The sequence below is a fragment of the Leopardus geoffroyi genome, chromosome B4, assembly GCF_018350155.1.
Source record: "Leopardus geoffroyi isolate Oge1 chromosome B4, O.geoffroyi_Oge1_pat1.0, whole genome shotgun sequence".
Lineage (NCBI taxonomy): Eukaryota > Metazoa > Chordata > Mammalia > Carnivora > Felidae > Leopardus > Leopardus geoffroyi.
In genome coordinates, this window is record NC_059341.1 from 46,516,127 (window position 1) to 46,659,672 (window position 143,546).

At 42.3% G+C, this 143,546-nt stretch overlaps 3 protein-coding genes and 3 long non-coding RNA genes across 17 annotated transcripts; 4 read left to right on the top strand and 2 right to left on the bottom strand.

Moving 5' to 3' along the window:
- Positions 1 to 10,180: 10,180 nt before the first annotated feature.
- Positions 10,181 to 15,706, bottom strand: LOC123590890. The gene is made up of 2 exons (XR_006709017.1): positions 15,593 to 15,706; positions 10,181 to 10,758 (listed from the first exon to the last, which is right to left on the bottom strand). It is a non-coding gene; the product is annotated as an uncharacterized LOC123590890 (long non-coding RNA).
- LOC123590891 lies at positions 13,906 to 15,960 on the top strand. The gene is made up of 2 exons (XR_006709018.1): positions 13,906 to 15,337; positions 15,603 to 15,960. It is a non-coding gene; the product is annotated as an uncharacterized LOC123590891 (long non-coding RNA).
- A 2,215-nt stretch (positions 15,961 to 18,175) lies between these two features.
- CDKN1B (cyclin dependent kinase inhibitor 1B) lies at positions 18,176 to 23,330 on the top strand. The gene is made up of 3 exons (XM_045465510.1): positions 18,176 to 19,175; positions 19,740 to 19,869; positions 21,957 to 23,330. The coding sequence occupies exons 1-2, from the start codon at positions 18,701 to 18,703 to the stop codon at positions 19,859 to 19,861; spliced, it is 597 nt and encodes a 198-aa protein (XP_045321466.1). The 5' UTR covers positions 18,176 to 18,700; the 3' UTR covers positions 19,862 to 19,869; positions 21,957 to 23,330.
- A 948-nt stretch (positions 23,331 to 24,278) lies between these two features.
- On the top strand, positions 24,279 to 82,166 carry APOLD1 (apolipoprotein L domain containing 1). Of its 12 annotated transcripts, none has more exons than XM_045465522.1 (5): positions 26,867 to 27,185; positions 50,826 to 50,991; positions 75,632 to 77,134; positions 78,381 to 79,046; positions 79,669 to 82,166. In XM_045465522.1, the coding sequence occupies exons 3-5, from the start codon at positions 77,132 to 77,134 to the stop codon at positions 79,684 to 79,686; spliced, it is 687 nt and encodes a 228-aa protein (XP_045321478.1). In that variant the 5' UTR covers positions 26,867 to 27,185; positions 50,826 to 50,991; positions 75,632 to 77,131; the 3' UTR covers positions 79,687 to 82,166. The 12 variants fall into 12 exon arrangements, with proteins under 12 accessions (XP_045321472.1, XP_045321478.1, XP_045321471.1 ...); XM_045465515.1 differs by adding an exon at positions 44,469 to 44,572 and having other exon boundaries at positions 26,891 to 27,185; positions 78,381 to 82,166; XM_045465513.1 differs by adding an exon at positions 69,851 to 69,955 and having other exon boundaries at positions 26,891 to 27,185; positions 78,381 to 82,166.
- A 19,410-nt stretch (positions 82,167 to 101,576) lies between these two features.
- Positions 101,577 to 116,796, top strand: DDX47 (DEAD-box helicase 47). The gene is made up of 12 exons (XM_045465524.1): positions 101,577 to 101,705; positions 102,576 to 102,669; positions 108,463 to 108,651; positions 108,900 to 108,971; positions 109,203 to 109,321; positions 109,900 to 109,971; positions 110,068 to 110,184; positions 110,717 to 110,863; positions 111,410 to 111,547; positions 113,510 to 113,580; positions 114,590 to 114,719; positions 116,248 to 116,796. The coding sequence occupies exons 1-12, from the start codon at positions 101,619 to 101,621 to the stop codon at positions 116,377 to 116,379; spliced, it is 1,368 nt and encodes a 455-aa protein (XP_045321480.1). The 5' UTR covers positions 101,577 to 101,618; the 3' UTR covers positions 116,380 to 116,796.
- Positions 116,797 to 118,344: 1,548 nt separating this feature from the next.
- On the bottom strand, positions 118,345 to 140,807 carry LOC123591353. The gene is made up of 3 exons (XR_006709255.1): positions 140,797 to 140,807; positions 134,225 to 134,235; positions 118,345 to 118,447 (listed from the first exon to the last, which is right to left on the bottom strand). It is a non-coding gene; the product is annotated as an uncharacterized LOC123591353 (long non-coding RNA).
- Between the last annotated feature and the right edge of the window lie 2,739 nt (positions 140,808 to 143,546).

Sequence of the window (143,546 nt, forward strand, 5' to 3'; positions counted from 1 at the left end):
CCATGGTCTCCAGTAAAGAAAAAAAAAAAAAATCTTGGCCCCCTCAGATTTATTCCTTTAAGTCGCTCCCCGAGTTATCTTTCCAAACACATAAAAGTCATCCTTATTTTAAAACCTTGATCCGCTCTCTCACGCCCACTCCTTTATTACTGGATTCGCTGAAACCCTCCTCTCACACAGAATTCACAGCCAATATACAAGGGAAAGAAGGGACGACTACGCAGTCATACAGAGTTATGACTGCAAAATCTTGAAGAACGTAGCGGTGTGTGCTTGACTCCCTCGGACCTTTCTGGAGGGCCAAATTTGGTTTACTACTAACCCCACAGATAGTTTCAAAGTTTCAAACCTTGTTCCCGCGAAAAAGGATTTAGTCAGGCGCATGCGCAATCGTGCCCTTGGAAGTGCCGCTTTACTCTCGGGCAGATCTCGCGTTGTTTGGGGAAGCGCCCAAGAGTAGCAAATTTTGTGCGGCGTTGTGAGGCCTTTTTTTTTTTTTTTTTTTTTTTTTTAAACCCTCCTAAGCCGGGTGGGTTAGTGTTGTGTACAGAAGATCGAGACTCTGCGGCGAGAACAAATGAGGCCGGTATAACTAGCTGACACGCTAGCGGCAGTTCTCCGGGGTCGAGGTATTCTACGGACTTCTCTGCAAGGCCCTAAGGCTGCGACACTCAGGAACCAAAGCCAGAAATAAATAAACGTAGAAAAAGCCAACCAGTTTATCACCTCAAGAAGCAGCGTTTTGTTTTGCTTCTCCACTTTTCACTATACGAAAAATCCCCCATTGGCTACCAGGCCCCCGCTTCACCCTCCTGCTGTCAGTGCGCCTGCGCGGCGTTTGTTTACCAACTCGGGCGACCGCTCTGTCCCGCTTCCTGGGCGCCGGCGTTTAGTCTTGATATGTAATTCATACCGAAAGTCATGTTTTCAGTCAGGAAGGCGGACTGGAAGTTAAGAACAGGCCATTTTAAGTGTAATTCCGAAACTAGCGAAAATACGAACGGTAATGAAAACCCTGAAAGTTAGAAATCTTTGCCTTGTCAGACCTGTCGTGGAAGAGCTTTAGAATGAACGTGACGAAGGTGACAGCAGCACCCTCTCCATTACTGAGAAGTGACAGGCAGCAACAGTAAATCCAAAAGCTCAGGTAGAATTTAGGTACATATTTAAAATATGGGCTCTGTTATGGAAAAGATGCAAATAAACCTAGCCCCAAGGCCGTCTTGCTCGAGCAATGCCTCAGGATTAAGACTGACTTTTGAAGCAAAGTCAAAAGACAGCCATGCAAATTTAGAAACCAAAAAGAGAGGTAACTCTAGAAGCAATAGCCATCAAAAGCACAAACCAATAAGCAAATGTTAAAAGGTGGTTTTAAGTTCCCTTCGGAATCCGTTTCAGGTGGTTTAGAAGTCTGTGATACTAAGAAAAAACGAGAAGACCTGGTGGAACTTAATGTTATCATGACTGGATCTGTTTGGGGAGGGAAAAAAAAAAAAGGCAGGCAAGCTGATTTTTTTTTTTTTAAGTATCTTTATGGAAGAATTTCTAACGATGCATTTTAATGTGCTCAGATGCAAACTTACATAACTGGTAGATTGAGCTAAACCCGAATCTTAGAACTGTTATAAAAACAAAGATGTTAGTAATTTGGTAGCTTTATTGCGCTCTATTTGTTAAGTTTTAAATGATGAATTTGAAGACTTGGATTTGGGACAGAAGAAAATTTCTAGAAAGGAAAGTGTGATTTTTAGGTAGCATGAAACTAAGTAGAGAAAAGCATATGGATGTGTGCAGGTGCGGCCAAATTTTGAAGGCTTTGGACAGTTTCCAGCAAGGTTCACATAGAACCTCCATTTTAAAAAGCTAGCCCCTGGATTTTTCTATGTTCAAAATGATAGTAAAATTTAGTAAATCTTGTTAGTTTGGATACTCTACCTTTTAAAGCAAATTTGTGCCAAAGTCAGAAGTGACTTCAAAATCCTGCTCTGTTATCTAAAAGTACACTTATTTGGTTGAGGAAGGTGATAACCAGTTTTCGAAGCCAGGATTGAATTGACATTTTCTTCATGAAGGAAAAGAAATGTAGATAAGGTGAATTGATTCTTTGTTCACCTTAATGATTAAGACTGAGTCATAAAGACGGCTGGCTTACTTTGTCAAGGCAATCAACAACTGTAAAACAAACTGAATACTTTTATTGCACTAGATGAGATGGCTCTAATGAAAATTAAGTATGGGAATTGGATGAAGAGTTGATAAAGAACTGTGAATCCTTTGAGGCCCCTCGTTCATTTACATGTGATAAAAATGTTAGTGTAACACTGGTAAGTGGTCAAATAAAGTTTCATCTTTGTTCCCGGAAAAAAATCCTTTGATGAGTAAAAGAAAGTCATTAGTGGGTTGGTTATCCATTCAGTCTGTCACATGACTCAGGAAATACACTTACCAAAATTTCCACAATCAGCAGCTGAAAAAGCTACCCATACGATTTAAAACAAAAAAAATTTTTTAGCAGTATTCTGGGCAGTGTGTCCTGTAACTACCCTGACGCTATAAAGCAGTGAAAAACTGTTGTCATTTTTATCCACGTATTTTTGTGAATCTGGGTTCTTGAATTATTGTGACCTCAAGACACATAAGAAATTGATGAACAATGAATCTGATATGCATTACCAATTACTCAAAATTGGTTGAATCAAAAGAATATGATCTTATTAACTGAGTGATGGAAATTTTTTTCAGGATAGAAAGCCGTAAGAATTTTTTTTAAGTGTTAAATACATATATAACAGCCAAATTGCAGTGTTTGTGCATGAAACCTTAATGATAAAATAAGGGACTTCAAGGAAATTTTGCTTCTGCTTCTAACTCTCCACTCTTCAGTGTTGGGAGTGATTTTAGCACTCTTGTCATACCTACAAGAATGTTCTCATCAGAAAGAACTGATTAGCAAGGGAGGGGGGTGGAAATGGAAGAAAAAAGGGTGAACTTTAGTTGTGAATATTAAGCAATGCCCATTGGGGATATCTTCTCTGCTGAAGCACCCTTCTGCTAGGTGACTCTGCTCTGACCTCCCTCCCACCCCCATATTTGCATGGCTAGCTGCTTCATTGCATTTTAATCTCTGATAAGGAAAGATGCCTTTCTGTTCTGCCATCCTCAACATATTAAAGATTCGTCTCTCATAGTCACAAGATGGCTGCCATAGCGTCAAACATCATGTTCTTCTATCAAATGTTCCAAACAAAAAGAAAGGGATATGGCGGGATGCGGTGGGGGTCGGGGTGGGGGGGTGGTAGGTAAGCTTTCTCCTTGTGGCCTCTCTCTTATCAGGGTGAAACATTTTCCCATATGACTTAACAGACTTCCCTTTACATTGCTCAGAACTGTATCATATGACTACCCATAGCTGAGAGGAAGGCTAAGAAACCATATACAGGGAAAACAAGGTTCTTTAAAGTGGTGTACTAAAAAATAACAGGACTTAGAGAAAATATAGGTTTAGGAGCAGACCCTCAAAACTTACGCAACTTTGTTACTTGAGGACAATAAAAGTTACTATGCTAATAAAAAATAATACCAATTAAATCTCCACTGGCCTTTGTATTCAACCTCACAGTCATCCTTTAAAGCTATACTGCCCAATACGGTATCCATTAGCCATGTGTGGCTCTTGGGCATTTAAATGTGTGAATCCAAAAAAAAAAAAAATTAAAATTAAAATAAATGTGCTAATCCAAGGGCGCCTGGGTGGCGCAGTCGGTTAAGCGTCCGACTTCAGCCAGGTCACGATCTCGCGGTCCATGAGTTCGAGCCCCGCGTCGGGCTCTGGGCTGATGGCTCAGAGCCTGGAGCCTGTTTCTGATTCTGTGTCTCCCTCTCTCTCTGCCCCTCCCCCGTTCATGCTCTGTCTCTCTCTGTCCAAAAAATAAATAAACGTTGAAAAAAAAAAAAAATGTGCTAATCCAAATTGTGATGTGCTTGCTGTAAATGTAAAATATACAGCAGATTTCAAAGACTTAGTATCAAAAAAAGAATGTAAAATATCTCATTAATAGTTTTTATGTTGATTATATGTTGAAATATTTCACCTGTTTCTTTCTACTCTGCTTTTTAAAAATGTGGCTACTAGAAAACTTAAAATTATATGTGTGTCTCATATTTCTATTATATAGCATTTCTTTAGAACCTTTAACCCTGGGACATGGGCTTCCCTCTTGTAACATGTAGGTCCTAGAGGACGCTGCTTCCAACTAAAAGCAGTTTCATCAAAATTAAAAATACGATTCAAGGGGTGCCTGGGTGACTCAGTCGGTTAAACGTTTGACTCTTGATTTCAGCTCAGGTCATGATCTCATGATTCATGGGATCGAACCCCACTTTGGGTTCCTTGCTGAGTGTGGAGCCTGCTTGGGATTCTCTCTCCCTCTCTGTCTGCCCCTCCCCCTCTCTAAGAATAAATAAACATTAAAAAATATATGTGATCCAAGATTTAGCCTTCTCAATCAGCACCCCCCCCCCCACACACACACAGGAGAAAATGCTTTTATACTTTCATTTACACTGTGCAGTTTCACCATATAAGTTACTATTGTGAAAAACTTAAAGACTCTTGAAGCTACCAAACCTCTATTTATCCTAAGGAAAGGCATTCCTGAGAAATTGTCTGCTTTTTTCTTTTCTTTTTTTAATAATTCTTTTTTCTAAGTTTATTTATTTATTTTGAAAGACAGAGGGAGAGAGAATTTCAAGCAGCAGCATGGAGCTCAATTTGGGGCTTCAACTCATGAACCGTGAGATCATGACCTGAGCAGAATCCAAGAGTCAGATGCTTAACTGAATGAATCACCCAGGTGCCCCATGAACCAACATGATTTCTGAGTTATATTGACATTATTTCCCTATTTACCAATTGCAATGTGCTAATAATGACTATATCTAGCATATAAAGCTTTTATGGTAGGAGATAAGATTGTCAATAGGCAAAACGAAGAGAGAATTTCCTATATTTTGAAAGGATTGGTAAATTTGTGAGCTATCTTGGACAGTGACAATAAACAATAATGGGGGAATAAAATGACTCTTCAAGTTACCAAGTTAACATTTAATAAGCTGTACCATTTGATTAATTCAGTTACTCCTCCCCACTAGTTAAAACTCATTGAGTTTTCAAGACCCATTTCAAAAGCAACCTCTGAAGCCTTCCCTGATCTCCTCTAAAAACTTCGTTAACACTTTGCTTGTACTTTTTTTTTTTTATTAAAAAAAATTTTTTTTTTAACGTTTATTTATTTTTGAGACAGAGAGAGACGGAGCATGAACAGGGGAGGGTCAGAGAGAGAGGGAGACACAGAATCCGAAACAGGCTCCAGGCTCTGAGCTGTCAGCACAGAGCCCGACGCGAGGCTCGAACTCACAGGCCGTGAGATCATGACCTGAGCCGAAGTCGGATGCTTAACCGACTGCGCCACCCAGGCGCCCCTGTACTATCTTTTTAAAGCACACATATTTGGCTTTGCATTAATGTTATTGTCTCTTTGTTTGTATATATAGAATAAAACTCCCCCCATTGAAGGTAGTGATTGTATTTTGTTCACTTTTCAAAATTCCTCTAGTGATTGCCCTTATGGTTCACAAAATTACGCACACTTAAATATTTGTTGAATTTTTTTAAAGTTTATTTAGAGAGAGAGAGAGAGAGAGTGTGTGTGTGTGTGTGTGTGTGTGCGCGAGAAGTCTAGGGGCAAGAGAGAGGGAGAGAAAGAACTCCAAGCAGGCCACACACTGTCAGCACAGAGCCCAACACAGAGCTCGAACCCACAAACTGTGAGGTCATGGCCTGAGCAGATGGTGAACACTTAACCGACTGAGCCACCCAGGTGCCCCAAGGGTTGTCTAACTCTTAAATCTAAAACATCAAACCACATTTAAACTCCTGAGAAGCCAGCACTCATGTTAAATAATGGTCATGATGAAAGTAGTAATTATTAACCGTGTCCATCTAATTACACCATTCTACATCCCAATGAGGAAAGCACTCAAGAATGATGATTTAATTCTGTTCTCATCTATTCACTTGGGTGTACAATATGCTGACACAAATCTGTGTTAACTGATAAACTGGACTTGGATAGAAGAGCCCTATCAGGATGACGAACAAGCAAAAGGGAATCTACCACTTAGGCAATCGGTATACAATTTTTCCAAATTTTGTATAATTTGTTTCTTGTATAATCTTCCTATGTCTTTCCTGCTGAGTTTGGAGCCCCTCAAGTAGAGACCTTGCCTTATTTGTCTCTGTTGTTTATTTCTCTCTGTAACTCCAGCACTCATATAATGCCTGACATGTCATAAGTAATCAATAGATACTGAGTGAATGAAGTACAGCTTTGATCATATAAGCTTTTGTTCCGTGTGACCCTGGTTGGGATTAAATGTGGGTTTATATTGATTGTGAAGAATATCTGTGGGTGATGGTATATAGTCTTTTGGTTGTAAGGAACAGTCCCGTTTGTTACCTTGAATGTGTGGGATATGTGTGCATGTGTGTTCACATGTTCTTAGCCATACTGCCAAGTCCTTAGAAAATACAAAGCCAAAACTGTGGGGCCTTGAAAGGGTCCCAGGTAAACAGGAATCAAAAGTTCATTTGGGATGTTGGGAATTCTAGACACCTATGCCTAGGAAGTCCGTGGCCTGTCATTCTAGCACATAGTGACTACAGGATCCCTACATGTGTTCTCTCTGCATCTGTCTCTTCTCTTTTCACCATACTTCCTTGTTCTAAATCTTGAGTGAAAGTATAAGATTGACTTAGCTAATTACCATCTTGTTTCTTTCAGGCAGAGCTCTCTGTATCAGGCCCCATTATAAACTATAGCTCTTGGTCAGGAGCCCATGCCATAACCTTTGGTGGGGCTGTAGACTTGATGGGTTCCATAACTACCGTATCTAGGACCCCTACTAGAATGCAATGGGAGGTATCTCTTTGCGCTGTACTGGAATCATGCGTGTTGGTCACTAATACCTATTGGGTGCTATCTACTTTGCATTTATTTTGTTTAGAGCATAAGAATTGGCCTCCTGGAGACACAAAAAAGGCTGTCAATTTATATCTGAATTCAAGGTGAATATGTCATGGAGGCAGTATATGTGTTTTTATATGTTGAAGAGGCTGACTTTCTGAAAGAGCTAAGTTTAGAAGAAAAGAATCAGATTTAAGTTGTTACATTGACCTTATGCCTAATTGTGTGTGACCATAGATAAGTCACCTTTTATCTTTATTGTACTTCCTTGCTTGTTAAGGGTTATAATACTTACCTTGATTGCATAGCTATTGAAACACTCTGCTTTGATAAAAGTTAAATTCAGATCACTATGTGAGTAATGTATCTATTATTAATACATAAAATAATCTGAAAACATTTAATAAGATCTATGTAAATTTATAGTTCAATTAAATTTGGTGGGGATTGAAACTCTTGTGTATGCATTTTAAGAAGTAAATTACAGTGGCACCTGGGAGGCTCAGTCAGTTAAGCCTCTGACTTGATTTCGACTCAGGTCATGATCTCATGGTTCATGAGATGGATCCCGGAGTTGGGTTTTTCTGCACGGACAGCACAGAGCCTGCTTGGGATACTCTCTTTCCCTCTCTCTATGCCCTTCCCTGCTCATGCGCTTGGTCTCTCTCTCTCTCTCTCTCTCCCCCAGAATAAAGAAATAAACATTAAAAAAAAAGTAGATTACAAATATGGTTGTGGTTTGGCATAGTTGCAGGATTAGGGCTGACAGTTCTGGCCTTGTGCTGCCCTCCTGTGCTGTTTAAATAGCGCAGCAGGTCAATTACATTCCTGCCTGATGAATGCTGGGGGGTGGGGGAGGGGGGAGGGGGAATTCTATCTTATTACTTACCCTCTTCTGTCCTCATGTGGCCACAGAAGGCCTAACTATTCTGGATGTTTCTGTTTCTTCAATAAAGGAAGAGATGGAAAACTACTCTGAAACATTCTAGGTCAGAAAATCTAATCCTGAGTTAAGAAAAAAGGTAACAAATTGCATTTGACACTGGAGATCTAATTACTCCACTGACACAGGAATATCCTAAGCAGATTATTGAGGTTTGTAGAAGAATACCATTATGACAGAGTAAGGAAAGGCTTTTTGTCAAAAATAAATAAAAATGCAACTCATTGCCCTTTTGATACGCCAAGAATTTATACTAGAGCCTTACATTGTTTATTTGGTAAATAAGACAGTCTATTATGATGGGAACAGAAGATGCTGTTGTACAATGAATTTCTATGCAGAACACTAGCTAGTTGAAATATGAGACTCCCAAGCAAAGCTAATTCCATACTAATTCTCTTAGCACAGGCTCCCAAAGCTATTCCTTTCAAAGAGGTTTAAGGAAGTTTGTTGACGTGATAATTTTTAGGAAAGTTAAGAAAACATATTGAAGGAAGCCTTGTGAAACCATACAAGGAAATAAGTAGGGCAGGTAAGCAATGGGAGGCACCCTTATAATGTGTTTACTTCCCATCTGCCAATGCTCAGACCCCACCCCTGGCCTGCTTCCAGACTGATGCCTGATATTAGAACCTAGCTACCCTCTGCTTAGACTAGGTACATGTCTAGTACATGTGTGCATATTTTATTCATGTGGATAGATAGCAGTCAGGCTTTCATATCTTCCAGTCTAGCAAAACTACTCTTGTCCAGATTACCAGTGACCTCCATGGCTAAATCCAGTGGTAGGTCTTCAGTCCTATTTCTTGTCAGCAGCAATTGAACCATTTGAACCAGTAATTCTCTCCTCCTTGAGACACATTCTTTAACTTGCTCTCTGGGTCACTTCTCCCTAGGCTCTCTTCTACTCCATCAGTGTCTCCTTTCCAGTCTCTTTTGCCTAGATCCTCCCCGTCTTCTTGATTTCTTACTGTTCAGGCCTCTTCTCTTCTCTGTCTAAACTCCCTTGGTGATCTTATCTGGTCCTGTGGCTTCTAGTCCCATCATCTAAATGCTGAAAGTTTCCAAATTTGTATCTCCAGCACAAACCTCTCTCCCCTGAATTCCAGACTCATGTATACATCTACTTACTCAGCCTCTCCATTTGGATGTCTATGGATATCTCAGACTTAACACAAAGCAAAATTCGTCCATCCTTCAGCCAACCCCATTTCAGTAAATAGCCAAACTTTTCTTTAGTTGCTTAGGCCAAAAAGCCTTGGCATCATTATGGACTCCTCTCGCTCATGCACACGCTCTATTTCCAATCCTTCAGCAAATCCCATTGGCTGTGTCTTTAAAAACACATCTATCAAGTCTATCCTTTTTCTCCTTACACTGCCACCATTCTGGTCTCAAATGACATGACCTCCTTTTTGGATTACTGCAATGGTCTGCTCACTGGTCTTTCTGCTTCTCTCTTGCTTCTTTGTAGTGCTTCCCACTCAGCAAAGTGATTAAAGTTAGCCAAAGTCCAATCAAAACTCTCAGCTCAAAGATGGCTTATCTTGATTGGAATAAAATCTAAAATCTTTAATCTGGGCTCCTACTTACTGTCTGATTTCATTTCCTACCTCCCAGGCCCTACTTTATTTCTGGCTTACCCTTCCCTTATTGTTCTTCAGCCATTCCAGGCACATTTCTACCTCAGGGCCCTTGGATTTGCTATTTCCTCTGCCTGGAACATAGAAAATTACATAGTCCATGCCCTCATTTCATTCAGGTCTCTATTCAAATGTCGCTTTATCAAAGAATCCTTTCCTCTTAATATTGCATCTGCCGGCATTACTCTCTGTACCCTAAAGTAGTTTGTTTCCTTTTAGCACTTGTAACAACATGACAAACTATGCTTATTTGTTTGTGTATTGTCTGCCTTTCACACTTGAGTGTAAGCTCAATTCCATGAAAGCAGGACTTTGGCTATCTTTGTTTTCCACTGTGTCCCCAGAAAGGCTGGCATCTGGTAAGGGCTCATTAAAAATTTAATGAATGAAGGAATGAACAAATATTCATGTGAATAATTATTCAGAGAGTGATCAGGAGTAGAAAAAGAGCACTCCCCTCCCTTTTTAGGTGTAATTTTGCATAAATTAAATACAGATCATAATCGAAGGAGGTTTTCCCCATCATGTTTTCTCAATTTAAAGAATAGAATGTAATTGAAAACAGTGAATTGGTGGTGAACCTATTTATTGTCCCAAATTCCATATTCTATTCACAGAAGTTGGCCACTTATGTTCCAGTCTTGGAAGCTGAATAAATCAGGTAAATAAATCATGTAAATCAGGTATGTGGTTATGACTCCAGGTTTTTCTATTTATTTCCCATTCTTTTGAAACCAGCAATACTAGTAAATCTGCCCTTGCTTACCATATTTTACTTGAAAATGAAGATTTTTCTCTAAGTAGAAATGCTTGATGCACTTTTTTCTTTAAAGAATGACCCCACCATATCAGTTTGATACCCTTCTTGCAACCCAATTTCTTTCAAAGATGTTATTTTTCTTTCCAGGAATTTAACTTTCATTTCCCCCAGAGATGGGGGGGGGGGAGGGGGGAGTGTAGTGCATTGTAGGTAAATTAAGGCAATGATGCCTCAGTCATAAAATTTATGGAGTCCTTGCATCTTCTTCAAGTATCGTCACCATGGACTCTGGACTCTGCTTCATGAGAACAGGCATGCTTCTTCTAGTACCTTCCTCACTCTCTTCCTTGGCTTTGGAACACTCAGCCTTCCGTCTTAGGACTTCATCTGAAAGACAACATGATAGCATTGGCCTCATAATGGTTGTCTTATAAGGGCCAAATGTGGTAACACCAGAGAAGCTGCTTTCAAATATGTAAACCATTGAGTTCATCAGGAACATCTCAGGTTCAACAAACAGAAACCCATAACAAACTAGCTTGGAAAAGAAGGGGGAAATTGTTTTATAAACATAGGGATGTCCCACAAAACTTAAGTCCAGGGAGAGGAACCTCATGAGTTGCAGGATCCAGAACCTGGGGAGTCTTTGGTTGCTAAGGGTTATCTGTCTTTCTAAATCCCATGGTCTCTTCACTGCCTCTCTTTGCATGTCCGTTTCTTTCTTCTGGAACTCTACAGAAGATCATTATCTGCATCTCCATCACATGTGGGCTGAAGATATCTATCTTTCTTTTTTTTTTTTTTTTATAACAATGCTTTTTTAAAAAAATTTTTAGGGGCGCCTGGGTGGCGCAGTCGGTTAAGCGTCCGACTTCAGCCAGGTCACGATCTCGCGGTCCGTGAGTTCAAGCCCCGCGTCGGGCTCTGGGCTGATGGCTCAGAGCCTGGAGCCTGCTTCCAATTCTGTGTCTCCCTCTCTCTCTGCCCCTCCCCCGTTCATGCTCTGTCTCTCTCTGTCTCAAAAATGAATAAAACATTAAAAAAAAATTAAAAAAAAAATTTTATTGGGCACCTGGATGGCTCAGTTGGTTGAGCGACCGACTTCAGCTCAGGTCATGATCTCACGGTTTGTGAGTTCAAGCCCCACGTCGGGCTCTGTGCTGACAGCTCAGAGCCTGGAGCCTGCTTTGCATTCTGTGTCTCCCTCTCTCTGCCCCTCCCCCACTCATGCTCTGTCTCTCTCTGTCTCAGAAATAAATAAACATAAAAATTTTTTAAATAAAAAAATAATAAATTTTTTATTTATTTACGGGGGGGGGGGCACACAGTGGGGGGAGGGGCAGAGAGAGAATCCCAAGCAGGCTCTGTGGGGTCAGTGCAGAACCTGAGGAGGGGCTGGATCTCATGAACTGTGAGACCATGTCATGAGCTGAAATCAAGAGTCAGATGCTTAACCGACTGAGCCACCCAGGTGCCTCCTGAAGATACCTTTTTAAAAAAAATTTTTTTAAACACTTATTCATTTTTGGGAGACATAGAGAGACAGAGTGTGAGTGGGGGAGGGGCAGAGAGAAAAGGAGACACAGAATCTGAAGCAGGCTCTAGGCTCTGAACTGTCAGTACACAGCCCAATGCAGGGCTCGAACTTACAGATTGTGAGATCGTGACCTGAGCTGAAGTCAGACACTTAACCGACTGAGCCACCCAGGCACCCCTAAAGATGCCTTTCTTAAAACAACTCTTTCAACTCTGAATCTGCATCACTTTATTAATCTCTGACTGACAATTTACTAACCGGTTTCTGAGACCTGATTCCAAATTTTCATTAGAGGAATTTGGTCAAGTTTAGGTCAGATAGGACACCTGCTTTCCCCTCATCTGGTCAACTTCAGGATCAGAATGGGAACAGTGTCATATAATCTGCTGTCCCTCAGCAGAAGAGGTTAAGTAAGAGGACAGACTCTCTGAGAAGAGAGCCTGGGGCAGTGAAGAAACAATGTTGCACACCTCAAGTGCCACATAGACATCAAGGGATTGAGAAGCTACATGCATCCTTATTCCCATACCTTTGTAACAAAGTATCTGATGTGGCCATATGGTTAATGGCATATTTGTAAATATGGATCCCCACCAACCATGACACCCCTTCACATTATGGTTCAGATTTGTGTTTCTAATACCATCTCTGTTGCCCTCTTTTCTTTTTAAAGTTTATTATTTACTTCTGAGAGAGAGAGAGAAGGGAGGGGCAGAGAGAGAGAGAAAGAGGGAGACACAGAATCCAAAGGAGGCTCCAGGCTCCGAGCCATCAGCACAGATCCCGACGCGGGGCTCGAACCCATGAACCATGAGATCATGACCTGAGCCAAAGTCAGATGCTCAACCGACTGAGCCACCCAGGCGCCCCTCTGTTGCCCTCTTAAGGAACATAGCCTCTCTTTCTTTTCTCGGGGGATCCAGTTTCAATGCACACACTGACTGTATCAAATTCTGAATCTTCCCTATTCCTTATTCCCTGATTTCCCCCCTACGTTAATTAGAATTGACTACAAAATGCTATAGCAAATAGACCCAAAATTTCAACGAAATAGAAATTTATTTATTTATTTATTTATTTATTTATTTATTTATTTATTTCTCAAGTCAGGCCAGGGACCCAGGCTGATGTAGTTCTATGTTCTTCAACATGTGGCTGCCAGGGGTGCTCAGTTGGTAGAGCATGTGACTCGATCTTGGGGTCATGAGTTCAAGCCTCACATTGGGTGCAGAGCTTTACTTAAAAAAAAATTTGGCTTCCAAAATTGCGGTAGTATTCGCCTTCATAGCCCATAGGAAAGGAAAGAGAGAGAGGCAGAAGTAGGAGTTTGATGTGACAGGTTTTATGTGCTAGGCCGGGAAGACACATATCCCTTTTTCTTATATTCTGTTGGGAAATACCTAATCCACAAGGCCACATCTATTTGCACAGGGGCTGGGAAATTTACTGTGGCTGGGCAGCTGTCAGCCCAGTTATAATTCTGATACTAAGGGAGAAAGAATGGGTTTTGGTGGACAGCTAGCAGTCTGTGTCACATTGACCCCCTGTGTTACTATTCTTCGTTAATGACAGTATTTCTGAAATACCCAACCTTGAGTCCTTAAAGTTGTCCTCCATTTCTCCATCTTTCTCTAATCTCCTTATCCTTTCTAACTACCGAGGCAATCCTACATTCGTTCTGTACATTTCATTCCCTCCTCCACAGCCCTGCTTAATGCTGTTGTGTCTCTTGCTTGAACAACTGCAGTCAGGCTCCAAAATTACCTCACTGAGTCAGCCTCTCCAGGTTCATCGGACCCACGTTTTACTCTTGTCAGATGCCACTTCCTAATACAGAGATCTGATTGTCCAAGACAGTTTGGGCCCCTTAACACTTACGTCTCCACTTACTCTGGGGGCTGTAATCACCACATACAAAGCATCTAGAGCTATGCCTCTGTAGCTCAGGTGATCATGCCAGATTGCCTCCCACCTTCTGTTCCAAATACTCTCATCCTGGTCTCATGGTCCATGCTTCTACCCTCTTGCCTCACATTACACTTTGCCCAACAACCAGCTTCCTTTGGATTAACACCATAATGGGGCTGTCTACCCAGCTTTCCATTTAGCTCTGTCCCTGGACACTGTCTCTCAGGGCCCAGGCTTGCTCTTGTTCAAGAGACAAGCCTGGACAGTGATCACATTATTTACTGCACCAAAAGCTCCATCAGTTCCCGTTGCTTGTTGAATAAACAGATTTTTTTTCAGCATGCCATCCATGGCCTGCCAACTGTCTGATCCCATCCCCCAACTACCAGCCCCACCAATACATCCTTATAATCTTGACATTTTTTTCTCATTTTTTCAAGAACTGACTTGAACACTTCCTTGAAGACTTCCTCTTTCTGTTCTTCCATGTATTGCCTTCTACCTCTGTAGCTTTTTGTGCACCTGGTGGCCTCCCACACCTATGAAGTATACTCCCTAAAGGCAGGCTTTGTGACTTAAGTCATCCTTTTACCCCCACTGCTGCTGAGAATAATGCCGTGGGGAATACCTTAAACACGGTAAGATCACATCATTCACCCTGCTCAGAACTTCCTAGCGTCCCAGTGGCTTCCCATGATAAAAACTCCACACAGGCCTACATGGTCTTGTACGACCTGAGTTTCTGCTACCACTCTCCTCTTGCTCCTTGCTGTTCCTGGAAGACATCGGACAAAGATCTCACATTAGGGGTTTTGCATTTGCTGTTCCTTTTACTGGGATACCCTTTCCCCAGCTACCCGCATGGCTTGCTTTCTCAAGCCTTCTGAGCTTCTCCAAGGCCAATTTCTCAATGAGGCATTTCTCTGCCACTCTGTTCGCACAGGGACTTCAAAAAAACCCTTTGTTTTCCTTTCCTCTGCTTAGGGTTTCTCCATAGCATGTATCACTTCCTTACATAGTATGTATTTTAGTCATGTATTTTGGGGTTTATTTTCTGTCTCCCCTCCCCCTACTTAGAAGTAAGCTTCATCCTAGTCTAAATCTGTTTGTTTACTTCTCTATCCCCAGAGCCTAGGATAAGGCCTGGCATATCCAAGGCAGTCTGTAACTATTTGTTGAAAGAAAAAAAGAATAAGCAAATTAATGGAAGGGGCCTAATAAATATTTGTTAAGTTGAATGAAAATGTCAGAAACAGATGACCGTGAAGTCTTCAAACTGTAAAAGTGTGTGGGTTTAGGAGGATAGTGAAATTGAGTGAAAGCTGCCTTATTATCAACATCGTCCAGGAAGGATTAAAAGCTCGTACTTGTGGTGGGAGGGGCAACTGGGCCAGGAAACTCGGACTTTCGCAGAAACATTCGGGGCTGCCCAAGTACCCACCCCCCATCCTCGCCCCTAGGACTGCATCTGGGAGGCGAGCTGGCCCTACCACCCCGTTTGGACCCTTGTCTACTACGCAGGTGTTTAAAGTTATTTTGGTGTCTGCTTCTGTGTCAGTTTGTGAAGGACACAGAAATCTTGGCTGGCTTAGGCGACACTTCTCAGCTCTAAGTAGGAAACCGTCAGGGGTGAAAACGACAGAAACACGGCTCAGGACTAGATTCTGGGTCTTGGGGAAGCAGAGCCCATTTTAGAGCAGTGCGAGGGGAACTTTCTGTCTTCTACCCAAGCTCCGCCTTCGCAGTGTTTTTCTGAAATTTTTCACCCTGGCTTACTCTTTTGCAGCCGCCCACTTTCCGCAAGGAGGATGGCGCTCGCTCGGATCTCCGCGTTCCCTCTTCCCTTGGGGACTCCATAGTATTTTTTTCACGCTTCGTCGCTACTACTCATTATTTGCCTTACCGATCTCCGGTGCCTTGCCTGTAACCAAAACGCGTTCAGATCGCAGCAAGGTCGATTTAAGCACAGCCTTTCTTAAGGTGGCGTGACTGTGACTCATTTACTTTTCCAGAGTAACAAAGCCACAAAATGGTGCTCCCACATATTAATTGAAGAAAGATTCAGGGTGTGTAGGGGAGAGATATTAATTTTCTACTTTTATGTAAGATATTAATTCCATGAATAAAATCAAACTCTTGTGGTATGTTGTAATACTCTAGAATATCTCCTTTTACATCTATGTGGTAGTTTGGGTATTTATACATGTGGATTTATGCTTATGTATAATACAGAATTCCTGGGTAGTCTAGCAATTATGTTAAAATGTCAACAGTGATCTAATTCCGGGAATAGTGTATAAAATATGGCTTTGAGGCCTACCCTAATTTTCCTGTCCCTCTCCCCCCTTCTCTAATCCAGGAAATTATGTATAGCTCCTTAGGTGTACAAAAATAAAGGTGAGACCTCTCACGTGGATCGCAGGTGAAATATTTTCTGTCAATAAGGTGGAAAGCCCTGACTTTGAAACTAGTTTTGGGCACTGCCTCTCTCACTGCTCTCTTGGGTATCATCACCCTTGGCCTTCTGGAATCTGCGTTTTAGTTGAACTAGTGCATAGTGATACCAAAGGCCAGTGACAGCTGCATATAAATATCAGCGACCACAGGCCACATCTAGGAAACATCTGCAGGCAGCCCAGGGAATGAGCAGAAGCCATTTTGAATCCCTTGTAAGAGAGGAGGATCTGCAGACTACAGCACAGGCGAATCCAGGCAAAACCTGAACCATTAGGAAGGAAAGAAAGAGAAAATGAACCAGCCTGAGGGTTAGGAGACCTGGCTCTGCCATCTACTGGATGTGTGTCCCTGGACAGGAAACCTCTCCTGCTCTCAATTTCCTCAGTGGTGGAAAGAGAGGGTTTGAGCCACAGGGTTCTGAAGGTCCCTGCCAGCTCTTACATTCTGGAGTGCCGAGGTGAGGCAGGCACACAAAGTGGAACACACTTTGGAACAATACGTGGTTAAGAAAAGTTAAAATCAAACTCATCTGTAGCATAGATGCGTAAGAAAACATTGCTGCTGTGTACTATTAGAAGTGAAGGAGATTAGTTTCCAGTAAAATGTATCCACTTTGACCCAAACCAAGATTATATGTATGGGCGGGTGGTGGAGTCCGGTGTCTCAGAAACGACAGCCCTCCCCATACATCTTTAACTCTCACCATCCTGCTCAGGATCATGTTGATAGATAATTGCAACTTGTAACGGGGAGCAGAGAAACGCCCAAGTAATAGTATCAGAAGTGAGGACAGGGTTGCTGTGGTTTTATGAATCATTTCATAATCTGGACTTTCAGATTACTTTCACCCTTCAATGATTTGTAGCTATGTAAAGGCATTCACTTGCATCTAAATTTTGCTCTGGGTGGGTTGTAGCAGTGAATCTAGTGGGAGGGAAAGGTGGAGGAAGGAAGGAGCTGTTGTATTTGGCGGCGGGACTCAGGTAGAGGAAACTGCTACAACCCGGGAAAGAAGTGAAAAATACAAAGAGGAGACGAGTTCCCACACGCAGCCCATGTCAGTGGCCTTAAATGTGCTCGGGAAGCAACAACCTGGGTCAGGGGTGTGACCTCGCTTTTGAAACCTGTGTCTGAGACAGCTACAGGTTTTATTAGGGACCTGGGAGACGAGTCGAGTTTTTGATCTTGAAATCCTTATTTTTATTGAGGGAGAGAGCTTGGGTTCAGACTAGATTACAAATGCTGCGCCCACGTTCGCTTTGGCCTCTTCCCCAACCTCCCGCCACCCCCCAGAAGAGCAGAGACTTCTAGGTTAAGGGTGAGCTAACCACTGCTCACCCACAGCCGAGGCACCCAGGCAGGGGGGCTCCCAGGCCCTCGGCGAAGGCTCCCCCGCCCCCAGCCCCGCAGCGCCAGAGGTTGGGGCCACCGGCGAGAGCCCAGCTGGGGGCAGAACTCCCACTGTCCGCCTCCGCCCCCAGTGGCCCGCACCCGCGGCCCGGCGAGTGTCGGGAAAACACGATCGCCACCGAGGCGTAAAACGAGCCGCCAGCCACCTTGGAGATCATCTGATCCAGCCCCTCGGTTTCCCGGGCGCGGAGTGGGCGCGCCAGCCAGCGCAGCGCGGTGACCTGAACCCGAGGTCCCGCCGCCCCCGCCCCTCCCCGGCTCCCCGGCCGTTTGGCTAGTTTGTTTGTCTCGTTTTTAATTTCTCCGAGGCCAGCCGGAGCAGGTTTGCTGGCAGCGGCGCACCTCCGGCAGTCACGCGACCAGCCAATCTCCGGGCGGCGCTGTCGGAGTCGGCGCGCGCGCGCGCGCGCGGGCGGGGACGCGCCGGGCCACCTTAAGGCCGGGCTTGCCAGCCGCGGCGGGGCGGCTCCCGGCGCCGCAACCAATGGATCTCCTCCTCTGTTTAAATAGACTTGCGGTGTCAATCATTTTCTTCTTCGTCAGCCTCCCTTCCACCGCCATATTGGGCAACTAAAAAAAGGGGGCTCGTCTTTTCGGGGTGTTTTTCTCCCCCTCCCCTGTCCCCAGAGCCTCGCCGCTCCGCGACTCCGACGCCGCCAAGGTTTGGAGAGCCGCTCGGTTGGCGGGACCCGCGGGCTCGCAGCAGCCCGGGACCTGGACTGGCTTTGCCACCCCCCTCCTCTCTCCTCTCCCCTCCCCTCCCCGCCCTCCCGCTCGCCGGTACACTTGATCGGCGGCGGCTCTCGGCTGCCTGGCCGGGGCTTCCCCTCACCCCTCCCCCAGAGCCAGCGCGCCCCTGACGCTCGGGCAGTTACTTGTCCGTGTTTGTTTCTCTTGGCTCGGAGCGCAGTCGCAGGGCTTTATAAGAGGGGTTCGGGCTGGGTCGGGGCGTTTTGTTTTGTTCAGTTTTGTTTTCGGAGAGCGCGCGCGAGGCGGTCGTAGAGACCCGGGAGGAAGATGTCAAACGTGCGAGTGTCTAACGGGAGCCCGAGCCTGGAGCGGATGGACGCCAGACAGGCGGAGTACCCCAAGCCCTCCGCCTGCAGGAACCTCTTCGGCCCGGTCAACCACGAAGAGTTGACCCGGGACTTGGAGAAGCACTGCAGAGACATGGAAGAGGCAAGCCAGCGCAAGTGGAATTTTGATTTCCAGAATCACAAGCCCCTGGAGGGCAAATACGAGTGGCAAGAGGTGGAAAAGGGCAGCTTGCCCGAGTTCTACTACAGACCCCCGCGGCCACCCAAAGGCGCCTGCAAGGTGCCGGCGCAGGAGAGCCAGGATGTCAGCGGGAACCGCCAGGCGGTGCCTTTAATTGGGTCTCAGGCAAACACAGAGGACACACATTTGGTAGACCAAAAGACTGATACATCGGACAACCAGACGGGGTTAGCGGAGCAGTGCCCTGGGATAAGGAAGCGACCTGCTACAGATGGTAATGACCCTTCCCCAAGCAGAAAATGTCTGTCTGTCTGTCTGTCCGGGGCACCGCTTTGCCTGCTTGAGGGTCTTAACCTCAGCTTTTTATTTATTTGTTTGTTTGCTTATTATTTATTTACTTACTTTTGTAGCGTATTCAGGTTTAGCTTGTGGGGAGCGAAGTGGCCTAATCTTGGGTTTTAAATGCTATCCGGCTGACTGCTTGCCTGTTTATTATTTTTAAGTCAGGAGCCTGAGATGGTATTATCTGATAATTTCTCTAACCGAAAACATGGCAGTTCCTCCCCGCTAGCCAGCGGTGGGTCTGTGACAACGTTGGGATGTGTATCCACGGCCTCTGTCTTCGCAATGGACAGAGAGCTTTGGGGCGTAGAATACACTTTCTGTTATGTGAAAACAACCTCATTCTGTGCCCTTAAAGGCCACTGGGAATGACGGGTCCAGGATTGTGGGTGGAGGTGTGGGTTTTTCATCCCCTACCTATTGTGCCAACTTCTGTCAGCCATTGTTTTTCTAATAAAGATTGTGTGTTCTTTTTAAAATTCCCTCCTGCCCTTAGATTCCTCTCCTCAAAACAAAAGAGCCAACAGAACAGAAGAAAATGTCTCAGACGGTTCCCCGAACGCGGGTTCAGTGGAGCAGACGCCCAAGAAGCCTGGCCTGAGAAGACGTCAAACGTAAACTCATCGGTGGGTTGATGGCTAGGCGCAAGTAACTTACATCCCGAATTGGGCTTTCAAACCCCAAGATAACCTGATCTTAGTGGTTGCTGGCAGATTATAGAGTTTGTGGGTTTTTGTTTTTGTTTATATTTTGTGAGGTCAAAAAATAGGAATGGGAAAGGCTGGGGCATCACTGGATTCCGGGGTACTGTGGTGCTTCACGCTTTCCACGTCCTGACATCATTTTTCCTTGAAACATGGAATGACTAGACCAAGTGTCCTCGGCAAGTACTTGTGACCAAGGCCCAATGGATAGAAGGCCAATTCCCTGTGAATCCCACCAAAACATGTTGGGGAACAGTAGGTTCTTAACTTCTTCGGAACAAGAACTGGGGTATGCTCCAGTCTCACTTCATGAGAATTCATTTCCCAGGGATTCAAGTTGAGTCTGTAACAGATTTCGAGCCATACGTGGGAAAATGGCAAGTAAATGATTAAAATTTGAGGGAAAAGTTAGGTACAAATGGTTCCTATTTGGTTAACCCAATGGTTACATGCTTTTATCTTTATTGTTTTCATAAACTGCCGCTTTCCCTGTTTTCTTACAAGTTTTGGGAACAGGAAAGGAACCCTGTGTATTTAAAAAAACCAAACTGGAAACCTCAAAAATACTAAGGTTCCTACAGAATTTCTGATGATAACTTCCGAAGTCACAAAGCAGAAGTTAAATTAACTCTGCTGGAGTAAGCAATCCAGGAACACGTCAGCATGTGTATGCTAATTGTGCTATAACAGGATGATTTGGATATTTTAGGGGAAACCGTGAATAGTCATAAGGGCCGGCAAGGGCAGGTCTACCCCACAGAAGAGAAGTGGAGATTTTTTCCATATACTAAAATCTGGTCAATATGGACAGCTAATTTGAACAATTCAGCCCTCAACTTACCGTGGATTGGCTATCCATAATGATCAAAGTGCATATGTTAATAGTTTGTAAACTTCTTACTGATAAGAACCGTGACCTCCCCCCCCCCCCCATGCACTCATAGCTTAGCACATAAAGAGATTTTAGTACATGTTGATCCTGGCTTTTAAAAATCCTCATTTATAAAAAAAAATGAACCTAGAGATTAAGGTGAGATTCAAGTTTGTTGTGTTTTTAAATCATAGTGTCATATATATGACTTCTTCACACACATCTGGCATTTCTCAAAGGTTATACAGAACATCACTATAGGACTTCTATATTACAGCTGTATGCGAAGTGGGAAAAGTGGATGAAAAAAATTTTCTGAAGCCACCTGCAGCTTGGGACTTGTGGTTTGTGACCTGAAGCTTAGCTCATCAGATGAGCCACAGTGAATCACACCTATTGGATTTTGATCTGGTCCCATTCTGACATAGAGAGAGGCATTTGTTAGTAAACATTGCCAGTTCAGAGAATACTAGAAATAGTGGTAAGGACCTCCTCAAAAGCATTCTTGTGTATATTTTGCATATGACTGAGAAACAGGAATACTTTGAAAAAAAAAAAAGTTAATAGAATTTTCTTTGGAGAGCATTTATAAGTTACAGTTCCACTTATTTTTCAAATTTAGAAAACTTTGATACTCTTAAGTGTTACAGTTTCTTAATTCTCCTTTCTTTCTCACTGTCTTTGACCCCGATTCTCTAGACCAGGGTTTCTCAACCTCTGCACTATTGACATTTTGGGCTGAATAATTCTTTGTTGTGGGAGGCTGTCCTGTACATTAGTAGAATGTTTGGCAGCAGCCCTGGCCTTTCCCAACAGATGCCAGTAGCAACCTCCCACCCCCAGTGTGACAACCTAAAATGTCTCCAAACATTGCCACACGTCCCCTGGGGGACAAATCTCCCCACTGTTGAGATCCCACTCCTCTAAACAAAAATAAACAACACGGAGAAAAGTAAAAAATCCAGTGAAGGAAACGTTGGATGGAGAGGACTATGGTCATCAGCTTTTAGTACACACTTTCTTTTCCATTGCTCAGGTATTTCACAACTAAGACAGTGATGAAATAATTCCTGTACTTTATTGGTAATGCTATTCTAGTGCTTTTTCTCCTAATTCTTTCTTCTTGTTTCTTTTGCAGAATTAAGAGCACGTTTCCTTGTTTATCAGATACATCACTGCTTGGTGAAGCAAGGAAGATATAAATTAAAAATTTTAAATACATATTGCTGACTCCATGGAGTGGACATCCTGTATAAGCACTGAAAAGCAACAACACAATAACACTAAAATTTTAGGCACTCTTAAATGATCTGCCTCTAAAAGCATTGGATGTAGCATTGTGCAATTAGGTTTTTCCTTATTTGCTTCATTGTACTACCTGTGTATATAGTTTTTACCTTTTATGTAGCACATAAACTTTGGGGGGAGGGACGGCAGGGTGGGGCTGAGGAATTGGCGTGGGGGGGGGGTTCTGAAGAGCTTGCTTCCATTTAGAGCAAGGAGAAAAATATTTGACTTGCATGAAGAGAAGCAGTTTTGGGGAAGGGTTTGAATTGTTTTCTTTAAAGATGTAATGTCTCTTTCAGTGAAAACTGAGAATTCATTTTTAAAAAATCATCCAAATTTGAACACTGGTTGCAAATAATTGCTAATTTTTTTGTACATGAAGCTTTTTCTCATTTGGGAGCTCTGATGATTCCGTTATGTAGTGGCAAATGGCTTTTTTTTTTTTTTTTTTTTAAACTATCCTCTTATTCCCCCCCCCCCCCCCCCCCCCTTCAGTTTCTCTTAAAATTGGAATTTACCATTTAATTATTCAGCAGTTAGGTAATCCTTTCAGGTAATTCTGGGCAAATATCTGGGGTGTATGGGGGGAGTTCTAAATGCTCAGATTTAACCATCTAATTTTTATCAGGTTTGCTGAGAAGATTTCTTAGTTTTCTTTGGACTTTGAGCTGTGTAGACACAGTCAAAATAATTCTAATACCTTGGATATTTTTTAAACATCTTTCAGTAACTTCACATAAAAATAATGAAATAATTTTAATTTAAAGGTTCTCATTTTATTTGTTAATTTGCCCCAAGGAAATGGTGTTTTTAAAGGAAAGTGCATATAGAGAAAAGCATACGTGGAATTACTGAAATGGATACTACATCTTTAAACAGTATTTTTACATTGCCTGTGTATGTGTATGAAACAAAACCATTTGAAGTGTGCCTGTGTACATAACTCTGTAAAGACACTGAAAAATTATACTAACTTATTTATGTTAAAAAGAGATTTTTTTTTTTTTTTTAATCTAGACCATATACAAGCCAAAGTGGCATGTTTTGTGCATTTGTAAATGCTGTATTGGGTAGAATAGATTTTTTCCCTTCTTCTGTTAAATAATATGGCTATGCTTAAAAGGTTGCATACTGAGCCAAGTATAATTTTTTGTAATGTGTGAAAAAGATGCCAATTATTGTTACACATCAAGCAATCAATAAAGAAAACTTCCATAGCTATCGAGTTGAACTGTAATGTGCTTTACTAAGCTTTGAGGTATTTGACCTGGCATTATGGGTGTATTTACACAAATATAACATGAAGTGGCAAATATCTTGATAATTTAGGCCCACATCTCAGATGATGGTTATGTGGTTCTGAATGTGATAGTATTTTCCACTTAGTTCTGTATGCATGAACAAAGCTTTAGACGTGGAAAGTGGAAAAGCCACATTTTCATATAAATAAGATTGTCAAATCTCCATTAGTTCCAATATTTATATCTTCTAGGATATGTGTCTGACTCAAACATTTTTACATAAGTGTAGACTGTTCATACATTTGCAGGACTGAAAATGAAAGTAACGTGGTGACTTCTCTAAATTCTGTATTTACACATGCAAGTGTTGTGAGAAATTAGAGCGATTGTTCAGACCACCTAATCTACACCTCTTGTCAAAAATATTTAGATATATATAGGTCCTTTAGAAATTGGAATTCCACACTAATTTAGACGGAACAGGTATTCTTCAAACTGGTCATAACAAATCCTTCAATTTTGAAATTTCCTGGTTATAATCTACACAACCCAAGACTGGTTAATCTAAATACCAAATCCGAGGGTTTGGGGCCCATGTTGACGTGGCAGAGGTAGATATTTTTTACTTTAATAAGAAAAACTTAAACAAGGTATTTTAAAGTCAAATTTACTAAAAATGATTCCTGTTATTACACATTCTCTTAAAAATGTGGCTAAGGTGTAAATTTTTTTTTCTAGGATTCTGCAAATGGTTAAATCGCAAACATTTGAACTTGGGTTAAATTGTTTACCTGAAATACTAGCATTTACATTATTGCACCCCAAAGGGGGCTCTACACAAGACAGTTAAAACTTATTTTGACCTGAAGCTGTTAAAGAAAAAAAAAAAGAAGAAAGCAAAGCAAAAAAAAAAAAAAAAAAAAAAAAAAAAAGAGCAGAGTTGACTCTCTTCGGCTGCCGGGAAGGAGAAAAGAAGGTCCTTTGGTGGCGGAGCTACATCTTCCAAGTAGGTATTATTTTAATTAAAGGCTAAAGGTGTTTTTGTGATTCTATTCAAAACACGCATACAGGGTGTTTTTCAGGAAGACACTGAGAAAGCAAGAAAAACAATTCAAAATGGGGAGGAAGGAATGGAGAGTCAGGAAATAATGAAATAAAATTAGTTTCTCCGAACCAAAAAGAGTACTTAAAAAGTGTCTCTAACAGAGGGAAAAAATCCTCTTAATTGCTGCCTGCACCCTATTTTCCTTCCCTCAAGCGGCATCCTTAATGTGAATTTTTAGAGATTGCGTTTTAGGAGTGTAGGGCCAGGAAGAAGTGGATGCTCGCCGCGCCAGGCACGTTCACAGGAACGCAGCCCCCAAGTCACCGGGTGGATCCTTTACACGTCTGTGTCAACTCTCCAAGTGCGTCCCCGAGATTCGGAGCGTCCCTTCTCTGGCCCCGGACCGCTGGGCCCGCCGCGGGCGTCCCTCTGAGGGGTCGCGGCAGCCGGCGCCAGCCAAACCCTGCTCCGCTACCCCGGCCACTGCGCCGTCGTCTCCCCAAACTGCCCCGAAGCCCCGCTCCCGCCTGCCGCGGCAGTTGCGGCGTCGGGCTGGCTGGCGCCCCGCGACGAAAAGGCCATCAAGTCTCGCTGCATTTCTGCCACTTGCAGCGCCCGCGCCGCCGGGGTGGCTGCGCGCAGTTCCCGCGCTCGGGGCGCCCCGCAGGCCGTGGAGGGCGGCTGCTCCCCGGCCCGCGCAGCGGCGCGGGGCGGTTTCTCGGAAACTTTCCTCCCTCATCATCTCTCCTCTGGGTTGAGAAAGAAGCGGAAGCCCCTACTTCTCTCCACAGTCAGACCCTCTACACCAAGCACCCTGCCATATTCCAGATCGGTGGGGGGATCTGAGCGAAGGGGAGAACCTTTCCGAATCTGCGGACCCTCCGGGGCAGCAGCCCGCTCCCACCCCCACCCTGGGCTCCAATGATCCGCAGCCCCGCGCATTTCGAAAGGCTTCCCGGCTCGCCGGCGGCCAAGGAGGACCGCAGCGACGCGCAGGAGGGGCCGAGCGCCACAGCCGCTTGCGGGGTCGCTTCCTCCTTTACAGCCGTTTTGCAAAATCCAGCTCCCCCCCACCCCCACCCCCCATCGCATCCCCAGCTGTCCAACGCGTCGGACTGGGGCAGGGAAGAAATAGGAAAACGTGGGGCCAGGGGCATGACTAGGGGACAGAAGGGACCGTGGAAATCCACAGGATGGGAGCGGGGCGCGCGGCCTTTCAGGCCCTGGTGCGCCCACCGCCCCGGCCGCGCCAGGCGACCTTTCCCGGCGGCCGGGAAACGCAGTCTTCGCCATTTCATCTTCATCATTGTGAGCGTAACACTTGCTCTTCATAAGCTTTTTAGGACTGAAAAAGGTGTTTTAAAAGCCTATCTGGATCTCCAATCTGTTTTTCAGAGTGCGAATTTCTTTTTTAAATTTGCCAGCTCTTTTACCTGAGCCACACCCTACGCCCGCTCCCCTCCCTCCCGGCCAACAGTAAGGTAAAAATCCTGTAAGCTAAACTGGGGAGGGGGGCGGCGGCAGAGAAGAAGCGCCCACAGTCAGGCTAGATCCCCCCACCCCCGCCTCATCCACGGCGGGGTAAGGGGGAGGAAACCTCCCGGATCTTGGCTCGCGTGGGGGTGGGGTGGAGTGGGGTGGGGTCAGCCTCAGTCAGACCCTGCAGAAGCGAAAGTATTTACACGGACACTCAAGTCCCAGGCCTGTCTCGCGTGGGGACACACAGTAGGCAGGAATCAGAAAGCACAAAATACAACAAGAAATCGATGCGTGTTGGGCGCGAAGCGTCGACGCGCCTCAAAGGAACGCTAAGAAAAGGCAGGGAGAAGGGCGCGCAGCCGGGACGCGGGGCCGGGGGATTGCATCATTGCAGCTCCCCCTCCAGAAAATGGGCTCCGAACCGCGGCGACCATCATGGCGCTCGGGTCGGGCCGCGCTTCCCGCGCGCCTTCCCCGAGCGCTCGGGCCGCGGGCACCGAGCCCCAAACGAGCGTTTTGCAAACATTTACCCCCACCCTCCTCCCTCGGGCGCCTGTTCCACCCCCCCCACCCCCGCTTCCTTTTGTGTGCCCGCGTATGTGAGTGCGTGCGTCCGTCCGAGTGTGTATAGGACTAGGGAACTTGAAGATTATTTTTTTCCTCTCTTTTTTCCCTCCCGGGCTGGTGGTTGTAAACTTGATTGGCATTGGCTGCGCCCACTGACCCCTGCGCCGAGTCCACTGAAAATTTAAGGTGGATCCGAAAGGCTCCAGCTTCTCGCGCTTTAGCTGGTTTGGGAGGAAAGGGAAGAAAAAAAAAAAAAAAGCCCCAAACCTTGCGCCCGGCGCGTTTTCACGAATCCCCTGCGGTACCAGCCCCCGCGCCCGCCCCGCCCGCCCGCCGCGCTCTTCCTCCGCCCACCTCCCGCTCCTTCCCCATTGGCCCGATGGTGCAGTTTGAATTTTTTTTTTTTGGATGCTTGTTTGCTTGTAAAAAATACGGTACCCCACATCGTGTGACGAAACCTATTTCGGCGCCCCGAACTGGGGAGCTTCAGCTGGTTCTGGGGAGGAGGGTGGGCGGAGCATCTGTCTGTTCCAAAATTTTGCCCCAAAGTGCCGTTGACAGTGTGCAGGCGGGTGGGGGAGCGTGGGGCCGCGGTAAACAAACCCGAGCAGCTTTGGCGGGGGCAGAGATGTAGTATAAAACGTTAATGGATGTCCGGGGCACGCCGTTTCGCCGGCTGCTGGCCAGAGGTGCTAGGGAGGCGCTGACGGAAGCCCGGGAGAAGATGCACTTCCCCTGCCTTGGAAAGGTAGACTTGGGGAGGGAGGGGGCTGGGGATGAAGGTGGCCCGGAAAAGAGCACCTTACAACCTAGAGGAAAAAAAAAAAAAAAGAAAGAAAGAAAGAAAGAAAGAAAGAAAGAAAGAAAGAAAGGAAAGAAAAGAAACCGGGGAGATGTAAAGACAGATCAGGTCTATTATTTCAAGTGCTACCCAGCCAGATTCCATCATAATTCAGCCAAGTCGCTGTCATTTTTATTGAAAAAATTTAAAGGAAGTTTTCTCTCTTTGATTTCCAGAGTGCTTTTGAGTAAGGAAAACGTTAAAATAAAATTGAGAAAAAAATTAAGAAAGGAAATACGACTTTTCAAGTGCCTTTTGATTTCTGGGTCTGGAAATTAATTCTTTTGATAAAGTACTTTAAGATTTAGGAGAATGTTGGTTGTATTACGGGTCTAATAGAAACGATATCCTGCATTAATTGTAACTCAATTATGTTTTACTTTGCTGTGAAAATTTCAAAAGTTTATAGTAATTCAAATTACTCTCTAAATCACTCTATTTTCACATTAGTGAAACTAGCATATATGCATACATTTTGGGAGTCTCTTACTCTTGTGGCAGTGTAACTAATGATTTTAACCTGACGTCCAGCCCCAGCCTTCAGTCTTAACAGTTCTTAACTCCACTTCCCCAGCCATTTTTTAGTTCTTACCTCCTCCAGTCCTTCCTAACCCAATCAATCCTTTACTTACGCAACCTAACTTGGACCACCATAAACTAACCTGCCTGTGCCCTTAGTAAGGAATTTGTTTGAGTTAAGAAAGTCCCCAGATGGACTGGCTAGCCTCAGGAAGTAGTGAGCTCATCATCCCTGGAAGTGTGAGTCAGGCACTAGTCTGGATGACCCCTTGATAAGGACATTGTAGACAGGAGACAAATATCAAGTGAGTGCGAGGACTAGTTACTTCCAAAGTCTGTTCTAGACCCTTGAGATATGGTATTTCCAATCTTGGACTTTATGGATATTCAATAAATTAAGCAATTTTCCTTGAGTTGCACTCAAGGAAGATTTCTTCTAGAGTTGTACCTTCCAATATGGTAGCCAGAAGCCATATGTAGCTATTGAGCATTTGAATGTGGGTTGTCCAAATTGAGATGTAACTGTGAAATATACACCAGGTTTCCAAGAATTAGTATGAAAAAGAATGTTAAATATCTCAATAATTTTTGTATTGATTACATGTTGAAGTGATCATATTTTTGATATATTGGATCAAATGAAAATATGAAATTTAATTTTATCTGTTTCTTTTCCCCTTTTTTTTAGTGTGGTTACTAGACCATTTTAATTTGCATATATGACTCCCATTATATTTCTATTAGACATTGCTGTTCTAGACCAACACCTATGATCACTTGAAGCACTGTCTTTGAGAGTAGCTGGTAACTTCCAATTGCCGTCCTAACTTCCCAACTGAAAGCAAGGCCCAAACTCAGCCTCTGGAAACTTTAAAAAGAATTCTGCCAACACTGAACACCTACTGTTTCATCTTTAACACTTAGTATTGGGTTTGGGCCCAGACTATGGACCTATGGTACAGATATGTCTGATTAAATCTGACTTGATAACAGCTTTCCACATTATGTGAATAGAGACAGACACTGGGGAATCCAATATGTTAGGAATGATGCTGGGAAGCAATTTAGACCCCAAACAAAGCCTCCACAGGTAACTTTTCACTACTTGTCACTCTTTAGTGGAGAGGAAGGCAGGGGGCAGATGGAGTAAGGTTCTCATTCTGTGGATGTATCTCTAACGGAAGACTTGAACAAATGAAAGGGTGTCCCATATTCTTGGATAGAAATACTCAAGATGATAAAGGGGATAATTAAATTTATGCTTTTATATTAAATTCTGTTAAGCTCTGATTATCCTATTCCATTCCATTGTTCTATTTGTTTATGCACTCAGGACTATATTATTTTAATTACTGTAATTTTATTTCTGGTAACACTAATATTCTACATCCAACCAGTCCCTTTAATCTGCTTTTTTCCCAGAATTTTCCCAGAATTTGGCTGCTTTTGCTTGACTTTTTTCCTATTTGGTTTTAAAATGAATTTGTCTAGCTGGAAATGTAATTCCTACTAGCATTTAAAAAAAATGGAGTGGGATCCTTATCCCATACTTTATACTAGGATCGATTCCTGAAGGATTAAAGAAGTGTAAAAACTTACACTTTTTTCCTGAAGTGTAAAAAAATGAAATTAGAGACACACTAGAAGAAACTTCAGGGGACTTTTCAAAAATATAATCTCAGAGCGGGGAAGGTCTTTCTAGGTATGAAACAAAGCAGAGTCTATTAAATATAGTATTGTTAAATTGAATGACATGAGAGTAAAAATGTTCTGTATGGCAAAGGCTTTCAGAGCAAAGTCAGAGACAATGGCTTGGGGTAATAGTTGCACAACAACGTGAATATACTTAATTCCACTGAGCTATGCATTTAAAAAATGGTTAGGGGCGCCTGGGTGGCACAGTTGGTTTAGCGACTGACTCTCGATCTCTGCTCAGGTCATGATCTCACGGGTCGGTTCGTGAGATCGAACCCCACATTGGTCTCTGTGCTGACAGCACAGAGCCTGCCTGGGATTCTTAATCTCCCTCTCTTTCTACCCCTCTCCTGCTTGCACTCTCTCTGTCTCAAAATAAATAAATAAACTTAAAAATAAATCAAAAATGGTTAAAGTGGCAAATTATATGCGTATTTAAATACATACGTACATACATGCATGTATACTTACATACACTTCTACAAGCACACACACATACATACGCACACAACTACTGGAAACATTTTAAAGTCTGTCCATGTTCTGTCTAAAAGAATCTCCTACACAGTGTTCTGTGAATCCTTTGTGAGACATGGGTATGGTGGTTGCACTTCAGGCTCTGAAATCAGACTGCTTGGGTTTGAGTCCCAGTTACCTAACTCATTGCCTATAAGACCTTTTGCAAGTTACTTCACCTTTTAAAGTTTCTATTTCTTTGGCTATATCATGAGGATGCATTTACCTCTCTCAGGATTATTAATCTATTCAGTGGGATAATGTATGGGCAGTACTTACCACAGTACCAGTTATATAATAAATACTAATCATTCCATATATTTATAAACCATATAATTAACAGAGACATCCAGTTCTTATCTTGGATTCTCAAGTAACCATCCACAATCTGCTATATTAACCTTGTAAATATATTTCTCAGTTAAAAAAAATGTTTATTTTCAACAGAGACAGAGAGAGTGCGTGTGTGAATGGGGGGAGGGGCAGAGAGAGAGGGAGAGAGTGAGGATCCAAAGCAGGCTCAGCACTGTCAGTGTGAGCCCCATGCTGCGCTTGAACTCATGAGCCATGAGATCATGACCTGAGTCAAAACCAAGAGTCAGGTGCTTAACGGACTAAGCCCCCCGGGCGATCCTATTTCTCAGTTTTAATTCTCACTTTTTTTTTTTTTTAAGGTTTTAAATTTATTTGGAGAGAGAGAGTGCACGCACGCACAAGCTGGGGAGGGACAGAGAGAGGGAGAGAGAGAATTCTAAGCAGGCTGGGCACTACCAATGCCAACCGTGAGCCTGTCATGGGGCTCAATCCTACAAACCATGATGTCATGACCTGAACCAAAATCAAGTCAGATGCTCACCTGACTGAGCCACTCAGGCACCCTGCTGCTGTTACCACTCTTAAGAACAATTTTTTAATGGAGTATTTAATAAACAGAATTAATATATTGCAAAAAATAGTTAAAATGGTCAAATTTTTGTTATGTATACTTAACACAGTTTTTAGAAAAGCTTAAAAAGTAAGGCATTTGTTCAGTTTAGGGCCATCTCTAATTATCTCAAAAAGGACCTGGTATAGATTTGTTTGTGGTACTAAATCAATAACATACACACTCACACACTCACACAAATACAATGGCAAACTGGGAAAATGTTCACAACCCATATACTGAAGGGCTAATTTCCCTGATAAATATAAAGTTCCTACAAATCAATGAGAAAAAGCAAACCAACAGAAAAATAAGAAAGGATATAAACACAGTTTTCAGAAAGAGAACAAAAGGCTCTTAAAATATGAGAACATACTCAACTGTAGCTTAAAACTATTGGGATATAAATTACATATAGAATACATAAGTTTAGGCAAATATATTCACAATTAGCATCACTCAGATACAAAGATGGCCATCATCCTTTCTTGATAGTTTAACCTTTGCTTCCCTCCTTTCTATCCAAGGCTGAGTGATTTTTTTTTTTTTTTCTGGCTTCATTGGTGACCAGAGAAGCAAAGAGTTTGCATGTGTGGAAGCCATGACCACCTTTCAAATTCAGTGTAAGATTCCTCTCAATCCAAACCTGCTAGTCTTTGGCTTAGTGCCATCACCTTTTTTTGCCCATAGACATTCCCCTGAATCAGCCTCCTTTTTTTTTTTTTTTTTTTTTTTTTTTTTTTTTTAACACTACGGCCAAGTGGATTTATTTTATGTTTGCAAGTTTGGTTCAACATTTGAAAATCAATATAACCTACCACATTAACAGTCTAAAGAAAAATCATAAATCATATCAGTTGATGCAGCAAAAGTACTTGGAAAAATCCAACATCCTTCATGATAAAAACTCAGCAAAAAAAGGAATAGAAAACTTCCTAAATTGGATAATGAACATCTCCAAAAATTACTTAGGGCTAACATGATACCTACTGATGACAAACTGGATGCTTTACTACTAAAGCTGAGAGACAGCAAAAATATTATCTCTTAACACTCCTATTCAACATCATACTAGAAGTTCTAGCTGAGTCAGCCTCTTAAAATGAATACAACCACCTTTTTGACACATTTCATCCATTTCTGCTTTAAAAATTTTTTTAAATGTTAATTTATTTTTGAAAGAGAGAGAGACAGTATGAGCAAGGGAGGGGCAGAGAAAAAGGGAGACACAGAATCCGAAGCAGGCTCCAGGCTCTGAGCTGTCAGCACAGAGCCTGACTCGGGGATTGAACTCACGAGTTGTGAGATGAACTGAGCTGAAGTCAGACACCCAACCGACTGAGCCACCCAGGTGCCCCCATCCCATTCCTGCTTTTAATTTCTATATATCAGCTGGTAATCTGAGCTGATAAGTCATCACCTTAACTGGCTTTTGCTTCAACTTCTCTATTCTCTGAAAAGCTTCAAGCAGAATTTATTATATGTTAAAACGCAAAATGTCAAATCAGTAGAGAGAGACTATATTATGGAATAAATGGTGTTAGGTTATAGGGTTATAGCCAACCACATGGGAAAAATGTTAAATCTCTCCCCTGCCCCTCCCCACGCGCACACACACACACACACACACACACACACACACACACATTTTACATTATATACTGTGGGTTTACTTTTTGATTTAACAATTCATCTTCTTCAAGTTTACTTTTGGGAAATAATGACTAAAGATATATTTACCAGAATGACTATTGTGAAGTTATATATTTGATTATAAAAAGAAACAAAAAAGTAAACAACTGAACAACTCCTTAGATATAGGAATGTGGGATTGATTATTTGAATATGGTATATCCAAGAATGACACAGATCGCAGTCATTAAAACACCCCAGGTAGCTTTATCTACGTTAATACGGAGAGTTGTCAATAATATTAAAGCAGGCACAGAGCAATATTTATGGTATGACCTCATTTTTGTAAACAGTTTTTAACAAGAAACAACTATAAACATGTTTCAAATTTGAAAAATAATTATCCTTACAGTTCTTTAATGCAGAATAAGTTTCTCTTTGTGTCTTAGTCTCTTTTCTCAGACATTGGCGGAGAACAAGCATTTCTATAATGCCTATCCCCTCCTTTTCTGTCTATTTCTGTCTAGTTTCAGATATCAGTAAATCCATATATGAATTATGAGGAGCGTGTGTCTTTGGGTATATGGTTTTCTTTCCAGGGCACACAAACGAGGTATAAATATCATTCCCATTAACTCGGGAATATCTTAACAAACCATGGAAAATTGAGCCAATTCCATCTTTTCTGGCACAAGGGATCCTGTGGGTAACATTATCCCAAACCTCACATTCCTAGATCTTTGGGATTTGGCACACCCAGGGATTCTGCCCGGAATTCAACAGATTAACTAACTCCCTGTCTTAGTTTTGTTATGTAGGATGTAGTGCTCAGGAGATTGTTTTAAATTTCTAGTTTGCTAACCAGACCAATCTTGAGCTGTCACTCTCCATGGGACTGGTTTGAGGCAAATCTTAGGATCTCAGAATACCAGGTATGGAAGATCACTGCTTCCAGTGTTCATTTTACAGACGAAAATATTCTAATCCTTGATTTCCTGTAAAGTGGGGAAGTTAAACAAGTTGATTTATAGGTTCCTTCTGGCGCACAATTCTGTGATTTCTGTTTCCTAGTCAGGATCACGTAGTCTATCCCTGCGGATCAGGTTATTTTCCAGGGAAGCTAGAATCCTGATTTTTGGCTGAAAACCACATATTCGCAGGAGTCAAAGGAAGATGCTAGTACAACAGTACAGGCTGAACGGTGGACATTTATTATCTTGCTTAAAAAAAAAGCATGTGATAACTTCATGGTTGCTTAGTGATGCCAAACACTGCTTCATTGTTGCGTGCTAAGGGCCAGGCTCTGTTTTCAGCGTAACAAATGGGAGCATTGCCCTCTTCAGGCTGTTGGAGGAGATGGACAGGGCATCACAGCCATGATTATTACATGCAGTTTAGGTGAGTGTTTTGAAAGATAAGTGTTGTGAAGGAATCTCAAAGATTCTGTCTTGTGCTCCCATGGTTTGGGCCCCATACAAAGGTGTCTAGCTGAGAGAGCAAAGGGGGGCTGAAATCCAAACTCTTTCCCCTAGCCAGCCTGTGTTCACCAAAAAGAAACAAGTCTTGAAAAACCTGTCTCTCCACGAGGGGCCTTCTGTCGTTAGTTGCCATGTAGGATGCTGTAAGCATTAGAAACAGGGGGCCTAACCTAGTGGTGGCGGCTAGGAAGTCTCTCCTAAGGAAATGACCTTCAGCTGAGATCTGGAGGCTGAGTGGGAGTTAACCAGTCTAAGGAAGGAGGGGAAGAAGAGAGACCCAGGCTGAGCCAGTCCAAAGCTCCAAGGCAGGGAAGGACTTTGAGGAAGTGAAGAAAGGTGCTTGTGGCTGGGAGTGAGTGCTGTGGGGGAGCTGTGGGCAAGTCCAGATGGGCTTTTGAAGGAAGCCACATTAGGAATTCTGGACTTGACTTTAAGAGCAATGGGAAGCCATTGGATACTTGAAGAGACTTGTGCAGCTTCAGTTAAAACTTGCTTATTTCCTCATTTTATCTAATTCTGGTCAAAGCCCTTAGTCTTGATCAGGATTATTTCCATAAGAGGTGGGGGGCACCTGGGTGGCTCAGTCGGTTAAGTGGCCGACTTTGGTTCAGGTCATGACCTCCCAGTCCATGGGTTCAAGCCCCACGTCAGGCTCTGTGCTGACAGCTCAGAGCCTGGAGCCTGCTTCAAATTCTGTGTCTCCCTCTCTGTGCCCCTCCCCTGCTCACACTCTGTCTCTCTCTCTCTCAAAAATAAATAAACATTAAAAAATTTTAAAAAATTTCCATAAGAGGTGGGAAAGAATGTTTAGGCTTGCACCTTTTTATTTTTTATTTTATTTTTTGGGGGGAGAGAGCCAAGTGGGGAAGGGACAGAGAGAGGGAGACAGGATCCGAAGGAGGCTTCGTGCTGACAGGCTGACAGCAGCAAGCCCAATGTGGGGCTGGAACCCACGAACTGTGAGATCATGACCTGTAGGCTTGCACCTTTATGTTTCTCTGTGATGCTGTTTAAACATACACCATATAAAACACATTTTAAAACTGGCTTCAGGGGCACCTGGGGACTCCCCTGCTCGCGCTCTCTCTCTCTTTCTCAAAAACAATAAACATTAAAAACAAAAAAACAAAAAAAACCCTGGCTTTGGGGCGCCTGGGTGGCTCAGTCAGTTAGGTGTCAGACTTCGGTTCAAGTCATGTTCTCACGGTTTGTGCGTTGGAGTCCCATGTCAGGCTCTGTGCTGACAGCTCGGACCCTGGAGCCTGCTTTGGATTCTGTGTCTCCCTCTCTCTCTGCCCATCCCCCACTTGCTCTCTCTTTCTCTCTCCCTCAAAAATAAATAAATATTAAAAGAAAAATCCTGGCTTCAGTAAATGAAGGGGACACGAAGTCCTGGGACCATCAGGGGGGATACTGACCACAACTAATATATTGCAGCTTCAATGCAGGACTCCTCTCCTCCTCCTGGAAAATACTATGGCCTGCTGTGGGTCTTTAAATGATGGAGCTGAAGAAGTGAATCTCGCCACTTTGCCTCCACCCACTAGCTGCTGGTTCACCTTGCCTCCTCTTCTCATGGAAGCTGGTTGCCTGACTTGTTTTGGGTGCCGGCCCATGTTTTGCCCTTTGCCGGTACAGGTGGTGTGAATCTTCTAAGCAGGTGAACAGCTTAGGAGTGGATACTGAATCGCTTTCTTCAAATAGCTCAACAGTTTTTGTCTTGCATTTTTACTGGGCGACTGGATTGAATGTTTACAAATAATTTGGCCGAAGGATTCACTATTTATTTGGTTTTGGAAAGAGACTTCAGAGGAGGGATGATAAAAATGGACAGCCCATGCAGTTGGGTTGTTGTTGTTCTGTTTTTTTTTTTTTAACTGAAGCTTAGGAAAAGAGAGACCTCTGCTGGCTAAGCCGATAGAACCACCTGCATTCATTCGGTCTGCGACCCAGCAAGAAGCTGTCCCTTAAGCTTGTGCAAGGGGGGTTCGCAAATTCACTGCTCCCTGTTCATTTCCTCAGCTGTCAACTCAGGTGTTTTTGGAGTGAATCTAAGTGACCTGTAATTCCCAGCCCCAGTCATGGTTGTTTCGGTTTCAGTCTCTAGGAAGAGGGTCGGTCTTCCATACTGCTCGAAAACAAAAGCTCTAAATAGCAGCACCAGGGAGCACCCGGGTCTGAAATCACTCCTACACCTTCTCTTTGTTTCCTTTCTCTTCTCTGCCCTTCACCTCCCCGCCTCCCCTCTGCCAGGAAAACAAATCTTCACTGAAAAGGGAGCAGCCGTGATGGAGAGAGAGGAGGAAGTAACCGCTTATCTGTAGCATATCCTCCACTGAAGATTGTGGCTGGGGGCCCAGAGGTGGGGTTATATATATACCTGAGCAGTGCTGGGAACCCCGTGGATAGTGGAGTGGAGCTCCATCATCAGTAGGATACCCGTTACTCCGCTGCAGAAGGTAGAGGGTGGTTATATGGGAGAAGGAAGTGGGGGGAATCGTCTCCTTGAGCCCCTGGTTTGTCAGCAACAACAACGATGATGAGTGCCTATCACGTGCCAGGCCCTGGGCCAAGCATGTTACATACCTTAATTCTGCTTCTTGCTTTGCCTCTCTCTTTACGATTTAAAAAAAAATTTTTTTTTAACATTTATTTATTTTTGAGACAGAGAGACGGACCATGAACGGGGGAGGGGCAGAGAGAGAGGGAGACACAGAATCTGAAGCAGGCTCCAGGCCCTGAGCCATCAGCCCAGAGCCCGACGCTGGGCTCAAACTCACAGACCGTGAGATCGTGACCTGAGCTGAAGTCAGACACTCAACCGACTGAGCCACCCAGGCGCCCCTCTCTCTTTACGATTTTAAAGCCCTCTTTCTCTAGAAAGAAAATTAAAAATAGGTAAAGAATTTAGGACAAAGCCTGCATAAAAATAATAGCTATGTGTGTGTTTGCCATTTTATTAGTATTTTTTCGACTCTGGAGTATCCACCTCCCCCTCCGCCTCCCCAGCCCCCGCATAGGAGAAGAGGCCTTCCCTGTGCTGACTGGGCTAAGTCCTAAGCTCATCATCCAAGATGACACCTCGGGCCTGTGGTACAGAGCCGCAAAAGGGCCTCTTTGGTCTGGCGCTTTGTTTCCAAGGTTGGTTCCACGTCCTGTCTTCCCCTGTCTAACCTGCTCTTGCGCCTTAAACACTCATTCTCGTAGATTTCAACAGACTTTTCCGGATGGGCTGAAGTAGGAGCTCTTACTATCAAGTAACGTTCACTTTAACGCTGTTGGGGGGACCTTGAATCATCTGGTTCAGCCCCTCTTTGGGGAAAATTGAGGCCCAGAGAGGTTGTCGGCTGCCCAAAGTTACCCATCTGGGGGGGGGGGCTGAGGCAGGACTGGAACCCAGAGCTGGGGTCTTGATGCGGCACCCCTTTTATGACACCCACGCCATCCTTGCTGTCCATCGTGCAAGAGATGCTTTTTGACTTTACTTTCTGCTTCTCCTCTCTGGTTGCCTGTCAGCCACCCCCTTTTCTAAGGGGTCCACTCCTTCATACCGCACAGGGCCAACCCGGGGCCAATTAGTACAGCCACCTGTCGGCTGGCTGGGCCACTCCAAGCAGCCCCAGGGCAGTTTCCCTCCCTCCCCTGAACTAACCTCTTCTGTTTGCACCTTGTTAGTGCAGTAACAAATCACTTGACTCACATTTACCAAGTGACATTCATGGACCTTTTACCCTGCTCTGAAATGCCTATTGATTTTGGCATTCCTGTGCTGCTAGGTAGTCTCGAGTTATATTTCATGCGTGCTTTAAGTTTGTGTGTGTCAGAAGTTGCCTTTACTTATTCTAACGCTCTCTGATTCCTCAGCATAACACAGTGCCTTTGACTGGAAACATAGTCTCTTAACCCAACAGAATAAATCTCTAACTCTGGGAATTTTAGTACTGTGGAAAGCCAATTATATAGCTATTTTAAAGCGGGGTGTCCTCTCTTAAGAGTTTCAATCTGTGCCTTATAGTTTCTAATATGGTGCCCTGGGTCTACTTGTTAACATTTGCCAAAGTTTTCTAAGTGATAAATCGCCCTACTTGAGTACTGCCGTAGAATTTGTTCATTCATGGGGCTGGCAGTTATTTAAAGAGTGTTCCTGAAGTATGCTGGACTGCGTTAGGCCCCTGAAGGCATTTGAAAAAAAGTTTTCGACATCTGCAGCATTTGAGAAAAAGTTTGACATCTGCCCGTCCATCCCCTTCTGGCTGCCTGGAGGGTGGATAAGATGGATGCAACTTGAGGAGGCATCCTTTGTTTCTGAGGATAGAAGGTGCATTGTGGAGCACAAAGATACAGGAACTGTAGGCGATGCCACACCAGCTCTGTACCGCTTATCTCCCGAATTCCTCTAAGTAAAAGAAAAATACACTTTTATCTTGTTTAAGCCACTATTATTTCTGGTCTCTGTTACTAGCTGCCAAATGCAAATCTTAACTGATATAGAAGTCCTTGAGGATTTTTGAGCAAGGGATTGATTCTGATTGGTAGCTATGCAAGAGCTAGATTTGGGGGGGTTGTTCCGGGCCATACAGAGAGATAAAGTTGGCTTGGCAGGTGGGGACGGATAGTTGGGGAGGCTTTGAATGAGGAGAATACAGATCTTGCACAGGGTCATTGATTTCGTTTTTTTTTCCCCCAGGACACCTCTGCTGAACTCCTGTTCTATAGCGGTTATTTAAATATGTAGTTACTGAGTGATTTGCATTGTGCTATCGTCAGGTGGCCTGAAAGCTAGGGAGATTGAGAAGATGGGTATTCTTTGTGTTCTAAAAAGGAGCAGGCAAAAGCTGGCACAGGAAAAGAGTATCAGTGTTACAGTAAAGTGAAGTTACTATGTTTTCTGAACTCCTGCAGACTTTTTCAAGGAAAGGAACTTTTGTTACACGGGACTGTCTAATCAAGATACATTTGAAATGTATCCTTTCCTGGGGAGCAACTGTAAGTAATATTTAAAAAATATATCTTGGAGTAACTTGCAGGGTAGAGATACATTTCATATGCTAAAAATTTCTAAAAGGGGAAAATCTATTAACTTACTCTAAGCTTCACATCACATCTTCCTAGTGAACTTTTCATCTTCAGGTTGGGCAGATAATTTCACATCTTTTAGAAGCCATTTCATTCTTGTTTAAAAGGCTTATAAAAATATAATAGTATAGCTATAATAGAGCATAGCGTTCCTGTGAACTAGATGTGCTAACTTAGTATCTAGGTCTCTGTTTCCTTGAAAATGGGCTGGCTGTTCCAAAGTTCCTTCCAAACCCGGCTCAAACAGGTAATTGGAAGCTTACTACAAATTTCAAGGTCCCTTAAGGCACTGGCCTTCAGTCTTTCTCTCCCTGCACATAGAAAGGCAGATGTGCCCAATGTTACCTGAAAATCCTTGTTCATTAATTATGTCTCCCTGCTCTTTCCTTCATTTGGAAAAAATACATTAGAATGTAAGTAACTGAATAGTAGGTTGTACCTGAATCATCTGTTGCAAACTTCATGCCAGCTCATTTTTAATAGTGTCTATGATTGTCCCTCGTTCATAGTGGGAAAAAAATAGGGAAAAAATGATTGCAAATATTAGGTTTTGATTTATACCTCCCTGAAGTGCCTAGGTTGAATTTTGCACATAGGCAAAACAATCCCCAATAGTCTGATAAGCAGATGTTCTCTCCCTACAGATAGATAATAACAGGAACCAACTTTTATGGAGCACTCAATGTGTGCTAAGCCACTTATCTACATTTTTTCCTTTTAACCCTGACAAAAATTCTGAGAAATAGCTATATCAATGAGGAAACTGAGTTTTTGGAACTAACTCTTGCTCACCGTCACATTAAGCAGCTGAACGAGGGCTCAGATCTAGGTCTCGCTGACTCTTCTGACTCTCGCCTGGGTTTAGAGGCTGTCCTGTTATTCTTGTAAATAATCTCAATGAGAACAAGGCCAGCTGGCTCAGTGTGACACTCGATCCCAAATCATTCTCTTTCACTTTCTGCCAGATTGGAAGACTGTATAGTGATTAAATATTTCTGGCCAGCAATGTCTTGCCATTTATGGAAAAATGATACCCCCTAATCTTTAATAATTGTTTCATTAAGAACAAAAACAAAGCTCCTGCTAAACTTTGGAATGACTATAGGAAAATCTTAGTACTTCTTGCACCTTAGTCTCCCTCTCTCCTCGGCAAGGAAAGAATAGTATCATTTTCCAAAGTTGCTCTAGGAAGAAGACAGAGGATGCTACTTAGTTTTGATCAGTAGACTTTTTTTTTTTTTTTTTTTTTTTTGTGGCAGGCTACAACTACCACGGGACATTTTAAGGTTAGGAAACCCCTTCTTAGGGGATAAGGCCATTTTATGGTAAAAGAGGCTCGGAAGGCCTAAGGAGGGAGGTTATTATTAAAGCATGAGCTTGCCTCTGAAGATCCATATAGATTCTGGTGTTTCTCCAAGGCCACCTTGCGAGTTAGGTAGGAAGACATGATCCAAGGCTTTATATTTGCTAAACTTGTTTGTGTTAGGTTCCTACCTCCTATCTCATTTGCCTGGGAGGGGGGGGGGCCCGCCCAACTTGTTTTGGGGGAAGTGTAGCAAGATAAGAGCCAAGTGAAGTTAGCTAATTTGTTAATTTGGTGAGAGGACTCCGTAAAAAGATCATTTCATGGGGTGCCTGGGTGACTCAGTCCGTTAAGCGACCAACTTCATTCAGCTCAGGTCATGGTCTCACGGTTTGTGAGTTTGAGCCCTGCATGGGGCTCTGTGCTGACAGCTCAGAGCCTGGAGCAGCTCAGAGCCTGGAGCCTGCTTCCAATTCTGTGTCTCCCTCTCTCTCTGCCCCTCCCCCGCTTGAGCCCTGTCTCTCTCAAAAATAAAATAAAATAAAATAAAATACCCATAAAATTTTTTTAAAAAGGTCATTTCATTTGTGTGGATAAGAAGCTCTTAGGGTGGTTTTCTTGTCCTTTGGGTTTTGAAAATAATTTTGTAAAGAATATTGGGGCGCCTGGGTGGCGCAGTCGGTTAAGCGTCCGACTTCAGCCAGGTCACGATCTCGCGGTCCGTGAGTTCGAGCCCCGCGTCGGGCTCTGGGCTGGTGGCTCAGAGCCTGGAGCCTGTTTCCGATTCTGTGTCTCCCTCTCTCTCTGCCCCTCCCCGTTCATGCTCTGTCTCTCTCTGTCCCAAAAATAAATAAACGTTGAAAAAAAAAATTAAAAAAAAAAAAAAAAAAAAGAATAATTAAGCCTTAGGTTTTCTTTTGAGCCTACGAGGTAGGTCCTGGGAAAGCCAGTTGCTTCGTGGATGGGAATATACCCACAGCTGAGGGTGGGAGTGGGTTGGGTGGGCAGAGGCAGATCTGATTAGCCGAAGTCTACGGTCTTCCTCAATGAGCCACCACAGACTTGTAGGTGGGGTCGTCATCTTCGCGTCACGATGTCTAGGCTAAGCTTACGAGGGAAAGGAATAACCTCCCCACAAGGTGGTCGACATGAGCCACTGAAATAATGTATCTGAGAGTGCTTTATAAAAACATTGTTATAATGTGTGGAAATGGTGGCTAAAGGAAGTGCTTCAAAACGTCAGCTATTATTAATGAGAGTGTAATTCAATATTAGGTCTAACTGGACACGGCTGATGTATACACACATGGGGCAACTTTTCAAAATATATCCTTTCCTTACCTGTTCACAGATATTCCTCACCATTCATTCTCATTCCTCCCTGCTTTCTCCCCTTTGCATAGTATATTCATATAAATACATTTGTCCATTCCGTTTTAGCAGTGGAGTGTGAGTTTGGTTTCCTTAGTTGCTCTGCTGTGTGTGAAGTGAACACTGACTACACATTATTCTTTACTTCGGGAAGGCTGGGAACAATTCAAAGCCAAGGGCATGTTGTAACACTACTTAATAATCTGATGTCACATGGCCCACTCTCGGAATAATAGGTATGTTTTCTTTAGGGCTGGTGTCTTAGACCTGCTTCCTAGGGCAGAGCCTCATTACTAAGCACAATATTTCTTAATTAATCAAATGAGAACCAGGCCATGTTGGTATGATGTCACTGCATTAGTGCTTGGCATAATTTCTTCTCTGGTCATCTGGCTGAATCATTAAGATAGCTAACATAACTGTAGGAACAATGGCTCTCACACCTGGTATGAGGAAGAATTACCTAATGTAGCTTTGAGGATGCTAATTTGCACAAAGTTCTGGAAAATGTCGATATGGAAAGAAGTTCTGTGTCAGTTTTCTTTTTTTCTGCGTCTGTTTTCTTTTACCTTCCTTCCTTCTTCCAATAAAAATGTATTAAGCACCTACTGTATGCTAAGCATTAGGTATAAAAAAAAACCATCCCTGCTCTCAAGCCCTTAAGGAGCTCAAAGGTGTGTGTGTGACCACAGTACAATAAGTTATGAACAATGAGATAGGTTAGCATAACCTTCTGTGAGCATACACGTGGGAGAGGGCCGCTCTGGGAAGGCTTTGCAGAGGAGATGTTGTGTTAACTATTGAAGGATAAATAGAAATTTGCGGAGCCCAAACCCAACAAACAAGAGTAGCAGAAGGGGTATCCATGTGGCTGAACAAAATCTACAAAGGCACCAAGGCGGGGAGGAAGGTGATTGGGATGTATGATGTATAGTCTGGTACTACTCAGCTTGTCATAGTCTGGTGTTACCAGTGCACGGATGCACAGTTTACAGCAGCAGACATTTTTGTGGACCTGCTCCTGAGGTTTCTTCACAGCTGTGGTAATCATCCGCTACGATCTGGTTTTGGCAGGCCACAACTGTTTTCCCTCTACTTCATGGTGTGGAATTCTGGAGGATCAGTAGAGCACTTCTCGGTCAATTCTCTGTGTGGAGATGGACATGAGGGAAGCTCTGAACCCTGAATCAGCTACCAGTTGCCTACCGCCATGAGATGGGAGATGTGCAGAGAGTAGACTCCAGGATAAAATTACTTTATCTCATTTGAATGACCTGTTCTGGTAAATCATGCTAGATTTCAAGAGTTACACCAACTCCTTTTACCTAGACTAAGGTCCAGTTTAAGTGGCTTCCTCTGTCTCTTTTCTCCTGTGCTTCGATCTATTTCCTACCGACTGCCTACAACTGAGCCTTCCCCAGAAGTACAAGCAGGCCCTGGACCATCTTACTCTGGGTGTGGAAGGATGCACAAAAGGGAGGTATGAGAAGTGACAGGTTTAAGATAGGAAAAGCCATGATGGATTGAGTGGTGTGGAAAGAACAGCCAGAGGAGTCTCATGGCTCCCAGGTATGGTCTTACTTCAGTATGGCCGTTGCGTTCAATCATTGGCTAGAGGCAGCCTTGGGAAGCATGGCCTCAGCACAAAGTCAAGTGTGGGTTTCAGGTGACTGGCTTGAGGACTCCCCAGTGGCCTTGCTGAACTTTCTTTACAACCTCACTGCGATCCAAGACACTTTCACTCAGCCTTCCTTCCTTCCCACTCTCCTTCACTCAAGGTCAGATATGCATCATGGTTGGACAGCTTCCCCAACTTCTCTTGGCTCCTCTTCACTTCCTCTACAGATGTTTCCCCTGGTAAATGTCTTGCATGTCTAACTATATTTTGGTGGCTCCTTTTTGGAGGACCTGGAACAATACTGCATGGAAGGAGCAAAGGAATGCTGATTTTAGTTCTATGCTCTTTACTACTGAGATTCACCAGTAGGAAAATGTATTGCTTTGATAAAAATTTTAAAAGAAAAGGGAGAACAGAAAGTGTGCCAATAAGGCAAGAGAAAGCTGTTGAAAAGGATTAAAGTTCAATAAAATAGGGACAATAAGGAATGAGATACAAGAAGATGCAATGGTTTAAATATATTTGAATGAGCATGACGTGGAGGAAGGTATAATAAAAATGCAATGTCGCGTGGGGTCACCCCCCCCCCCCCAACCAAGGTCTGTTTAGTGGGAGTCACTAGCCTTCACTTGTTCCTGTTTGAGTCTCAGTCTTGGGCTTCTGGAGCTTACTAGCTCACTCTTGTATAATAAAAACCCTCTTTCACAGTGTCAGTTCAGTAACTAAAATTGTCCAGTTTGATGCTTAATCAAAATTCAATCCTCAGGGCTCCTGGGTGGCTCAGTCGGTTAAGCGTCTGACTTCGGCTCAGGTCCTGATCTTGTGGTCCGTGAGTTCGAGCCCCGCGTTGGGCTCTGTGCTGACAGCTCAGAGCCTGAAGCCTGTTTCAGATTCTGTGTCTCCCTGTCTCTCTGACCCTCCCCCGTTCATGCTCTGTCTCTCTCTCTCTGTCTCAAGAGAATAAATAAATGTTAAAAAAAAATAGAACAAAAATAAAACAAAAAAATTCAATCTTCATTCAAGTGAAAAAGTTTTCTTCTCCTTACCTACTGACCAGGACAAGAAAGATCCTACGGCCTCTTCAATTCTAGACAAAATTGGTGCTCTGTCTCTTCTGCTTCATTCTGTTTGCCAAAGCAAGTCACATGGCCAGCCCCAAAGGTAAAATCCAAGGAAATATACTTATTCCTGAGTCAGAAAAACTGAAATTACATGGTAAAGTATGTGGGTAGAGGGAAAAGCAAAAGTTAGGGCTAGGAATTCAATCTCCCATAGTACTAAGGGGAGAAAGTCTCCAATTAGCGATGCGTGGCACCTGTGTTCATCCCTTGACCATTCCCTGTGGCCAGGGTGGGACATGGTAGTATGATTGGCAGCTACAATACGACTACGTGCTTGATGTGAGTAAGAAGACCTGTTTCCCCAAAAGAAGGAGATGCTAATCCAGGAAGAAAGGAGGAGGCTAGAAACAGAACAATTGTACTCCCATGCTTCCCATGCCTTGGCTTCTTAGCCCTTATAATCACTCTTTCACATAGGTACTCCTAAGATCCTCTTTTTTTTTTTTTAATGTTTATTTTTGAGAAAGAGAGAGAGAGAGCAGGGGAGAGGCAGAGAGAGAGAGGGAGACAGAGGCTCCCAAGCAGGCTCTGCGCCGACAGCTGAGAGTGCGATGTGGGGCTTGAATTCACAAACCGTGAGATCATGACTTGAGCTGAAATCAAGAGTTGGTTGCCTAACCCACTGAGCCACCCTAATATCCTTTTTATAGCTGAGAAAATTGATGTTAAGAGAGGTTATGTAACTTGCTCAAGATGACCCATCTTGAATGATAGAAATTTTGGATTAAAAAAATAGCTTTAGGAACTCCTGGGTGGCTTAGGCCGTTAAGCAACCGACTCTTGATTTTGGTTCAGGTCATGATCTCATGGTCAGGAGACTGAGTCCTGTGTCTGGCTCAGCACAGAGCCTCGTTGGGATTCTTTCTCCTCTCTCTGCTTCTAGCCTGCTTGTGCTCTCCCTCACCCCCATCCTCCACCCCCAACCAAAATAAATAAGTTAATTAAAAAAAATAGATATACCTAAGGGCGGCTGGCTGGCTCAGTCAGTAGAGCATGTGACTCTTGATTTTGGGCTCATGAGTTCCGGTTAGGTGTAGAGATTACTAAAAATAGATTTATCTAATCACCAAAGCCACAGTAATCAAGAGAGTGGTGTTTATTGAAAGGACAGACACAAAGATCAATGGAACAGAATGCAGAGTCTAGAAATAGACACACCCATGCATTGTCAACCAATTTTTTAAAGATGTTATTTCTAAGTAATCTCTACACCAATGTGGGGCTTGAACCCATAACCCCAAGATCAAGAGTTGCATGCTCTCCTGACTGAGCCAGCCAGGCACCCCAACCAATTTTTTTTTTTTTAATTTTTTTTTTTTTCAACGTTTATTTATTTTTGGGACAGAGAGAGACAGAGCATGAACGGGGGAGGGGCAGAGAGAGAGGGAGACACAGAATCGGAAACAGGCTCCAGGCTCTGAGCCATCAGCCCAGAGCCTGACGCGGGGCTCGAACTCACGGACCGCGAGATCGTGACCTGGCTGAAGTCGGACGCTTAACCGACTGCGCCACCCAGGCGCCCCCCTTTTTTTTTTTTTTTTAATTTTTTTTTTCAACGTTTATTTATTTTTGGGACAGAGAGAGACAGAGCACGAACGGGGGAGGGGCAGAGAGAGAGGGAGACACAGAATCGGAAACAGCCAACCAATTTTTAATGAAAGTGCAAAAAGTCAATGTAGGAAGATAGTCTTTTCAGTAAATGATGTTGAAACAAATAACAACCATATGCAAAAAAAAAAAAAAAAAACAAACCCCCAAAAAAAACCCAAAAAAAACAAAAAAGCCAAAGTAAAGAAAAAAAAAATCTCAACTTACACCTTTCATCTTATGCAAAAATGGATATGCCCAAACCTCACAATGAATCATAGACCTAAATGTAAAATGTAAAACTATAAAGCTTCTAGAAAAAAACATAGAAGAAAATGTTTGTGAACTTGGATGAGGGAAAGGTTTCTTAATATGAAGCTGAAAAAGCACGATCCATCAAAAAAAAAAAATCTAAATTGGGCTTCATCAAAATGAACAACTTTTGCTGTGTGAAAGTGACTGTAAAAGAGAATGAAAACACAAACCATAGACTAGGAGAAATAGTTTCAAATCACATATCTGACAAAGGACTTGTGTGCAGAATATATAAGAACTTTCAAAACTTATCAATGAGAAAATAACCCAATTAAAAATGAGCAAAAGATTCTTTTATTTTTATTTTATTTTTTATTCTATATGTGGAATATATATATATTTCCTTTAAATAATACTTTATTGTTATAATCTGAATTTTCTCCATGACATAAGCATTAGGGGGATAACTTAAAAATTTCAAATAGTTGAGCAATTTTAGAGGCTGCTTTTGTTATTTATCACACTACAAGGTGAAAATATATATAGTGATTTTCTGCCTTTTAAAAAATTTTTTTAATGTTCATTTGTTTTTGAGAGAGAGAGAGAGATAGAGTGTGAGCAGGGGTGGGGTAGAGACAGAGGGAGACACAGAATCCAAAGCAGGCTCCAGGTTCTGAGCTGTCAGCACAGAGCTCTACGTGGGGCTTGAACCCACAAAACACAAGACCATGACCAGAGCTGAAGTCAGATGCCTAACAGACTGAGCCACCCAGGTGCCCACCCCCCCCCCCTTTTTTTAAGTACGCTTCACACCCTGCATGGAGCTCATTGTGAGGTCTTGAACTCACGACCCTGAGATCAAGACCTAAGGTGAGATCAAGAGTTGGATGTTTAACTGACTGAGCCACCCAGACACCTTGATTTTTTGTCTTTCTGATACTTATCCTATTTTTCTTATCTAAGTGATCCAAACAAATAATTGACATGGACTTAGTGAAAAAAAAAAAAAAGTTTTTCTTCTGTCTTGCCATTAAATTTTTACTATTACAGGGGTGCTTGGGTGGCTCAGTCAGTTGAACATCCAACTCAGGTCATGATCTCACAGCTCGTGAATTCCAGCCCCGCGTCAGTCTCTGTGCTGCCAGGTCAGAGCCTGGAGCTGTATGTATATTATACATACATATATGTGTATGTGTGTATACATACATATATGTATATATTTAAGCTCTTCTTTGTTCATCTATTGGTGGATACTTGGGCTGCTTCCATAATTTGGCTATTATAAATAATGTTGCAATAAGCATAAGGGTGTTTATCAAACTTTTCAAATTAGTGTTTTTCATATTCTTTGTAGAGTTAATTTCTACATTAATTGCACTCATTAATGCAATTAGCGGATTGTACGGTAATTCTTTTTCTCCTTCTCTTTTTAAAATGTTTTTTTTTTTTTTATTTTGAGAGAGAGAGGGAGAGAGAGAATCCCAAGCAGACTATACACTGTCAGTGTGGAGCCTGAAGTGGGGCTCAATCCCACAAACCATGAGATCATGACCTGAGGTGAAATCAAGACTGAGCTACCTAGGCGCCCCTCATATGGTGATTCTATTTTTAATTTTTTGAAGAAACTTCATACTGTTTTCAATAGTGGCTATACCAGTTTGCATTCCCAACAACAGTGCACAGCAGTTCTTTTTTTTCCCCACATCTTCAACCTTGTTGTTTCCTGTGTTTTTGATTTTAGCCATTCTGACGGGTGTGACATGATATCTCATTGTAGTTTTGATTTGCATTTCTCTGATGATGAGTGACATCGAGCAGCTTTTTGTGTGTCTGTTGGCCATCTATATGTCTTCTTTGGAGAAATGTCTGTTCATGTCTTCTGCCCACTTTTGAATTGGATTATTTGGCTTTTTGGTGTTGAGTGTTAGAAATTCTTTATATATTTTGGATACTAACCCTTTAACAGATATAGCATTTGCAAATATCTTCTTCCATTTAGTAGGTACCTTTTAATTTTGTTGGTTATTTCCTTCACTGAACAGAAGCTTTTTATTTTGATGTGGTCCCAATAGTTTATTTTTGTTTTTGTTCCTCTTGCCTCAGGAGACATATCTAGAAAAATGTTGCTATGGCTGATGTCAGAGAAATTACTGCCTGTGCTCTCTGCTGCGATTTTTATGGTTTCAGGTCTCACATTTAGGTCCTTAGTCCATTTTGGGTCTATTTTTGGGCATGGTATAAGAAAGTGGTCTAGTTTCATTGTTTTGCATGTAGCTGCCCAGTGTTTTCAATGCCATTTGTTGAAGAGACTGTCTTTTTCCTATTGCATGATCTTTCCTCCTTTGTTGAAGGTTAACGTAATAAAATAATCGTGGTTTTACTGCTGGGTTCTCTGTTCTGTTCTTTTGATCTATATGTCTATTTTTGTGCCAGTATCATACTGTTTTGGTTCCTATAGCTTTGTAGAATATCTCAAAATCTGGGATGGTGATACCTCCAGTTTTGTTCTTCTTTTCAAGATTGCTTTGGCTCTTTGGGGTCTTTTGTGGTTCTATGCAAATCTTAGGATTATTTGTTCTAGTTCTGTAAAAAATGCTTTTGGTACTTTGATAGGAATTGCATTAAATCTGTGGATTGTTTTGAGTAGTATGAACATTTTAACAATATTTGTTCTTCAAAAAATGGGCAAAGGGCTTTGAACAGATACTTCATGAAAGGAGATACACACAGATGGCAGATAAACACATGAATGTGTGTTCAACATCATCAGTAATTATGGAGTTGCAAATTCAAACACAATAAGATAATACCACATGCCTCTTAGAATGGCTAAAAACCCAAGCCAAGCCAACCCAACCCAACTAAACCCAAACTAAAACAAAACAAAACAAAACCTGAAATGCTCAATGCTGATGAGGCTATGGAGCCACTGGAACTCCCATACATTGCTGGTAGGATGCAAAATGGCGCAGCCACTTTGGAAAACAGTGTGGAGTTTTCTTACAAGGATAAACACACACCATATGACCCAGTAATTCTAGGTATTTACCCAAGAGAAATGAAAACTGAAGTTCACGTGAAAAAAAAATGGTACATGAGTATTTGTTGCAGCTTTATTCACAATCATCAAATACCGGAAACCAAAATGTCCATCAACAATTGAATGGATATGGGGCGCCTGGGTAGCTCAGTTGGTTGAGCGTCCGAGTTCGGCTCAGGTCACGATCTTGTGGTCTGTGATTTCGAGCCCCGCATCGGGTTCTGTGCTGACAGCTCAGAGCCTGGAGCCTGCTTCGGATTCTGTGTCTCCCTCTCTCTCTGACCCTCCCCTGCTCATGCTCTATCTCTGTCTGTCAAAAATAAATAAAACATTAAAAAAAAAAAAACCCAACTGAATGGATAAACACACTGTGGTGTAACCATACCATGGAATACTACTTAGCAGTAAAAAAGAATGAACTATACACACAGCCACACGGGTGAATCTCAAATGCATTTTGCTAAGTGAAAGAAGCCAGATCTGAGTGACTGCCGATTGTGTGATGCCATTTGTATGGCATCCTCAAGAAGGCAAAAGTAAAGAGATGGAGACCAGATCCTTGGTTGTCAGGGACTTGGGCTGAGATGCGTGGGTTATAAAGAGGCAGCACCGGGGGATTGTTGGGGCTGATGTAACTCTTCTGTATCTTAATGGTGGTAGTGGCATCATGCTGCTGCTTTACTTCCAAGCAGAGAGAAGAGGACACATGCTTTTACAATCTAGGGAGTTAAGAGGGAAGAATCTTTTGCTTTCTGACAAAATTGAGGTCATTGTATCTACTAGTTGAATTCTCAAGGGCTTCTGTCAGAGCTCCAGCTGGAAATTTCAGGGTCAATGAGAAGCCTAGACACCTAGAAAATTCTATCACAGATAAGATGTGTAAGGCAGAATAATGACTCCCCATGACGTCTACATCCTGTTCCCCGGAACTTATGAGTGTTGCCTTAAGTGGCAAAAGGGTCTTTCCATATGCGATTAATGTTGAGGACCTGGAGACAGGGAGAATAGCTTGGATTATCTAGCTGGGCCCAATCTAATCAAATGAATCCTTCAAAGCAAAAGCAGCTGTGGTCAGAGACACGCCTATGGAAGACTGGTCATTCCTTCTCCCTCATCCCTGCTTTGTTTTTCTCCATAGCACTCAGTACCATATTGTAGGCTGAATGATGGATCCCCAAAGATGCACACACTCTAATTCCCAGAATCTGTGAATATATGTTACATGGCTAAATTGGAGGGAACGTTGCAGATGGAATTAAGTTTGCTCATTTGCTGACCCACGAATAGGGAGATTATTTGGGATTATCTGGGTGGATCCAATGTCACAAGGGTCCTGAAAGGTGGAAGAGGAGGGCAGAAGACATCAGAGTGACGGATGAGAGAACTCAACGTGCCTTTGCTGGCTTTGAAGGTGGAGGAAGGAACCGTGGAGCCAAGGAACACAGAGCCTCTAGAAGCTGAAAGAGGCAAGGAAAAGGAGCCTCCCCTAGAGGCTCCAGAAGGGAATGCAGCACCGTCAACACCTTCATTGCCACCCGTGAGACCCAGGTTAGACTTCTAGCCCACAGTCTTGCAAGGTATTAAGTTTGTGTTGTTTCAAGCCACTAGGTTTGTGGTGATTTGTTATAGCAGCAATGGAAACCAATACATAAGGAGAATGTATTGTTAAGTGTGAGGGGAGATGTTAATATTCACCAGGCTCCCTGGTTCTTCATCCCTCGAGTCCAGGCAGGTGATCCATTTGTCTACTTTCAGGATCAGTCTCATTGCCACTGGGATCAGTTCTGATCCTGGCAGTAAACATATGGGGTGTTTGTTGATATAAGATCGCGTATTAAACTGCACTCCTGTTGCCTGTGCCAGTGTTTCCTGAAAACACGTTCCCAGCTCCTGCCCTCCTTCAGCACAGGTGACTCGACCTCATTCTGAACCCAGTTTCGGGTCATATCTGCCCCTGCCTCGAGATCCCTGTTCCCGATCTCCTTTTCCTCCACCAGATTGCACTACATACTTGAGCGTGCCGAGGCCCCACACTTGCTTCACCCCTGACACAACTTTTTCTTCCCTCTGCTTGGGATTTTGTTTTATGCCCGTGCGACAGAGGGAAAGATGTATTATAATGATGTACTGGCAATACCTCCCTTCTTGTCCACGGGACGAATGCATGCTTTGTATACTCAGCTCACTCTAGAGGGCTTGCTGAATTAAGCAGGGTGGCTGGCAGTGAAGAGAATTAAAATGTGAGGGAAGACCAAAGTTCTCCACCTACCACAGGCTGAGGGGGATCATTGGAAGAAAATTTGATGAGAAGGTTGAATAAGCAGTAGAGATGGGTGAGCTGTAAGCCTAGAGATTTTGAGGAAATAGAAACTGAACACATATTTAAAAGGAAGGTTTCCTAAGGGCGCTTGGCTGGCTCAGTTGGTAGAGCATGCAATTCTTGATCTTGGGGGCATGAGTTCGAGCCCCATGTTGGATGTAGAGATTACTTAATAAAAAATAAAGTAAAATGAAGAAAAAAGAGGAAGGTTTCCTATATGGTATGTAATGTGATATTGTCTTTGCCTCCCTGAGAAACACTCAGTAAATGTTGGCTTTGTGGGAGCTTGGAGGCGGTAAGTGCTGAGGGTCGCCCTAAGGCAAGGGCAGGATGACCCCAAACAGCCCAAATGGTTTCAGATGGAGAGAATGAGGAAAGGGACGGAAGTGGTCTTCCCAGTGGAAGGCCTTTCAGCAGGGATCCTTCAGAAAGGCTGCAGGAAGTAGCTGTCTCTCAGAGCAGTCCGAGAGGGACACAAGAGGGCATTTACTTGCCTGCACGCTCCTGTCTCCATTTCCGTTGGCCAGGGTTCACCTCCTAAACTCCTAGATAGTGTCGTCTGGCCACTCTGTGACCACTCAGAAACTGATTTCACACACTGCCATTTCATTTAAGTCTGGAAATGGGCAGTGACTCACATGGGTGGGGCACTGACAGAATGAAAGAACAGAAGAGGCAGTGGAGGGAATCTGAGAAGGCTGAAAACATTTGTTTCCGTGATGAGAAAAGCTTTTATTAAAATCTGGCTCCAGGGGCACCTGGGTGGCTCAGTCGGTTAAGCATCTGACTTTGGCTCAGGTCATGGTCTCACGGGTTAGTGAGTTCAAGCCCCGCATCAGGCTCCCCACTGACAGTGCAGAGCATGTTTGGGATTCTTGCTCTCTCCTCTCTTTCTGCCCTCCACCACTCACACTTTCTCTCTCTCTCGAAACAAATAAATAAAAACTTAAAAAGAAAAAAAAGAAGCCATACCTTCTATTTCTAAAAAAAAAAAAAATCTCGCTCCAAATTGTAAATCATGTTTTTAAGTGCACAGCTAATAAATGTATGAACTTACTTTTTTTTTTTTTAATGGTTATTTATTTTTGAGAGAGAGAGAGGGAGTGAGCAGGGGAGGAGCAGAGAAAGAGGGGGACAGAGGATCCAAAGCAGGCTCTGTGCTGACAGCAGAGAGCCCAATGCTGTCTCGTGGGGGCTCCAACTCCAGAACTGTGAGATCATGACCTCAGCCAAAGTTGGACACTTAACTGACTGAGCCACCCAGGCACTCCAAATTTACGTTTTTATTCATAAAGACATATGAAAAACTACTGAGGAAACATTCCCTAATGCTAATTAACAATGCCCCAGAAATCTCATCTTTAGAATTTCAGATTATAGCCACAGTGCTGCAGTCTGACAGGTGGGAAGCTTCTAGCATTTTGATTTTTAAAAGGTCATGCTGTCTCAAAAATAAATAAACATTAAAAAAAATTAAAAAAAAAGGGGGGGGGGCACCTGGGTGGCTCAGTCACTTGGGCGTCTGACTTCGGCTTAGTTCATGATCTCACCATCGGTGGGTTCCGGCCCCGTGTCAGGCTCTGTGCTGACAGCTCAGAGCCTGGAGCCTGCTTCCGATTCTGTCTCTCTCTCTCTCTCTCTCTCTCTCTCTCTCTGCCCCTCCCCTACTTCCACTGTCTCTGTCTCAAAAATAAATAAACATTAAAATTTTTTTTGAAAGATCATGCTGTTTAATTACTCAAGTATTACATATAATATTTTTACTAGTAAAAAAAATTTTGTTTTCAAGCCAAAACTACCCTTCCGAGTGAAGGCAGTTGCATTTTCTCTGCCCTTTCTTAACTCAGCCCTGAACGGAAAAGGGGCATGATTTGAGGGGCAGATTTGGGGAAAATAAAGTGGGCATGCTCAGTTCATTCCCACCCACTTTTCCTCCTTGGAATCCAGCCAGCATGAGGTCTGCTGTCAGGGCGGGCTGACGCTTCCACTCACGGCAAGGCAAATCCCCCTTGGACCTGGACTGCTGGATTTTATTCTGCAGCTGGGTGCTGGGAAGCTTTTCTGACTCTCAACCCAGCTTTATCAGGAACTAGGTACAACTTTGGCCTTCTCCTTCCACTCCTTTATCTCAGTTTGTTTTGAACTCAGAAAAGGAGGAAGGGGTGCTATTTATCGGGCTCTGCTTCAGTGTTCCGACATTTGATACATTGGCCAGAAAATTGGTGTGGGAGAAATAAGGTACACAACTAGGGAGAAGCGAATGAATGCCCATGGAGTGACTGAGGCTTCTGGAGTGGCATGGGATTGGCCTTGGCCCTGTGGTCTTGCTCTTTAGTGTGTGTGTGCAAGACATTTCGATCTTGGCAGTCTTACATTGAGCCAGGTAGGTTTTTATGGTGGTGCAGTGGGCTCTTAACAGCTGTGGCCTGGGAAAAAAGACCTTAGAAAAGCCACTCTGAGGCTGTAAGAGGACTTTGGCAAGGGCACAGGGGCCACGAGAGGGACTTATCAGGGGCCAGCAGGCTGAAGAGGTCTTAATAAGCAGTTACAGCTGAGGCAAGGGTTCAATTATAGGGAGAAAGAAACAGTCTTTTCATATACTGCCCTTTTAGATATTGAAGGAGTCGAAAAATATTTGCTGTTTTTAAACCGTAGGGGCAGCTGGGTTCTCTTTGGACCACAGAGCACTAATGAGAGATTAGCTTTCAATGTGCTAGTACTAAGTTTAGGTGGGTAATGTAAACAAACAGTCCTAATTTTGACTCCTCTTTTATGTTGTTTTGAACTATCTTCAAGGGCAAAAGTGGATGGACTAAGTTTGCATTTATGTGGCTCAAGAATCACTCCCTCTACTTGTCCTCGAGGTTGCTAGAAACTGGTTACGGAAATGGGATGGAGAAATCCTCCCCAGGTGATGGTTTTCTTCCGCCTGAGGAATGCCACAGAAAGAGGCGGTGGAAAAAGCCACGGCAGCACAGGAATAAAAATGCTTACTGGTTACTTTGGGAGCTCTGTCACTGGACGGAATTCACCTTCAGTGCAACACTGCAGTGCAGACAACTAAAATTCAAAAGGGACTCGGAAATTAAGAGGTTTCTAATATCTGGGTGGGAAAGGACAGCTCCACAGATAAGATCTGATCAACGAAGATGTTGCCAGTGCTGCGCAATTCTAACTTGGCAAGGAGGCAGCAGCCCCTCAAATGCCTTGTCAGAGGTGGAACTTCCTGGATGTGAAAAATGCAAGGTGCCATTGTGCGGAAATTAACCTGTAGCTAGTCGATTTCTCGTATCTAGGTTTTAAATTTATTTTTAAAAAGTCTTTATTTTTTTTGTTTTAGAGAGAGAGAGAAAGAGACGGAGTGCGAGCAGGGGAGGCACAGAGAGGGAGGCACAGAATCCAAAGCAGGCTCCAGGCTCCAAGCTGTCAGCACAGAGACTGACCCGGGGCTCAAACCCATGAACCGCAAGATCATGACCTGAGCTGAAGTCCGGCTCTCAACGGACTGAACGGCCCAGGCGCCCCCCTCCTAACTGGGTTTTAACTCACAGTCCAATTCTGGATTCTTGGTCTCACTCAACTGGCTTCTGGTGAGGCTGTTATTTCTGCAACAGTTTTTGGCGACCCAAAATACTGTTGGCGACCCGCACTACTGATTCTGGGAATGTATTTTGCTTGATAATTTGCTTGAAAAATCGGCTTGTTTTCTGCCTCTGGTGTGTGTAGAGCGGGTGCTGTGATCATTTTACATGTTCTGTAAATCTATAGGCTCTTGGAAAAAAGCAGAGTACAGACTTGCTGGGGGTAACTATTGTTTTCTAATTTGGAGGCCCTCTAGGAGCTGCCCCCATTCCAGTGAGATCAAGCTAAAATGTAGTTGCTAAAGATCCCTGCCTCTACCCAAACATCGAAATCCCCTCCATCTGAGACAGAGCAGCTCGAATAAAAAGTTGGGGGAAATGAATTTTGGACTTTAATTTCTTTGAATTTTAATTCACAAAAACAGGATAATTTTGTTTTGAACCTTGCTTTCTTTGAACCTTAATGTCTCATGATTTTTCTTTCATGCCTTGGACCTTAATTTCTCTCTAGACATTTGATAAAGGGAAGATGTTTATGTTAAAATTTTTTTTCCCCTCAACATTATTAGCATTTTGTTATTGAGGTTTTGTTGTGCATATTATAATGGGAATAGTGCATTTGTCATTTTTATTTTAATTTTATTATTATTATTCTTTTAAATGATTTTAATGTTTTTAAGTTTATTTATTCACTCTGAGACAGAGAGAGAGAGACAGAGAGAGAGAGTGCACACAAGTGAGGGAGGGGCAGAGAGAGGGAGAGAGAATCCCAAGCAGGCTCTGCACTGTCAGCACCAAGCCCAATGTGGGGCTTGAACCCACGAACCGTGAGATCATGACCTGAGCCAAAGTCAGACGCTTAACCGACTGAGCCACCCAGGAGCCCAGTTTTATCAGTTTTTAAAAACGTTTATATATTTATTGAGAGAGAGAGAGCAAGCATGTGTGGGGGAAAGGCAGAGAGCAGAAGAGAGAGAGAATCCCAAGCAGGCTCTGTGCTGGCAGCGTAGAGCCTGACGGGGGCTCAATTCCATGAACCCCTGAGACCATGACCTGAGCCAAAACCAAGAGTCGAAGCTCAACTGAGTCACCCAGGCGCCCCTTTGTCATTTAATTTCAATCCCGGGGCATCTGGGTGGCTCAGTCTGTCAAGCGTCCGATTTCAGTTCAGGTCATGATCTCATGGTTTGTGGGTCCAAGCCCTGTTTTGAGCTTTGCGCTGACAGCTCAGAGCCTGGAGCCTTCTTCAGATTCTGTGTCTCCCTCTCTCTCTGTCCCTCACCTGCTCAGGCACGCTCTCTCTGTCTCTCTCAAAAATAAACAAACATTGGAAAAAAATGTTTTTTAAATCTCAATCCTGATCCTCTGGTATGCTATGTGGAAAACACGGATAGGCATGATAAAAACGGATAATAGAAAAATGAACATTTCAGATTTGGGTACAAAATGGCATTGAACTATTTAATTAATGCATATAGGGAACTATTTTGGAACCTTTTGTGAGTGAAATCTGTCTTGCCCACCAGTGTTCCTGGGAGGGGACAAAGTTGGGTAATATAAGAGGGAGGAGTAGTCTCATGAAGATGGGGCAGGACTGTTCTGATAGGCTCCTGAGGTCCTCTCGTGAGGATGTCACACACACCTCTGCTGACATAGGCTTAATGGCTAAAACCAGTGGTTTAAGAAAACAAAAATCAAGGGAATATTAGTGGGGGGATAATTCTTAACTGACTTTTGATATTACCTTCTGCCATAGATTGAGTTATTCTCCAAGCATATCCATGTCCTAATTCCCGGAACCTGCGAACATATTCTTTTATGTGGTACCAACGACTTTGCAGATGTGATTAAGTTAAGATCCTGACGTGGGGAGGTTATCCTGGACTATCTGGCTGGCCTGATGTGACCACAAGGGTCCTTAAAGGGGGACACAGAAGAGTCAGAGAGGAAGGTGATGTGATGACAAAGCCAGAGATGGGAATGACGAGCTTTGGCGACGGAGGAAGGAGACACAGCCAACAAGCACAGGCAGCCACTAAATGTTGAAAATGACAAAAAAAAAAAAGGGGGGGGGAGTGGGATTCTTCCTCTTCCTCAGAGCCTCCAGAAGGAACCAGCCCTTCCAACACCTGGACTTTACCTCTGAAAAGTGAAATGGATTTTGGACCTCTGGCCTCCAGAACTACTAGAGAATAAAGATGCATTGTTTTAAGTAACAATGTGGTAATTTGTTACAGTCCCAACAGGGAATGAATACAACTTCCATCTGTGAAGGAACCTGACTTAGTAGATCTCCTTGTGTTCTTGGAGAGGGTGATGTAATCTGATTGGTAAATTCCAGAATAATAAATTGAGCATGAATGGCTTGGTTTCATTCTTCTTCCTCTTTGGGAGCCAGGCAGCCCAAGAAAGCATCTACTCTGCTACTTACAGGGCAGGGCCACCCATGGGATCTGCCCCTTTTGGGGCTGCTGGGTTTGGCTGGTTCAGTCGGTATAATACTGTGTGGTTCAGTATTAGTAAGCTCATTTGCCTTCCATGCTAAGCTACATTCTCTAGTGGCTCTCTTTTTAATGTTTATTTATTTTTGAAAGAGAGAGAGAGAGAGAGAGAGAGAGAACAGGTGAGCAGGGGAGGAGCAGAGGGAGAGGGGGACACAGGATCCAAAGCAGGTTCCAGGCTCTGAGCTGTCAGCACAGAGCCCGATACGGGGCTTGAACTCATGAACCGCGAGATCATGACCTGAGCCGAAGTCAGACACTTAATCGACTCAGCCACCCAGGTGCCCCTTCAGTGACTTTTATCAGAAAAGGTGATATTTTGGTTCCCATGGATCACTTCTTTGTCTTATTTCTCTCTTTATTTATAACTCAAGCATGATAAAAGGGTGAACTTGAAGATAATAGATTGAACAAAAGTGGCACAACCTTTTCTTCCAGCTCCAAATTTCTATAAGGTCTATAAGAAATGGAAAAGGTAGATGAAGAAAATCACAACTGTATGGGAAACAAGAGGGGGAAATTTCCAGGGACCAGAAATTGTGACAAATGCCTGTATGATACAGGCGCAGGTGAAAAAGATCCATGATAGCCAAAACTTGAATATTGTTTTTTTGTTTTTGTTTTTGTTTTGCTGCAAAATATAGGAAGGACACCCTGAATGCTCACTGCCCCAAACTGGTAGATGCTAGCAGCAGGAAAAAGTTCAAAGTTCAAATAAGTTGACTGATTCGGGGACTGCAGCAGGAATGTCTAGATGGTTTGATCCCTCCTTAGCACCACCTTCTCCTACCCCTTCCGCCGGATAATAGTAATGGTAGTGTCTATCTCCAGTGAAGAAAAATGGGGAGGAAGGTGACAGTAAGAAAGATAAGGCAGGGCCCTGCCTTCAGTGTCTGGCAACGTCTGGGAAGAATGAGGAGCATCTGTACCAGAACACTAGCCACCGAGGTATAACCTCAGGTTATAGGTAATCCTATCCTATAGGTAATCCTATAGGTAATCCTATCCTTCCTCAAAACAGGCCAAGAAAAACAATGCGACGTAGATCTAACAGATGCCCTCTACAGAGATGAGTGAAAAATCAAGAATGTCCAACTTTGAAGAATGCCACCACGACAGAGAGAGATGGTCAAACTTCCACCTGAGAAAATGGAGTCCGTAGAGCAAGAAGATTAGGGCTTTGCAACAAGTTATGACTCGTGTTCACATTCTTGTGAACGCTGAATAAGTATGAATAAACCAGAGATTATGGAATCTGATTGTTGAAATAATAAAAGGGCTCCATCAGATTTGCTGGAAAACAAATTAACGAACTGGAAAACAGAGCTAGAAAGTTCTCTACATAATCAAGATACGTGAAAGATCTAGAATTTTCAGTTTTATCTAATCAGAGTTCCAGAGAGAAAGACTATAGAATATGGAAGAGAGGCGGAGCATTTAAATAAGTCATTCAGAGAAGACTTGCTTCCTCAGAATGAAAGGACCTACAAATAGTATGAAATGTATGAATAGAAGAGATAAGGAAAAAAGCCTTAAAATCTTCCAGACAAAATAAACAGAATGCCTACAAAGGAGGGAGGGAGGGAGAATCAAACAGACGGCAGATTTCTCATCAAAAACACTGTATTAAAAAATATCGGTGCAATGGTATCTTCATAATTTTAAGAGACGCTGACTTTTTAGAGCATTTTGACCACTTTTAATTGTACACAGTGGCATACAAGTATTTTCACATTGTTGCGTGACCATCCAATTTATCCAGCTCCAGACCTCTTCATCATCCCCACTGAAACTCGATGCTCAGTAAACACTAATTCCCCATTCCCTTCTCCCCACAGCTCCTGGCAGCCACCATTCTTTCAGAAGGGACAATAACTTTTAATTTAGGATTTTCCAAGGCCCAATGAAACAGAAGAAAAGGTTGGGGGTCTTTTCCTACCAGACATGCACAGAGACAGAGCACAAGTGGGGAAGGGCAGAGAGAGAGGGAGACACAGAATCTGAAGCAGGCTCCAGGCTCTGAGCTGTCAGCACAGAGCCTGATGCCGGGCCCGAACCCATGAACCAGGAGATCATGACCTGAGCCGAAGTCAGACGCATAGCTGACTGAGCCACCCAGGCGTCCCCAGACATTAAAATCTTAAGCATATGCAAATATATGTATCCCATATATATTTGAGATATATATATATATATATCCAACAGGCAGAGAAATAGCATTTTCTTCAAATACACATAAAACATGGACAAAAATTGAGCATGTAATAGGCCAGTTTCCCAACCTGTATACCATGTGGGACCTGTGTCCCATGGGCCAGAGGTTTGGGGATTATAGCCTGACTCCCACCAGCATCCTAGTCTGCGGCTCCAAATTCCTTTTACCCTAATGAGATGCACAAATATCATTTTTTACATGTACCACAACACCAAAAAAGTTTGGGAAGCAGATACTTGACCATAAAGAAAAGCTTAACAAATTTCAAGTCACATGCAGTGATTACAATGTAATAAAATTAGAAATTGAGGATAAAAAGAACCATTCCCAAATCTATACACTTAAAAATTAAGAATAAAAAGAGACACGTAAATAGCTCTTGGATTAAAGAGAAAGTCAAAATAGAAAATACAAATTATTGGGGCACCTGGGTGGCTCAGTCAGTTAGGTGTCCGACTTCGGCTCAGGTCATGATCTTAAGGTTTGTGGGTTCGAACCCTGCCTCAGGCTCTGTGCTGACAGCTCAGAGCCTGGAGCCTGCTTCAGATTCTGTGTCTTCCTCTCTCTCTGCCCCTCCCCTGCTTGTGCTCTGAATCTTTATCTCTCAAAAATAAATAAACATTAAAAAAAAGATACAAATTATTTAGAATGGAACAAAAAAGAACATTACATATTAAGATCCACAGAACGGGACCAAACAAGGAAATCCATAGTATGTATGTATGTATTTAAAGTAATCTGTATGCCCAACACAATGTGGGGCTTGAACTCACAAGCCCGAGATCGAGTTGCACACTTTTCCAACTGAGTCAGCTAGGAGCCCCAGAAATCTGTAGTTTTAAATGCACTTTTTTGGAAAACAAGAAAGACAGAAAATAAGTGCCTGAGTTGAAGTCAAGAGTCAGAGGCTTAACTGACTGAGCCACCCAGGTACCCCTAAGATTTTATTTTTAAGTAATTTCTACACCCAGTGTGGGACTCAAACGTACAACCCTGAGATCAAGAGTCTCAAGCTCCATGGACTGAGCAGGCGCCCCATCTTACATTTTTATTTGATAAATCAGGCAACTCTAAAATTAATGAAAATAGAAAATAAAGATAGATTTTTTTTTGGGGGGGAAAACAATTAGATAAACTTTTATAAAGTTTAATTAAAAAAGATAAACTTAACATTGGGATAGAAAGAGACATACTACAGATATATAGAGGAGATGTTAAGAGTTATTACAGAATACCATGTGTAATTTATGCCAATATATTTGATGAAATGGACAATTATTGAAGATAACCTAAATGTCAAATATTGGATCCACAATAAAGAAAAACCCCGAATATACCAATAACCACAAAAGAAATTGAAATCGTTGTCAAAAAAATACCTACCGAAAAGGTACATGGTCCAAACGTGGTCTGTGTTCTACAGTGAATTCTTCCAAGCAGTTAAAGGACATAATTCCCATCCTATCCCAGCCTTTCTAGAGCACAGAATCAGATGGGAAGCTATGTGATTCATTTTATAATCCTGACATAACTCTGATACCAGTGAGGACAAAGGACAACACGAGAGAAGAAACAGGCCCAATCCCTTAGAGTCAATATGCAAATCTAATTTAGGTGTATTTTGAAAGAATAATGCATCATGAGTAATTAAAGTTTATCTTAGAATGTAAGAATAATCTAAATTAAAATTGTTGACTAATCTACTACATTAATAGATTCATTTGACAAATGGTTACTGAGCTCCTATCACGTACCACGCACTGTACTGGGAACTGGGAAAACAGCAGTAAACCAAAGCTTAAAAAAAAGACGTTTAAGTCAACTTTACCCAAAAACCTATCATAATTCTGTAAATCTTTCATTTGAGTAAAAGTACAACCACTTGGGGCACCTGGGTGGCTCAGTCGGTTAGGCATCCAACTTCAGCTCAGGTCATGATCTTATGGTTAATGGGTTCCAACCCCGCGTCGGGCTCTGTGCTGACAGCTCAGCCTGGAACCTGCTCCGGATTCTGTGTCTCCCTCTCTCTCTGTTCCGACCCCACTCGCGCTCTGTCTCTCTCTCTCTCTCTCTCTCAAAAATAAATAAACATTAAAAAAATAAAAAAATATATAACTGCTTCGGTAATAGCAATTTCCTAAACTACAAATGAGCAACAATTCGCAATTAATTTTGAAAAGAGATTTCTTTAAAAAAGTCTCTAGTTCAGTAGTAGGTTTGACTGAAAGTGGAAGCAACTCTGAAGAGAACTCACCACGTCAGGATAGAGGGATGGCGGACTGAAATGGTACACGAGAGAACAAAAGGAGGCAAACATTTTGGTGAATAGGTATTTTTCATTGCTTCTGAAGGATGTGGCAGTAGAGAGAAAATCCTCCGGTGGAAAGGATTTTGGGGTGCTCTATACGTGCTTTCTGGAGAAGCAGGAGGAAGCAGTGATGCCTCTGAACACACTGGCAACCCAGGATTGTGAATTAGAGAACGAGGCATGGGATAGTTAAATTTTTTTTTACGTTTATTTGTTTATTTTGAGACAGAGGGCGTGCGAGCAGGGGAGAGGCAAAGAGAGAGAGAGAGGGAGAGAGAGAATCTTACGTAGGCTCCATGCTGTCAGCACAGAGCCTGCCACGGGGCTTGATCCCGCAAACCGAGAGATCATGACCTGAGCCGAAATCGAGAGTGGGATGCTTAACTGAGCCACCCAAGCGCCCCTGTGGTAATTTTATTGGTCAATTTGGCTAGGCTTTGGTGCCCAGTTGTTTAGTCAAACACCAGTCTAGATATTGCTATGAAGGTCATTTTTAAAGATGTGATTTGCATTTAAATCAATAGACTCTGAGTTAAGCAGATTACTTTCCATAATGTGGGTGAGCCTCGTCCAATCAGTTGAAGGCCTTCAAAGCAAAGACAGGTTTTCCCAAGAGGCAAATCTGCCTCCAGATTGCACTGTCTACTCCCACTTGACTTTCCAGCCTGCAGATTTCACATTCAAAGTTGCAACATCAACTTTCCCCTGAATTTTTAGCCTGCCAGTATGCTCCACAAAATTAAGGCTTGTCTGCTCCACAATAGTGTGAGCCAATTCTTTAAAATAAATCTTTCTCCCTCTGTATATATCCTACTGGCTCTGTTTCCCTGGAGAATCCTACTACAAGGCAGAAGAGCAAAGGAGAGTCTGAATGGAAAGGCATGAAAAGATCTGCTCTCAGAGGAAGCTGACCCGGTGGCGGAGAAATGTATTGGAGAATATTTAGTGCCAGATGGAAAAGCCTGAGTGATTGCAGGGAGTTTGATTTATGTTCTGGTGTTTTTATCCTCCTTGCAATGCCAGCAATCAGTTTTCCAGATTTCTCTTTTTTGGTTCTTTTTCCATCAAACCTGCTTCAGGTTTGTGAATTAGAGAATGCAGAACTGGACCCGTGTGGCTTTCCATCAGTAGCCTCCAGATTTGCTGCTCCCCATGACTCTTTACAAAGGCTGGCATCTTGTAAGGATAGCTCCGTACTGTCTTAATTTCTTAATATGGCTAATCTCTTCAAGAATTTTACATTTCCCTCCAATTAGTTTGTTAAGTAGTATAGCAAGCTTCCCCTCCTTCCTCTACAGCTGCTTTCTATTCCTTTTTTTTTTTTTTTGTATTTTTTAAAAATTGTAGGGGCCCCTGGGTGGCCCAGTTGGATAAGCATCCGACTCTCAGTTTCAGCTCAGGTCCTGATCTCACGGTTTCGTGGGTTTGAGCCCCGTGGCTGTGCTGACAATGCCAAGCCCGCTTGGGATTCTCTTTCTCTTCCTCTCTCTCTGCCCCTCCCCTGCTCATCCTGTCTCTGTGTCTCTCAAAATTAATAAATAAACTAAAAAAAAAAAAAAAAAAAGGAGAAGAAGAAGAAGAAGAAACAGAACCTTGTCAGCCACCCCAGAAACTCCTTTGTGTGTCCTGTCCCCATCTCAACCTCCTCCCTTGCCCCAAAAGTAACCACTTTTGATTTTTTGAATTACTTTATTGAGATATAATTCACATACCATATAAGTCGCCTATTTAAAGGGTATGATTAAATGGTTTTTAGTATATTCACAGAGTCATGCAACCATCTCCTGACTTTTACAGCACTTCCTTATACCTAGTACATATAGGAAAGGCAGGGTAAATGTTTGTTCTGTCCCTTAATTTATCAGTTTTCAAGATATTGAATTAATTTTCTTCCATCTTTCAAATACGACCAGTTGGTTGGGGGTTTTTTGTTTTGGGGTTTAAAAAAATGCTTATTTATTTATTGAGAGAGAGAGAGAGAGAGAGAGAGAGAAAGAGAAAACACACAAGCAGGGGAGGGACAGAGAGAGAGAAAGGGAGAGAGAGAATCCCAAGCAGGTTCTACATTCTCAGTGCAGAGCGGTTCTCGGGGCTCGATCTCACAAACAGTGAAATCACGACCTGAGCTGAAATCGAGAGTGGGATGCTTAACCCTGAGCCTCCCAGGCACCCCATGTTGTTGGGTTTTTTAAGCCATTATATACTCATGGTTTTAAATATATTTGATGAGTTTCAATCCATTGCAAATTATTAGTGAAGCCCAAATTGTCTCATTTTGACCAACATTGCCTCCTAGTTCCCTTTGACACAACTCTAGTTGTGTTTGATAGCTTTCTTGCTATCTGGAATGATCAACTGCTACAAAGCATGTCAGGCTTTGGTAATTTTATTTTTTATTTTTTATTGAGAGAGAGAGAGAGAGAGGGAGAGAGAGAGAGGGAGCAAGAGAGCCAGGGAAGGGCAGAGAGAGAGGGAGAGAGAATCCCAAGCAGGCTCTGCACTGTCATCACAGAACCCAATGTGGGGCTTGAACCCATGAACCGTGAGACCACGATCTGAACTGAAATCAAGGGTCTGTCACTCAACTGACTGAGCCACCCAGGCGCCCCAAGACTTTGGTAATTTAAACCATGTGGGAATAAGCAAATGAGTTAATAAAAATATGGAGACTTAGTCATAAGGTTATATAGTGGACATCTTTTTTCTTTTTTGCTGCCAGCGTTTACTGCATTTTATACTAGGAAAAGTTTCCCAGAGTTTATTTTAGATATCACTCCTCATTCATTCAGCTTTACTGAAGTGTGTTGAGAGGGATTGACCACATCTTGTGGTCCATGACCACATGGACCAGGGTCCATGAAAGACAAGAAGACATTCACGGGGTCTTTTGGAGACGTGTTGGGATAGTCTGCCTTCCTTTTGGAAGGAGATATTGAATTTCTACTTCTTACCATTTATACATATTAACTGAAGTGGTATTAAAAACTCAGAAGAGTCTATTATTAGAAGACACAGAAAGGTAAAAAGTCATATCGATAGATTGATAATTTGGTTACATGATGTTAGGACTACAAACCACCATGAACAGAATTCAAAGACAGGCAACAGAATGAAAGTAAACATTTCCTACATACAAAACAAGAATTAGTACCCAGATCATTGTAAACCTTCTGCATGGGGATTAGAAAAAAGGTAAACCAGTAGAAATATGGGCAAATGATATGAGCATATAATCCACATAGGAGGACACAGAAAGGGGAAAAAACCCAGATGTGAAAAGTGCACCATTTCACTCATAATCAAGAAGGTACATTTAAAAAATTTTTTTAACGTTTTTATTTATTTTTGAGATAGAGAGAGAGACAGAGCATGAATGGGGGAGGGTCAGAGAGAGGGAGACACAGAATCCAAAACAGGCACCAGGCTCTGAGCTGTCAGCACAGAGCCCGACACGGGGCTCGAACTCACGGACCGCGAGATCATGACCTGAGCCGAAGTCGGCCGCCCAACCGACTAAGCCACCCAGGTGCCCCAAGAAGGTACATTTTAAAACTGCAGCATAGGGTTCCATAGCATGGATGTACCACAGTGTAATTAACCATTTCCCTACATGGTGGAAATTTAGATTATTTTTAATTTACTACAGTGTTCAATAAACATCTGTCTTGCCTCCTTGAATCTATTTCTGCTTTTGAGAAATTAAACCCGGTAAACTTAAACTTCAGAACATGATAGCAGACATCTTGGTGTCTGGGCCCCAAACAGAAGTTGCGTATAATGCGAATGTCCTCTGAAACTTACCATTAGAATGTTCTTTGGATTATATTCTTAATCATGTGCTTAATCTAATACACTTAGGGACCACTGGAACTTTTTCTGGTCAGATTAGTTCGAACAGTCAGAAATTGTTCTCTTTCCTTGAAATAAAGCTGATTGAAGGATTACATTGTCTGAATAGCTGCAGTATTCAGAAACTCCTTTATAAAGACTTACTTTCTTTTTAGGTTTAAAAATATCCATGATTTCTTTTGGATGAATGGTCTAAACATGCATGTTTTACCAGGGCCTTACCTTTTTATTTACCATAGCTATAGTTATTTGTTGCTCATTGTATGTAAATCTGTTACAGGAGAGAAAATTGTGGACTCTCTGCCCAGGAGGGAGAAAAAATATTTATCAAATTCAAAATATGTATGCGTTTGTTTCAGAAATTCCACTTTTAGGAATCTCTCCTACTGAAATACTCACCAAGAATAGACACAAATATACTCTTGACCACATATGAGAATATTCACTGTACCACTGTTTGTAATAAACAATTCAATTGAGAATATGATAAATGTCCATCAATAAACGAATGGATAAATAAACCATGACCTGCCCAGAAGCTGAGCGACAGCTACACTTATCATCTTGGTAAAATATCTGTATATAAGAAGGTCTTGGCAGGAAAAAGAACTCACCCCAGATGGTCAAATGAAGGGATTTTAAGGAAGGATTTACTTATGGAGGTTGGGCAGTGTTAGGCCAGCAAAGAAGAGGTGGAGAAATGCCTACAGATTAGCAAGAGGGGGAAGCTGATCCATGGGGTTGAAGGTACAAAGGAGAAGACATAACAGGAACCCGGTGAAATTTGGAACCATAGAGGCAGGGCCACAAGTGGAACTCAGCCAAAGAGGGGATACATCTACTGCAAAAAGACAGAGCTGAAGTGGGTAAATGCAGGGAAGGAACACTCTGATATTTTTCTCTTATGCTCGGATATCTTGCTGGTGCCTCCCATTGGCTGAACCCTAGCATCTGGCCAGGGAGCCTGGTGAAACGATCCACAGGGGTCAGCCGGCTGGGACACAGAGCAGAGCAGACAGAAAGGCCAAAAAATGATCTATGGGGGTAGGGAAATGACTAACACAATGTTTATGTTATATTTTTTAAGTGGAAAAAAAAAGTTGCATAGCAATATATACAGCAACATGCTATTTTTTGTAAAAGAAAGACACAATGCATATTTGTATAATCGTAAGCATTATGTAAGAATACATAGCAAACTATAAACCTCACTGTTACTTCTGGAGGGTGAAAGCAAATAAATGGAGAAGGAAACCTTTCTAACTTTCTACATTTTTATATTATATAAACATGTTACAAAAAGTATTTCTTTTGTGTTGAGGGAAATAATGACAAACTATATTTTCCATGAAAAGAAAGCATTGTTATCCCTGAAGTGAAGACAAAGTAGGAGAAACCCCTGCATGATTATTAAATAATTGATTCACTCATGGGCACTGCAGAGAAACACCTCCCAAAATCCACGTTAATTATTTTAATGTGAAATTCAAAGAATAGGTCTTGTATGCTTTGGTGTTGGTTAGGGTTCTCTGTTTGCAAAGATGAGAAATCAAATCAAGATCACTCAAGGAATAAAAAGGGAGTTAAAAAAAAAAAAACAACTAAGGGGGCACCTGGGTGGCTCAGTCAGTTGAGCGTCCAGCTTCGGCTCAGGTCATGATCTCGCGGTCTGTGAGTTCGAGCCCTGCGTCGGGCTCTGTGCTGACAGCTCAGAGCCTGGAGCCTGCTTTGGATTCTGTGTCTCCCTCTCTCTCTGCCTCTCCCCCGCTTGTGCCCTGGCCCTCTCTCTCTCTGTCAAAAGTAAATAAACATAAAAGAAAATTAAAAAAAAAAAAAAACTAAGGATATACAGATGGCTCATGGAACATAGGGATGGAGAGAAAGAAAAAGTGATTCTTTCTGTTTACCTCCAGGTCCCTGTCTCTATATTGTTCCCCACAAACACACCTTTTCTGCTCTTTGGTGTACATAATAGGCAAAATGTAGCTGCCTCACAGATCTGGACTTCCATATTTCAGTTGCAGCCACTGAGAGAAGACTAACTCAACTCTCTTTGGGTCCATATTCCAACCTCCCAGGAGAAAGAATCTGATTGGCTAAGTTGGGTTCAGATGGCCACCTCTGGTCTAGTTGGCTATGGTCAGTGGTGCAGGATCATACAATGTAGTGCGAACACAGATCCTGGAATCCTCCGCAAGGAGATAAAGAGACATTGTTAGATCAAGGATAGGGGATATGTTCCTAGGCTACCTACTACGGTTGCAAATAAGGCAGAGAACATTATAAATTGATGAGTTAAAAAGCACTTTTCGATTAGGCCATAGCTGAAAAGCAAAAAAGATATTCTGAGGGAGCCATAGAAAGGCAACGGTAAAACACTGATATAAAATGAAATCAATTGGTATATCAAATGCTATACTATGAGAATAATAAAGTATACATTTTTTTAACTATTTAAAAGGTTACAGATAATCAGAAATCACAGTCACTGTTTTGAAAATAGGTACTAATAATATATTTATAACACATTTTGTAGGTCTCAAAAGGATTCCACATGTATTTTATAATTCATTTAAGAAAACCCTCTAAAGGCAATTGAGGATCAAAGAGGTTAAGTTATTTGCTCAAAGTCATATGGGAACCAAAGGCTCAGGACTCAAGGCCAGTGTTGTTACTCTACATGCAGGGCCCCACCTTACAGAATCTGCTTTGCCTGTTTTTCAAAGGTAATTTAGCCTTTTTTTTTTTTTTTTTTTTTTTAGCATAGAAAGTAGCAGCAGAAATAATTTTTAAAGTGCTAAATTTTAGGAAAGGTGGATTAAAAAGTTATTTTCTCACCTAACTCAAAAGCAAATAGAGTTGAAACCCTACCATTGAAGGGTTTATTATTATTGTTATTATTAAAGCAAATAACTAGGGGCACCTTGGTGGCTCAGTTCGTTGAGCATCTGACTCTTGATTTCAGCTCGCTTCATGATCCCAGTGTCGTGGGATCGAGGCCCCCATTGGTCTCTGCACTGAGCATGGAGCCCGCTTGAAATTCCGTCCTTCTCTCTCTCTCTTCCTCTGCCCCTCTCCCCTGCTCACATGCATTCTCTCTCTCCCTAAAATAAAATAATAATAAAATAAAATAAAATAAAATAACAAAGCAAATAACTAGAACGATAACAATCAACTTCCAGCGTATTGGAAGATACATCCCTGCTTCACTATAATGTTTACTGCGAAATGACTAAATTCTTCATTAAAAAACAGGCTTTCTGTTTCAGATTCTGTGTCTCCCTCTCTCTGACCCTCCCCCGTTCATGCTCTGTCTCTCTCTGTCTCAAAAATAAATAAACGTTAAAAAAAAATTAAAAAAAAAAAAAACAGGCTTTGAGCAAAGTCAAAACAGAAAACTAATATCCAACATTCTCTTGCCTGTAAGAGACATGCTAAAAATGAAACTATTCAAGGCGTCTAAAAGTTGAGAGAGAGCTTAAGATTTATTATGCCTCTGTACATACAAAGCCAGCAGGTGCTCTAATCTAGGTTGCAATGATTATTGTATATGTCTGAGAACTTGAGAGATAATGACTAAGCTTGGGAAAAAGAGAGACAAAGGTAATAGTTTCCTGGTGTCCTGTCCTGGGAGATAAGAGAATCTTTATGGCTACTGGCAGGGTGTGGACTCAGCTGCAGTCTTTCTGGCACCAGAGGAAAAGGCATGTGGTAAAGAAAATATGCTGTAATAGAGCCCATGGGGTAAATGCTTCTATGTTAATGAGGTAATGTATGTTTCACTCACATGATCCCAGGTGTGTTGTGCACACCTGTGGAGGGGGAAGTGGAACAAAATTAGAGTGTCTTCAATTGATCACCTTAGGGAGATTGGGGCAGTTGAAGAGCTCCCAGATTTTGCCAGAAAAATAAGTAAGATTATACCTTTTTTCCAGAAAACAACAATGATGAGAGATTCTCACTTTAAAAATAAAAATCCTGGGGCACCTGGGTGACTCAGCCAGTTAAGTGTGCGACTCTTGATTTCAGCTCAGGTCATGATCACGTGGTTTGTGGGATCAAGCCCCGCATTGGGCTCTGTGCTAATGGGTAAGAGCCTACTTGGGATTCTCTCTCTCCTCTCTCAGCCTCTCACTCATGACACATGCACGCTCTCACTCTCAGGTAAAGAAATAAACATTAAAAATAAAAAAATAAAAATCCTATTATGAAGCAGTGATTTTCAAAATTATATTATATTGAATCAAAAACAGAGAAGTTGATCAGTGGAATAGAATAGAGTTTCTAGAAACAGATGTAGACAATAGTAACAAATCAACACAAGACAAATCAGAAATAACATATTTATAGAAAAGCATAAATGCTTTCTCACTTTATGCTTAGCTTAACTCCCATCATACACTAAAATGAACTCCAGGTGGGTCAAGATAGATGAAAATGTTTATGGTGGATGCTTTCTTTTTCTTTTTTCTTTTTTTCCTTAGGCATCGGTTTCCCTCTCTGCAACACCCCACCATAATTTCCTACTGTGAGATTTCTTCTCCCTGACTAGATGTAGTGTTAGTGGGAGGGTAAAGTTCTGTTACCATGTTGCATTTGGAAGCTGAAATTATTCACTCCCCTTCTCTCTACCCAGTACAGCCAGGGGATGGGCACTTAACCTAAGCTCAGCTACTCTGGGTTGACTCCTAGAATTTTGATATTAAACTGATGCTACTACAAGAAAGAACAGGGGTTGGTCCAGGGCATCCAAACAGCCTATTCCAACTATAAAACAGCTAATATCCTTCCAGGTGTGGTTCGCCAGACCTCCTTGGTTCACTCTCAAGCATATTCCTGCAGATGCATACCAATAGTTTGATTATATTAGCCAGAGTGAGATTTTTTTCTATATCCACATAGAGGCTATAATTCCAAAGAAATAACTAAAGAGGAAGAGAATATATGAGACATGAGATGGTTGGTAGTATTGCAGTTCATCCTGGAATACATATCTCCTCCATAAGAAAAGCACTCTGGGAGATGACCTGATGGTTTGCATTTCTTCTTCTTGCCTTCCCCTATGGCAGGAGTATACTTCTCTAGCCCATTGATGTTGGCTTGGCCACCTGACTTGATTGACCAATAGAATGGAAGTGGATATGATGGTCTGAGAGGCTTTAAGTATGACTTGTCAATTTTGTTTCCAAAATATATATTTTCTTTTATCTGCTCCATTCCATTTTACCAACACTGTATAAATCCATGATAATCTCATTCATGTATTTAAAAACATTTAAAGTGTTTTTATTTTATTTTTGAGAGACAGAGAGAGGCAGAGCACAAGTGGGGGAGGGGCAGACAGAGTGGGAGAATCCGAAGCAGGCTCCAGACCCTGAGTTGTCAGCACAGAGCCCCATGTGGTGCTAGACCTGTGAACCATGGGATCGTGACCTGAGCTGAAGTCAGATGATGCTTAACCAACTGAGCCACCCAGGCGCCTCACATTCATTTACTTCTAACTCATCTCTGGCCTTTTAGCTGTGTACCTCTGAAAACCATCCTTCATACAACTGTAAAGCCACAGATTAAAGCCTTCAATGCCTCCCTCTCCCCGACATGGCATTTGAAAGCCATCACGAGGGGCGCCTGGGTGGCTCAGTCGGTTAAGCGTCCGACTTCGGCTCAGGTCACGATATCATGGTTCGTGGGTTCGAGCCCCGCATCGGGCTCTGTGCTGACAGCTCAGAGCCTGGAGCCTGCTTCAGATTCTGTCTCTGTCTCTGCCTTTCTCTTACTCATGCTCTGTCTCTCTCAAAAATAAATAAATGTAAAAAAAAAAAAAAATTAAAAAAAAAGAAAGCCATCACGATTTACTCCTATACATCCTCTCAGCCTCATCCCTGGACGTTCCCAGCTTCCCACTTTATGCTTAGCAATATGAAACTGCCTGAAGCATCCCGGACACTACTCCACGCCTTCGTCCATTCTGTTTCCTTATTCTGTCCTCCTCTTCCTTCTAATCTTATCCATATAATATCTGTTCAACTCTGTAGTTTCTACCAGTGCTTCCAGAAATTCTTCCCTGGTACTTCCTAGACATGCACTTTCCCTGTGCTTCCTTCGTGCACACACCTTTGGCACTTTCCATGTTTAATGAAATGATCTGTTCTGATATTTCTCTCTAATAGATGGCCATTTCCTGGAGGGCAGGAAAGGTATCTTATTTAGCTTTTTATCCTCAAAATCAAGCATGATGTCTGGCACACTGTAGGTATTTAATACACATCCATGGAGCTGAAATAAACCAAGCAAATTAATATAAGAAAGCTAAGTTGTCTTTTTAAAAATGTTTATTTATTTATTTGAGAGAGAGAGAGAGAGAGAGTGCACACAGAGGAGGGGCAGAGAGAAAGGAAGAGAGAGAATCCCAAGCAGGCTCCAGGCTGCCAGCGATCTCATGAACTGGGAGATCATGACGTGAGCCAAAATCAAGAGTCAGAGGCTTAACTGACTGAGCCACCCAGGCGCCCCAGAAAATCAAATTGTCTTAAATCCTGCAGCTGGGATTCCTAAAAGCTAATGGCATTATGAAGTGGTTCTTCTGGAAAGAAGTATAGCAACATGTAACAAAAACTATGAAAATGTTCTTCCTCCTCCACTTGGTATTTTCCCATTTGTGAATAGCCTCAAAGAAATAATCCAAATGGGTGAAATGTACACAGATGTTCCCGGCAACTCTAGTTATAATAGTGAAAAAAAGAAAAAAACCCTGGAAGCCATCCAACTGTCTAATAGGGAAATGACTAAGCAAACAGTGGGATTATTACATAGCTATTAAAAATGACAAGGTGAGGACTATGTCAACACGAAGTGTGTATCTGCAGGAACGTTAAGTGGAAAAAAGAACACAGACAGTGTTTAAACAATAGTGGTTAACGAGGAGTGTGTACATTAACAAAGATCAGAGGCCAGTTTGGAGAAATGAAAATGGCTAGAGTTCACTCGGCCCTTTTTTTCTTGTGCATTTCCATGAGTTGATGAAATAATATTGAGATATCGTTGCAACATAGATATCCTGAAAGTCCTCTGCAGTGTCAGTGCTCTGAGTAACCTACCAGGTTGTATTTTCCAAGAGATAATTTCATGCTTAACTCTCATAAAATCATTATGAAAATAATGATATTTCTTTGAGAGAGCAAAATATTTTTCTTTAGTTTAATTCAACAAGCAATTCTGAGAACTATGTGCTAGAGTGCTTATGTTCTCATGACATTTACAAATCACATGGGCAAAAATGCTCAGATGGATCTGTGTTATTATTTTAACCTACTTTTATTTATTTGAGTGACTGTACATATTAGGACCATTAACACAGGAAAATTTGAAAGACCTTTGGCCTAAACCTCTCATTCACAAATTGTTTCAATTTTATACTTTTGATGTTGACTCCAAAAGAGGTTCTATGTATAGTCACTAAGATATGCTGGTAAAGATTAAAAGGAAAAAATTATCATCATACAATTCTAAACTTGTGTTGCTTTACCAGTGTAGTGCACTGTGAATTAATATTTTATAAATCCTGTGATTATCTTGTGAATAGCAAAATACTGACATTGCAATATACATTACATTGCAATGAAAAGAAACCACATTTTTTTTTTTTGTATCTTGTTTGAGAAATTTTTTACCTTTTTAATTCACTGAGATCCTCAAAAACATGGAGGTGGTCCAGGTGTCCCTGGATCTCTGGGAGACCCCTGGTTATAACCATCACTTTATCTTAAAATGTGATAGTTTTAACAAGGGTTCCCAAATTAATGGCTATTAATAACTGTATAAACACCTAACTCACAGGGGCACCTGGCTGGCTTAGTTGGTTAAGCATCGGACTCTTGATTTCGGCTCAGATCGTGATCTCCTGGTTTGTGAGATTAAGCCCCGTGTCTGGCTCTGTGCTGACAGTGTGGAGCCAGCTTGGGATTCTCTCTCTCCTACTCTGTCCCTCCCTCATTCATGCACGCACGCACACACACTCTCTCTCTCTCTCTCAAAATAAATAAATAAGTCAACATTAAAAACAAAAACAAAAAAAATCACCTAACTCACAAACTGCTGTCACTTAGCCCTACTGTTTCTGCTGCCATGTAACCAGCAGTCAGAACATTCACAGCTTTTAGAGCAGAGGTTCACAACCTTGGCTACAGATCAGAATCACCTACGTTTTCCCAGACCCCACTCTGGGCCTCTTGATTTAGACTCTTCGGGACTGGAATCTGGAAATGACTATGCTTAAAAGGCTCTCTTCCTCTCTTCTTTCCTCCCCTGTATTTCCTTATGGTTCCAGAACTCAGAATTCAAGTTAGTACTGTTCATAGTATGGTTTATCTGCATCATAGGTTTAACAGATCTGAAGGCTAATCTGAGGGTCAGCCACCATTTTCAATGTAGTCTCTCTGGGACAATGTGTTACAAGTGCCCCAGACATAATTTAGAATAGAAGTTTGAGGATGCAGGCCACAGATTTTTGGGGGAACAACTCACACAAAGTTTTTTTTTTTTTGACCTTCAGGAGCATGTTTATTGTGTCTGAGATGATACATCAGGTGCTCTCTGAGCTACAAAGGGTAAAAGGAAATCCTCTCATTACAAACTGACAAAGGTAAAAGGTAAAACATTTTTCACAACAGCATGAACCACATACTCAGAAATAGATCTGGGTTTAATACAAATGACGTCATTCCTAGTCATCTACAGCTACTTTTATAACTTCATACAGATAATGAATTAGGCTAAAATGCACTATAATATTTGGTAGACTTCAGGACCAGTATCCTTAATACATCACAAAATACATTTTGATATCCCAAAGAAGCAAGATTTGCAAGTAGGCATTTTAAACATAACTAATCTACAGATACAAAGTTCTACTCTTGACAGCATTTACCTTTTTGGGGTGTCTCCCGGTCTCCAAAGGATAAAAGCAGAGAGTAGAATCAGTATAACATATGGGGCGCCTGGGTGGCTCAGTCGGTTGAGCGTCCGACTTTGGCTCAGGTCATGATCTCGCGGTCCGTGAGTTCGAGCCCCGCGTCGGGCTCTGTGCTGACAGCTCGGAGCCTGGAGCCTGTTTCGGATTCTGTGTCTCCCTCTCTCTCTGACCCTCCCCCGTTCATGCTCTGTCTCTCTCTGTCTCAAAAATAAATAAATATTAAAAAAAAAAGAATTAGTATAACATATACACAGAAGTCCGTATCGTAAAATCTATAAAGATTTGCAGCACAATGAGAAGAGGACAAAACTTTTGATCAAAAGTTTTCAATCATTCCTCAGATTTCTTATTGTGCTTAAATATATGAAAGTAAATGCTGAGATGAAAGTGTTATATTCAAGTGTCCATTCTTATAAGTAATTCAAAGCCTTATGTTGACCCTTCTCCTCTACCTTCTGTTTCTTCACTATAGGTCTGTACTATGATTACTGATGCTCTGAAGATGACGACCCTCCTGTATCCCAATAAGATTCCTCGCCCAAGAAATACAAGCTTAACTGTGGTCTTCTAAACCCAAACACCCAAGGAAATATCCAGGGAAGTTGGGAGCTGAAGAACCAGGGTACATTCCCACCTTGCCCCCTGCCCCAGTGCACTCTGGCTCACATTCCGTTTGGAGTGATTATGTCTATGGGGACAGAGGAAGATATGTTCCTACCTTTTACCAGAAAAGCACAGGGAGACACTGAAGGCATCTCGACTAAGTTCATATTTCTCCTTTGAGGAGCTGTAGCCGGAATATTTGGACATGGACCAAATTCTGAAAAATCAAGTTCAAAAGGACTGCGGTTGTGAGTCATAGCAAATGGTGTCGTGTTGATAAATACAAAGCATAGTTATAAAGATGGAGAAATTCATTATGCTCCAGAAAGATATGGCTGTTAAGACTTTCCAGATGAACCAGAGAGTTGAGACCATAATTATTTAAGTGAAAAACCAATTTGGCTTCTTATTCGAAGGTGGGAATATTAGAAGGATGATGTATTTGGGGCTTCCAGGCTGAGCTCCAACCACATATCTGAATGCCCCAGAAAGTATCCACAGATGCTGCTGTATGTGTTTTTCCCTTCTGAATTATCCAGATGATTGCCCTTCAGCCCATGCTTCGCTAACTTAGGGATAGGATCCATTCATTTAACTATTGTATGGGCTATAATTGCCACTTCAAGTGAAAACCCAGGAAGCCAAATCCCGGCTGTTGAAAGTGTATAATTAGCTCCTTGTACAGCCTGACCCCACTGATTTTTCTGACGCATTTGGCCTGCAGTGTGCCCTTTCTGAGACCTCCAGTATCTTCTCCACAGCTGGAGATGCCCAAAACTGCACGCAGCACTTCCTGTGGGTGTGGTCTTACATTCTTAAGGCTGTGGGCTGAATGGATCGCCTTTCAACCACTCAGATCCACGGTGATTTTTAAAATACGGGAGTGGATTATGAGTAGCTACCTCAGACATAAGGGGGTTCTCCCTCTTCTTTTTCTTTGTAAAAAATGATTTTGTGATGGTGCCCTCTCAAGAAACACTATAATTGGTCAGCCTGGGGTACGTTAGTTGTCCTCCCAGATAACGTCATTAGCTATTCTCAGGAGAGGAAAGGCAGGGTATGCCCCTTGGGAGAATGACAACACTTGTTTCAAGTTGGGGAAGAGCCTGTGGTTCTTTTCCTGCGTTTGGGGGAAAGCGAACACACAATGTTCATTTCCTAGATACGGGATGTGCTGTGTGGCTGGCGGGTCATTTTCCACCATGTCACATCCTTCTGGTTGAAGGCAGCAGGGGCCAGGACAGGAAATGGCAAATTCTGAGAATGAGACCAGGCTTTCCCAGAGCAATCATTGGTTCTCTGGAACTATAAAGCATGCTCATCCAGAAACAGCCTCAGATTTTTCTTTCCTGGAGATAGCCAGAAGTGAATGGTAAGTGGGGGAGCCTAGAAGGATTCTGTCTGAAAGACTGCCATTGGGATTGTAATACTGGGGTTATATCCTTGGTCCACTATATATTTTGTGTGACTTTACCTCATTTTGCTAAGAGGTCTCTTTACTTTGGAAATTTATCACTGGTGAGTGGAATAATGGGGGCATGTGAATACAGTTAAGACCTAGGAGTCAGGAGACCAAGATTCTAGATGGTTCTGTGAAGAGTCAGCTGTATCTAGAATGTGTCTGTGTTTCAATTTTCTCATCTTTCAGATGAGAATAATGATTCTATGCTGATATGTCACAGTATTGAAATTCTCTATTGCTATGGCTTATATGCCACTTTTAAGAAGGTCCTAATAATGATGAGTACAGTGGTTATGAAGGTGGGGATCTTTGGCAACTAGGAAGGATATACTTTTACCCCAGATGTACAGTTGTCTCTCTTAGTCATCTCCAATTGGCTTCAACTCAACTTGGTACTAGGTAGCCCTCAGTGAGTTGTAAAAAATGTTGGACACTTTATTTTATTCAGTGGCTACTCATTTTTTAAGGAAGCGTTTGGAATAAAGAAACATAGCAGTATTCATTTACTGGAACTTAGTTTTAATGAAGCACCCATCAAAGAGTGAGACTTAGAAAAGATAGCCCAAATAACATTTTAGGCATGATTGTAAGGCAAGAGCCTGGAAAAACAACAAGCACAAGAGTTGCTTCAGGGAAGCATCGAACGTAGCAAAATTAGTTCCTTACATTTGATAGACAATATGATTTTTGAGTTTTTGGGGGACTTGTCTTTTTCACTCATCCCAGACGCAAAACAATGAATTGCAAAGTGTTGGGATCCGAGTCTTCAGGTAAGGACAGGGCTTTGTGAACTGGTACAACCCACCACCTGTAAAGTGATGCTTTAAACAGAGCAGAGGCCTCAGTATTGCGGCAGAGTAATGCCGGCACCCCCTCCTCACTGAGCTTACCTCTTATTTAACAGTTAATAAAGCCCACCCTTAGCGTTCCCCGGGGGAGAGAAGCGGACGAGGGCATTGCCTACGCGTTTTTAAGGTCCCGGGAACTGGGGTGCCTTGTCCCAGAGTACAGAACTGGTCCCTGCGCACCTGACCCACAGGACTCGCTGGAAAATGCCCCGCCCGTTCCCCCTCGCGTGGCAGTCGCTGCGGAGCCTCACTGGGGCGTGGGGGGAGCACCGAGACTCCGCGCTAACCGCGCGTCTGTATCCCCGCAGGGCATGGAGAGGCCGGCGGCGCGGGAGCTGCAGGGCGCCGACGCGCTGCGCCGCTTCCAGGGGCTGCTGCTGGACCGCCGCGGCCGGCTGCACGGCCAGGTGCTGCGCCTGCGCGAGGTGGCCCGGCGCCTCGAGCGCCTCCGCCGGCGCTCCCTGGCGGCCAACGTGGCGGGCAGCTCGCTGAGCGCCGCGGGCGCCGTGGCCGCCATCGTGGGGCTCTCGCTCAGCCCGCTCACCCTGGGGGTCTCGCTGGTGGCGTCGGCCGTGGGGCTGGGGGTGGCCACCGCCGGAGGGGCCGTCACCATCACGTCCGACCTCTCCCTGATCTTCTGCAATTCCCGGGAGTTGCGCCGGGTGCAGGAGATCGCCGCCGCCTGCCAGGACCAGATGCGCGAGATCCTGAGCTGCCTGGAGTTCTTCTGCCGCTGCCAGGGCCGCGGGGACCGCCAGCTGCTGCAGTGCGGGCAGAACGCCTCCATCGCCCTCTACAACTCTGTCTACTTCATCGTCTTCTTCGGCTCACGTGGCTTCCTCATCCCCAGGCGGGCCGAGGGGGCCACCAAGGTTAGCCAGGCCGTGCTGAAGGCCAAGATTCAGAAACTGGCCGAGAGCCTGGAGTCCTGCACCGGGGCCCTGGACGAACTCAGCCAGCAGCTGGAGTCCAGAGTCCAGCTCTGCACGAAGGGCGGCCGTGGCCGCGACCTCAAGATCTCTGCGGACCAGCCCGCGGGGCTGTTTTTCTGAGAACATCCTTTCCCCCTTGTGACCGAGGCCAGAAACCATCCCCATGGGATGCTCCAGATTTGTAGCTCCCTCAGGAAAACACCAAGTTGGATTAGGAGCTGAACTGAATGCAAAGGATGAGAAAAACTGTTCTTGAAATTGGGGGAAGGAGGGAGTCACAGACCTTCTTTCCCTAACACTAGGACATCCTGCCTGGGGCTGAATGCTAGGGACTTTTTACTTGCCATATCCTGTGGGACATGTGACCCGAAAATTATTTTTCCTTTATCAAAACGATTCAGTCTCCACAACGGTGGGCGCTACTCTATTGAAGTTGTTTCAGGGTCCCTGCCACAGCGCAGGTGGTTTGAGCAGGTTGGGGAGGGTGCCACGCAGCCACCCTCTGGGTCCTCTCCAAGCCCCAGTAGGGTTTGAGGTCCTCAGAATGCCTGTGAGAGGAGACACTAGCTTTGAAACCTCTCTTTCAGAGTTTCTGAGTGTAAAAGAACTCCAGAATCCAGAGCAAATCAGACCCCCTCTGAACGGGCAGGGCTCATGACCCAAGAGGGTCCTCTCCCACTGATGTGCCCTTCCCTCCCCTCTACTTGTACATGTTCTCAAATCCAGCCTGGGGCAGAGTGCATCTTCCTGGGGGGGGGGGGGGGAGGGAATCATATCCAGACCTCCAGATACCCTGGGAGAAAAACCAACTAAACGGTCCTCTAATTCCTGCCCCCTCGCAACAAGAAGCAGAGGCCAAGGAAGATGAAGTGACTAACAGCTTCATTTACTGACATTCTGGTGTACAGAAGAGAGCAGTGGCTTGGAGTGAGACAGCGCTGGGTTTGTTACTGGCTCTGCTGCTGCTGTGTGACCTTGGCCAGTTCATTTCTCTGAGACTTGGCTTCCTGGTCTGTAGAACAGATGCTAAAACCTCACCCTGTTGCGAGGTATTAAGTGAGATTAAGGTGCCAAGGGCAGTGACTGGCTCACAAAGTGCGGCCCCTGGACTGGCAACGTTAGAATCACCTGGGAACTTGTTAGAAAGGCAAATTCTTGGACCCAACTGTCAACGTAAGGGATCCGAAACCAGAGGTGGGGCCCATCAACCTGTGTGTAAGCAAGCCCACGGGGTGGGAGGTGGGGGGGGGGGGTGATTCTGATACCTATTAAGGTTTGAAAATCACCGCAGCAGATACTGGTATCTGACCCCCTTGTGGGCATTCATGAAGTTTTATGGCCTCTCTAGGGGCTCCGTGGTCTTCAGAGTCATTCACAGAAGGTCGAGGACAGACAGTGTCCCAAAAGCAAAAGAAAGAATGTGTTTGTGCGTGAGATACGTCAGTGCATCCTGGGGCAATTTCCCACCATGTGAAGTAAGGGATATAACATAATAACCCCTTTAGAGGGCAGTGTTGCCCAATCATTGTAGAAACTGGTACCTGAAGGACTGTGAACTTAATGCAGATTGACCTTTGTTACCTTCTATGAAAACCGCCAGACCATGTATTGTGTTTTTAATTTATTTTAAGTTTGTTATTTAATTACCGTTTATTATTTGCATTTAATTTTATTTAATCACCACACCACATTTAGGAAGTAATAGGAATAGCAGACTTCTGAATGGGAGACTATGGACGCTCTTTTAAGGAGATGAGGTTGAGTTTGCCTTCGTCAGGTGGCTCATGAGCTGGAAAAAGCATCGCTCTCCTTGAATAAGTCTCTCTCCGTCAGAGGGGACTTTCATTCCCCAGCAAAGGCGGGAAGTTCTGAACAGAGAGATGGGGCCGAATTTAAGTTTATCAGTGGAGGTTTGACTTGCGGGCTCTAGAAATGATGCAAGCATATTTATCCTGAAGGCAGTTGGCCAGTAAATAACACTTGATCTGAAAAGTGAACCTGTTTTATTCAGGGGAGAACCCCAATTTAGAGGCACGTGAAGGAAACACTCAGACCATGGGAAGTCTGTTGTCCTGGGAAGTTATGTCTTAGGGATGACAGACAAAATAGCTTGTGTCATGGTGGCGATGTGTCATATTTTCACTTTGAGATCTGTAAGGAATCTGTAAGCCGTCTCTAAGAAAATACGTATAACTTTTTCAATTTCCATTCCTACAACTGTAATGTTAAAAAATATGTCGAAAAGTCTTTGGGACCACACACGCAATACTTGGCTGTGTTATTTAATTATTTAACATGCTTTAAATTTATCCAGTCTACCCCCATCTTTCCCAAATGATAGCCGAGTGTCTGAGGAACTGTACTTTCGGTGCTGGGGGAAGGGGTTAGTGGTTGTAAATTTTTATTTTGACCACAAATTGCAATTGCTCTGTATCCTGGTTTCTTTTGAAGTTGGTACTGGTTTCTTTTTAAACTGGTGTCGTTTCTTAGCCTACTTTGCACAGATAGCTAGCATTGTAGATCACCAGAATGTACTTTGCATTGTCGTTTGTGTTATATCACACAGGTACAACCACTCCCTAACTCCAGCTTTTATTAAAGCTGAAGTTTGAGTTATAGTCTTCCAGTGGGTAGGTTGTTCCTTCCCTAAAAATAAACTGGGCATTTCAGGAAGCAGCAATAGCAAACTTTTCCTATCATTAGGGTACTTCCTATCACTAGGGGATATCAAAGTCATAAACTCCCAGTTATCATTTCAGTGGCCCTCTTTACACCTAAGGAAGAGTGTCTACTTTGGAACAATACTTCACACATAATAGGAGCACAATAAATGCATTTGAATAATTTAATGAACTCTTTAGCTACATTAGTAGGAATTTGTTGATAATGAAAGCTTATCCACCCTCTTATGTGTCTGTTATAAAGATTGGAGCCTCTACCAGGATTTAGTCAATTTCAGTTAAATGGATCCTAGAGATAAATTTTTATTTATTTCTTTTGTGGGGATGCGAATAAGGCTTTTCCTTAAGGCCTTCATTCTATAAACAAACAGATTGAAATGGTATGTTGTAAAAGGAAGAAGGGAGAGGAGTATTTGGATTATAAGTGTATTTCAGGAAAATGTCCGAGTTTGAAAAATAAAAATTTTGTACTCGGGTCTAAGTGCGATTGTTAGTTTCTTGGGTTTCTAATTGTTTGGATTGTTTTTTTTCCCCCACAAAAAAAGGAGGTTTATTTAGCTCTGCATTTCAAGGATTCAGCAAAACTATGTTTTACTCTCTGAAAAAAATGGTCCTTAGCAAATATTCTGATCTTAATCACTTTGATGCATTTGCCCTCAGTCACCTGTCATTTCCAAGATGGCAAATGTCAAAGTTGAAAGTATTTACTGAGAGAAAAAAGAGAAGAGTGCTGTAGAAGCCACCCTACATCAGATAAGTTAAAGTCAGTCAACTTGATATATTTCTCATTCAATACCTTAGTGCGAAAAGAAAGTAGAGGGAAGTGAGACATTGAGATAAAAACATTGCGCAGAGATAAATGGGGATACAGTTCAATGCAGCGATTTCTGAATTCCACATTTTTTTCCCACTGTAGCAAAATAAGTTCTTTCCTTTCATTGAAATAAATTACCATTCCTCAGACTTCTTGACCTTTCTGTAACTAATTACCTAATCTCATGTCTGCCTGTGTATGAATTAATAACTTTGAAAAGGGGCAGATGTGTAATTATTTTCACTTAGAATATTCCATATCAAGCTGTATAATTTTTAAAAAGTAATCAACTCATATTACAGGAATTTTCTTATTATCTAGAAGTCTCAGCAAGTTTCAAAGCCTTTGGACACAATTACAACCTGGGAAGTAATTGAAAAGAAACCTAGAATCAGCCAAATCAGCCTTCACAAAAGCCAAGCACTAGAAAAAGGCAGAAAGGAAGCAGGATCTCTATGAGGAAGGCAAAACTGTCCCAGAAATTTCCAGGAGATTTTACCTTGCAAGTAGCTGATCTTGACCATGGGAGGCCTGTTAGGAAATGCAGTAGTTTTAGCTACAAATTTGCTGCTCCAAATATACCTAGGATTCTGTTTGTAAAGAAGAAAGGAGGCTGGACATCGAGTGAGAGGTCCAGCAATCTAAGCAAAGAGTCTGTAATGGTTGCTGCAATCTTTTGAGAACTTCTGTCCTGGAGGTGATCTCTGAGTGCCAGCCTCTGAGTCTCCACCTTGGAAACACCCCTGGGGCTGAATGTTGCATTATTAATGGCTGTGCAACCAAAAAAAAAAAAAAAAAAAAAGAAAAAGTCTGTGTTGGTAGGATTGTTTGCAAAGGCCAGCCACAAGCTGGGATCCTATCTTTGCTGAAGCATATGGTGTTCCTGTCGTGACAAGTGTCTTTTTAGTTAATTGCAATAAATCTCTCCTTGTTGAGTTGACAGGAGGTTGGGATGTTGCTTTTGGCTCCTGGCAAACTCAAATGAGAGAAGGTAAATCCTGCTGTGGTCTGGAATAGGACCAAGAGTGAGCCCTAAGATCTGAATGTTCCTTTAGCAAACAGAGAGTTTTAAGGAGAGGGCAAATCATGCTGATGGAGCAAGACCCCTGTAGGGGCTATGAAGGAACATTAGGGACCCTCAGCACCCCTGATCTTGACTGGCATTAGCATTAGGTTGTGGGGAGAAGGTCTTCCAACCTGCCCCTGCCTGCACTGGTAAAGCTTGTCTATACGAAGCTATATCTGCAAAGGACGGAGTTTAATCCCATTTTGTATTTCCAGCGCAACCCCAGGGCTGGGAGTGCAGGCAGGCCCGTGACCTGATTTGCCCCAGAACCTTAGCAGTGACTCACAGCCGAGGCCTCTGCCTCCCAAGTACACGGGAGCAGTCAGAGTATGGCTCATTCCAGCATTTGTGTGGATACAGTTGCCAAATTTACCAAAATTTTTGTAGATGGAGTCAGGCAAGGGTTGGTGATGTCTCAAATCTTTCTTTTAGGTTCAAATTTCTTTTTCCAGCCTCCCTGGTTGGCATGCAGACATTTATTCTGCCCTCACCTTGTTATTAAAACTGCACTCGTAGAGGCGCCGGGGTGGCTCAGTTGGTTGAGTGTCCGACTTCAGCTCAGGTTGACGAGTTCAAGCCCTATGTCGGGCTCTGTGCTGACAGCTCAGAGCCTGGAGCCTGCTTTGGATTCTGCGTCTCCCTCTCTCTCTGCCCCTCCCCTGCTCACGCTCTGTCTCTCTCTGTCTCAAAAGTAAATAAACATTAAAAAAAATTTTTTTTTAATGCACTTGTGAAATGTCGTTGAAGAACCATACTTTCCTTAGTGCTGAACAAAATGACATTTAGATGATAAATAAAAGATGTGGATATTCAATGATAACAGTAATAGCTAACATTTCTTGAAAACTTACTTGTTGTGAGTACAATTTGACAGGCATTATCACACTTACCTTACAAAAATTTTACACATGTACACCATGATTACCCCCATATTATTAGATAAAGAAAGTAAGGAAGTGGGAAGTTGTACAGTTAGCAAGAGGTGGCCCAGGCTTTGAGTCCTGGCAGCCTGACTACAGAATTAGGCTCTTTAGCACTTCCGGGAGTGACTGTATTCATGACATAAAATGATAGCTCACAATAATGACAACACTATTAACAACAGGGTGACAGATTCATTCATTCATCCAGAAAACACTGAGTACTAACCTACCAACCTCCTGCCTCCTGTCATTTGTCAGCAACGGAGACTGTGTTCTAGAATCTTACAGTGCTAACAGTCCAGTAAGCCAGGTAGGGTAATCTTATGCCATTAGGTTGATCAATAAGAAACTAAAATGTAGCTTTGCAAATGGCTAGTATTTGCAAAAAACGAAAACAAAAACAAAAACAAAAACCAATGTGAGTATGATTTGAAAATGATCAAACTTCAGCTTAGATGATAAAAACTTGTGCACAGATATTTTGTAATGCTGTCCCAGATGTCCCAATCAGGCAAGATACTTGGGAACAAAACATCTAGAACGGAAGGACATGATTAATAAGAACTTTTTGCTAACTGCTGATGTGCTGGGAAGGCATCTTCAGAGACCACACAGACAGGAATGAAGAAATGACTGGTTCAACAGGCTTTTCCAGCTCTTGTAGAAAAACCTCTGCAAATGAAACTTCTGGGGGTCATGCCACTGAAACCACCATAAAACCTGCTTGTTGGTTTTCTTCCCGTTAGGGGTATGTACTCAATTCCACTGCAGTTGTATGGCCTAAAACTACTGGAGGCTTGTGGGTGAGTAGATAGGTGTGAGCATGAATGAGATCTTAGGTATCATGAAACTATCCAAAATGATAATACTTTGTGGATGATTTGTGGTTGTTGTTTTAAGATTTTTTACCTTTTTTTTATCCATTATTATTTTTTATTAAAAAAATTTTTTTTTAACGTTTATTTATTTTTGAGACAGAGAGAGACAGAGCATGAACAGGGGAGGGGCAGAGAGAGAGGGAGACACAGAATCGGAAGCAGGCTCCAGGCTCTGAGCCATCAGCCCAGAGCCCGACGTGGGGCTCGAACTCACGGACCGCGAGATCGTGACCTGAGTTGAAGTCGGACGCTTAACTGACTAAGCCACCCAGGAGCCCCTCCATTATTATTTTTTAACGTTTATTTAAGCATGACCTGAGCCGAAATCAAGAGTCAGACGTTTAACCTACGGAACCACTGAGGCGCCTCTAAGATTTTATTTTTTAAGGAATCTCCACATCCAATGTGGGGCTCGAACTCACAGCCCCAAGACTAGGAGGGGGTGTGCTCTACTGACTGAGCCAGCCAGACACCCCCAGGATGACTTGCTTTTTTAACATTGTTCCCTGAGATTTTGCATAGTAAACACTATTAATTGCTTTTTTAAATGTTTATTTATTCTTGAAAAAGAGAGAGAGAGAGAGCGAGGGAGGGGCAGAGAGAGAGGGAGACAAAGAATCCAAAGCAGGCTCCAGGCTCTGAGCTGTCAGCACAGAGCCTAACATAGGGCTCAAACTCATGGACTTCATCTGAAGTCAGACGTTTAACTGACTTAGCCACCCAGGCTCCCCAACACTATTAATGGACTTTCATTCTTTCTAACTTCTTTGTAGCATTTGACATTGTTGATTACCTAGTCTTAAAATATCCTTCTCTCTTGAATTCTGTGATGCTGGTCTTTCTTATTTGTCTCTCTGTTTAGCTTCCTTGATAGCTTTCTCCTCCATTCCTGAGATTCGAAGGTTCTCTGAGCCACAGACCTGCCTCTATCATAGAGGCTTTCACTGAGTCCTACATGTCTATTCCTAGCATCTCACAGTCCTGGAGTGGATGTTGGTATGGATGAAACCAGTGACAAAGAATTCTCTTAGGGCAACTGAAATTGGTGTGTATTCCATGAGGTGCAAACAAAGGTGGAGGTCGTTGATGGAAGAAAACAGATTACAGGAGCGTGTGCAGAATTGAAAGCCCAGCTGATTCCTCCTCATCAGAGTGCTGTACTTTGATGTCAGCCAGACATGGTTTTGCTCTTGACTGAACGTCTAAGAGCAATCTGTTTGTGTCTCTTACACAGACTTATCACATGGTGCCTTTTATTAGAGATATTTGTGCATACCTCAAGGCTCTTGAAGGATAGACACAGTATCTCAGATAAGCTTCCCCACGGCGTCTTTCCAGCTCCTGCTACAGGACATGCTCCATAAGCATTTGTTGAATGAATGAACAAATGAACCAGTGCTCTTTGTCCTCATGGATTGGCTGGCATTGCTTCCCAGCACACCTAACGCTAAACATCTCCTCCCCCTCGGCAAAACTGGTGCAGTTTCACGACGCTTCCACGTCTATCAAAGGTAGCAGTGGAATCCCAGGCGCCTACGTTGAATTCTCACTATCTTTTTTTCTTTAAAATTTTTTTAAAATTTATTTTTGAGAGCGAGAGAGACAGACAGAGCATGAGTGGGGGAGGGGCAGAGAGAGAGAGAGAGGGAGACCCAGAATCTGAAGCAGGCTCCAGACTCTGAGCTGTCAGTACGGAGCCCGATGTGGGGCTCGAAATCGTGAACGAGATCATGACCTGAGCTGAAGTCAGACACTCAACTGACTGAGCCACCCAGGCACCCCTCACTTCATTTCTAAATCTTCCCCTTCCTTATTTCTATGATAAGGTTTTGCCAAAGGATTGCTTTCCTATTAAATGTCTCTCAACTCCATTTTGATCAATTCCACTGCTACCACGACTCATCTAGGCTTTTACCCCCAACACCTGCAACCATCTTCCATCTGGTTCTCCTGATTTGAGGTTCTTCCTGCTCAAATTCATGCTATACTCCAATCTTTGATTCATTTACATGAATTACAGATTTTCTCATATTCCAACCCAAGGGAATGTAACCTTAAAACTTGACTCTGAATTTGAGTATACATCCAGAAAGGTTTTGAGTTGCTGTGGTATTTGTTATGTTTTAACAGTATACTACGACTGGTGATACTGTGAAGGGCTAAGATGAACTTGATTCTGTGGTTTTAATGACAAAACAATGATGTAGTTTGGGGACTTTACGAGAAGAGCTGAATCAGGAAGAAAAGGTCCAAGAAGAGTGGTGGTGGGAGGAAGCCTGTGAGGGGGAGGAAGGAGGAAAGCAGAGAGAGAGGAGCCAGGTTGGGCAGACTCAGGCCAGAACTAGGTGGATATGCATGAAACTCCATGAAACTGCAGGCTTGGTGGTTTTGGTTTTTTTTTCTTTCAGTTTCATTGAGATATAATTGACAAACAGCCTCATTTAAGTTATATGATGAACTGACTTACGTATATTGCAAAATTATTACTATGAGTTTAGTTAACCTCCATTATCTCATATAGATGCAAAAAAAAAAAAACAAAACCAGAAAATATTTTTCCCTTGTGATGAGAACTTTTAGGATCTACTAATCTCTCAGCGACTTTCCAATATACTTTACAGCAATGTTACCTATAGTTGCCATATTGTACATTACATCCCTGTTACTTATTTATCTTATAACCAGAAGTTTGCACCTTTTGATTATTTTAATCCAATCCCCCTTCTCCTGCTCCTGCCTCTCTCGCGTGGTTTTTTAATTCCACATATAAGTGAGATCATACAGTGTTTGTGTTTCTCTGTTTGACTTATTTCGCTTAGCATAATGCCCTCAAGATCCATCCACGTTGTCACAAATTGCAATATTTTTTCTTTTTTTATGGCTAAATATAATACTGTTGTGTGATATATATATATATATACACATATATATATATATATATACACATATATATATATGTATATATCACATACACAAACACCCCAAGCCCAGCCCTAGGTCACCACTGAATCATAAATCCGTGGTGCTGACTTCTGAAAGCTTTCTTTCCTACAGTGGCCTCCTTTAAAAGGGGTGTTTCCTAAAGGGGAGAAGACTTCAGGTAGCACTTCTCACCTCTTTAGTATGACCAGCTCTTTGAGCTTTCTCGTGTAGCTGTTGATCCACATTGACCACCCAGGACAGCACTGGAGTGTGGGGTCTTTCACACCATTTCCTTTGGTGTGCGGGAGCTAGTAAGAGAGAGAGTTTTCCTCTCTACACCATGGTCAGGTTGGAGCTTGTCCCCACACCCTTGCCTTATAAGTGGAAGGATGTTGGGCTTCTCCTCTCCTCGCCAGGATGACCAATCTGGGCCCAGGGTAATATGATCTGTTTCCAGAAGCACAATCTAATTTACTGCTTCTTTTACACACAAGCATATAACCTTTTCACTTGACAACGGCTGTTTTGTCGTTCCTCTTCCTTGTTCCCTCCCAGACACATGACACATCTATAGACAAGTAGATATTCATTCATTCAACAAGGTATTATGGAGTGCTCACTATATGCTAGGTATTTTTCTAGGCATGAGCACAGAGATGTGAACAAAATAGCCAAATATCTCTTCTATCGTGGAATGTGGAACGTGTAGTCTAATGATGACAGGGAATGCAGACATAAGAAAAGAAGTAAATATCTAGTTTGTAAGATAGTGTGTATTTGTTTCCTTTTGGGGCTGTAATGAATTGCTGCGGACTTAGTGGCTTAATACCACCAAACACATTTATTTTCCTACAGTCAGAAGTCTGACACGGGCCTCTCTGGGCTAAAATAAAGTAGCTGGTGGGGCTAGGATTCTTTCTGGAGGTTCTAAGGGAGAATTGTGTTTTTTTTTGCCTTTTCTGTCTTCTAGAGGCTGCTGCATTCTTAAGCTGGGACCCTCTTCCTTCCTCTTCAAAGCCTGCGATGATGGGTTGAGTCCTTCCATTACATCATTCTGGCTTCCTCTTCTGCCTTTTCTTCCACTTTCCTGGACCCTTGTGATTACACTGGGCCTACCTGGACAGTCTATCATAATTTCCCTATTTTTTAAAAATGCTTATTAATTTTTGAGAGAGAGAGAGAGAGCGTGAGTGGGAGAGGGGTAGAGAGAGAGAGTGAGACACAGAATCGCAAGCGGGCTCCAGGCTCTGAGCTGTCAGCACAGAGCCCAACACGGGGCTCGAACTCATAAACTGTGAGATCATGACCTGAGCTAAAGTCTGATGCTTAATGACAGAGCCACCCAGGTGCCCCCTAATCTCCTATTTTAAGGTCAGCTGATTAGCCACCTTAATTCCATCTGCAATGTGATTCCCCCTTGCCAAGTAAGAGAATGTGTTCACAGATTCTGGAGATTAGGATGTGCACATCTTTGGGGGCCATTATTCTGCTTACTCTATGGTGATAAGTGCTATGGAGAAAAGCCAAGCAGGGACAGGGGAGACAGTGCAAGGGCAGGGGAGGTGCTGCAAGGCCTCAACGAGAAAGTCACATCCGAGTGAAGACCTGACGCTGGCGTGTGGGAGAGAGCCATGCGGGCGCCCGAGGAAAGAGCACACCAGGCTGAGGTGACCAGAAAGGACAGAGCTTCTGAGGCAGAAGCATGCTAGATGTGATTTGGGGAGGGAAGAAGCTCAGCGTGGCTGCAGTGGGGGCAGGGAAGGGGAGCAGGTGGGCGATGAGTTCAGAGCCGAGTGGTAGGGCTCTGTGGACTGCTGGAGGACTGACTTGTACTCTGAGGGAGGTGGAAAGTCATTGGAAGTTTCCGAGCAGGGCAAGGATCTGATCAGACTTATGTTCTAAAAGGATCCCTTTGGTGCTACATTGAGAATTCCCTGCAGAGGGACGAGAGTAGAGGCAAGGAGACCAAATGGGAGGCTATTGCAATATGGCAGGTGGGAGATGTTGGTAGCTGGCAGTGGAGAAGAGTAGTAAGATTCTAGGTATATTATCAAGGTAGACCAACAGGATTTGCTGATAGTTTAGATGTGGGAAGTGGGAGACAGTAAGGACTTGGGCGTGAACGGTTGAGATGGGTGACATTGCCATTTCCTCACCTGGGGACAGCTGTGGGTGGGGAGGAGTGGGGTCAGGAGTGTTCCATTTTAGAGACGTTAAGTTTGACACACTGGAGACATTCAAGAAGAAAGACAAGTAGACAGTTGAATAAATGTGTCTGGAGCTTTAGGAGGACTTAGACAAGAGTTATGAATGTAAGGATCCTTAGCAAATAGGTGGCAGTTGAGCAATTAGGTTGGATAAGACACTTCAGGAGTGAGTCGACATAGACTATATAGGGAATAGCTCTAAGGACTCAGCTCAGGGCTTGCCAACCTTTAGAATGAGGGGTGCCTGGGTGGCTCAGTCGGCTAGACATCCGACTCCTGATTTCGGCTCAGATCATGATCTCATGGTTTGTGAGATCGAGCCCCCCATCACTAGGCTCTGCACTAACAGCACAGAGCCTGCTTGGGATTCTTTCTCTTCTCTCTCTCTGCCTCTGCCTCTGCCTCTCTCTCTCTCTCTCTCTCTCTCAAATCACATTTAAAAAAACTATTTAGAGTGAGGAGTTGGTGGGGATGAGGGAGAGCTAGCTAGGAAGATAGGAGTGGTCATCAGGGCCGAAGAAAAACTTTGGAAGCCAAGTGAAAAGGATTTCTCGGGGAGGAGGGAGCCAAAGGTTTCTGGAGAATCAAGTAAAATGAAGAATAAGAATTGGGCATTGGGTTTAGCAGCATGGAGGTCACTCATGACCTTGACATGAGAACTATCTGTGGAAACAATGGGGACAAAAGCCTTACTGAAGTGGATTTGAGAGACAGGATTGGAAACAGCATGTACAGACAACTCTCTTGAAGGGTGTTGCTGTCGAGGGGAACAGAGAAGTGGGCAGTAGCTGGAGGGGGATATGGGGTCATGAGAAATATTTTGTAAGACGAAGAGAAATCATAGTACGTGTGGTGTGTGCTGTGGGAATGATCCAGGAGAGAGGGAAAAAGTGATGGTGGGGGAGAGAAAATGGAGACTTTAGAGGAGTGTTCTTGAGAAAGTAAGAGGACGGGGTTTGGCCCAAGTGCACAGTAGGGTTTGGCCTTCACTCGTAGGGGCACTGAGCGCACCTCCTCCAAACAAGAGGGAAGGCCGTGGGGCAGGCAGGTGATAAGGTTGGCGTGGGAACTCGTGGAAGTTCTCTTCATTTTTCCCCGAATAGGAAGCAAGGTCATCGGTTGAGACTAACAATGGGAGAGGGTGTATTGAATGGTTGGGAGGATGTCTAGGACAGCGGGACAGACAGCAGACAGACACAGGAAACGTGCTAGGCTCACCAGGCCGCATGCGGCGCCACTTACAGAGGGCAGCTGAGGAGCGTGTTTTAATTGTGTAGAATCGGGGAAGCGTGGTTTCTTCTCAGCAGTCCTGCCACTTAGGTTCTAAGGTGCAAACAATAGAGGCTCTTCCAGCCAATTTAGCAGAAAAGAAACTTATTAAACATATTAGGAAGCTCACAGAATCTCCAAAGGGGTGCAAGCGAGGCTTGGGGGTAATGCTGCCGGGAACAATACTCAAACCTTGTGACGTCACCACACCAGCGGAAACTCCTCCGCAGCTGTTGCTAAGCTATGACACCTCAGACTGCATCTATGTGACCTGCACAGGCTGTTGACCCCAGGACCTCTGCCCCCCCTTCCTTCCCCCCGCTGCCCCCTTAGCTGCCAATGCCAGGGACCACTTCCTTGCATTGCTCTGTTCTAAACTAAGCCCTGGCAGGGGTATTCCTGTTTGTAGAGACTGTGCCCTAGCAGTGAGGGAGGGTGGGCGAGTGAGTGTTTGGTTTCTACTTAAGGAGACGAATTGTACCTGGGTGGCTCAGTGGGTTAAGCTTCTGAATTTGGCTCAGGTCATGGTCTCACCGTTCATGATTTCGAGCCCCACATCCCGCTCTGTGCTGACAGCTCAGAGCCTGGAGCCTGCTTCGAATTCTGTGTCTCCGGCTCTCTCTGCCCCTCCCCTACTCGCATTCTGTCTCTCTCAAAAGTAAATAAACATTAAAAAAAAAAAAAAAAGATGTTGGACTATCACTGGGATGAGAAATGTCCAGGATAGCAGTTAATGTTTTATTTTATGTTTGTTTCAAACATTTAGACATCAAACTCATTGTACTTAAATTCACATGCTTCTATTTAAAAGTGCGGCTGGAGGGGTGCCTGGGTGGCTCAGTCGGTTAAGCGTCTGACTTCGGCTCAAGTCATGATCTCGTGGTTCGTGAGTTGGAGCCCCGCTTTGGGCTCTGTGCTGACAGCTCGGAGCCTGGAGCCCACTTCGGATTCTGTGTCTCCCTCTCTCTCTGCCCCTCTGCCACTCGTGCTCTCTCTCTCTCTCTCTCTCTCAAAAATAAATAAAAACATTAAAAAGAAGTTTTTTTATGTTTAAACTTTTTTAAAAAAGTTTTTTATGTTTTAACTTATGTTAAAAATAAGTTTAAAAGTGCAGCTGGAAGCTGCTGTGTATTATTATTTCACTGTGGCAATGGTACCTGCATTGCCAAGGAATTACAAAAACACCTCTATTTCTAGCAATTTGTTAAATTGTGCATGCATTAACAATAAAACACTTATGTAAGAGGCTTGTGAAACAACCAGGAAACCAGGAAATGAGACAAAGCTGCCTTTCCTTTGTCAGCCACCCCACAGTATGAACTGACCTTGAAGCTTTAGCCTTTGTGGTTTTCTACGTAAGGATTATAACATACCATTTGAATTTCCTGCTTGTTGTCGACTTCAGGTTAATTCCATTCTTTCTATGTTTTGTTTACGTCTTAGAATATCATCCTTTGCACTTTAATTCTTAAGTCTGAAACACCAGACTTTTTTCGGATCCCGGACATAAAAATCTATTATCTGAAAGGCCTAAGGATGGTAGTAGACCAAGGGGTTCTGGCTAATGTTCAAGGGACCAAATGGCAGGGTGGCTTTACTGCCACACTGAGCTAGCTGCTCTTAGCCACCGCTTATGGGGTGGTGCCCATCACGGGAGCGGCTGTCTGCGGCCTTGTCAGATTGGATTCAGAAACTCCCGTGATCCATATAATTAGGAAATAAGTAGGCTCTGGGGATTTGCTCATGATAAGCTCACTCATAGGAGACTAATCTACAAACCAGTCTCATTCATTCACTGGTCAACTATTTGCTGAATGCTTATTCTCTGCTAGGCACTGAGCATTGCAAGGGAATAGCACAGTTGTGGTCGCCGCTCTTATAGAGCATGTAGTCTGCTGGGACAGCAGACAAGGAGAAAGTCCATTTTGGGCCACGGTGGTAGTGATGGGAAGGGAGAAGTAGAGGGACTCAAGGAGTCCGTAGGACTTGCTGATGCGGAGGCTGGAGGGAAAGAAGAAGTGCGAGGGGGAGGATGGAGAGAGAAGCTGGTGTGGGGGAGAAATCCAAATGCCAACGTTGTAATGTTCATTGGGAGATAAGGTCTAGTTGAGATTCAAAACTAATTATCCACAGAAGAGATGCCTTTCGGGGTATGTGCACTACACAGGAGACAGAATAATTTGCTTCAGCTAATTGAAAAATTTAAGGACATGTTACTTATATTTCTACCTCTCTTAGCCATACTAGGGATAACCTAGTGGCAATACAGTGTGGTGGTAAGATTGGGAGCTCTGGAGCCTGTCTGCTTGGGTTTGAGTCTTAGTTCCTCCAATAACCATTCCCTTCTGAACATGACCTCACTCCCTTTATCTGCCCACGTATTTGCCCCTCTTTCAGTGCTTCCTAGCTATGTAAAGGTTCCAGCCCATTTCTCCTCGCTTAAGCCAGACACTGGGGACCATCGATGCATCCCCGGCCTTCATCTTCTGAGTTAAATCAATCATGAGGATTTATCTAACCTCTCCACACCCTTTGAGTTTGTCCATTTCTCTCCAACCAATTTCTCTCCTGCCCCTTCCTGGTCCAAAATACCATCATCTTTGGCTTGATAGCTGGTAAGTGATATTTCTGCATCCATCTCCCCTGACCCAATCTTTTCTGCACTGCAGCCGCCTGAGTGATCTTTTCAAATGCGTCTCTGCCCAAATCTCTTCAAAGGCTTCCTTCCCATTGCCCTTAGCATAAAGCCCCAGATCCCCAGATCCTTTACATGGCCCATATGGTCCTAGACATTCAGTTCCCTACCTAGACTGCCAGCTTCCCCCTAAATCGTCATCTTATCATCTCTGTAAGCTTCATTTGATCTTTTATTTTTTCCCACCACAGAGCCAAACCTAGAAGAAACCTAACCACCCCCTATTCCCACACAGCTGGTCAATTTCAGGTCTCAGTTTAAAAGCCACTTCCATAGGGAAAATGGCCATGATTCACAGATAAAGATTAGGTCATCCCCTTGCTTTTTTCCTCGGTATCTTTCATCTCACTTGTGATTACTTTTCTGTGTAATCTTCTTCCTTCCTTCCTTCCTTTTTCTTTCTTTCTTTCTTTCTTTCTTTCTTTCTTTCTTTCTTTCTTTCCTTCTTTCTTTCTTCCTTTCTTTCTCTTTCTTTTCTTTCTTTCTTTCTTTCTTTCTTTCTTTCTTTCTCTTTCTTTCTTTCTTTCTTTCTCTCTTCTTAAGTTTATTTATTTATTTTGAGAGAGAGAGAGAAAGAGGGAGTGTGAGCAGGGGGAGAGGCAGAGAGAGAAGGAAAGAAAGAGAATCCCAAGCAGGCTCTGCCTCGTCAGCATGTAGTCTGATAAGGGGCTCAAACTCATGGATCGAGAGATGGTGACTTGAGCTGAAATCAAGAGTTGGACACTTAACTGACTGAACCACCCAGGCGCTCCAACTTTCTTCTTATTTTTTAAACAGGCGTCTGCCCAACTGGAGCATAGTGTTCATGCTTCCTTCTGGATCCTGATGTCTGGCCCAAGGTCTGACATAATGTTTGAGAATTTTTGTTGAACAACAAAAAAAGAAACAAACACCGATTCCTCCGCATTTTAAGAAGCATTTAAGAATTTCAACCTAGAATCAAAAAGAAAAAGAAAGCAACAAACAACTGGGACTAGTTACCTTTTTTCCTCTAGACACAGATTGGTTATGTCACTAAGTAATTTGTACATCAACTCTCTTTCTTCTGAATTCCACGTAGACCGTCCTCTTGTTTTTACCCTCGTTATAACATTATAAGACTCAGAACAGATTTTTAATTCATCAGTTAAACATAATTTTCTGACTGATTAAGTTTGGCACTGGATCCTTCTTGACCAATACAGAACACTTTCAGAACTGAATGGGAGCCGTCTGTCTCCACAACAGACTACGGGGAATGCAGCTGCGGCAGGGGGGAGGGCGGATTTTGAGCAGAAACTGATGAGCAACGGATTCTTGTCTGCGTCTTCCACGGAAGCCTTGTCTCTAAGTTTGGGAGCTCACTTCGCGTTTGGTCCAGGAGCCCCTGCTGTCCTTGCGCCCCACAGCAGCCCAGTGTCCCTGTCCTACTGGAGGCTGTGCCATGGTCCTCCCCTTATCTGCCAGGTACAGTGGCCACAGTGTCTAGAGGCCAACATACTTTTAGAGGCCCACAAAAAAGGTTTTATTTTTTTTTAAATTTTTTTTAACGTTTTATTTCTTTTTGAGACAGAGAGAGACAGAGCATGAATGGGGGAGGGGCAGAGAGAGAGGGAGACACAGAATCGGAAGCAGGCTCCAGGCTCTGAGCCATCAGCCCAGAGCCCGACGTGGGGCTCAAACTCACGGACCGCGAGATCGTGACCTGAGCCAAAGTCGGACGCTTAACCGACTGAGCCACCCAGGCGCCCCAAGAAAGGTTTTAATTTCTTTTAACATCAAAGGGGGGGAAAAAAAGGACTTTTACATCAGAGGAACTATTTTAATACGGAATATTTATGTATTTGTCCTTATGCTCATGCAGCCTTAAAATATACTTGTTAGTGATTTTTTTTTTTTTTTTTTTTTTTTTTTTGTGGAGAAAGGGGCATATGAAAGCAGGAGTGTGCGGGAGCCTGCGAAAGGCTTTCAGAGTGGGGGTTGGGGGCAGTCACTTTGCCCTGTCCTTCTGGAGCCAGTATATTGTTTCAGGCTTGCTTTTCCCCCTCACCATTTTGAGTGTTTATTTGGATTTCCTCTTCAATCTTCCTCATTGTTCTAAAGTACAGGATGTGACACCGCTCAGTTACTAGAACGACCTCTATTATATCCCTGACCAGAGTATAAATATCCCAGCTACTCCAAGCCTGGTAGGAATAGGCAGAAGCAGACAGTCCCCTCAGTTGAAGCAGGTTCTTCTCTGTGGAAGCTTCTGTGGTCACCCTGCTGGTCTGACATGAATCGTGTCACCCAGGTGGGTGCTGGTTGAGGCCCAAACCTTGCCGGCACACCCTGGGACCAAGGAATGGTGCAAGCAGGCCATGTTGTCTTGACATCCCTCTGCACCTCGGGGACGCTGGCACGAGAGGAAGTTTTAACAATAGCTGATGCTTGAATTATCTGAGAACAAACAAAAAATTTTTGCTTGGCTGAAAAGGACAGGTTTTTTGTTTTTTTAAAAAATATGTTTTAGGGGCGCCTGGGTGGCTTGGTCGGTTAAGCATCCGACTTCGGCTCAGGTCATGATCTCACAGTCTGTGAGTTCGAGCCCCGCGTCGGGCTCTGTGCTGACAGCTCAGAGCCTGGAGCCTGTTTCAGATTCTGTGTCTCCCTCTCTCTCTGCCCCTCCCTGCTCATGCTCTGTCTCTCTCTGTCTCAAAAATAAATAAACGTTAAAAAAATTTTTTTAAAATATGTTTTAAAAATGTATTTATTTTGAGAGAGGGAGAGAGTGCATGAATGGGGGAGGGGCAGAGAGCGAGGGAGAGAGAGAATCCCAAGCAGGCTCTGCGCTGCAGAGCCCAATGCGGGGCTTGAACTCACAACCATAAGCTCATGACCAATATTGAGAATCCGACACTTAACAGATTGAGCCACCCAGGCGCCTCTTTTTAAATATATTTTTTTAAGAGGATAGTTTTATATTATAATAGCAGCTGAGTAGTTTAAACAGATTTCCCATTACAAATCTTCTGTGTGAGGTTTTTTTTCTTTCCTGTAACACATTTTAACAAAACTTGGGTAACTTTAGACCCTATATGATATGCAATTTTTTAGTCCTTACAATTGCTTCCATCTGCGGCCCCTTTCCAGACTTCCAGCTTCCCTCAACACTTCATTCCCCATTCCCCTCTTAAATGAAATCAGAAAACAAATGTCAGGGAAGCTGAATAAATACTTTAGCTGCTCTGTCGTTCTTACAGAAAACTCTGTGGGGCCGAGGAATCTGAGTGTGACTGCAGGACAGAGCTGCTCGTGGTCTTGGGAGATGATGTTCTCTGCGGTGAAAGCACCGTCTGGGCCTCCAGAGGCCTGGGTTCTCCTCTTGTTTCTTGCTACCTTGCGTTTCACATTGTCGCTTGACATGACTCGAGTTTCTCACTTGTCAAACAAGTAACACAAAATTTCCAGCAGGTCTGATGAAGTTTTGGGGGTGCTGGGGGTCCGTGGGGGCCAGAGCCGACGGCCAAGAAAGAATTCTTGAAGACATCTTTGGTGTAAAAAGGTGATTTTATTAAAGCACGGGGACAGGACCCATAGGCAGGAAGAGCTGCACTGGGGGCCTGATGGGTAACTCATTATATATCCTCAGCTTGGGAGGGGATCAGGGATAGAGTATGTCTCTAAGGAATTTTGGAAGCAAAGTTTCCAGGATCTTGAGGGGCTAGCTGTTGCTAGGGAAACGCTATTTGTTACCTTTAATAAAACCTCAGTCATGAGACCCTTCAGATATATATGGGGGGGGGGGCATAAGCTTGGAGTATGATTGCCAGCATATATCTTGGGGCAGTTGAGATAAAGGAAGTAGACTTACAGGATCCTCCAGGTTGGGATAATGTTAAGCTAAGGTTCTCTTTTGCCCCAGCAAAGTGTCATCATGGAGGCAGCTGAGCTCTTAGAGGGAGGTCACTCTTCTATCTCAAGGACTTGTCAATGGGCTATAGGCAGAAGGGAATTTAATTTTTCATTTGCCTTTGTTTCCTATATTACCATGGCAAGCACTTAGACCCCTGTGCTTTGTTCTGGGGTAGCCAGGAGTGTCTGAGGAATATCACATATTCCACCTGGGGGAAGAGCGGTGGGGGTGGGTGCTAGCTTGTGCTTTGTCCCTCAGCCTGCCTCATGCTGACCCTCATCAGGTCTACAAAAGGAGACAGCGCTAGTTTGGGAGAACTTCTTTGGGATAAGTCAACTTCCCCTTATCCCAAATCGCATTACCTGCTTTGGAGATCACCTAAGGCGGCCTCATTGCCTGTCCTGGGAAGATGGAGAGGATGGTGGGGATGGGGGGGTGGGGGGGATGTGGGAAGGGAGCTGAACAGACAGCTAGAAGGCCTCAGACTGTGTTGGCCCAAGCGGGTGATGATAGAACCAGTTTCAGGGTGACCCGTTGTGGGTCTTCTCTCCTTCCCTTTAAGGTGGAGACACGGATATGAAAAGAGCAAAGACCCAAGTGTATTCTGCAGGAGGTAATCTCAAAGCTGGAAGCAGTTTCACTCCCGAAAGAAACACCAGTGCAGTTCTTTCCGATTTGCCATCATACTTGACCCCGGTGCTTTGCCGAGTTGTAATTCACCCACCGAGCAGTTGCGGGGCATCCATTTTGCATCAGGCAGCGTGCTTAGAGCTTGGGGTATGAAGATCATTTCTTGCTTCTTAGGGAGTTTCTCTTTCCACCCTTTCCTCTCTACTATCTGTCTTCATAAAGAGTTAGAGTGATATTTTAGCTTATGTAGGTCACATGCCTCCCTGCTCAGTACGCTCCAGAAGCTTCCTTTTGTATTCAGGATAATGTCCAACCCCAAACTCTTTTACTAACAGCGTCCTGCAGGGTCTGACCTGGGCCTGCTTCTCTGACTTCACCCTACCTGTTTTTGTTTTTGCAGACATCAATGTGATTCCTAAGTCAGGACCTTTTTTCACTTGGTGGTGGGGAGGACCTCAGGCACATTGAGCTGAGTTGACAATTCTCAGGTCAAGGCACATTGTCACAAGTCCCTTCTCCTGCTTTGTGTATGTATTCTTTTATTTCCAGTTCCCTCATTCCCAGTTTTATCGCAGTTCCTCTCTCTCCATGGTAACCGTTCTCAAATGTCTGAAGTGTATCTTTCTATTTGTATGTGTTCTAGCAGAAAGTGATATTTTTGTGGGCAAAATTTTTACGTTATTTTATTTTTAATGGAGTACATCTTTAGAAATTATTTTTTAAATAAAAAATATTTTAGGAAAGAGCCTAAATGTCCATCAACTGATGAATGGATAAAGAAATTGTGGTTTATATACACAATGGAGTACTACATGGCAATGAGAAAGAACGAAATATGGCCCTTTGTAGCAACGTGGATGGAACTGGAGAGTGTGATGCTAAGTGAAATAAGCCATACAGAGAAAGACAGATACCATATGTTTTCACTCTTATGTGGATCCTGAGAAACTTAACAGAAACCCATAGGGGAGGGGAAGGAAAAAAAAAAAAAAAAAAAAAAAAAAAAAGGAGGTTAGAGTGGGAGAGAGCCAAAGCATAAGAGACTGTTAAAAACAGAACAAACTGAGGGTTGATGGGGGGTGGGAGGGAGGGGAGGGTGGGTGATGGGTATTGAGGAGGGCATCTTTTGAGATGAGCACTGGGTGTTGTATGGAAACCAATTTGACAATAAATTTCATATATTGAAAAAAAATATTTTAAAAAATTTTATTACTATTAATTTTTTTAACATTTATTTTTGAGAGAGAGAGAGAGAGAGAGAGAGACAGAGTGTGTGTGGGGTAGAGGCAGAGAGAGAGGGAGACACAGAATTCAAAGCAGGTATCAGGCTCTGAGCTGTCAGCACAGAGCCTGACCTGGGTTTTGAACCAATGAACCACGAGATCATGACCTGAGCTGAAGTTGAATGGTTAACCTACTGAGCCATCCAGGTGCCCCTAATTTTTTTTTTTTTTATTTGAGAGAGAGAGAGAGAGAGAGAGAGAGAGAGAGAGAGCAGGTGAGAGGGGCACAGAGATAAAGAGAGAGGAAGAGAGAATCTTAAGCAGGCTCCATGCTCAGCATGGACCCGGGGCTTGAGCCCACGACACTGAGATCCTGACCTGAGCCCAAATCCAGAGTCGGATGCTGACCCAACTGAGACACCCAGGCACCCTCTAGGTATATATTTTAAATGCACATGACGTATTTTATACTTTTCCCACTCGGCACTAGGTTTTTGAGATCTAGCTGTATTGTTATAGGCCCATTTGCTCACACCGTGGACACGTTTTAATTATCCACTCTCCCAAGGATGCATACCAGCTGCCTCCAATAATATGAGCACTGTGGCACCGTGTGAGAACCTGCATGCTGGAGGATTGTGCTTGCTGGGCACAGGCACCTGCAACATAAAATAACTTTTAATTTGCCTCAGTAGTGGCAGACTGTTTCCCAGAACAGCCTCATTGGCTACGCTTCCTCTGGATCTTTGCGTTTGCTGTTCCTTTAGTCTGAAATAATTGTCCTCTGGACTCTTCAAGGGACTGTCTTCTCACCAGTGAGATCTCAGCTCAATTATCACTGCTTCCCAGAGGCCTTGCCCAAGCTCACAGTTGTCCCCACAACCTGTCCTCCCCAGGTTACTCTCCATCATTTTTATTTGTTTGTTACATCATAGCATTTTTCACAGTTTGAAATTATCTGTGATCATTTATTCATTATCTGTCTTCTCCACAGCAACGGATGGTGTCCTGGCCACTAGGCATGTAGTATAGCCCTAGCATATGGTGGGCTCAACTGAGTAAATGAATGAAACAATTATGATAAATAAATAGTATTGCAGTATCACCCTGTTCAATGCTGTATGGTTGGAGAAGCAAGGAACATAACAGGTGTGAGAGGTGGGAATAACTTCTTATAAGGATCCTAAAGGACAGACAGGAGGCCCAGGTCATCAGTGCCTTCTGCCCTCCTCTCAGTTCCACAGGCCTACACATTAATATCCATCCCCCACCCCCTTTTAAAAACTAAGTTCCGTAAGGCCTCAGCCCTCCAGCCGGCAAATCCCAACCAGTCCGCAGGGGGGCGCCCAGAACACGCTGGCCGTGGAGAACTAAAACTACATTTCCCGGCACGCCGCGCGCCGGCGACCCGCTTCCGGAGTGCGCGGAAGACATGGCGGCGCCCGAGGAGCACGATTCTCCGACTGAAGCGCCTCAGCCAGCGGTGCAAGAGGAGGAAACTAAAACTTTTAAAGATCTGGTGAGCGTGGATGACTCAGGCTTTTCTTTGTACTGCTGACACTGGGCGCAGGCAGAGTCCATTTGCCTTAGGTTCCGGCTAATAGTGTATAGACGCAGCTGGGGCCTAGCTTGGGTTTCCCTCAGAATTTCCGAAACTTGGGTTCCAGACGCTCTCCCTAAGCCTCTGGGTTTGGATGGTGGGAGGGCTGCCCGTCCCTGAGAGTCCCCATTTGCGCTTTTCTCCCTTTTGGTGTGGCGACGTTTGTATTTGTAAGTTCCCCCCTCCCCCCCCTCGGAGTAAGATGCAACGGGTTTGGATTCTGACCCAGCCACTTACTAGGGGCACTTTGTTACCTCGCGGTGCCCCACTTTCCACATCTGTAAATTGGGGGTAATAATACGTACTTCAGCGAATTGTGAGGCTTGAATGAAATAGTGCACGTGAAGAGCTTGGGTTTGTCTCTTTGAGTAGAAAGTGTTAAGTCTTGAAGTGCTCCTATCTCCTAGTGCTCATAAAGAGCGGACCGAGTAGGCTCGCAATACTTCTTGAATCCAAGCGTAAGGGATGCACATGTCACCAGCAGGGTGGGTCCGACAGTCATTTAATTAGGATGGAGGCAGGGGCGCCTGGGTGGCCCAGTGGGTTAAGCAACCGACTTTGGCTCGGGTCACGATCTTGTGGTTCCCGGGTTCCAGCCTGGCTGCGGCTCTGTGCTGACAGCTCAGAGCTTGGAGCCTGCTTCGGATTTTGTGTTAACCCCCTCTCTGCCCCTCCCCTGCTCATGCTCTCTCTTCCTCTCAAAAATAAAATAAACATTAAAAAAAAAATTAGCCGGGAGGCAAGTGTGTGTGTTCCTCTTTGCTAAAGTGTATTTTTCTGAATTCTAAGGGTGTGACAGATGTGTTGTGTGAAGCTTGTGACCAGTTGGGATGGACAAAGCCCACAAAGATCCAGATTGAAGCTATTCCTTTGGCCTTACAAGGTAGGTTGAAATTAAACATGTGGCTTAATACAGGTTCAGTATGAAGTTATACTCAATCAACTACTTACCACTTTTGAGAGCCGTTGTTGTATACTTCAAGTAATATAAAAATATGGCCACTAAAGATACAAAATTTGTGGCTTATTGGCTTTTGAAAAAGTAATTCTGTTCTACTGAGCTTACTTTCTATAAGGAGATTTGTTGTTTGCAACAGGTGCCAACTTTAAGGACACACTGGATTAAAGTGTATGAACAAGAAACTTGTTAGGAATTATAAATCAATAAGTGTAGATTTACATAAGCGTGCCTGGAACACACATCAGTATCTAGAGGAGTTGAGAGCTCTCGCTTTGTGAGACGTGTTTATCAGATTTTCAGAAGAATGGCTAACATGTTTGATGACTAGTGGGACTGAAACTAACAGGGTGAACTTTCATGGGAGTAGAGGTAAAGTCCTGCTCTTAGATTCCCAAAGCCCAGCTTCACAGTGTTAGGGTTGGTGGTAAAAGAGACCTAGCAATGTTCACTGAAATTCATTAAGTTCCATAGAGAAAATGAATGGAATCTTAGCTACATTAGTATAAGAGATTTTCCAGGCAAGCAAAAAAAAAAAAAAGTGTATGAACATATCTGTATGTAGAATTTACCCCTCACTCTGAATTCCTCTCCCATATGTCCCAGGTTAAGAACCCTTGAACTAGCTCTAGTGAGAGAAGTGCCTTTGCTGGTTAGAACACATCTAGAATATTATGCTTAGTTCTGGGGCCCAGTTTTGAGGGACCAAGAGTGGCAGTGAGTGTGGTATAGTAACAAGAATAGTCCTAAATAGTTAAAGGAGCTTGAGTGCATTCAGTCTGCAGAAGAGTAGATCTGGATGGGATATGGTAATTGGCTTCAGTGATTTGGAGAGCTGTCATGTGGAAAAGTAATTAGACTTCTCTATGAAATTCCATTTGCTCCTTCTATAAATAGTAAGTATCTGATACAAGTGTAAGGCACCAGAAGTTAAGATTCTGCCCACTCTAAGAACTTAGATTCTAGTAAGGAGATAATTATAAATCTATTACAAAGTGAACTGGGACCTAAGAAAGTTACATTCCAACTGCACTGAGGGAGGAGAAGAGATTACTACTCACTGGAATGGACTAGAGTAAACTTTAGTTTTTGGCCGGAAAGGTTGGAAAGACATTCAAGCGGAACCTTGAAGACTGAATAAGATTTAGACATTTGTGCATGATGGGAGGGGAGGACTTTCTAGGCATAGGGAACAATATGAAAAAAAAGCTAAGGAGGCTGGAACACATGGGCATGTGTGGAGGCTTGCAACTACTTAATAGAGAATAGGGAAAGGATTAGTAAAGTCTTTGGGGCCAGATTATGCAGGACTTAAATGTGGGTAAAGGAATTTGGTCTTTGTTCCATGGGCAGTGGAGTGCCTTTGGGGATTATTTTTTTAGCAGGAGAATGAAATGCTTAGAGTTGTTTTCTCGGACTATTAATCTCATAGCTTTATAAGGAAATTTAGAGATGAGAGACAAGAGGCTGGGAGACCAATTAGGAGGGCATTGCGGTAATTTTGGCAATAAATAAAGGGTAGGGTAGAGGTAGTGAGAAAGAAAGAAAAATGATAGAAAAGGAGTCATCATGATTTTATAACTAGTTAGTTAATGGAAGGCAAGGGGTAGGGAAATCTAGGATCGTTGCCTGTGTGTTTAGGACATATTACTGGTGTAAAAAGGGAACATAGGAGGAAAAATAATTTCAGGAAAAGGAGTTCAGTTGGAAATAATTGATTTCGGACATCAAAGAAATAGACTTGACTGACGCACAGGTGGAATCTGGGAATTAGAGCTTGATTCAGAGTCCAGAACTGGATGCAGACACCACATCCAAAGAGAAGTTGTAGCTGAAACTGTGGAAATGGCTGAGGTTGCCACGTAGGGTCAAGAGATGACAAGGGGAGAAATGGAGACTCAATGACAGGTTGAAAATCATGAGAGGACAGTTTCATACAAATTAGGTAAGGGAGAGTGTTTTAGGGAGGGGGACGTAAACACTTTCAAGTTGTCTAGAGACGCTAAGAGGATAAGGATTGTGTAAAGGCCATTAGTGGGGAAGAAGTTTCAGCAGTCAGAAGTACTGGAATTGCTTTAAAAAGCAAAAAGAAGGGTTGGTGCTTTCTGGCATTTTCGTGCCTGCCCTACAGCATGTGTTGGAAGAATGAACCCAAATTAGGTGGTGGTAATAATCCTTAAATTATTTATAATGTTTTTAGTAAAAAGTTTGTATTTAATGCAGAGAAAGTAGGAGTCCATGAAAGATTACTAGGAACTGAGTAATGTAACTGATATAATCATCATGGAAAGTATTCTTATTCTTGAGGTTATTTCATTCTAAGGAGCAGTTTACAAATGCTTCGTTTAAAAAACCTATAGACGCTGGCTCTAAGCAAGAGATTTAAATAATCTAACAAAGTTTTTCTTTTGTCTTCTCTTAAATTAACTTTAAAATTTAGTTTGAGTACTAATGATGGTGTCAGTTTCTACAAAATTATGGCATCCTGGGTCCATCCATTGTTCTTAAACTTATAACAATTCTGAAAGGCTGGAATGATTATTTTATTGGTGATGGCCAGTGGATTAAGTACCTTGGGTGGGTGCACATAACTTGTTATCAGTAGAGCTAGAATTTGAATAATAGGATGTTCTAGTGAAAAGCCTGTGTTCTTGGCCCTATATTATAGTGTTACAGTGGGGAGAGCAAAATCTTTTGATGATTTTTGAGGATGCTTTTCTTCCCATCTGTTTCATGTATTAAGTTTATTTTTCAAAAAAATTTTTTAACATTTTAATCTATTTTTGAGAGACAGAGCACGAAAGGGGGAGGGACAGAGAGAGAGGGAGACACAGAATCCGAAGCAGGCTCCAGGCACCAATCTGTCAGCACAGAGCCCGATGGGGGCTCGAACCCACCATCCGTGAGATCATGACCTGAGCTGAAGTCGGACGCTTAACCGACTGAGCCACACAGGCACTCCATATTAAGTTTATTTTTAATTCAGAGATCACCCAAAGTCCTCTAGGAATTTCAGACAGTTTTTTGAATGGCTGCCATATACCAAGTAGTTGTGTTAGGTGCTGGCAGTGTGGCAGGTGAATGAATTTATTCCTGCTCCTCTTACTGGGTGTTCATTCTACACAGATACTACCAATGGAAAGGCTTACAGGTTGTGAGAAGAAGAAAGGAGATAATAGAGAAAAATAATTTCACAAAGTGAATATTGCTTTGTGGGCGGTGGGCGTTACAGCCACATGAATTGAGAGACTTAAGCCCCTTTATTTCCCTAAATCTTTCTTGTATACCCCTTTCTTCTGAAATTTTAAGACTTCCCTTGAAAGAAAAGGGGAACAGATCCCAGTGGGTGTGTTTTTGTTTTTGTTCTTGTTCTTGTTTTCCTGTTCTAGAAGTTATGTTGTACCCAGGCAGGGAGGGCAGAATCCCCACAAAGTTGGGGAATAAAAGGCTTTGGAAGCCCTTAGCTCACAAATAGGTAGAGGCTGTTGCAATGCATTATCACTTACCCTACAACCAAGAGGAACATTAAAGTTAGTAAATGAGGGAGAAATTTTATCCGTATATTGTCATTTGTTGCTCTGACCTTTACAAAATTAGTGCATTGTCTGGTCTGACTTATAATTCACATCTACACCTGTGCTTTTATAGGTAACATCGATGTTACTGTTTAGAAGGGTAAATGGTAGAATTCACTAGACTATGGCGTTGTTTGCTCTGGCTTGGCAGGATCCTAGTTTAATTTTTTTTTTTTTTTTTTTAACGTTTATTTATTTTTGAGACAGAGAGAGACAGAGCATGAACGGGGGAGGGTCAGAGAGAGAGGGAGACACAGAATCTGAAACAGGCTCCGGGCTCTGAGCGGTCAGCACAGAGCCCGACGCGGGGCTCAAACTCACGGAGTGTGAGATCGTGACCTGAGCCGAAGTCGGCCGCCCAACCGACTGAGCCACCCAGGCGCCCCGGCAGGATCCTAGTTTAAGTGATCAATGTCTAAAAGACGGATGTTGAGAAGTCTGCTCTACTTGATATCAATCACTCTCCTTTCTTGAGCTCTCTTCCTCCTCAATTTCAAGTCAGTATTATCTTCTGTCTTTCCAGCTATTCTTTATGAGATTCTTCTGGTTCCTTTCCTTTTTCCTTGTAAGGTTAATTCTATCTTTATCCTTTTTTTTTTTTTCCTCACTCTGAAAACACTACTAAGATTTCTCATCCAGTCCTGAAGCTTTAACACTATCTGCATCAGTGAGTCTCAGCCAGTGCTCATCAGAATTGCCTGTCTTACTTGTAAAACAGTAGAGATTTCTAGAGTCACTGAATCAGAATTTCCACATGTGTGACCTGGGCATGTATAGGTATAAGAATCCCATAGGTTATTCTGATGTGTCTGCCCTTGGGGGAGCAAAACTGTTAGGATGCTCCTACTTCTGTGTTTCTAGCCTGTACTTCTCTGCTGAGCTCCAGACAAGTGCGTCCAACTGGTTTTTAGATATTTCTCTCTGAGCCTGTTGCAGAAACCTCAAGTTCCTATGTTCAAACCAGAGTCATTGTTTTCCTCACCAGAGCTAATTTTCTGTATGCCCTTAGAAACCCATGTGTCAACCACATTTTCTTTCATTACTTTGTACATCTCACTTGTTTTTATCCTCACTGTCTTCCCTCAGTTCAGACCACCATACTAACTCCCCTGGTATCCTAACTGAGCTCTTACTTTCCTGTGTGTTCCCCATTCTGTTAAGGTCATCTTAGGTCATAAGGAAGAGAGTCACTCAGGTAACCTCGGAGAAAAGGGGTTTATTGTAGGGTTAATCTCTAGGAAAGGAAATCTCAGCAGTTATATACAGTCAGGGAACAATGTGAGCATCAACCGTGGAGGTCATTATCACTAGGAAGCAATCTCAGCAGGCACTGTTGGAGTGCACAGCTACCTTGTGAGCTGCAGCCAGCCAGCCTAGAGATGGTGGCCTTGGTTTGAGAGTTAATTTCCGAATCTTATAGTTACGGCTTGATTGGTGATAACAGACCATGGGGACCTCTTCTTAAGGGATTACTTATGGCATTCTTCCCTCAGAAGAAGCAGTGTAAATGCATGTACTGTTGAGCTCCTTGGCTCATTATGCCATCAGGCATAGGGATTATCTTCCTAAGGAGTAACATTGATCGTCATGTTCCCTGCTTAAAGTCCTTTAATTCTCTCTCTTACAGGAAGACATCAAAACACCCTATCATGGCTTATGAGTTTCCTTTCTAGCCTCATTCTTCTCCCTCTCCCTCCTTAACATTTCTGTGTTCCTGCCGCATTGTACTTCTCACTCTGCATATGGCTGTGTTCTTTACAGCCTCCGTCCTCTGTTCTCTTATAGGAATGTGCTTCCTTTCTTTCTTTGCTTAATTCCAGATTTAATTTACTCATCAGGTCTGTTAGCCTTTCCTGACTCCCCTGGGCAGTGAGTTACTCCTTCCTTTGTGTTCTCACTGTATGTTGTAGGGGCCTGTTGTAAAGCCCTTATCTCATTATATCATATTTGTGTATGTCACCCCTGGGTTTTAAGCTTACCTAGGACAGAGACTATGTCTTCTGTCTGTTCAACCTTCCTCTCCCTCCAGTTCATCAAATATTTATTCACAGTCTACTTTGTGCCCACGTTGTGTCATTGTAGAAAAAGGGAAATAATGCAGAGAGCGTTTCTTTGCTGTTAGAGGTTTTCTTTTTCTTCCTAGGTCGTGATATCATCGGGCTGGCAGAAACTGGCTCTGGAAAAACAGGGGCCTTCGCTTTGCCCATTCTGAATGCACTGTTGGAGACGCCCCAACGATTGTTTGCCTTAGTTCTCACGCCCACTCGGGAGTTGGCCTTTCAGATCTCAGAGCAGTTTGAAGCCCTGGGGTCTTCCATTGGTGTGCAAAGCGGTAAGTGTCTGACAGGAAAGGAACTGTAGAGTTTCTTCACAAGTTGAGAATGAATGGAAAAGGAGAATAGAAGCAAATATTATTAACATGACTTTATTGACCTTAAGAGCAAATTTGGTATTTTAGCTTTAGGGAAAGTTATACGGGAAGAAAAATTTAAGTAGAAATCTAGCACTGGCTTAAAACGTATTCAGTGAACTATGGAAAAAATTGAGGGTCTCTCTTCTGTATTCTTTTTGTTTCTGTAGCTGTGATTGTAGGTGGAATTGATTCAATGTCCCAGTCTCTGGCCCTGGCGAAAAAACCACATGTAATAATAGGTGAGTAATTGACAACGGTAAAAGGCACTGACAACGATGAATTGGAGAAGATCTGTCCATGTTGCATAAAACTTATTTGTGTAGAAAGATTTTGAAGAAAGGATTTTTGTGGTCTTGTTTTATTTTTTAATTTCCGAAATTTTGGGGGACTTGGTGGGTGGGGTGGTTGGTAACTTTTCTTTTTGTCCTAGTTCTTAAACATTGCCCTTTCTCTTCAACCTTTCTTGATAGCAACTCCTGGTCGACTGATAGACCACTTGGAAAATACAAAAGGTTTCAACTTAAGAGCCCTCAAGTACTTGGTTATGGATGAGGCAGACCGAATATTGAATATGGATTTTGAGACAGAGGTGAGCACCCAGTTTCTTTCCTCATTGTAGGACATCTCAAGTGCCCTCTTTCAAACTTCGGTTCATTGCACAACTGCTTTGTGGAATACTATATCATTATCAGTTAATTTAAACATTTCTGCTGCCTTTTTTTCATTCTTGGTGTTCCTCACGTTGTCAGTGCCTCAGTATCCTCTAGAGAATATAGTCTGACTGTAGTTGTAGAGATGAGAAATTTCTACCAGATTTCGTTTCTATTTTATTTGATATATACCTCTTTCGTATACCTTGAAATATTTTTATTTTCTGTCATCATAGCTGACCCACTCATAACTTAGTTGATGAACACTTTTGACTTTTCTCTTAGATTAGCTCTACTGTAATTTAAACTGTTCTTTTCTCTGAGTGGCATTTTTTAAAACAGCATATAGTATGGTAGAAATAATAAATATTCAATAAATTTTAGCTGAATTGAATGGAATTTTTGAGTTCCCAAATTCCCACAGTGATATATTTAGTTTTTCATTCTCTGCTTCACAAAGAGCATTTGTAAATATCCACTCTAAATGTTACGTTGGTATCCTTTCTTTGTGCCTTAGGTTGACAAGATCCTCAAAGTGATTCCCCGAGATCGGAAAACGTTTCTCTTCTCGGCCACCATGACCAAGAAGGTGAAGTTTTCTAGGACTTCTGATTTCTTCTTTATTAAGTGATAAGTAAAAACAGCATTTAGGAATCAGTGTACTATTCCAGGTTTTTTTCTGCAGGTGCAAAAACTTCAGCGAGCAGCACTGAAGAATCCTGTGAAATGTGCTGTTTCCTCCAAATACCAGACAGTTGAGAAATTACAGCAATATTACCTTTTTATTCCTTCTAAATTCAAGGTAAAGTGTTTACTTTGATCGTTCCTGCCTCTCCTTCTCCTTCCTCACTAAAGCATCTGAAAGTGTGTCCACTTTTGATTAGCTAAGAGTTGTGCTACTGTTTGTTTTAGAACACATACTGTGCTTATATTTTTCACTGATAAAGTCAAACATTCCGGGAATTCACAGCATGCTAAACCACAATAATGAAGTCATGATGTAATTCCTTTCCAGCCCCATTCTTGAAGTAGTTTTTCTTTTGTCTCCTGATTATGTGGCTTTTTTCTAGGCAAGGGACCCTCGTTTTATGCTTTGATGTAGGGACTTTTCCTGGTTGCCGAGTATAGATTTCCTTGTGCTTGGCTTCAGGCATGTGAAATTCATGGTTCACAGAGATGATAATGCTGCTTCAGCAGTGCAAACTGGCAGCTGGGGTCTGGGTAATTGAGAGTCAACTATAGGCTTAGTTTTTTAGATAATTTATATTCCTGGGACTCCAGTCTTTTCTTCCAGATCAGTTACTTACATTGATTGTTTTGGGTTTGTAACTTAGGATACCTACCTGGTTTACATTCTAAATGAACTGGCTGGAAACTCCTTTATGATATTCTGCAGCACCTGTAACAATACTCAGAGAACAGCTTTGCTGCTTCGAAATCTTGGATTCACTGCTATCCCCCTCCATGGACAGATGAGTCAGGTAAAGATTCTTCGGCATCATTAGTGGTGAAACGGTGGTGTGAAAAGGGTAAAGCTTATAGCAGTAGTTCTGTACAATTACAACATGAGGTGTTCATGCATCTTTTCAGAATTGTTTTGATTTTATGGGCTTTAAAGTGTTGCTCTAGTTGCTTACTTCCTCCTTTTAGGATAGTAAGAGGCTCAAATTAGAAGATTTCATAGTTATTTGTCTGGTATGGAAGCTTTTCAGTTGATTTATTCAGCCCTAGTGCTAACGTTGATTCTTTGGTCTCTAAAGATGTTTAATAAATTATTTTTCAACTATCTGTCATGTTAAACAATCCCCGTTTTCTGTTAGTATTTTCTAGCCTAGTCTTAAATATTTTTTTGTTGCTTCCATGTTTCCTTCTGATCTGTGGAGCCTAGTTTGGACTTAGGGGAAACATCCTTTTAAAAATTTCTGTCTTGGTTCTTATATTTAGTGTTTCTAGTTTGTGTGTCTTAGATTCTGAGATTCCTTAGTTTATCAAGATTAACATTCTTTCATTTCTTTTCATCATGTCAGAGCAAACGCTTAGGATCCCTTAATAAGTTTAAGGCAAAGGCTCGTTCTATTCTTCTAGCAACTGATGTTGCAAGCCGAGGTTTGGACATACCTCATGTGGATGTAGTTGTTAACTTTGACATTCCTACCCATTCCAAGGTGAGTCCCATTGCTGACCTGACTTTCTTTAAAAAAAAATTTTTTTTAATGTTGATTTGATGTGTAATGTTTTTTTTGAGAGAGAGACAGAATGTGAATGGGGGAGGAGGAGAGAGAGGGAGACACAGAATCTGAGGAAGGCTCCAGACTCTTGAGCTGTCAGCACAGAGCCCCATGTGGGGCTTGAACCCACAAACTATGAGATCATGACCTGAGCCGAAGTCAGACACTCAACTGACTCAGCCACCCAGGTGTCCCTGCTGACTTGACTTTCTAGTTTTGAACTGTATTTCTTTCTTTCTTTTTTTTTTTTTTTTTTAAATTGAGGTATAATTGACATAAAAGATTAGTTTTAGTTGTATAACATAATGGTATGATGTTTGTATATATCACAAAATGATTGCCACAAGTCTAGTTACCATACATTGTTATGAGTTTTTTTTCCTGCACTGAGAACTTTTAAGGTCTACTCTCTTAGCAGCTTTCAAATATGTAATATAGTATTATTAACTATTTTTGCTATGCTGTACATTTCATTCCCATGGCTTACTTGTATTATAACTTGAGGTTTGTACTTTCTGACTCCCTTCACCCAGTTGATTCCCTACTCCACCTTTGGAGGGAATTATTTCCACCTTTGGAAACCACCAAATATGTTGTCTATGTTATGAGCTCAGTTTGTTTTTTTTTTTTAGATTCCACATATAAGTTAGATCATACAGTATTTATTTTTCTCAGACTTACTTCACTTAGCATAATGTCTTTAACGTCCATCTCTATTATTGCAGATGGTAAGATTCAACTCTTTCTTATGGCTGAATAATATTCCAATGCGTCCAAAGTGTACTTTTTAAAAATATTCTTTTTTTTTTTTTTAAATGTTTACTTATTTATTTTGAGAGGGAAGGAGAGAATCCCAAGCAGGCTCTGTTGCTGTCAGAGCAGAGCCCTACATGGGACTCGATCCCATGACTGCAAGATCATGACCTGAGCTGAAATCAAGAGTCAGATGCTTAACTGATTGGGCCACCCAGACGCCCCTCCAAAGTGTGTTTCTTAATGGAATGTTTTCTGTCTCCTTTTTTTTTCTTCTTAATCCTTTATTGGTTAAGTATCAAAAACTGGGAAAGCTCTTGATTTATTTATTCTCGTTATCTTGCATGTGCCTGAGGATGTCATATTAATAAATGTGAATGAAGGTAGCCAAAGAGAGGTGTGAGATCACAGGAGTAGATGCAGCACGTGCTGATCTTTGTCAGTCTTGCTTCTTCAGAGTCATCAGCTTGTGGTTCTCAGTGTATCTCAGGGTTTCTCAGCCTTGGCACTATTAATGTTTTGGGCCAGCAGATTCTTTGCTGTGGGGCTGTCCTTCGCATTGTAGGATACTTAGCAGCATTCCTGGCCTCTACCCATAGGTGACATTATGACAACCGCATATGTGTTCTGACATTTCCAAATATCCCTAGGGAGGACAGAATTGCCCCCAGAACAACTAGTATCTCTTGGCTTTGTATTTAACTGCTGTAGACAAGGTGCTGTCTCATTTGATTTCCCAATAACTCTGAGTGTGGGCATGTGTTTCTATCCCTGTTTTATAGATAGAAACCAAGATTCGAAGAGGCTATGTGACTTGCAGATAGTTGTGTAGCTGGTAGGTGGTAAGACCAGAGCCATGCTGCAGGTCTGCCTCTAGATCCAGTGCTGTTTTTCTCTAGACCATGTTGTCTGCAGCCATGTAGATATGCTTTAGATTTGTCTTTCTGTAAAGAAAAGAGAGTCAGTTTTGTGCTGCAAGGAAAATAAAAAAGATGAAGTAGATTTATCTGAACAAATTGCCCAGTCCATTTTTCCATGTTTCAACATGAGTTTATTTCCTTTCAAAAGTTTGCAGTAAGACTTTGTGTTCATAGTTTTTTATTTAAATTTTATGTAGCTCATATTTATTTATGCTTTTTTTCTCAGGATTATATCCATCGAGTAGGTCGAACCGCTCGAGCTGGGCGTTCTGGAAAGGCTATCACCTTTGTCACACAGTAAGTAAATTGACTTCAGGAGCAGAACAATGCAGAGAAAAGAGCAGAGCTTTGGTGCAGACTGACTTGGTGGCCTGACTTTGCCACTTACTGTAATAGTCATTTAACCTCCTTCATGTTGTTTTCAGCATTTGTAAAATGGAAATAATGGTATCTACTTAACAGAGCATTAATGAAGGTTATATACATATGTATATATATACATGTATCCTATATATATATGTGTATGATCTAGTGTAGCATTTGGCATATAGAAACACACAAACCCCTGCTCCTTCTTTCAACTGCTAAAGCTGGAGAGTAGTGACTTTTCCCTCAACTCAGAGTATTAGAATAATTATTTTGATTTTGTTTAAAAAACTTTAGGGGCGCCTGGGTGGCTCAGTCGGTTAAGCGTCCGACTTCGGCTCAGGTCACGATCTCACTGTCTGTGAGTTCGAGCCCTGTGTCGGGCTCTGTGCTGACTGCTCAGAGCCTGGAGCCTGTTTCAGATTCTGTGTCTCCCTCTCTCTCTGACCCTCCCCCGTTCATGCTCTGTCTCTCTCTGTCTCAAAAATAAATAAACGTTAAAAAAATTAAAAAAAAAATAAAAACTTTAATGTTTATTTTTGACAGACAGAGCATTAGCAGGGGAGGGGCAGAGAGAGAGGGAGACACAGAATCCGAAGCAGGCTCCAGGCTCCGAGCTGTCAGCACAGAGCCCGACATGGGGCTCCGGCACAAACCACGAGATCATGACTGGAGCCGAAGTCAAACACTTAACTGACTGAGCCACCCAGGCGCCCCGATTTTGTTTTTAGAGAGACAAATTTTGGCTTTTCTGGGAGTAAAAATATGTTGGGTGATCTTCTAGTGGGCTGTGTACCGAAGATTGCTCTAATCAGTATTCTGGATTCAGTATTGTTTAAAACTTGCGTCAGTTGCCTCATACCGCATAATGTGTAGTTTGGGAATGGACAGACATCCGCGTTGTGAGCCAGCCAAAACCACACCAATTTTCCTTCCTCAGGTATGATGTAGAACTCTTCCAGCGCATAGAACACTTAATTGGGAAGAAACTGCCTGTCTTTCCAACAGAGGATGATGAGGTTATGATGCTGACAGAGCGTGTCACTGAAGCCCAAAGATTTGCCCGAATGGTATGCAACTTACTTTTTCACCAACTTTTATGCAAATAATGGTAACTACGTGCTAGATGCTGTTGGATTAATCCTCATAACTAACTGCAGGAAGTATTATTTTATTCTAAATTTAAGATGAGCATACTAACGTGTAGAGATGGTAGGTAATTTGAATCGAGGTCTGGACTCAGTCTGATCACAGTGACCACATGCTCAGCCACTGTTCATGTTTCACATGTGGCAAGAAAACCTCTGGACTCGAGATCGGAAGACCCAGCTATGAATTGGACATTGTGGTTTGAACAACGTATCTGACCTCTTGGAATCAGTTCCTTGCCTGTAAATTGGAAATAACAGTTACCTTGATCCTTATAGGGGTTTTTTGGGCATCAGATAAGCTAACGTGAACTGCGTAGTAACTAACAGTAAGTAGCAGTAATAATAATGGTGAGGATGGGAAGATTGTAAAAGAGAATCCTAGCAAGTGCTATCTGCTCCCTAGAGTTCTAGTCTGAGGGATGAAGAAACTTTGCCCCTGGGCTGCTTTCTGAGTAGCTGAGGCGTGGACTTGTGTTTTTCTGCTCACATAGAACTCTCATTTGGTATTTTGGTTTATAAAAGTATTAGATATACATTGGAAAGAATTTCAGAAAATATGGAAAAGATTAAAATAGTAAATGAGACATATGAGTTATCCCCCACGGCGAACATTTGGCTGTTGATAACATTTGGCTATTTTTCTTTTTTTAGCCATAATTAGATGTTATCTAATTGTATATGATTAACATTTTTTCTATTTTAACAAATATAGAGCAATGTGATCATTTCTCAGTGGCTACAAAAAATTCCATTGTAAATATATAACATGACTTACATGGGTGTATATTTATGTTTTTTCACATGTTTTGTGTTTTAACTAGTACCATGTTGGACATCCTCGTATGTACAGCTTTGTGTACTCGTTTCCTTAGAATAATTTCTAGAAGTAGAATTAGTTGTGCTGAGGAGTAAATGGAGTTAAAATTTGAATTCATACAGAATACCAGATTCCTCCCTTTCCCACCCAGAAGAGCTGTCGGCGACAGTTTATGTAGGTGTCCCCACACCTTGACAAATACTAGGTATTACCATTCTCTTAAATCTTTGCTGGCCTGCCATGTGTAAATAATAGCTTATTGTTTTAATTTTCATGTAAACAGTTTGTGTATTGGGGTTTTGGTCTTCTCCCTTTGCTAGTGTGAGGTATTAGGGAGTTATGTAGTGGTTTTTTTTTTTTTTTATGTTTATTTGTGAGAGAGAAAGAGAGAGCGTGAGTGGGGGAGGGGCAGAGAGTAGGAGACAACAGAAATCGAAGCAGGCTCCAGGAGTTGCCAGCACAGAGCCCAACATGGGGCTTGAACTCATGAACTGCGAGATCATGACCTGAGCTGAAGGCAGCTGCTTAACCAGGTGCCCCGGTGTTGGATTTTAAGGAGAGGAGAGCAGGATGTGTTACCCTCAGTGACAGTAATTCATTTTCAATCCCATCCTTTCTCTTTTCTTGCAGGAGTTAAGGGAGCATGGAGAAAAGAAGAAACGCGTGCGGGAGGACACTGGGGACAATGACGACACGGAGGGTGCTATGGGTGTCAGGAACAAGGTCGCTGGAGGAAAAATGAAGAAACGGAAAGGCCGTTAATTTCTTTTATAAAGACTTGATTTCAGCCTTTTGTTTCATATAAGGGGATTGTAGAAGAGGATGAAGCCCCCTCCAGCACAGTTCCTCAGACCGAAATCTGTCACAGTGATGTCGAGAACCTGCTCATCTACTTGAGCACTCGCTTTCCTTCCATAGGGTGCCATTACCGCACACCGGTCTTTACGGTGCTCATGTCAGCTTTGGTTTCTTGGTCACGAGATGGGTAGGATGTGTTCTTTTATCACTTCACACAGACCTTTTGTTTTTTCAGCTGCAAGTCAAGGAGTAGGTTGATGGAGCCCTGGACCTGTATTTGTAAAGGGAAGAAGCTTCTATATTTGTAAAACTGGTGATATACTTAAGCAATCTCAGCTTGTGCTTCATTAGACCAAATGTGGACTAATAAATTTACCTACTATTTTTAAAAGATTCAAACTCCTTGAAAACCTTTACGGGTTGAGGGACTTTACAGATTTAAGTAAGATCTTGCTAATAGGTGAGAAATTGACAGTGGCAGTTATGTGGCGAAATCATTGCTTGTTCTTAATTAAGGTAAACATTATTTATGATTTTTAAAGATCTGCAAAGGAACGAGGTGATGGATGGCTTTGAATGGGAAGTCCTGCTTAAAAGGTGGTTGTGTTTTTCTTGGGGATGGATCAAAGGCCTTAAGTAAGACTGCAGAGTCTCTTAGATCCCTAGGTACATTCACTTCCCTGACTGCTCGGTTTAAGAAGACTGCTTTCGGGTTAGGAAGAAGACTGCTCGGGTTAGGAAGACTGGTTTCTTTTCTTTTGTCTCCATCTATATGGCTACATAACTCAGAATATGTAAAGCTGGATCATCAGCTCCTGGAGAGAAAATAGACCATGGCTCTGTAGAGACTGGGTCAGATAGGGGAAAGTTGATGGAAGTCAGAAACAGCTGTGAGCTTCACGGTCATGAACAGTCTTGTGCCCTGAAAACTTTCAACTCATAGAAGATGCCTAATCATTTTTGTCAAATGTAACAATTTTATTAGAAGAGAAAGGGTCTGAATTGGCAGAACCAGGGTGAAGAGATTCCAGTGGTTTAAGATTGAGTTTTGAAGAGAAACTTTCTATGTATATCTTAATGGAAAGTGCGTCTTAGAGTCAAAGTATCTGGCAAGAAGTGAAAAATAGATGTCAGTAAAATTCTCTGTGGTAGTCAGGTGTGGATGGTTACTTGTAGGAAGATCTTTATAAATATAGGGTACATTCTGCCGAAACATATCCTAAGAGGAATGCCTGTGGATAAGGCATTTATAATTAATTGAAATCTAAACACATAGATTATTTTGTTTAGGTTGCTCCAAATTTCATTGCTCCTCGTTATGGTGCATTTGAGTGAAGGTTAAATTAGAAAAATTAGGAGTCAGTAAGAAAGAAGGAAAGGAGAAAAAGGGTGGAAGAAAAGCAGGAGTCAAGTAGTTGAGTGGGGGCCATAACTGACTTTGTTCTGAATTGTGGGTATGATTGGAGGCTAATTCTCCCTGAATGTTGTATTTTCCAGATGGAACTTTCTGCAGTGGCTTGGATAATAGCAACACTTTCTCTCTGAGCCTTTGGGTAAAAGTGAATGGAGGGTTGCTGTTGTCATTCATTGGAGGACTTCAGAAGCAAGCTGACATTGAATTGGGGTGTGGGTGGTGGGTAAGGAGAAGAGATTGGAATTATCCTGAAGGTGTCTGAACTTTCTAAAAAAGTGGAGTCTCTCACATGGGGTCCGTAGACCCCTGAAGTATGTGCCTATTTCTGGGGAGACTGAAAGGGTTAAAAACTGCTCTAAAGCTTAGCTGTTGTCTCTAAAGTATACATGTAATTATGCTTTGCTAGGATGGGATGATAGGATACTAAGCAAAGAAATGTGGATGATGCGTCTTTAGGCATATTAGTAGGTCCAGACTGTAAGCTAGAGTCCTACACAGAACAAATAAAGATATTACTGTGGAGGACAGGAGGCACAGAAATAAATGAATGTGATCTGTTAGTAAATGAGGACAGAGCTGTGAGTTTGTGCTATTATTTAGATCTGTTCTTCATGTTCCCTCTGAACATGAGGTAATGTTGTGAAGTCTTGCTGCTGAAACCCTCATCAAGATGTGTGTTAGTTTCCTAGGGCTGCCATAACAAAGTCCTACAAACTGGGTGGCTTAAAACAACACAAATTGATTGGCTCACGGTTCTGGCAACTGGAAGTCTGAGATGGTGTTAGCAGGGCCATGCATCATCTGAAACCTCTAGAGAAGACTCCTTGCCTCTTCCTAGCTTCTGGTGGTTGCTGGCAGTCCTTGGTGTCGCTTGGCCTGTGGCAACATAACTCTAATCTCTGCCTCCCTCTCGATGTAACCTTCTTCCTCATGTGTCTGCGTCTTCACATGGCCTTCCTCTAAGGATACCAGTCATTGGATTTAGGGTGCACCCTAATCCAGTGTGACCTCATCATAACCAATTATATCTGCAAAGACCCTATTTCCAAATAAGGTCACACTCTGGAGTTCTAGGTAGACACAAATTTTAGGGGGAGATTATTAATCCAGTACAGACCATCTTTCTGTACTGCTATATTCTTTGGGGTTTAAGACTGCATTGTGGAATAGAAATGGCAGATAGAGTTGATTACAACGAAAGTGGAGAAAAGACAGAAGGTAGGTCTTCAGAAATAGTAAGATGGGTAGACATATAGAAGTTTAAAATGACATTCTTTTAAATGAAATGTAAATTATTTTTGCAGTCAGTGTACTATAGGCTCTAGTTTCAGGAGTAGGAAGGGTGTTTCTCGCCTTTCTTCTGTTTCCTTCTTGATATAATCCCTTAGTTCTGCTTTCCTGATTTAAGAAACAGAGCTTCAAAATAACGCACCAACCTCTCTCCCTCCCCTAATTGCAAACAATTCCCACACCTAATTTTTATGCCTTAAAAAAAAAAAAAAATATATATATATATATATATATATATATTTCAATATATGAAGTTTATTGTCAAATTGGTTTCCATACAACACCCAGTGCTCATCCCAAAAGGTGCCCTCCTCAATACCCATCACCCACCCTCCCCTCCCTCCCACCCCCCATCAACCCTCAGTTCTCAGTTTTTAAGAGTCTCTTCTGCTTTGGCTCTCTCCCACTCTAACCTCCTTTTTTTTTTTTTTTTTTTTTTCCTTCCCCTCCCCTATGGGTTTCTGTTAAGTTTCTCAGGATCCACATAAGAGTGAACACATATGGTATCTGTCTTTCTCTGTATGGCTTATTTCACTTAGCATAATACTCTCCAGTTCCATCCATGTTGCTACAAAGGGCCATATTTCATTCTTTCTCATTGCCACGTAGTACTCCATTGTGTATATAAACCACAATTTCTTTATCCATTCATCAGTTGATGGACATTTAGGCTCTTTCCATAATTTGGCTATTGTTGAAAGTGCTGCTATAAACATTGGGGTACAAGTGCCCCTATGCATCAGTACTCCTGTATCCCTTGGGTAAATTCCTAGCAGTGCTATTGCTGGGTCATAGCATAGGTCTATTTTTAATTTTTTGAGGAACCTCCACACTGTTTTCCAGAGCGGCTGCACCAGTTTGCATTCCCACCAACAGTGCAAGAGGGTTCCCATTTCTCCACATCCTCTCCAGCATCTATAGTCTCCTGATTTGTTCATTTTGGCCACTCTGACTGGCGTGAGGTGATATCTGAGTGTGGTTTTGATTTGTATTTCCCTGATGAGGAGCAACGTTGAGCATCTTTTCATGTGCCTGTTGGCCATCCGGATGTCTTCTTTAGAGAAGTGTCTATACATGTTTCTGCCCATTTCTTCACTGGGTTATTTGTTTTTCGGGTGTGGAGTTTGGTGAGCTCTTTATAGATTTTGGATACTAGCCCTTTGTCCGATATGTCATTTGCAAATATCTTTTCCCATTCCGTTGGTTGCCTTTTAGTTTTGTTGTTTGTTTCCTTTGCTTTTCAGAAGCTTTTTATCTTCATAAGGTCCCAGTAGTTCATTTTTGCTTTTAATTCCCTTGCCTAAAAATATTTTTGAGAGGGGGTGCCTGCGTGGCTCAGTCGGTTAAGTCTGACTTCAGCTCAGGTCATGATCTCACGGTTTGTGAGTTCAAGCCCCGCGTTGGGCTCTGTGCTGACAGCTCGGAGCCTGGAGCCTGCTTGGGATTCTGTCTCACTCTCTCTCTGCCCCTCACCCATGTGTGCTCTGTCTCTCTCTCTCTCTCAAAAATACACTTAAAAAAAATTAAAAATGTTTTTTTAATGTTTATTTATTAGCACATGTGGGTGCATGTGTGGGGGAGGGGCAGAGAGAGGGAGAGAGAGAGAATCCCAAGCAGGCTCCAAGCTGTCAGCACAGAGCCCAATTTGGGACTCCCAACTCATGAACCATGAGATTATGACCTGAGCCGAGATCAAGAGTTGGAGGCTTAACCGACTGAGCCACCCAGGTGTGCCTAATTTGTATGCCTTAATAAAGGAAATAGCTTGTGATAGTCATATGATGCTGGCCCAGAGAAAATTTCCCCCTTATTTCTCACCTGAATCATGAAGCCACTTTACATTCGTTGTATCATGGCTTCATGATACTAGCTAACTTGGTTTTACTTCCTCTGTCCAGAACTACAGTGAGAGGAGGAAAATAGCCTTAGGAAGGGGTGCAAGGGTCCCAGGGATAGGGTTTTAGTTGGGTAGGCTATTCCAGGCTTAAAGCAGGTCCAGAATTCGAGGCACTCTGGAACTTAAGGGTGCTCTGAAGGGATTCCAGTGGTTGCCAAAAGGGGTCTAGACTCAACTAGGTTATGATTATTGTTTCTTAGTCCCTGAAAGATGTGATAAATATCCTAAAACTTGTCTGACTTCTATAAAGATATTTGGCTTACAGCCAAATGTTTTCCAGGTAGCTTTCTATCTGTAGATAATATCCAAAAGTCTAAATCAGAGACTGTCTACCCCAGCTCCCTCAAAGCCCTGGGAAAGGAGATCAGAAAGAACTACAGCCTGTGGCATTAGTTACGAAAAGTGAAGGCATCCGTGTTATCAAAAGCAGGTAACAAAATAACATCAAGAAAGTATGTTCTGAGGCACCTGGGTGGCTCAGTTAAGCGTCCGATTCTTGCAGCTTGGAATTCTCTCTCTGCCCCTCCTCCGCTTGTGTGCATGCACACACATGCTCTCTGCCCCTGTCTCTAAATAACCATCAAAAAAAAAAAAAAAAAAAATGTTCAAAGATCTTGAAATTAGAGAATATACAAGAAGTTTTAATCCACACACTTCTTACGGTGAAATCAAGCCTCAGGGCAGATAATAAGTCAGGGTGTGAGTCATCTCTTTAGTTGGAATGACAAGAGACCCAGACCTTGGCACTAGAGATTCAAGGGTTACCCACACCCACATTCCTTTTCATGCCTCACCTGTCCCAGGAATGCACTAAAACTCCAGCTAAAAATAACTACAGAAACTTGAACTCTGGGAAGTAGCACTGAACAGCCTACCCTAGAGTGAAGAGCTGGTTTATGCCAAATGGAAGACAGACAGGAAGAAAATGGGCTCATGTGGGACCATGTAATCTCTAGGATGTGGGCCCTGATGTCTGCTCATACTCTTGGAAGTTTTTGCTTACAAGCCATCCCTCCACCTGATATTTTCATTAACCTATGGGTGCCATGTTGGTGCTGGAAGAAGCCAGAAGGATGAGGGAATGCAACAGAGTATATAGGCAAAATGTTAGTCAAAAGACCTATTGACTGTTACTATGTGACCTCATGGGAGTTACTGAACCTCAGTTTCTCTTCGCTAACATGGAAATAAGATCATCCATCCTATCTGCCTCACAGAGTCTTGAACCTAGTTTTTGTGTTTTGTGTTTTTAAATTCTGTTGTCTCCCTCCCTTCCGGTGTCTGCTGTATCCCAGCTACAGTGCCGGGTACCAGGAAGACAACACTGAAGAAAAAAGTCAGATGCTGTTTTTGCTGAACTCAGCCTTAGGTAAATTCAGGATTTGTCTTAGCATTGTGTTGTGATTATGCTTGTCTAGAGGGGAGGGACCATGGCTTATTTGTGGATGTAATTTTAACATCTCATAGGTCCTAGCACACAGCATTTGTTCAATATCTGTCATTTTCTGGAACATACTCTGTTGGCAATTTTACATGTGTTGTCTCTAGTTCCTTGAATAATCCTGAAAGGTAGATATTATTGTTCCCATTATAAGCTGTAAGGGCAGACTGTCAAATCTGCTCCTTAAGAGTTTTGGGACTGTGGGCAAGTTTTTCAGCCTTTTTGTGTTTCAGTCTTACCTGAAAAAATGCAGATAGCGATATACCTTCCTCACGGGGTTGTGAGGTTTAAGTGAGGTAGACTGTGGCTTATCATATGATTAATATGTGTTATCCATTATGATTATCATTATTGCTACTGTGATTACAGATGTAGAGTAGCTAAGTAGCTTGCCCGGGTCACATAGCACATAAGGGGTCAAGCAAAATTTGGTTTCAGGACTCTGCTCTTGATACTATATGCACTGTGTGTGTGTGTGTGTGTGTGTGTGTGTGTGTGTCTATAATTTCATATTATTCATTCAGGAAGTGCTTACTGAATGAATGATTGAACCATAATATATATTTTTTCTTTTGGAAAAATCTCTTCTACCAGCAAATAAGTATTACCTAAATGAGCTTTCAGACTTAACCTATTGGGAAGTCTGGGGGGAGAATATGAAATTTTCATTTCCACCAGTAGATGGCAGAAGGAAGAAAAGATACCTCTGAATGGGCAGGAGTTCTCATCCTGAGCAGAAGGATAAATACTGAGCAGGGACTGAGACGTGGTGGCTGATCACAAGGGCTCTTGATGTCATGTGTGGCCCACAGTGACGAAAGGGGGCCAGAGTGCATATGAGAACTCCCCACAGGTATGTAAAAGGCTCAGCCTTCAAGATCTAGGTTGACCCATAAGACAGGCCTTGGGAGACTGAAGTAAGCTGAAGTTCAGATGTAGTAAGAACACAAAGTTGCCTTCTGCTATTCTGTCTTCACAGTTTCAGTCTACATTCCCTTTTCATGTTACAGGCAGCTCTGTTCTCTTCAGAAGTGTGCCCTTCCCTCCTGGGATTTTGATGAAGTCGCTTGCCCTCTTTTTATGTCCTCCCTCAACCCACACCCCAGCCTGTAACCTATGGGTGCTGTTATTCACCCCCTTCCTACCCCAGTACATGTGCTTTGTGTTTATGAATGTCTCTGAGCCATTAATCCCCTTCTGTTGTATCCCTCTATCTTACTGCATATCCATCTAATAAGCTTTATCTATTGCCCTCCCTCCTCTGTCGCATCAGCTTGGTGCTGGTTAGCTGGTGAGCCACTCATTTGTCCATTCTGTCCTAAAGACGTCTTTCGGCTCCAAGTGATGGGGAAATGTCCCTCTGGTTCCATAAGAAGGCATGGTGGTCAGAAATACTGGGCTACCTCCGCTCTCTCTCATTTCTGTGCTGGCTCTTCTCCAAGCATTCCTTTGCGGGAGGAGGCTGCGGGTGACTCCTGCTCAATACCTGCCTTCTTAGAAACTCTAACCCAACCTATTTAATGCAGTGCCAACTTCAAGCCAACATCCTTGTTGTGTTTTCTGGGTGGGTCAAGAGAGTGGGGACCGCCAGAAGATTTCTTATTTGATGTACTCTGTTTGTACATACGTAATGGTCTGTTTGTGATTCTTTACCATAAGGTGGTGGAGAGCCCGCTGTGTGCTAGGCATTTGCTAGGGGCTTGGCATATATTACTGCATTTACTGGAGGTAATGACTCATCTCGTGAGGAAACATGGACAAGCTTGTTTACGATATGTTAAAACCACAACCTTGTCATTTCTTATTCTGCATCTTCCACGATTTCATACATGCATCGAAGGGTGTTCAAGCACTTTTGCATGGTGGGCTTAGGCTAATAAAATGAAGTAGAGGTTCGGTTACATCATAGTTAATATGTGGCTTCTGATTCCATTTCATCGATTTGTGGTGGAATTCAAAGGGCTGGGGGTGAGGGGGAAGTGAGAAAGATGCCTCTTGGCACTGTAGTTTTATATTTTCACCACATTCCTACAAAATGAATAAATTTGACATTTGGACTCTGCCATTCTATTCACGTGCAAAACCTCACACAAAATCAGAATTTTAGGGTTGAGAGGATCTTGGCGATGAACCAGATTAGATTGTTCATTTTTCCTTAGAGTAAAGGAAAGTATGTGCGTGTTTATAAGTTTGAGTATTTCTTTCAGATTATTTATTTTGAAAGCGGGGAGGGGCAGAGAGAGAAGGAGAGAATCCTAAGCAGGCTCCAAGCTGTCAGTGCGGAGCTGGATGCGGGGGCTTGATCTCTCGAATTATGAGATCATGACCTGAGTGGAAATCAAGAGTCGGATGCTTAACTGACTGAGCCACCCAGGCACCCCCGTAAGTTTGGATAAGTTTTGTATTGTGCTTATGAGGTTATAGCTCTTTAAAGAGAGACACTAAAATAGACTCCTGTTCTTCAAAAAAGTTCTAGTGGAATTTTGTTTATAATCCCTGCCTAAGGAAGAAAATACTTGCTTTTCAGGACTAATGTCTTAAGAGTAGAGTCTCTTTTGAGAAGAGTAGTGGAAGATGTTGGGGGACAGGAGTGTGTTTTAGAAAACCCTGATTGGCCTAACCTATTTTCCTAATAAATGCCAGTATTGTCCCAAACCAGGCTGTAGGTGCTATGTTGGGAGGAGTGTGGGTAAGTCGTATTCATACCTCACCTCTTCAGCATCTTTGTCCAGGTGAACTCCAATCGTGTGTGATCACCAAGGGCAGCCTAGAAGGAGGCAAAAGTTCCTACGAGGACAAGGGACAGACTGAAAAGTTTCTGCGGGAATGGAGAAGAGCGACTCACCTCTATGTTGGTCACCTGGGTAGGATGCAGGGACAGAGAGGAAAGGAGGGGGAGAAGCGTGTCCTGTAGGAGTTATAGCCTGTACATAAACTGCAGAGTTTTGAGGTACTCGGCAACAGTATAGTCATTTCCTGCCCCTTCTCCTCCATTCTCCGGCTTCCTGGGTTTCCCACTGGCCAGTGGCCTGTGGCCAGGGCTCATTTCTCTCTCCCCTATGGCCTAGAAGGGTGGTTTCCATGGTGGGGCACATGCATCTAGGGGAGTGTATGACAGTTTGTTGGAGTGTGGGAAGAAAATACTAGAATTTTTTGTACCTTATTTTAAACTCATCCTCTAATTTCTATTTTTGTGTTTTATAAAGTACATAAAGTATGGGAATACCAATTTATAATGAATATGTACACGTATGGAAGTTTGTTAAAGTGACATTAAATAGAGGTATACTATCAGGAAGGTTTAAGGCTCTAGGGAATTTTTTTTTTAAACTTTATTTTGAGGGAGAGAGACAGAGAGAGAGAGAGAGAGAGAGAAGAGAATCCCAAGCAGGCTTTGTGCTGTCAGCACAGAGCCTGACGAGGGACTTGATTTCATGAACTGTGAGATCGTGACCTGAGTAGAGATCAAGAGTCAAATGCTTAACTTAGCCACCCAGGCACCCCTCTAGGGAATTATTCTGACAGCACTGCTTTAAAAGAATTATTTCATGTTTCATTCTGAAATGAATTTTTAAACAAAACTTTGATACATCCTTACATATATATATATTTAACTTCTTTTATTTCTAAAAATTTTTTAAATGTTTATTTTTGAGGAGAGAGAGAGACAGAGCGTGAGCAGGGGAAGGGCAGAAAGAGAGAGGCACAGAATCTGAAGCTGTCAGCGCAGAACCTGATGCAGGGCTTGAACCCATGAACTGTGAGATATGACCTGAGCTGAAGTCAGATGCTTACCCAACTGAGCCACCCAGGTGCCCTTTTTTGACTTTTTTAAATTAAATTAAATTATTTTTTTAAGAGCAGTTTTAGGTTCACAGCAAAATTGAGAGGAAGGTGCAGAGATTTCCCATATATCTCCTTTCACACACACATACCCCATTATCAGCATCCCCCACCAGAGAGGTACATTTGTTACCATCAATGAACCTACACTGACGCATCATAATCACCCAAAGTCCATAGATCACCTCAGGGTTCACGCTTGGGCTTGTGCATTCTGTGGCTTTGGACAAATGTATCTACCTCTATAATACACAGAGTATTTTCACTGCTCTAGGAATCCTCTGTGCTCTGCCTATTCATCCCTTCTTGTACCCCAAACCCTGGCAACCACTGATATTTTTACTGGTTCCATCGTTTTGTCTTTTCCAGTATGTCATATAGTTGGAATCATGCAGTATTTAGCCTTTTGAGACTAGGTTTGCTTAATAATATGTATTTAGGTTTCCTCTATGTCTTCTCACGGCTTGAGAGCTCTTTTCTTTTTAGTATTGAATAGTATTGCATTGTTTGGATGCATCATAGTTTATCCATTTGCCTACTGAAGGACATCTTGGTTGCTTCCACATTTTGGCAATTATGAATAAAGCTGCTGTAAACATCCCTGTGCAGGGTTTTTCCCCCACTTCTTTTTTAATGTGATAAAATACTCAAAATTTACCATCTTAACCATTTTAAAGTTAAGAGTTATGTGGTATTAAATACACTCATATTATTGTGCAAACACCACCACCATCTCCATCCCCCTAACTCTTTTCATCTTGTAAATCTAAAAGTCTCTATCCATTAAACAATAAATCTCCATTTTCCCCAACTCTCAGTCCCTGGCAACCACCATTGTACTTTCTGTCTTTATGGTTTTGACTACTCTTACTCCCTAACGTAAGTGGAATAATACAGTATTGGTCTATTTGTGACTGGTTTATTACACTTGGTTCAATGTCCTCAAGTTTCATACACATTATGGAATATTAAAGAATTTCCTTCCTCTTTAAAGGCAGGATAATATTCCATTGTATGTATAGACCGCATTTTGCTTCTCCATTTGCCCATTTTTGAATTGGGGTTTGGTTTTTTGGGGTTTTTTTTGCTTTTGTTTTTGTTTTATTTGAGGTTGAGTTTTAGGAGTTTTCTGTATATTCTGGATACTAATTCCATATCAGATATATGATTTGCAAATACTTTCCCCCATTCTGTGGGTTGCCTTTTTACTCTGCTGATAGTGTCTTTTGATGCACAAATTTTTAAATTTTTCATGAAGTCCAATTTGTCTACTTTTTCTTCTTTTACCTGTGCTTTTGGTGTCACACCTAAGAAATCATTACCAAATCCAATGTCATGAAGCCTTTGTCCTATGTTTTCTTCTAAGAATCTTATTGTTTTAGGTCTTATTTACATTTAGGTCCTTGATTCATTTTCAGTTAACTTTTGTATGTGGTGTTAGGTAAGGGTCAACTTCATTCTTTTGCATGTGGATAACTAGTTTTCCCAGCAACATTTGTTGAAAAGACTATCCTTTCCCCATTGAAAGGTTTGGCATCCTGTCAAAGAGCATTTGACCATAGATGTGAGGATTTATTTCTGGGCTCTTTATTCTATTCCGTTGGTCTATAAGTATGTCTTTATGCCAATACCAAACTGTATTGATTACTGTAGCTTGTGCTAAGATTTGAAATCAGGAAATGTGAATCTTCCAGTTTTGTTCTTCTTTTTCAAGATTGTTTTCCTTTTGGGATGAGCACTGGGTGTTGTATGGAAACCAATTTGACAATAAACTTTATATATTGAAAAAAAAAAGATTGTTTTTGCTATTTAGGGTTCCTTGAGATTCCATATGAATTTTAGGATGGGTTTTCCATTCCTGCAAAAAAAAAAAAAATATATATTGGGATTTTGATAAGGGATTGCATTGAATCTATAGATGACTTTGGGAAATACTGACCTTTTTTTATTAAAATTTTTTTTAATGTTTATTTTTGAGAGAGAGAGAGACAGAGATAGAGCATGAGTGGGGGAGGGGCAGAGAGCAAGGGACACACAGAATCTGAAGTAGGCTCCAGGCTCTGAGCTATCAGGACAGAGCCTGATGTGGCACTCAAACTCACAAACCGTGAGATCAAAACCTGATCCAAAGTCGGATGCTTAACTGACTGAGCCACCCAGGCACCCCAAGGAAGTATTGACATTTTAACAATTTTAAGTGTTCTAATCCATGAATATGGGATGTGTTTCCATTTATATATGTGTTCTTTAATTTCTTTTAGAATTAGTATATAGTTTTCTTGTATGAGACTTTTACTTTCTTGGTGATGTTGATTCCTAGGAATTTTATTTTACTTTTATTTTATTTTATTTTATTTTATTTTATTTTATTTTATTTTTTTAGAATTTTATTCTTTTTGATGCTATTATAACTGGAACTGTTTTTGTAATTTCCTTTTCAGATTATTCATTAATAGTGTACAGAAAATACAACTGATTTTTGTGTGTTGGACTTTGTATCCTGCTAATTTGCTGAATTCACTTACTCTAGTAGTTTTTCTAGGATTATCTTTAGGGTATTTTTATGTAGAAGATCATATCACCTCCAGAGATAATTTTACTTTTTTCCAATTTGGATGCCTTTTCTTTCTTTCTTTTTTTTAAATGTTTATTTATTTTTGAGAGAGAGAGCACAGTTGCATGCATTCACAAGAAAGGACGGGGCAGAGAGAGGGCGAGAGAGAGAGAGAGAGAGAGAGAGAGAGAGAGAATCCCAACCAGGGTCCACACTGTCAGCACAGGGCCTGACATGGGACTCAATCCCATGAACATGAGATCATGACCTGAGCCTAAATCAAGAGTCCGATGCTTACCTAATTGAGCCACCCAGGCACTCCAAGGATGCCTTTTATTTCTTTCTCTTGTTTAATTGTTCTGGCTAGAGCTTCCAGTACTATGATGAATAGGCGTGGTGAAAATGGGCATGTTTGTCTTGTTGCTGATCTTAGAGGGAAGGCTTTCAGTCTTTCAGTCTTTCATCATTGCGTATGAGGTTTGCTCTGGGTTTTTCATATATGGCTTTTGGTACGTTGAGATAATTTCCTTTTGTTCCTAGTTTGTTTAATGTTTTTTATCATGAAAGGGTGTCCAATTTTGTGAAATTCTTTTTCTGCATTAATTGACATCATTGTGTTTTTATCCATTCTGCCAATCTGTCTTTTGACTGGAGGGTTTAATCTATTTACATGTAAAATAATTACTGATAAGAAGGGACCTACTTCTGTCATTGTGCTATTTTCTGTATGCCTTATGGCTTTTTAAGTTTATTACAAAAAAGTTTTTTTTAAATGTTTACTTATTTTTGAGAGAGAGAGAGAGACAGAGAATGAGTGGGGGAGGGGTAGAGAGAGACACAGAATCTGAAGCAGGCTCCAGGCTCCGAGATGTCAGTACAGAGTCTGATGCGGGGCTCAAACTCATGAACTGGGAGATCATGACCTGAGCCAAAGTTGGATGCCTAATCAACTGAGCTACCCAGGCACCCCCTTTTCAAATTTCTCATTTCTGTTATTACATGGTCTTTTCTGTTCAGCTGATTTTTTTTTTTTTTTTTTGTAGCGAAATGTTTACATTCCTTTCATGTATATTCTGTAGCTATTTTCTTTGTGGTTACCATGGGGATTACATTTAACATTTTACAGTTATAATAGTCTAACTTGAAATCATTCCAGCTTAACTTCAATAACAAACAAAAACTATGCTCCTTTATAGCTCTGTCCCCACCCCTTTTGGTTGTTGTCACAAAATTAGATCTTTATACATTTTGTACGAAAACATAAACTACTAATTCTTTTAAATACATTGGACTCTTAAATTATATAAAAAGCAAAATTTGGAGTTACAAACCAAAGTTACAGTAATTTTAGCTTTTACACTAACACACTTATGCTTTTTTAATTGCCCATATATTTACCTATATATATATTTTTTTCTTAATTTATCTATATTAAGATCTTTATTTCTCTATATGGTTTTGAGCTACTGTGTAGTGTCCTTTTATTTTACCTGTAGGAATCTCAAGCATTTCTTGCAGGACAGGTCTAGTGGTCCCTTAGCTTTTGTTTGTCTGGAAATGTCTTAATTTCTCCTTCACTTTTGAAGAACAGTTTGCCACACACAGGATTTATGGTTGACAGGTTTTTTTCTCCTCCCCTCCCCTCCCCTCCCCTCCCCTCCCCTCCCCTTCCCTGTCATCTTGTCTGTCTTTTGTATTTTTGTCAATGTACTGTATTCTGGCTCCAAAGTTTCTGATGAGAAACATGCTGGATTTGTTGAAGATCACTTGTATGTGATAATTTGTATGTGATAATTTGCTTCTCTCTTGCTGATTTTAAGATTCTGTGTTTGCTTTTGAAAGTTTGATTATAGTCTTGGTGTGGATCTCTTTGAGTTCACCTTACTTGGAGTTCTTTGAGTTTTTTGGGTGTTTATACTTAAGTATTTCATCAAATTTGGGAAGTTTTCAGCCACTATTTCTTCAAATATTCTGCCTCCTTTTCTCTCTCTTCTCCTTTTGGGATTCCTCCCTTCCATGTGAATGTTGGTTGTCTAGGTTGTGTTTCACAGGTCCCTTAGGTTTTGTTCACTCTTCAATCTTTTTTCTTTCTGTTCCTCAGACCCGATAATTTCTATTTCTTCTCTTCAAGTTTGCTGATTCTTCTGCCTTCTCAAATCTGCCTTTGAATCCCTCAAATGAATTTTTACTCTCAGTTCTTGTACTTTTTAAGCTCTCAATTTTCTTTTTGGTTTCTTTTTAGGTTGTCTCTATTTTTATTGATCTTTCCATTCTGTTCACACATCATCTTCTTGACTTTCTCTGTATTTTCCCTTAGTTCTTTGCAGTTATTTTAAGGTCTTTGTCTCATAGATCTGTTGTCTTTTTCAGAGACAATTTTTGTTGATTTTCTTCCCCTTTGAATGGACCATGCTTTTTTATTTGTATGGCTTGTGATTTGTTGTTGTTGAACAGTGTTGGATTTAATAATGTAGTAACTGTGGGGATTTTGCTGGGATTGGATTGGGATTGGATGGAATCTATAAATCAAATTGGGAAGAGCTGATATCTTGAAGGTATTGAGTCTCTTATCCATGAACATGGAATATCACTTCATTTATTTAGTTCTTTGATTTTGTTCATCAGAGTTTGTAGTTTTCTTCACATGGAGCTTGTGTATGTTTCATTAGATGTATATCTAAGCTTTTCATTTTTTTTTTTTTTTCAACGTTTATTTATTTTTGGGACAGAGAGAGACAGAGCATGAATGGGGGAGGGGCAGAGAAAGAGGGAGACACAGAATCGGAAACAGGCTCCAGGCTCTGAGCCATCAGCCCAGAGCCTGACGCGGGGCTCGAACTCACGGGCCGCGAGATCGTGACCTGGCTGAAGTCGGACGCTTAACTGACTGCGCCACCCAGGCGCCCCTAAGCTTTTCATTTTTTTTCTGAGTACTCATATAAATGTGTTTTTAATGTCAAATTTCACTTGTTCATTGCTGATATTTAGGAAATCAGTTGACTTAAAAAATTTTTTTTATGTTTTATTTTATTTTGGGGGGGGAGAGAGAAAGCGAGAGAGAGGGAGAGTGAGCACAAGCGGGGGAGGGGCAAAGAGAGGGGGAGACACAGAATCTGAAATAGGATCTAGGCTCTGAGCTGTCAGCACAGAGCCTGACATGGGGCTTGAACTCATGAACTGCAAGATCATGACCTGAGCTGAAGTTGGATGCTTAACTGACTGAGCCACCCAGGTGCCCTTCAATTGACTTTTTTATATTAACTTTGGTTTGTTAATGTTTTGTTGAGAATTTTTGCTCTGTGTTCATGGGAGATATTTATAGTTTTTTTGTAATGTCTGTGTCTGGTTTTGGTAATGGGGTAAGGCTGGTCTTAGAATGAATTAGGAAGTATTACCTCTTCCATCCTCTGAAAGAGATTTTAGAGGATTGGTATAATTTTTTTCCTTAAATGTTTGATAGACTTCACCAGAGAAGTCTGGGTCTGTTTTGGAAGGTTTTAACTATCGATTAAATGTCTTTAATAGATATCGGTCTGTTCACATAGTCTGTATTTTTTCAGTCCTTGGACATTCTCTTCTTTTGTTTTCAGTTTGTGTTCTCTTTGCTTTTCAGGTTTGGAAGTTTGTACTAAGATTTCTTCAAGCTCAGATATTCTTTACTCAGCTGTGTCTAGTCTATAAACCCATCAAAGGCATTCTTCTTTTCTGTTACAGTGTTTTTCATATCTAGCATTTCATTTATGTTCTTTCTTAGGATTTATATCTCTCTGCACACGTTGCCCATCTATTTTTGCATGCTGTCTATTTTATCCATTAGAGTCTTGAGCATATTAATCATAATTGTTTGAATTCCCATTCTGATAATTTCAACTTCTTGCCATGTTTGGTTTTGATGCTTATCTGTGTCTTCAAGTTGTGTTTTCTTTTTTCCTTTTGGTATGCCTTGTAGTTTTTTCTTGATAGCTGGATAGGATGTACTGAATAAAAGCCCTTTAGTGAGTTTATGTCTCTGCACTGTGCACTTCAAGGTTCTTCATAGAAGGCTGGAGAAGCTCAGCTCCAGCCTACACTAGCTTTCTATGTAGAAGAAGGGGAATACCCAACTCCAGCCCACCCTAGCCATCCTGTCTCATCTAAAGGGGGAGGAAAAAAACAGACACACCTTGAAGTTCACAGTCCAGAGACATAGGCTCACTAAAGGACTGAAACCTAATCATAGGACTATAGAACACTTCTCTTTTCCCTATACCTTACCACATTACTGAAGGTCTGATAACGTCCTAGTAGGTTAGGCTCTGTTTGACTAGTTTCTCTTGAAGATAGCCCTTATTAAGAAGAACAGCATAGTCTGATGTGTTTCAAATCGTTCTTCTTCCCTTCCCCCTGCTGGAAGCACAGGAGGATTTTTCTCTTATATTCATTGTGAGAACCTGGTTGAACTCCTGGAGGTAGATCTCACAAATGTGGGGCTCCCCTGTGACTGGGCCCGCCTGGAGTTTTTTTTTTTTTTTTTTTTTTTTAATGTTTGTTTATTTTTGAGAGCGAGAGAGAGAGCAAGAGAGAGATAGCATGAGCATGGGAGGGGCAGAGAGAGGGAGACATAGAATCTGAAGCAGGCTCCAGGCTTTAAGCTGTCAGCACAGAGCCCGACATGGGCCTTGAACTCATGAACTGCAAGATCATGACCTGAGCCGAAGTTGGACGCTCAACCAACTGAGCCACCCAGGCGCCCCCTGGAGTTTTTTTTTTAACTTAAAAAAAATTTGTTTTTAATGTTTTATTTATTTTTGAGAGAGAGAGACAGAGTGTGAGCGGGGGAAGGGCAGAGAGAGAGGGAGACATAGAATCTGAAGCAGGCTCCAGGCTCCCAGCTGACAGCATAGAGCCCGACACAGGGCTCAAACTCACAAACCATGAGATCATGACCTGAGCTGAAGTCGACACTTAACCGACTGAGCCACCCAGGCGCCTCTTTTTTTCAAACTTAAAAAAAAAATAATTTATTTATTTTGAGAGACAGAGAGACAGAGAGTGAACAGGGGAGGGGCAGGTAGAGAGGAAGAGAGAATTCCAAGCATGCCCTGTGCTGTTAGTGCAAAGCCCAATGCAGGGCTTGAACTCATGAACCGTGAGATCATGACCTGAGCCAAAATCAAGAGTTGGATGCTCAGATGACTAAGCCACCGGATGCCCCACCCCAACCACCTGGAGTTTTAGCTCTCTGAGTTGTCCACACTCTCAGTTACAGTTCAGGTTTTCCTACCCTGGCAGTGGTTCCCACCATGGTTTCTGTTTTGAGTCTCTCCTCCAGAAAGCCATGACTTCCTGTATTCACTCATCTCTCTCCAATCTTGGGGGCAGCAGTTTGACATTATCCTCACCTCTCTTATAGACCCTAAAAGAATTGTTGATTTATCAGTGTGTTTAGCTTTAACTTATTAGGGTGCAACTTCAAGCTCCTTACATGGTTGAAGTAGAAATGGGAAAACATAAGTCCACTCTTACGTTTTTAGATACATAGGTTGTTAGAATTTAGTGCAGCTTCCAAATTCTAGTTTCAAACCACAGATTTTTCCTCAGTTCCCTAAGAGTTCACGGAAGTTGTGTGAGTTATTTTCACTGTTTCTAGAGCCTAAGAGAAGTCTTATATTTATCTGAAATAAGACTGCATGGGCCAACTTAAAGGTCAAGGGCTTTGTGTTGGTTAGAAATAACTAAGTAGTTGGAGTGGTCCTCTCATGCTGATAAGGAAATGTAGCTAGTTATGGGCATGGAGTTGACATTTGCTGCTTTGTTGACTGCCCAGCATGCCAACTCCCCTTCTTTCTTGAGGGAGTTCTTCAGAAGGATAAAATGGGGGGCACCAATCCCACATCATGATTCCTGGACAGCCCAGGAGTTTAAAACTGAACAAGCGAGGCCCTCCTCCATGCAGGCCCTCCCCCTGCTTCTCAGGACTCCCCACACTTTGGAGTGTGTTTCTTAAAATGTTCTAGGTCTCCCCTTCCTCTTTGTGTCTTTATATTTATAGTGTGTTTCTTTCAAATAGCAGATACCTGGGTGTTTTCTCCCCAGTGTGAAAATTTCTGTTTTCTTATTGGAGGCTAGCTCATTTATATTTAATGTAACTATTGATATGTTTAAGTTTAATTCTAAACAGTTTGGTTAGGTGATATTTTGTTCCTGTTTGTCCTTACTATTTGTTTCTCTGTTCGTCTTTTCCTGCCCTCTTTTGGACAAATTGAATGTTTTTATTTTTATTTAAAAAAAAATTTTTTTTTTTCAACGTTTATTTATTTTTTTGGGGACAGAGAGAGACAGAGCATGAACGGGGGAGGGGCAGAGAGAGAGGGAGACACAGAATCGGAAACAGGCTCCAGGCTCCGAGCCATCAGCCCAGAGCCTGACGCGGGGCTCGAACTCCCGGACTGCGAGATCGTGACCTGGCTGAAGTCGGACGCTTAACCGACTGCCCCACCCAGGCGCCCCCAAATTGAATGTTTTTAAATATACCATTGACTTTTTAGCTAAACATCACCTGTTACTTTGGTGGTTTTTCTAGAGATTACAAATATCTCTAGTTTTTCCCAGTCTACCTTTAAATAACATCATCCTAGTTCTTAAACAATGTATATATGACTCTTGTGGCACTATAATTTCATTTACTAAACTCCCATTCTTTGAGCCCTGATTGTCGTATATTTTACTTCCATATGCTATAGATTGTACAAATATGTCATTATCATATTGCTTAAACAGCCAGTCTTTAAACAGTCTTAAAAAACATATAGATGTCTTTTATATTTAGCTTTATATTTATAGTCTCTGGTGCTCTTATTCCTTCCTGCAGATCTACACTTCAATCTGTATCCTTTCCTTTCTTGTAAAGCAGGTTTTATGAACATAAATTCCCCCAGCTTTGCCTGAAAATGTCTTTAGTTTACCTTCATGTTTGAAATATACATAGATTTCTAGGTTGATGAGTTTCTTTTTTTGTTTAGTTCTTTAAGAGAACTTTTCTATTGTCCTTTGACCTCCACTGTTTCTGATAAGAAGTCAGCCATCATTCATGATTGTTCTTTTTTTTTTTTCCTTTGGATGCTTTTAAGATTTTATTTTTATCTTTGTTTTTCAGTACATTAACTATGATATGTCTTGGTGTGGCTTTCTTTATATTTATCCTGCGTGGAGTTCACTGAGATACTGTGGTCTGTGGATTGATTTCTGTAATCAATTTTGAAAAATTTGTGTCTATTATCTCGTCAAATATTGTCTCATTCTTTCTCTCTTCTCTTTCTGGGACTTCAAATACAAATACGTTAATCCATTTAATATCATCCCAGCATCTTAGATGCTCTGTTTTATTCCACCTCCACCCTTTTCTATTTCTGTTTTAGTTTGGATAATTTCTATTGATATGTCTTTAGGTTTACTGATTCTTTCCTCTGCTGTGCCCATAATTAAGACCATCAAATGACTTCTTCCTTTCTGATATCATATTTTTTATTTTTAGCAATTCCTTCCTTCCTTCCTTCCTTTCTTCAAAGTTTATTTATTTTGAGAGAGAGAGAGAGAGATGATGATGATGAACAGGGGAGAGGCAAAGAGAGAGAGGGAGAGAGAGAAAGAATCCCAAGCAGAGCTCTGAGCTGTCAATGCAGAGCCTGATGCAGGGCTTGAACTTGTGAACTGTGAGATCATGACCTGAGCTAAAACCAAGAGTCGGGATGCTTAAACAACTGAGCTACCCAGACACCCCATCCCTCCGTTTCTTTTTCCTTCCTTCTCCTCCCTTCTTCTCTCTCTCTCTTTTCCTTCCTCCCTCCCCTTTTCTCTCTTTCTTTCTTTCTTTCTTTCTTTCTTTCTTTCTTTCTTTCTTTCTTTCTTTCTTTCTTTCTTTCTTTCTTCTCTTTCTCTCTCTCCCTCCTACCATCCTTCTCTCTCTCTCTTATCTTTTTGATAAAATTTCTCATTTGTTTATGCATGGTGTCTATTTTTTCCAAAAAACTTTTTTTTTTTAGTGTTTATTTTTGAGAGAGAGAGAGAGAGAGAGAGCACAGGGGAGGGGCAGAGAGAGAGGGAGACACAGAATCTGAAGCAGGCTCCAGGCTCTGAGCTGTCAGCAGAGAGCCTGATGTGAGGCTCAAACTCATGAGCCAAACCGTGAGATCATGACCTGAGCCGAAGTCAGACGTTTAACCAACTGAGCCACCCAGGTGCCCCTATTCCTTTATCCTATTTATCAAAGATATTTTAAAGTCCCTGTCTGATAATTACAAAATTTAGGCCTGCTCTATGCCTGCTATTATTGGCTGTTTCCTCTCTTGATAATGGATAATATTTTCTTCCCTCTTTATGTGCCTTATAATTTTAGATTGTATGCTGGACATTATATGTATGACAGAAAATAAAAATTGAAGTAATGTTTATTCTCAACAAAGGACACACCCAATAGGAGGCTGGAATTTTAAATGGGTCTGGGCTTTTTGCTATTTTAGTTTCATTTAGATCACCATTGGCCTCAAATGTTCTGAGGGCAGGATCAGGACTTTCCCTTTAGCAGAGCTTGAGATCTGACACTAGTAAGACCATAGAGATCTCTTTTTGCTTTATATCTAGCCACCAGCTTCACAAACCATGGAAAGCTCTGTTTCTAGCCCAGCTGCTAAGTATATGTTTCTGGGAAGTTCTCTTTGCTTTCCAGTCATGTTACTGGCTTTATGCACCTTAGAAAACTTCTCTCTGCCTTGCTGCTCTGTCCTCAGTCTTTGGAGGGCCACAGCAGTGCTCTCCCTGAAGGCCAAGAGCACTCAGAGGTATTCCTCTCAGCTTTCTTCTTATGCAGTTGTGCACTTGGGAAGACCTGCATACCCGAGGAGACCTCTCTCAGCTCTGCTGTTCTGTCCCCAGAATTTGAGTTATTACCTCTGAGCATTTGGTGAAGGCCATGGGAAAACATGGGTGGGTAGGTGCAGATTTGCTCTGTAGCTTGCCACCCACAGCCATTAAAAGTCCATTGAAAGTTCAGCTGCTCTTTCTGTTCCTATCTCTTATAGATTTTTTATCCTTCACTACTCTGTCAAAGATGAAAGCTTCTATGGTTCTCTTATTTCCTAGGAAGAAGCCCTTATAACACTGAAATTTAGTTTATTTAGCTTTCTTTGTGTCCTCATATTTCTGATGGATTTAAAAACAAAACCTAACTGTGATCATGTAGATTAGCCCCCTTATTCTCATCTTTAGGGTGTGAGTGGGTCTCTTGTGACTCTCCACAACCCCATTCATGTTTTAAAAATAATTATAATTTTGGGGGTGCCTGGGTGGCTTGGTCGGTTATGCGTCCGACTTCAGCCCAGGTCATGATCTCACGGTCCGTGAGTTCAAGCCCCACGTCGGGCTCTGTGCTGACAGCTCAGAGCCTGGAGCCTGTTTCGGATTCTGTGTCTCCCTCTCTCTCTGCCCCTCCCCTGTTCATGCTCTGTCTCTCTCTGTCTCAAAAAATAAATAAACGTTAAAAAAAAATAAAAAAAAAATAAATAAAAATAATTATAATTTTGAAACAATTTCAAGTTGATAGAACTGTGGCAAGTATAGCAAGGAACATCTTCCCACTAAACCACTTGAGAGAAAGTTGTCGACATGATGCTTCATCATCCCTGGGTACTTTTGTTTTTATTTCCTAGAAACAAGTATATTCTCTTACATAACCTAAATGCGACCATCAAAATCGGGAAGTTAACACTGACACATTATTACAACCCAATCCTCAGACTCCATTCAAAACTGCAGGCCAGTTATTCTGTAGAGTATTTCTCAGTTTAGAACTGAATGTTTTTCCTTTGCTTAGATTTGGGTTATGCACTTTTGACTGAGTATGTGAGAATCGATGCTGTGTTTTTCTCATGGCAGCCTGTGAGGTGGCTCCTGATTTTGATTTTCTCATTACTGTTGTGTTCACTTTGATCCTTTGATTATCCTAGTTATGATATGAACTAGCCTTCATATTAGTTCATTTTCTGATCAACCCCTCTGTATAGAACCAATATTCCATAACTGCTCTGTGGTCTCTGTGAGGCTTCTTCACCAGTTACTTTTTTCCCCCTTGTAATTAGTAACTTTTATGGAGAGGTGGTTTGTAAGCTTATAAATACCCCCACTTCATGAAGCTTTCAATTTATTTCTTTATATCAGTACGGATTTATGGCTTCCTGTTTTGTTTATTATTTATGTTGAAGCTCAAACTATCCCAGACTTGGCCAGAGGGGAGCCCTACTTTCATCTGGCTTCTGTGTCCTTTTAATATATCCCCAAGATTCTTTGAGCACTTTTTTATTTCTGGCACCACAAGGCATTCCAGGCAGATTTTATACTTTCCAGGAAGAGTCATTTCTTCAAGGGGCCTTTGGTACATAATGGCATTTAGAAACCAACATCTGGGCTCTATGTGTGGTCATTGCTATTGCAGTGTCACCGTTCCTAGACCCTCTCAGTGGACAAAGTTAGAGAATATATGTTTGTGTACGTACAAATATATTACATACATATATTAGACATACATTCATTCACATTTACCTCTATTTCTGCATCTGTCTTTCTATATTGGAAAACATGAGTTCATGCCAATATTTCCAATTCCAATCTAACAGCACAGGGTTTATTCTAGTTTTCTTCCTTTCTATTTGTGTAACTTCCTTCTCCAACAGTGATGGCTCTTACTAGCCTTCATACTAGTTCATTTTCTGATCAATCCCTCTGTATAGAACCAATATTCCATAACTGCTACTAACCCCACTAAGTAGATGACTTCATCACTCCATTTGGGCACTCACACACCATGCCAGGTTACCCCCCTGCTTGGACATCTTAATCTCCCTACTTGGTCTTGGACTTCTCACCTCTAGGCTGCCTTCAGGTGTGGATGCCTTCCCTACCTTGTCTGGGTTCCAATACCCTACTCCAGGCTACCTCTGTGGGGACATCACCCAGCTTAGACTCTGGTATCTTGTGCCAGCCTATCTCATAGCATAGACATACGCATCTGCTTGGCCCCAACATCCCATGGTAGTATCCCTTCACACATATGCCCTCCTCACCCTGCTCTGGCTCAGACACCTCACACTGTGACATCCTTCTGTGGGGATACACTATTCATCTCCTTGGGCTCCATTTCTTCACGATGGACCATCTTTCCCTTCACCCTCCCTGGCCCCCTAAGGATGTTTTCCTCGCCTTTTAGTTCCCAACTTGCTATTCTGGGCAGCTATGATGCAGGGACATTCTTCTAATCCTGCTTGGGCTTTAAGACCCAACATCAGGGCTCAGTGATACTCCTGTCACCCAACATGGGCTTTAAAACCAATCCCATGCCAGGCCACTCATTTTATATATATATATATATATATATATATATATATATATATATATAATCATTTATATATATAAATGATATATATATAAATGATATATATATAAATGATATTAGATACCAATTAGATATGATATTAGATATTATTTAATTAGAGCTAATTGCAAGGCTGGTTTAGCCTAGTCCAATACTATACCTCCTCTAGCCATAGTACCAAGATTTAAGAGAAATCACGTAGTTCCATATTTCTGGTAAGACTATCACCCCTGGTCGTTAAGACATAATTCTGCCTGCCTCACTATCTTGAACCTCCCCAGGGACCTATCCTGGCAAGGAGACTAAATTAGAACCGATCAGCCATTTCTCCTCAGAGATTATAGCATTAATCTCATCATTTCTTATAATCTTGTTTACCTTAGTCATTGCCTAAAGTCCAAGCAAGGTATAGTACAGAGTGTATAATATACTATCACTGTTTTAATGTATAAAAAATATATATTTACCTTCACCTTCTTTATATATATAATATATATAATATAATAAATATCCCTCAAAGAATATACAAGAAATAGGTAACAGGTAACATTGGTACCTCCAGGGAGGGAAACCAGGTATTTTGGGGGTGCTGAGGAAGGGAAAGTCTTCAAACACCCCCCCCCAACACACACACGTGTGCACACATACTCTTATGTAACATTTGAGTTTTGAATACTATGAATTTACCTATTAAAAAAAATAAATAACATGTAACTATAACCCATTGAATGACTATCCTCAGCTCACTAGGCACTGTGGAGTATACAAAATCAGTGTCTACTCTTAAGGGGATTACAACCTAGTTGGAGTGAAAAATATGCAGATTACTATGATGTAATTGATGCAATGGTAATTGCATATCAAAGAGAGATGAGAATCTGTGGAAGCCAATGTCTCACAAATGATTTATTATTTAGTTATATGACCTATTTCCTAATGATTTGGGACATTTAATTTTTGTTGATTAGAAGATTCAGGATGCTAGGCTGACTTTGGCCCTGTTCCAGACACCCCTCCCATCCCACTCTCCACCTCCCATTCTATCTCACCTTTACTCTTTCTGGTCTGGGAATCATTCAGAATTAAAAAAAAAATTTTTTTTAATATGTTTATTTATTTTTGAGAGAGAGACAGAGTGCAAGCAGGGGAGGGGCAGAGAGAGAGGGAGACACAGAATCTGAAGCAGTCTCCAGGCTCTGAGCTGTCAGCACAGAGCCCGACCAGGGCTCGAACTCACAAACTGCAAGATCATGACCTGAGCTGAAGTCAGATGCTTAACTGACTGAGCCACCCAGGCACCCCCAGACTTTTTTAAATTAAAAAATGTTTAATGTTTTATTGTGGTATCATTTATGTAGTAAAAAAAATCACCCATTTTTATTGCACAGTTTGATGAGTTTTAACAAATTTATGTAGTCATCACTGTAATCCAGTTTTAGGACACTTCCATCACCCCCCAAAAGTTTCCTCATGCCCAGTTGTTTTCTGTCCCTATTGTTTTGCCCTTTCTTCTTTTAAAGACAAAAAAAATTAACTCATACCGTTATTTTCAATTCAGTTTGTCCTGTAGGCAGTATTTTTTTTTCCTTCTTTTTTTGCCACACCTAGTAAATCCGAGACAGGTTTGGTTGGTGTTGAACCTGAACCTGGGAGTACCACCACGTTAAATGGTACGTGACCATCCCACTTTCCTTTAGAAGAGTTCCCTAAGTAGTCAGTGCTAACAATACTCATTTATGTCCTCCTCCAGCTCTCTGTCGATTTACCTTAGAGTGGCTTGGCTCGTTTTCCTTTTCATCCCCGATTTTAGAAAAATAGTAAGGCCTAAAATGAGGATCTCTTCTGCAAGTTAGAAGCCAAAATAAATGCAGTGATGCCACATTAAGGTTTTCTAATTTAACTTTTATCAGATGCCAAAATGCGCACAGTACTATACAAAGCACAGCATTAAACCAAGTCACTAGCTACCAGAGGTGTAGTGGGAATATGGAGACCAGGAAAACCCAGCAAATGTACGGCACAGAAGCTTGTCTGACCTCACCCCAACGGTTGAGAGGAGGTTAATATGGAGAGCAGCTACAGCCTGCTTCTACACCATGAAAGTAAATTTCCGAGGAAAGTCCCCTCTTCATCCCCCTCCCCGCCGTGTGTCAGATGGGGAAAGAGGAAACAGAGGATTCAGGTGATTTGCCTTAAGCCACTAGCCAGGTGGGGCAGAACACAGCTTTGCCTGACCTGGGGGGCACGCTACTGTCTGCGGTGCAGGCCCAGTGGAGGGAAGACTGCGGAAGAACGGGGAGGCTAGGGGGTATCCTGGGGCAGAGACCACAAGTCCTCTGTCTTGACTTCAGTGACATGCTTTTGCTATGCATGTGAGGGCTGTGGCACACTGGGTGCTTATCTGCACAGTGCTCTCGGCACTGTTTTACTTTCTCTTACTGTGAAATGGGGGGTCATAGTAATAACACCACCCTCAGAGTTGTTGGGAGGATTAAGAGCGAATTCAGTACTGATCGTGGAGATTCAGTAAATGTCAATTCTGAGACTTCTGTCTGTGGGTCCTGAGGCATTTCTTTTTTTTTTTTTTTTTTTTTCTTCTTCAACGTTTTTTATTTATTTTTGGGACAGAGAGAGACAGAGCATGAACGGGGGAGGGGCAGAGAGAGAGGGAGACACAGAATCGGAAACAGGCTCCAGGCTCTGAGCCATCAGCCCAGAGCCTGACGCGGGGCTCGAACTCACGGACCGCGAGATCGTGACCTGGCTGAAGTCGGACGCTTAACCGACTGCGCCACCCAGGCGCCCCCCTGAGGCATTTCTAAGCGCACCTGGGCATCTGCTCTTTGGACCACCCGACCCTAGAGATGAACGTCCATGATTAGAACCACACTCCCTTCTACCTCTTCCACCGGCCCACATCATTCTTCCACCTTCCTATGCTGCCTCTGTGATTCAAAATAAATGGGAGTAGAAGCAGAGCAAACTCTGAAGATCTAACGAATGAACACGTATTTAGATCAGCAGCATAGTAGATGATGAGAGAGCTACCCGTTTTTGCCTTTAAGGGGCTTTCAGTCTTAATGGGAAGGTTAAGATTCAGAAGGGCACAATTAAAGGATGATTGAAGAAAATTAAAATGGAGTGCTGATTATATGGCATAAGTAATTAAAGAATAAATCAATAGATAATGCTTAAGATGTAATAATAAAATAACAACAGCTAATATTTCTGAGCCCGTGCTATGTATCAGATGTTTTTCTAAGTGCTTTATGTGCATTATTGAATTTAATT

What these genes read in the sequence shown, in the direction of transcription:
- CDKN1B (XM_045465510.1), top strand. Translation starts at nt 18,701, where the DNA reads ATGTCAAACGTGCGAGTGTCTAACGGGAGCCCGAGCCTGGAGCGGATG. An exon ending in GAAGCGACCTGCTACAGATG is followed by an intron (nt 19,176 to 19,739) that starts GTAATGACCCTT and finishes TCCTGCCCTTAG; the next exon opens with ATTCCTCTCCTCAAAACAAA.
- DDX47 (XM_045465524.1), top strand. Translation starts at nt 101,619, where the DNA reads ATGGCGGCGCCCGAGGAGCACGATTCTCCGACTGAAGCGCCTCAGCCA. An exon ending in ACATTCCTACCCATTCCAAG is followed by an intron (nt 111,548 to 113,509) that starts GTGAGTCCCATT and finishes TTTTTTTCTCAG; the next exon opens with GATTATATCCATCGAGTAGG. An exon ending in GCTATCACCTTTGTCACACA is followed by an intron (nt 113,581 to 114,589) that starts GTAAGTAAATTG and finishes TTCCTTCCTCAG; the next exon opens with GTATGATGTAGAACTCTTCC.